Here is a 119,082-nt window from a genome sequence, read left to right on the forward strand (position 1 = left end):
CAGGGTTAATTCGCATTGATTATTCAGAAACTCAGTCTTCGAATAATGACCATGTGAGTGCTACGCTGTAAAAAAGTACGTATTGCAAGGCCGCAAAGAATAATGTTGTATTGGATCCGCCAACAGCTAGTCTAATGAAAATTCGCTGTATATGAATACATAACAATACACTCACACTTCATGTTCTCTTAAACCATCGTATAGCCTCTATCTCTGCCGGCAGCTCTAGAAATGCTGTGCATTCGGCAATGCTTTCTTTACATGCATTGTTCTCTTCCATGAAATATTGCATGAAAAGTACAATAGCCTGAACTTGCAGGCCAGTATCTGAAAAGTAACTCAAATTCGAAAAAATGAATTAAAAAATGAGAATGCAGTGGCGGGCTGTGCAAGCAAAACCATGGTTCAAAAAGAGGAGGAAAGTAAACGGTAATATTTCTCTATTATCGATTGGCCAGCATTGTTTAAAGAAGTATTTAATGTAATGCCCTTACAGGCTGCGGCACTACTTTCTGTATGACCGAAAGCTATGGCGAAGATGCACATATGGAACATCTTGGTCATTTTGACCGTATTGGCCCTCCTGTCAACATTTCAACAAGGAGTCCATGCAGCTAAGCTTCGACGTTCAACTGGGGGGCCTGGTGGAAGGGGAGGTCCCAGGATGGTCACAAATACTCCGAAAACTCCTCCTCCATGTAACACAAGGCGTACGTAGTTCTTGTCCTCCTCGTTACCAAAAAAATTTTTCGGAACAAGCTGCTCATAGCTATACATGCAAACTTGTTCCATAATGTAAAAAAATTTATAATATAATTTCAAATCAATGAACACGCCATGGGGTCGTCCAAACTTCGCGTATGGCGTATTGAGAAGGGGATTAGAGCCCGAACGCAGATGTGTGTTTGCTGCTTGTAGCTGAAGCAATCTTCCGTATTTATATTGCTCTCTTACAAGTTCATGCCTTCAATAAAAATAAGGCTTTCAATCTACTGCTGTTAGATTGTAAAGTTTAAAGGCTTTTTCCAATCAATATACCGGGTGTATACCACACGCGCAGCTGGCCTCGCCTGCTTCGGTGGCACATCTGTCACAACACTCATGAATCTGGCGCGCCTGGCGTGCCGTTAGTTTGTTGCCAGGTAACGCAACAAAAGTACGTCACAAAGTATAGGTTCATTTATACGGAAAACGTTTTATTTTTAGCGGGAGAGAATGAAAAAATGACACGTATGCAACATAGAGTTTCTCGCTATAACACCTAGAGGAGAAATCTGGCGCCACCGTCTATGGGAGTTTCTTAAGAGGCGCCGTGCCGTCATGGGAATGACGGTATATGTGTCTGCGAGGCTTGTGTTGTAAGAGGCTTCGTCTAGAACGTGGCTACACAAATAACGCGTTCTTAAAGTAAAATTTTCATAAAATGTTTTCATTCGCGCATATTACAGCTTTACTCACCTACAATGCATGACCAAGCAAAGGAAAGCAAGAACAAACGACGAACTGTTTCAAAGCGCGCTCGAATCTTGTCGTTTGGCCTCCAACTTTAGCGCTCCGCTGATACTTTTTACGTTTCATATAATCGTACATCCAGCAACAAGTTCTCAAAGTGTAACAATAAAGCTAAAACAGCTTTTTACGTGCTGTTTTAGTAGAAAATTAATGAATGTGACAGACGGAACGGTGCTTTCCTGGCTCTCCAAGAACGATGCCAATCAGAAGTCACAATATACCGGCATTCCCACATATACCACAACATAGCGCCAGATTTCCGTCTAGGTAATATAGTGACAAACTTTATGGTATGCAAGTTCATTTAAGATTATTTTTTTTTATGCTCACGTCAGTTAACGGATGGTGCGAACGCTGGGCGTGACGCGTTTCCTATTGCCAGTTTTCGGCAAGTGTCCCGTCTTGCTTAATTTCTTTCTCTATGCAGTCTTAAGCAAAATTACACCCTTTTGCCACACAACAATAATCGTCATCTGTCTTGTCCACATTTCTTTAACGCGGCAATCCCGGTACTTGCATGTCATGAACGACATGCCCGTTATCAGCATGACAGAGCATTCTTGACAGGAATGTAGCGAGCGCAGCATATTCAAGAAACGAAATGTAAGCAAGACAGGTGACGATTATTGTTGTGTGGCAAATATACACCCCAAAGGGTGTACATTTGCTTACACTCTAAAAAAGTATACTCACTTTGGGGCGTATATCTGCCACACAACAATAATCGTAATCTGGCTTACTTGCATTTCCTTCCTTGAAAACGCTGCGTCCTCTACTTTCCTGTCGGCAATGCTGTGTCATGCTGATAATGCGCATGCCGTTTGTTAGAAGTACGGGGCTCGCAGCGTTAAAGAACGGAAATGCGGACAAACAGAAGACGTTTATTGTTGTGCGGCCAGATACAACTCAAAGGGCGTAAACTTAAAGTGTAAGAGTGTGGTGGCACACGGAAATGGAGCGCCGTCGTTCCTGATAAGCGATAGGCTCGACGCACAGTTCAGAGCGCTGCAGTACGATAGCGCACGAGCGCCATCACGTGGTTTTATTTTAGATGTCGTGGGATTTTTTTAAACGTGAAAAATCGCCACGCAGCACCAACGTTGCCGCAAAAAATTAGATCAGTCGTTTATGAACCTCCTCTACAAAGAACGAAACGCACTTTTCCTAAAGTGAATATTAAAAATTCTGTGCAATTCTTCTTAGTTAATTACCTAGTTAATCGAATGTAAAAGTACTCTAAGGAGCGCCACATGACGGTAGACCATATGCCATTTCTTTAATTCAGCTGCTGGTAAACACTTTATTTTTTAATCCTTGGCACAAGGTATGTGAAACAACCTGTATAGGAAGCTCTCAGCGAAGTCCTAGAAAGTCAATTTCAACATTTCGGTTAACTTTAAAAAAAAACGATTTCACACTTAAGATGCGAAAAACACGGCTACAATTTTAAAGTAAAGCGAATACCGTTTAAAACATCAAAACATCATGAGGATTCACGGTTTATGCTTCCGATGTTATGCTGGCAGGGATAGCACATGAATAAAATAAAATTTTTCATCTTTCTCTTTAACGAATGTTCCATGAAATAATTTGAAGCATTAAATCAACAATTTTCTCATTACAACAAAATAAATATGATGCGTGCTAATAAAGAATGAAGAAAAATCTCTTTTAGCGGAAGTGTAGGGAGGCATCATTTTTCGGGAGAATCCTGGACTAAATGCTTGCGTCTAGAGCAGCTGTCTATGACATGACAACGGTGGCATAGCGATGTGGGATAACAAAGCTGTAATAACCACGATACAAGGGCCGCGAAGAAAAGTCTATTGGCCCAAGCTATTAGATAACATGGCGCATCGGGTAGGCGTAGAAGACGTGAGGAAGATGGCGTGCGGTTGTTGTCAGACAACGAAGTTCAAATAACGACGATAGAAAGACCACGATGTCCTTGCGACAACGATCATGTAACAGTAGCAGCTAGAGCAACAACAAAAACAAGAACAAATAATAATAATAATAATAATAACAATTTTCATCATCACAATCATCTTAAGCCTGGCTACGCCCTCAGCAGGGCGAAAGCCTCTCTCATACTTATCCAACTACCCCTCTCATCTGCTAATTGGGGCCATGTTGTCCCTGCAAACTTCTTAACCTCATCCGCCGCCCTAACTTTCTGCCGCCCCCAGCTACGCTTGCCTTCCCGGGAATCCAGTCCATAACCCCTAATAACCGCCGGTTAATATTCCCTCCTCATTATATGTACTGCTCATGCCCATCTTTTTTCTTTTGATTTCAACTAAGTTGTCGTTAACTCACGTTTGTTCCCTCACCCAATCTGCTCTTTTCTTATCCCTTAACGTTACACCCATCATTCTTCTTTCCATAGCACGTTGCGTCATCCTCAATTTAAGTAGAACCCTTTTCGTAAGCTTCCAGCTTTATGCCCCGTACGTGAGTAGAGGTAAGACACAGCTGTTATACACTTTTCTCTTGAGAGATAATTGCAACCTGCTTTTCATCATCCAAGAATGCCTGCCAAACGCACCCCAGCCCATTGTTATTCTGATTATTCAATCTCGTGATGCGGATCCGCGGTCACTGCCTGCCCTAAGTGGATGTGTTTCCTTACCACTTCCAGTTACTCACTACCTATCGTAAACTGCTGTTCTCTTCCGAGCCTGTTAAACATTACTTTAGTTTTCTGCAGAATAATTTTTAGACCCACTCTTCTTCTTCGCCTCTCCAGGTCAGTGAGCATGCATTGCAATTGGTCGCAAGGCAATATCATCAGCGAATCACTAGTTACTAAAATATTGTTCATTAACTCTCATCCACATTTCTTGCCAATCCAGGTCTCTGAGTACCTCCTGTAAAACGCTGTGAATAGCATTGGAGAGATCGTATCGCCCTGCCTGTACACCATTTATTGGGATTTTCAGGCTTTCTTTATGGAGGTCTATGGTGGCTGCGGAGCCGCTATAGGTATTTTTCTCTATTTTACATACGGCTCATCTATACCCTTATTCCGTAATGCCTGCATGACAACTCAGCTTCGGACTGAATCAAACGCTTTCTCGTGAATGATGAAAGCTATGTATAAGGGTTGGTTATATTCCGCGCATATATCTATCACCTGATTGATAGTGTGAATATGATCCACTGTTGAGTAGCATTTCTGAAATCTTGCCTGGCCCTTTGGTGGGCGGAAGTCTAAGGTGTTCATGATTCTATTTGCGATTACCTTAGTAAATACTTTGTAGGCAACGGACAGTAAGCTGATCGGTATTCTTAGACTTCGACGTCCCCTTTCATGACAGCGATGTCGTACAGGTAGAGCATCCGCCTCTCGTGTAAGAGGACCGTGTTTCAAATCCCGGTGCCGCGCAATTTTTCACCGAATTAAAATAAAAACGAAAAAAATTCATGCGTCGATAAAATTGCATAACCAGGCCTGGATTGCAGTCTGATCCCGGTGACCAGAACTGGTAACGCACACCCTCCGCAGAGCAGAATTTGCCACCCTGGTGCAGTACTTAGCCCTCCCCCCCCCCCAACCTCTTATATGAATAAAACAATAACAACTTTCTTGCTACGCAAACATACATTGTGATAGCCAGCCCGCTGAACCATTAATGCTTGTGAGAGCAGCGGGGCAGTACAGCCTTGTTGAATCAGTGCAGAGGCATGGACAAAAAGTCGGGTACATCTTCAGAAGGCAGTGGCATTTTCCCCTCAAAGGCGGATGCACAAAAGCCACCACCAATGCGCACGGCTTCTTGATTCATGTGAGGACTCCAAGCGCCGGTGACCTCGTCGATCGAGAACATGGCAGCTGCGCTTCGAAGTACGCCGTGTAGTGTCGGTTGTGCGCGTCTGCCCCTCGTCAGAGAGAATTCTTAAACGGTTTGTAGTGGTCCATCATGCCGGAAATATAATTGCGAGATCTACCATGTGCGTTTGTTCTGAGCTGTGATCAGCGAAAAAGAAAATTACACGCGAGCATCAGCGACGCTGCTCTATCTCGCGGCCACACACCGCCACAAAACATCCATCCATGGTGTTATGATTAGTTTCAAGGTGAATTTACGACGGGAAAGTTTCCCAAATTCTAGTACATACTGTGAGTGGCAGGTTTGTACGTGTACTGTGCGGTGTGTTTTTCGTGCGGACGTGCGGAGTGATAGAGCAAAACCATTCTCAGGAGAAATGAGAAAGCTGATAAAACAAATCTATGCGCTTACTTGAAGAAAAGCGCATCTCGACACAAATGTTTTGCGATGGCAAACTCCAGTTCAAAGATTCGTTGCTGTCTGCTCAGGGTCCAAACGACCATTCGCAGAAGTGTTATGCTTCGGGACCTCTGATTCGACTTCGACTTTAACCTAAATAAAGAAAGAAATAGCACATTTTGGCCTGGAAGAAGAACCATAAATTGCGATAGCAGATTAGTGGACTGATATAAGCTTTACGAATATCGGTCGGTTTTACAGTTTTATCGGTCGTATAAACTTGTGAGCATGGGCATACAATTTAAATTAACCAGCATGGTGTCACGCGCGCACAAGCACACGTAAACACATCTCACTCAATGACAGCAGAAACTTGGTTAAAACTCTTAGTGAGGAAGCGGGGCAGCAGGAGCGAGCGAATAGACCGTCTTGCTGCTTCTCGTACGAACGCCAACCAAGCCGCGAAAACACAGCGGGCAATAGACTGTAGACCCTAAGCAGATGTCTTTCGATATACAGTGGCCCGGCCGGGCAGCATTTTTACACTTCCTAGTAGGTACAGCGGGCCCTGGCGTTTCTCGTGACACTCGAGGTTTCTGCGCAGGCGCTAGTAAGAGCGGGTGAGAGACAGAAAATCTGGGGATCTTTGCTCCTTGAATATGAGTCTGCCTAGGTACTACGGAGGAGCTTTCTTTGCACATGTTGCATGTGTCTGCCTCGTAGACACGCTGGCATTGCAGAGGGTGGTCGAGTTTGTTCACACACCCACTGACTGACCTAATGGTAAGGCAGTGGGCACGGACGCCCCATTTGGTGATGACTGTGTGTGAAGGGGCAAGGTTCTCGCTGGTGTTGTATAGGTCGCTGGTCTCTTTCTTTCGTCGCGACAATAAATTTAATTTTATGCAAGAACTGCTCCCCGAAGGCACATGCAACCGGCAAACAGAGGCCCCAGGAGAGCACCTGAGGTTATAATAAAGCGGATCTCAGGATCTGCGCGAGACCTTAGGGGTAGTGGGAGGATGAAAGCTGGAAGCAGGCGGCCCGTGGTTGGGGCCGCGTAGGCCGAAGCCTGCCCGAGGTGTATAAGATCGGCTGTCCGTGATAGCGGACAGCCATTTTTTTATGCGAGCACCCCCTAGCACGCGCAGGCCTCGGCAAGCCCCAACCCACGGGCCAATTTGGATTCTAGCACTGGTGTCCCCGCTGCCGCTTTGGTGTCCTAGAGGCGCCGACAATAATGTGAAATAATGAGACATGGTTTCGATTAGTAAAAACACGATCGCATAAATATATTTACGTCCAGACGCCAACTTGCGACGCTATAAGTTCAGCAATACCGCCACACCGCGACTTCTACCGGCACGCCTAGGGCCAAACTCAAGCAGCACGCGCTAAGAAACTTCTCCCTAGTATAAACGTTACTCTAGATGGACACCCTATCCCGGAGGATGTTGCACTCTCCGGATTCTGGGCCTTCATGTCCAGAGCAACGGCCAGAACGTTTTCACTATCCGGAAACTCAAGCGGTTGACTGAAGCGCTAGCGCACCTCATCCGCACAGTTTCCACCAAACACTATTGCAGGAAGGAGCGTGATTTATGTCGTCTCATTCATGCCTTCATACTCTCCCCCGCAGTTTTCTCTACACAATCCCATATCTTGGACTTCGACAAAAAGAAATCGCCACCCAGGGATGATATGCTTCCTAAAGCCTACAAGGTGGCCCTACACCTCCCTCCTAACATGCAAACCACCACACTTCTTCAGCTTGGGCTCCACAACACAACACACGAACTCACAGAGGCCCATAGACAAGCACGATACATTCACTCAGCTCAGTTTATCCCAGGACGCTGAATACTACACGCTCTTGAAATTTCACTACCAGCAGACGACCTGACACTCCGACCAGTTCCCCGCCCCATACACACTCAGCTCACAGTAAAACCAATCCCTCGGAACACCCACGCCACCTATCATTCGGCCCGCCGCAAAGCCCATACAAGAGCTCGTCACAAATACTACGGTTTCGAAGTTGACGCCGTTTGGGCGGACACGGCCTGCACGGGTGAAGACGCGGCAGACCCGCCATGGTTGCTCAGTGGCTATGGTGTTGGGCTGCTTAGCACGAGATCGCGGGATCAAATCTCGGCCACGGCGGCAGCATTTCAATGAGGGCGAATTGCGTAAGCACGCGTGTACTGAGATTTAGGTGCACGTAAAGAACCCCAGGTGATCGAAATTTCCGGAGTCCTCTACTATGGCGCGCCTCATATTGAGAAAGTGGTTTGGGCGCATAAAACCCCATAATTTAACTTTAATGTAGGACGCGGCAGCTTTAGTCGTTGGCAATACACTCCCACCCATCGCAACACTCCAACTTCCTGATTCATGCAACCCGGTATCCTCGGAAGAAACGGCGATTGCGCTTGCCCTCACACAAATTGACACCCGGTACGTCCTTACCGACTCAAAAACCGCACTCCTAAATTTTGCATGAGGGCGAGTCCACGAGACAACTTTCTGCATTGTCTGCTTGCCCTCCGTAAACCCGCCCCGCAATGTGGAACTGATCTGGGTGCCTGCGCACTCTGGGAACCCCGATACGAAGTCGCCAATGACCAAGCCTGATGTCTCATCAACCGGGTAGCGGCGGAATCGGAGTCGAGAGAGAGAGAGACAACTTCATTTGACCAAGACGTTCGGGAACGTATGTCCCAGGGTTCCCACGCGACCCCAAGCACTACACTTTTGCGAGTTGATGGAGTTCCATGACGTAGGCGGCCCGGTAAGTGGTGGTCTTCTGCCTGGCCGGGTCCGTCGGGCGCAGGAGGGTCTCCCATTCCCCCCAGGTAGTCACGACCTCCGTGACCCGCGAGGGAGGGTCCGCCTGACATTCAAGAAGAATGTGGGTAAGCGCAGCATGGGTGAGTTCGTTGAGTAGACGAGGGGCGTATGCTCCCGGGTGGATGCGGGAAAGGAAATAGGGGAAAGGAAGGGTTTGGGTCTCGAGGCGGCGCCATATTTGGTGATACATGTCAAGGGATTGGTTTGGGGGGGGGGGGGTGTCTAGCTGGCGTTCAGCGCGATATGCCTGGGTCAGCTCGGCGAACGAGGGCATGCGCTCCCGGGAAGATCTCGACTCCGATTCCGCCGCCGCCCGGTTGCGTGGTCCCTGGCGGCTTTGTTGCGGGGTTCTCAGAGTGCACAGGCATCCAGATAAGTTCTACATCGTGGGGCGAGTTTGCGGAGGGTGAGCTGAGAATGCGGAAGGCGGTGTCATGGACTCGCCCTCGTGCAAAATTTAAGAGTGCGGTTTTGAGTGGGTAAGGGACGTACGGGGCATCAGTGTGTTTGAGGGCAAGCGCGATTGCCGCTTCTTCAGAGCATTCCGGGGTGGATGCACCAGGAAGGTGAAATTTGTTGCGATGGACTAGAGCGTATTGGCAACGACTACAGCTGGAAACTGGTAGGTTTATGGGGTCGGCTGCAGGTATGCGAATTCAGAGAGCGTCAAGTATGCAACGTCCTGCGATAGATTGAGCTAAGCGAGTGTATTGTGCTTGTCGGTAAGCCTCTATGACTTCGTGCCCGGTGTTGCGGAGCTCAAGCTCGAGAAGCTTGGTTTGCGTGTTAGGGGGGAGGTGTAGGGCACCTTGTACGCTTTCCGAAGCATAGCATCTAGGGTGGCGATTTCGTCTTGTCGAAGTCGAAGATATGGGATTGTGTAGAGAAGACGGCTGAGTATGAAATCATGAAAGAGACGGCCCAAATCGCGCTCCTTCATGCCGTAGTATTTGCCGGAAACTGTGCGTGTGAGGTGCGAGAGCGCTTTTTTAACCCGCTTGAGTTTCCGAATAGTGAAAGTGTTCCGGCCGTTGATCTGGATGTGAAGGCCCATGGTCCGGAGTGTGTGGACCTCCGGGACAAGGTGTCCGGAAAGTGTAACGGTGATAGGGGCCGTGGTAAGAGTACGTGGTGAGGGACGCATGAGAAATATCTGAAACTTTTCCGGGGTACAGGACAGATCAATGCTTTGTGTGCGTTGTTGTGTGATGTTTGCAGCGGTTTGTAAAGTTTCCTCTATGGCATTATCACTGCCGTGGGTGGTCCACAGCGTGATGTCGTCTGTATAGGGGGTGCGGCGAAAGTGATGGATATTGTGAAGAGCGTGGGCTAAGGGAATGTGTCTGGAATTGAAGAGAAAAGAGGAAAGTATATAACCTTGCGGAATGCCCGCTCCACTGAGGGTGTATGGAGGGGACGTGTGGGAGCCCGTACGAACCTGGGCCGTGCGTCCCGAGGGGAACGCTAGTCTGTAGGCGTATATGAGGGCGCCTACAATGAGAGGGATAGAGCCGCCATGATCGTTTGGTGATCTACGCCATCAAAGGCCTTGGGCAAGTCCAGGGACAAGACGACTTTAGTATGAGCGGGGATGAGAGGGTCAAACTTGTCGTGTGTCAATTGAATCATGACATCTTGAGTAGAGACCTGGGCAGAAGCCCACCATGCTCTGCGGATATAGGTTGTGGTCGTGCGCAAGCTGATCGAGTCTGTTTAAAGCAACATTCTCGAGCAGTTTCCCGAGGAATGATGTGAGTGATATGGGGCGGAGGATTGATATGGTGTGGGCTTTGTTCTGTTTCGCGATTAAGATAATTGTGGCATGACGCCAGGACTGTGGCAGGGACCCTCTCTCCAGCATTGAATAAAATATTACGTAATGGATGTGATCGACTGATCATCCAGGTTACGAAGCACAGAGTTTATTATTCTGTCCTTTCCGGGTGTAGAGCTTGTGCGGATATTTTGGAGAACCATGTGGACCTCTTGCTCCGAAATATCCTTGTCAAGGGCCTCATTCGGGGCTCTTGTGTTGGGTGATAGAGGGGGGGAGGTGATGAGTGCCATTGGTCTAGAATTGGTCTAGAATGGTCGGAATTGGTCTAGAAGGGTGTCGGGGGAGAGCATGGAGTTCTGAATGAGGCGGGTAATGTGATGCGAAGCTGTTTGCGAGTGGGGGGGGGCAACAAGGTGCCGTAGGGGTTGCGATGCGTTCTTGGTAGAGAGGTTGTCAGATATACTATTGCACACCTGACCCCAGTAAGAACGCCACAGCTCCTCAGCGTGTGCAGAGAGTTGTGTCTGTAGCGCGACCACTCTTCGTTTTAACTTTCTTTAATGTTTTTGGCTTTTCCATCTCTCTAGGATGCTGTGGCGTGCCTCCCAGAGGTGGGCTAGGCGCGTATCCAACGTTGGGGTGTCGGGTGACTTGGTAATGTGTTGTGTGTGTGCGGTTATGTCGTTTAGGAGAGATGCGACACGATGATGAATGTCTTGCATGGGAGTGTATTGGAGTTCTCGGCGTGCGGACTGGATTGCGCCCCCTTTAATAAGATTGTGCGTGAGGAGTCGAGGGCTGTGTTGTGTGTGAGGTATTTGGATGGCGATAATGTAATGGTCACTTCCGAGTGTGTGTTGCATATGTGACCACGATATGCCTTTGAGGGCTAGTGCTGAGTGTAAGCGCCGGGCTGGTGTCCATGGTTACACTATTGCCGATTCGGGTTGGTGTGTGGAAGTTGTTATATATTGTAGGTCGCAGGTCTGGGATGGTAGTTCCAAGCCTGCGACCCCGTGCTGTGGTGTGCCGATAACCCCAGTCTGTATGCTGAGAGTTAAGGTCACCTACTATGAGTAGGGGATTTCGGCCCGCGATACGATGAATTTTCTGGAGTAGAGCATCGAGGGTGTCATGGCTTTGTGAGGGGTGTAGTATATGTTGGCAATAAAGACCGGAGGTACATTACGTTTCAAGGGATGATATCGATGAGGAAACACGGGGTTGTGGAGGTGATTGTGTGTTCTTGGTAGGTAATAGTGCGATGTATGAATGTGGTCTGAGTGCATTGCGTGGTGACTGGGATGTTTGGTTTGGTGATGTGTGTCCTGCAACGAAATGAGCTTAGGTATGGCAGAGAGGGTAGGTATTAAGATCTGCAGCAGCGCTTGCTTGGCCCGAAAGCCACTGCAGTTCCATTGGATTAGTGATAGGTGGGTAGAATTATCCTGCCCCGACATATTGGAGCTTTGATGAGGCAAGGATAGGTTGTAATGGTGGTAGTGGATGTGGGATAGGAGGAGTAGGTAGGTGTAGGACGGAAGTAGGGGACCCCTCATGTGAAGGGCTGGTATTTGTCTCTAGCCTCTGAAGGCACATCTCAAATTGTGCAAAAGTACGTTCGAGATTTAGGCTTAAGCGTATGAAAAGTGTGTCCATCTATTGGTCAAAGCGAGAAGATAGCTGCTCGGCGAGTGTTGTGAATTTGGTTTCGAGGCATGCCTCCAGAGCTACTAATTTAGCGTCAAATTTAAATTCCAAGTCTTTGAGATCAGCCTGATAATCGTCTTGCGAGTCCAATGTGCATTTATATTTATGGATGGATGAGACGGTTATGGTCGGTGTGTTGGGTGACTCCACAGTGGGTGGGAGGATTTATTCTGAGGAGGGATCTTGGGATGGAGAGGAGGGGGAACAGGGTTATATGTTAAACGTGTTGTGAGGCGACTTACCTCCACACGCAGAGCCCGATGCTGCTGGTCACGGGGTTCCGGGGTAAGCGGGGTATTGCTTGCCAGTTTTGCGGTCACGTTGGTCATCTTCAGCTTGTCGGCCCATGTCGGTCAGTTCGAGCTCTTGGAGCGCCCTGTTTGTTGCCCAGCAGTGGGTCCGGGCGTTCGGATCCTACATTACGCGGTGAGTGGTTGTCTACTCGTCGCCGGCATTGTGCTTTGCGTTCGGAGGTGGGCTCGCTTGTCCTGTGGAGGTGGCGTTGATTGCATCACGAAGTCCCGGACAAGTGGAGGCCTTGGAAAATGATGCAGACTGGAGTGCATGTTGGAGTTGGTTCCTTCGGGTGCGTCTCGCCGCTTCTCGGGCGCTTGTGTGTCCTAGTTTCCATACACACACACGTGCGGTGGCCTATGGTCTGGAAGTTATTGCAGGTCGACCCTTGGTGCACAGGGCGTGCACAGACGCAGTCCTCCGTCATAAAAAAATTTTGGGGGGATGATGGCTTGACTGAAGGTGATGAGTATCGAGCGTGCGAGTCCCATCCATCGAGCATATAGTATAGTAGCGTTGGGGTTGCGAGCTATCAAGCAGCAGTAGTTGTAGTAGTAAACGACTTTACAAGGGGTCCTGAGGAACTAGGCGGGCTCCTGCTGGGTAGGTCCCTACCCAGCCATTGGCTAGTCCCATGTCGAAACCGAGAGGCCATGTCTCTCTGCTCGTCCACAGGCCCTCTGCACAGCAAGGAGCTGGACGTCTTGTTTCGGGTTTGTGATGGCCTTTGTCCAGTTATCTCGGTTAAACTCCTGTAACACAGGGCACTGTCAGAGCATGTGACTTAATGAGCTAAATGAGCTCCGCTCGTCCAAGTACCACTTCGGCCACCACCAAATAACCATGCTCAGACATCTCGTTGATTCGTGAGGCATTCGCGCCGACCTCGCTAAAGTTCACGCTGTGCAGAATTTCCCGGTACCAACTTGTGCCAAAGATGTTCGAAGCTCCCTTTACCTTTGCATTTACTTCGGCAGAGTTGTGGAAATTTTGCCCATATTGCCCGTCTCGTGGTTGATGTTCAAGACAGACGTTCCTTTCTGCTGGGGTCTGAATAAGCGTCTGCTTTTTCGCAGCTATTCAAGCTACTCACCACAACTCCAGTTCTCGCACATTTTGACGCCTCCGCTCTGACAGAAATTCGCACTGATGCCAGTGGCTACGGCATCACCGCAATTGCAGTTCAACGCCAATGCGGGCAGAACCGCGTTAGCGCCTACGCCAGCCGCCTTCTCTCTCCAGCCGAGCTCAATTACTCGATTACCGAGCGCGAGAATCTCGCCCTCATTTGCACGGTGGGCAAGTTCCGACCCAACATATATTGTCGACCGTTTACCGTTACAACAGATCACCACGCTCTTTGTTGGCTTTCTTCCCTCGAGGATCCCACCGGACGCCTCGGTCACTGGGCCCTACAGCTGCAGGCATACACATACACTGTGGTGTACAAGTGAAGTCATCTACATCAGGACGCGGACTGCCTGTCTCGTCATCCCGTCAATACACCGGACGGTTCAGTGAATGTCGCACCGGTCTGCGTTCTTTCACTCTCCGCCTTGAAACACACTGGCTGTGAACAACGACGCGATGAATCGTTACGCCACATTATCGAATTCTGTATCACCGCAACACGCAGCTCGACATGCTCGAGCTCCTAACCGACATTCCGTCGCATCTTCGACAGACTGTACTCCAGCAAATGCACGACATTCCCTCCGCTGGACACCTTGGCGTCACTCAGACCTATGACCGAATGCGGCGACGGTTTTTCTGGCCGCCTCTCAACTGCTCCGCCCGGCACAATCTTGCCGCGTATGAGTCGTGTCAACACCGCAAAAGACGCGCTGTGCATCTTGCTGGTCTTCTGCAGCCTTTGAATATACCGACTGACCCTTTATTCGCGTTGGCATTCTTATTTTCGGACCATTCTTGATATCAAATAACGGAAATAGGTGGCGTGCCGTAGCAACGGACTATGCGACTCGCTATGCCAATACTAGAGACCTACCGACTAGTTGCGCTACAGACGTCGCTGACTTCTTGCTTCACGACGTTATCTTACACCACAGTGCACATCGTCAATTTCTAACCGATTGTGGCAGATACTTTCTTGCCAAAGTTATAGGCGACTTAATACAATCATGGTTTACTAAACGCAAGCTTACTATTACTTACCATCCTCAAACTAACGGTCTTACCGAACGCTTGTGCCGCGCAATAACTGACATGCTAGCAATGTATGTTTCCTGCAATCATCGTGACTGGGACACTGTTCTACCATTTGCCATGTTCGCTTACAATTCCTCGCGCCACAACACAGCTGGCTACTCCCCCTTCTATCTCCTCTACAGCCGTGAGCCCACATTGCCTTTCGAGTGTCTCCTTCCGACCACACTCGACTCACCGGCAGAGTACACTCGGGATTTTATAGTCAAAGCGACCCAATACCCCAGATTGCTCGTATTTGTCTTTCTACTTCACAGACAAACCAAAAGTGCCATTACGACCAGCGCCATCACGACGTAGAGTACAAACCAGATGCTCTTGTGATATTTTGGTCTCCAACTCGGCATGTTAGCCTTTCCGAGAAACTCCTCTCGCGATACTACGGCCGTTACCGAATTCTTCGCCAGGTGATCCCTGTCACATATGAAGCGTCTTCACTGGATGGCACCATGCCTTCGCCTTTCTCTGACATCATCCACGTCATCCGTCCCAAAGTGTACCTTTCTAGGACCGGAGCGCCCCACCAATAAGGTGCTTTTTCCGATTGGGGCGATGTCACGGTCAGTAATTTGGGAAGACGACGCTGATAGTAGTCTTGAAGACGATGAAGAATAGTTTAGGATTTTGTCGCTGCTCTACGCTTATTGGCTCCGCCATTAAAAAGCCATCTGTGAATAGCCCTACGCTTCTTCCTACCCCGTAACAACATATATATATATATATATATATATATATATATATATATATATATATATATATATATATATATATATATATATATACTGAAGCAGACGCATTTCTGTCGTCAATCAAACACGTTATACAAGCTGACTAGGCTATGCGTAAAGCCATACGATGCTGTGCAGACAGTTATCTTCTATGTACTTCACATAACGCACACAGTGGTTTGTTTTTTCTTAAGTACCTCGCAATGCAAGCTACAGGGGAGTATAAAGTGAAATAAAGTTGTATTCGATTAAAATTGCTTAGAGTTCACATTTAAGCTTACACCGCACTGATCAAATATAAAGCGATACGTTAAAGCATTGCGAATTTCACAGACAACCTGCTAGTTTACGAAGGTTGTGTCGGACAGAACGCATAGCTCACATCTGCGAGCAACCATAGCACAGCTAGCACAGCCTTGTTTGTAGCCATAGGGCTAGTTTACCTTGGGGAACCCTGTATAATAATGACTATAGCATTACTTCAGGCTTTAGCGTATTCACGAACATTGCATAAGTACCAACAAGAGAGAGAGAGAGAAACATCAAAAAGAAGGCAGGTAAGTTAAGCAGTCAAGATTCCGGTTCACCCTACGCTGGCTGAAGGGAGAAGGGCAGCTGAAAAAAAAAAGGTGGGGATAAGAGAGGGAGACGTGCATGGATATTATTACGGAGTGAAAGGTGCGCATCCTAGCCCGACGTCCTCGGAAAGCATAAATGCCTCTTCACGGCGGTGGGTATGATACGATCACTACAGGCGACTTGCCAGGCTAGTGCAGCGGAATCAGGCAAGCAGTCTTCTATTCCTGGGGAACCGTTCTTGTCTAGCCGGAGTTGTTCAATTTCAGAGCGTCTTGGCCAAGTTTGCAGCAGGAACGGTAGCTTATACCGTCGGGTCCTGGCGATGATGAACGCTTGCAAAAGACTAGTACCCCTTAAAATTCTTCATGCAGAAATGACTGTATGCGTGGTTCGCGTAATATCGGTGAGTGGTAGACTTTCGCCAGGAATCATCCTGCGAAAATTGTCAGGAGCGTTAATCGCTCTGCATTGCTTCTGAACAGCCAGATATTTGAAAGTGTGGCGATGCGAGGGGTTCCACGGACACCACGAACCATATGTCATAATCCATATGTCCCAAAGAGCTTTTCTTGGATCGAAAGACTCACAGAGCGTCATTCATCTTAGAGATGCGAGTTTGTCCATGCAACCCTGAATTTCCATTTCAGTGCGTCTTGCTATGCTCAAGTCATGTACGGATTTTGTACGCCGTTCTCCAGCTCAGTATCCTAGTCAGTGCTTGTTGGCGTCTTCGAAAACGGATGCATGACAGCCTTTGGGGTACATCTTATAGTGTCATCGAGGCTCGAGGATTCCTAAATCACAACCGTCTTCCAGGATTCACTTGAACATCGGTCAGTCGATACACTGGGTGACTACGGGTAACCAGAAGTAAGTCAGCTCTTCATTCTTAGGATAAGTGTTGAGGTGGTCCCCGCGTTTCAATATCCGAAAACAACCGAACTTTTGAAGTAAAGGAGCGTGAAACAATGGATTGGTACAGGCAATTCCACACCGTAAGGCGGGGTATCTATCATTTAGCAGATGAAGATCATCTTGAGGAGGCAGACAACAGTGCTTGCGCCGAGGGAGATTACTCCAATTTTCTGCCGCTCGAGCTCATCTTTGAGCTTCCCCAGAGATACTCGTGGACACAGAAATGTCCACTCATCATCCAAGACATCGGAGTCACTGCCGTGATTCGCGTAACTATTCGCAGTTCAGTAGATTTGAGGGCGACATGTAGGCTCCAGCATTTGTGAACTTGAGCTTGCTTTTCGTCACTGTTAGAAACATATACTGAGTCTCATGGTCACGCGGCACTGGAAAATGGACGTACGTCACGTCATGACGTATGAAAACGATACTGTTGCAGCATTGTCTGTGTGTGGTGGACACGAAGCATTCACACCCAGACAGTTTGTGTGAGCTGATAATGGCTCGTAGATGACGATAATGGGTATCTCATGCACGAGAACAAACTGTCCAAATTATGACACGTATGACTTAGGCCCCCTGGCGTTGCACAGAAATACTGATGCTTTCTGCACCTCGTCACGAAAAGATAGCTTCTGGCGAGCCATGATTTAAACCACAGGCAGGAAGCACTGAACGCAGTGTCCCGCACCTGCAGCGCGATTTAATAAGACGAAGTTTTCGTCGTGTTCAGTATATCGCGAATGACATTGATGAGAGGCCACCAAATGTTCATGACTATGAGATCGTCAGACAATATGGCTTCAACAGTTGTAGCCATCGAGGTGGGTACGTCATGCGGTAAAGCAGTAGTGCGTTGCGTCCTCGGTATCTCAAGCCATTTTTCGGGATGGTGAGCCTTTATGCATCTTGTTTTCGTTGTAGTTGCATTGATGTTCCATGCGTTAATGCTGCTACCCTTTTGACGGAAGTTGGCGCATCACTATCTCAAGCTGCGTTATTTTAAGTGTCGATGCCGACCTCGCCGAAGGGTGGCAGCGTCCTCATAATGCGTTGAATTGTCCCGCACCATTCGTATCAGGACCGCGCATTTCTGCCGCTCCCGCGTGCAATCTTTTTATGAGGCCTTGTGCGCCCCACTGCAGTTAGGGCCCTTTCGAAGATCTGTGCGGCAGGCGTTTCTGGAATGGAAAACACCGCGGGCACATTTCGTTGTTGATACAGACAGCATTTACGTGGCCAGTCTTGCAACACTTGAAGCACTTGAAGAGCTTTAGTACGAATGGCCGCACTGGATGGCAGACATTTTCTACTTTGACGTGGAAAGGAAGGCTGCCTCGTTGAAAGAATACCTTTATACAGCGTGAGTTCACAAATCTATAAATATTACGTCATGAAAGTGTCTACTGTCGCTGGTTCGATTAGTATCGGCAAGTGGCCATCTGCTATGGCAAGGTAGAGTCAGAAATGACACACGCAGTACCATAACCGTCTGTTGGGATCATTGGTTGTACATTTACATTGTCAATCTCAGTGGTATGACGTATGCCTTATAAGGCGTTACAGTATAACACGTCAACCGCTAGAACACTTTTCCGCCAATTTATTTCACGCCTTTATTCTCATTTGGTGAGATTTCCTTGAGCATCGAACAGAGTGCCCACCTGCTTACAAGCCGTAAATTGGCTGTCGAGTCAAAGGGAATGAACAGCACATCGTGCGGCCAGCACTGCAGTTTACTCTTCATGGCAGAAATGCCGACGATGATGCCTGCAGTAGTCTTCTTTTTGCTGTTCTACTCTTCGCGAGTTTCAAGTCATCGCTGCAGGAGTCGTAGCTGCCCGCGCATAACTAATTTGCCTCGCTTTCTGTATCGCTTGATGCACTTTCGCGTTCCCTGCACTTTATCCGACCTGACGGTTGCAGCAGCCCCCAGAATTCCATGGCAGCATAGCAGCATATGAGCAGGCCCCAGAACTGCATAAAAACGAAGCGAAAACGTTGGAGAGAGAGGCGCAGGCATTCTCTCCATAAGTAACACCACGGATAACTTTGTAAACATTAGTTAAACTTTGTAAACATTGACAAATCAGCGGTAATACAACGTAAAACTGTTCCAAACTTTTCTATTCCAATTCTGCAATCACCCTCCGCGATTGGTAAAAACATTTTTTGGGCCACCCCCACCGGACCTGCCTGCCACGCGACGTCACGAAAACCGCGATAGCTTCCCATCTGATATGACGTGTACACACTGATTATGCATTACTTGAACGGACAAATGAAAAAAATTTCTGATTCGGCGCCTTTTTGTCATTAGCCCTCAACTATTTGTCAAAAGCTTTTGGGCTGGACCCACTTCACCTGCCTCTCACGCGACGTCACAAAACCGCAAAAACTCACCTCGTCAAAGTGACGTGTATGCACTAAAGGCGCATTAATATGCCGAACAAAACTGAATTTTCTTCTGAATAGCCGCAGGCTGCCCGTCCCGAAAGGAATAAAAGGTGACTGCCGCTGATCGCTGAGGCACTGGCTACTCGCACCTGCTAGAGAGCATGGGTATATTTGCGCATAATTAAACTTCTTGCGTAGTCGCGTAACGTTTTCGAGCACTTTCGGAATGTTTACGACCCCGTTCTGCAAACTCTTCTTTGGTGAGGATCGGGTTTATTGCCATTCTTAAGTTTCCGGTGCACGCTGCCGCGATTTTCGACAAGCCACCCAACCTAAGTAAGGGAAAGCGGACCAATCGCAGACGCCGGCACCACCCTTTTCATCCGGTTTCTGATGTTCAGTGCAGTGACTCGGCCCCTCGAATCCCTTTCCACTTGAGCGTGCTCCTCTCCTCTTGTCAGCTAATTAGATGAGGCAAGCCATTCAGTGCAGGCAATGCTATTCGTTTTTCAAGCAAACAGAAATGAGCTCCCATGAACATGGACAGCGTTTTATTGGTCTGTTCAGACAAACCTGCGGGTGACCGCCGGATGTTTGCGTCGGCGGTTACGCAAATTTGACGTCAGGAGATTGAAATACAAACATATTGAAATAGTTGTACGTTATAGGGTCCCAGTATAGCTATGGTCATTGCGAAAACGGCACTGCAAAATGTCCAAGAAAATTCTAAAAATTGAATGTCGTTATCGCGCAAGGGCAAACGGGAAAGAGGCTACCTTGAGTATGTGAACGTGATGATTACTCCCATTCTCCAGAGGAACTGAAGAAACGTTGTCGCGTCGCTTTGTCTCATGGCGCGAGTGTTAGACATCATTAGTGAAGTCTGGCCTATTGTGCAGCAAAATGCTGTAACCTGAAGGACACAGATATTTCCTCAGGTTACAGCATATTGTTCGCAAAAAAACATAATTCTATTCTGATGCAGGGTGTGTGCGTCACAGCTATGCTAGGGCAGCTGACGACAGCAATGCATGCGCAATGCTAACAGCTATGCACAAATACCAACCCCCTAAGTACCCTAAATTGTGTATCTGCATACAACACGCAGAAGTGAGAATAATCTTCACAATATGCTCGCAAGGATATGCCTTAGGAACTTGCAGTATCAATGTTGCCCCCAATTACAATTCAAAATGATTCGACAACGCAGTGCGTATCGTTGTAATCACAGCATCCCATATAAAGCACCGCAGCAATTCATACAATCGCTGGTATCTTCGCTGGAACATTGTTCCAATGACTATCAAGCGGCTGCTGACGTGAAGTGGTGTATTACTGATGTAGCGCTCGCAGTTTCCGTGCACCCATTCCCTACCTGCGGGATTTGAACCGTGCACCAACCAACGCATCCAGTGCTATGCTGTGCCCGTCATCCACACCTGCAGTTTTCTTTCTCCTTTCTTCGCTCTCCTCCCCATTTTAATTGTGCAAGTTTGCCTGAAATTCACACAAAGTGGACGAAATAGCTGAATCAAGATATCACTTTCAAACGTCTTCACCCAATCCCCAAGTAAAGAATCTGTTTCAACCGAACCAAACCGAACTTAACCAAATCTAGCCCACTTAGTATCAATATAGATTTACAAAAGGAATGTGGATATTGTGGTACTGGGTCTATGAGTGGCACTACCACATACAAGAAACACAACAGTGTGACTGGTTAGGCCCTTTCAAGTTTTCACTACAGTTCAGCTATTTCTTGAAAGGCGCTTTATTTTGTCAAGTTGTTCAAAAAGGACGATGAATGATACTGCAGAGCTGCCGGTCACAAGCCGCGTTCAGATCATGCATCCGCAGGTTCCTTCATTAATGAGTGCCAGAGAGTTTCACGATAAGTTACATAGCTGGCACCCGTAATCAAGGTAAATGTTTCTTAGCCTTTTATTGTCTCAAGGACGAGTGGTCGGTAATTATTTGAAGTTGATGTCATACTTGTGGACGTGGCCTGCAATGTGCTCTGCGAGAGTGCGTGTGGCAGCAACCCCTGCACAAACAGTCTAAAAATCCCAAAGTCAATACGCTGCTTATTCTAGAAAGTCTCAGCTGCAATGAATAAGAAGGGAACACAACATAAGAATACACACAGAAACACAATAGGCACAGCGCGCTGCTGCTATATTATTTTTAGTGTGCGTCATGTATTAGTATTTATCGTCTGTTTATTTCATTCGCATTGTAATTATCTACGGGAATTATGAAACTACAGCTCCTCAAAACCTTCAACCCGACACTTTCCTTCATTTCAACTGAATAGGCGACACCTTCATCCACCTGAAGCTTAACGATCAAGTGTACTTAAAGCCTCAATTTGCGACAGAACACCTGACTAAACCTGTTAGGAGATGATAGATTCAACGCTGTAAATAAAACAATGGGCTGTTATTCATTACTATGCACTGCTAGTGACTTTCAACATGCGTTAAATAAAGCTAATGATTTGTAGACAATGGCCCCAGGCTAAGTTCTGCCGTGGCAAAACAAATCACTGTTCTGGTTCGCATAACTTCTAATGCCCAATTTTCAGTACACGATACGTTTTCCCATATTTAATGAGTAGTGTAAAAGCGATAAATAGATATTCGACTCTCCAAATGACTGGTTTTATATCATGTGCACTGAATGCGCACAGATTTCATTAACTACAAATTACACATTTCAGCACGGCATTTCAAAATTTGATATTCAGTTTTAAGATAGCGCGCTACCCTTTTCTCCTTGTAATACAAGCTGAATAGCAGGGAATTCTTCAGCGAATAGGTCTGGAAAGGATACATCTTTAAAACTGGCCATATTGTTTCTGTTAGCTTAGCGAAACGCAATAAAGCAATTAATAACACGATACATACAATACAAAGTGTACATGATGGACAGTGGAACTGTAGTTTCTTTAAGATCATTTCAGCAACAGAAAGAAAGATGCAGGTAATAGATTGAAGGTGTGGAAATATGCGGGTAGAGGCTACGTCAATAAAAATGCAGTGCTTTTAGTGACTGTAATAATATTTATAGATTGCGTTATCTTTAACGGAAGTAATTTTATCGTAGCATGTGAGGAATATATAAATGGAAACATCTAAATTTTGCAGCGTTATACCCCGGATGTCTTTGAGAACACAGTTTTCTCAACATTACATTACGTTTGTTCTCTTATAAGAGCATCTGTAACTCCTCCTTATAAGAACAAGACCAGAAAAACTTCCAGAAAAACTTCGGCTTCTCGCTTACAGTAAAATAGTCTCAAAGTGCTGTAAAAATTTTATTTACCTTGGTCAACCCGGAGTGTTTTTTTCTGTTTCTGCTCCGGACATCTGGTGTGTCTATCTTCAGAAAATTCGGAGCAATAAATACAACTATATGCTCTCTTACCGCAGCGCATGGCCGCAGATAACATCCGTGCACGGACAACAACGTTTACAAGAATTCAGCGAAGATCTCCGTGCAGCAAACTCCAACAGGAGATGAAGTGCATCACCGCTGAAGAAACACGCTACAGATTATGCGAAGAATGGCTGTAATATCTTGACACTACTCTGAGAAAACCACACATAGATGCTCACCTAATACCACCTAACTATCAGTTATTCCACGCCAGTTGACTTTGTTTAAATAATGTTGTATAAGATAAAAGCATTTTCTCTTTTCTTTGCTTTCTAGAGTTTTTACAGACTGAGATTGCCTAATCATAAAAATTCTTTCTTTAAATATTGGACTGCCATCCGTTACCGCTTCTGCTTGTAATACATTTTTGTTTCTCCTTCGTTTACGAAAATGTAATAAAAGAACAAACTCTCACAGGGCTCCTAAGGAAACGTTTAAGTGTTATCCAAAACAGCGTCGCCGCACACAAATATGTTTGTCATATTCTTGCTGGTGTCGTTCAGTCTACGTGAAAACTCCACATTCCAGGTAATTGCTAATGGCGCATACTGATCTGTTGACATTTGTTGTTTAGTTTCTGTGCATGAAGAAAAATGTGACTTATTTCAGTGGCTAGAAGCCTAGCCTTAGTTCTGGAAGGCAATGAGACAATGGAACTATCCTCTAATTATAAGCTTCGACGAAAATAAGAGACGATATAATAATAATAATAATAATAATAATAATAATAATAATAATAATAATAATAATAATAATAATAATAATAACATCCCGCGCGACGTCGTAGGCGGTAACTGTTTGAAATTCGCGGGATGGCGGCGCACGTACATGTATTTTTTTTATAGCCTTTAACCAATTACTGATTCTGGAAGGGGGCTTATTTACAAGTAGGGTTATGCTACAACAGCCTTGAGCAAAGAGCGTCGGTCGATACCTCGTCTATCAGGGCTTCCGTACTTTGTTTCTCTTCATAGTTCCTAACTCTCTACCCCACTACATTAGCCCCGGCGGCGAAGAGGAGCCATAGACGATGCGAGCACAAGAGTGTCGTAGTAGGGCTTTAGGCGGCTAACGTGGACTGGTTCACGACTGCGGCAGCGTCTGTCGGTCGGAGCTGTTGCAGGGTCGACGATGTAGTTCACCAGCGACATGACGTGCAACGAACGATGCCATTGGGAGCGTGATATTTTGCTGCAAACTCGCGGGAGAGACCTGGGGTCTGGCATGGAATTTAAAACCACACCCTCGAGCCAACAGGCAAGATGGGGGCGAGTTTAGCCAGGTGAAGGCGTTCTTCTTGAAGACCTTCTGTCACGGATGTAAATGAGCGTGCTGGTTGGTGGTACTCTTCGGCACATTGAGCGAGTTCTGTCGCTGGGCGGTATTCGGAAGCATCCGGGTGGTTTTAAATGCATCCAGTGTGGACGGGTGCTCACGTTCGTACAGTAGAAAGAAGGGGTAAAATCCAGTAGAGGTTTGGCGTAGCTGTGTTATAGTCATATGTCACAAAAGCAAAAACGAAGTCCCAGTTAGAATGGTGGGATTATATGTACATGGAAAGCGTATCCCCGAGTGTTGTGCTAAAGCGCTCCGTCAATACTTTAGTATTCGCATGATAATTTGTAGTAGTACACGCTCCTCTTACTCAATGCTCCCCTTGCGGTCTGTAAGGTACTTTGAAATAAATAAGCAAATAAACAAATAAATAAAATGAAATTATTGCGCTGACTAAGAAGTTCTTGTACGACAAGCGAAAGAAACACACGGCTTTGGTCTCTAAGCAGCTCGTTTGGCACGCCGTGGCGAAAAACGAAGCAACGCAAGATGAACAAGGCATCATCAGGAGCTGAATCTATTTGAGGAGTGGCGGTTTAGGCATATCGAGTGAGGTGGTCGACGCCCACAATATTCTACGTATTGCCCGCAGGGCTAGAAGCAAGGGGCCCGTACAAGTCTATGCAGATTCTATCAAACGGGCGAGCTGGGCACGGCAAAGGGGGTGATGGACCAGGCGTGTGACAAGTTATTTTCTGGCGTTCACAATTCACGAACGAATGTACTTGCGGACGTACATTCCACGCCAGTAGAATGACTGGCGAAGTCTGTCATAAGTTTTCAAAACACCAGCGTGCCTGTTTTGTGGGTCTGCGTGGAAGTACGGCTAGAGACTGGAGCGCAAATGACAAGGCGTAAAAAGGAGAAGCTTCACACCATCTGGCTGATAGTTGCGGCGCTACAACATAGCGTCCGGAGCGCATAACTAGGTACTTGGCAACGAGGGGTGCGAGAGTGCCGTGGGGATGGTTTCGCCGAAGGCGTAGAGAGAACGTTGATAAACTATGCTATCCTAGTATATTTGCGCTGTTTTGAAGGCATGTCAGCGACATTGATGTTAGCGATGAAAGTTGCGGAAAGGGAAACAGGTGCAACGTCCGCAGGCACGGGAGAGCGGGAAAGTGCTTCCCCGTCGGCATGCTTGCGTCCCGAGCGATAAATGATGCGAATATTGTATTCTTGTGAACGTAGTGCCCAGCATCCAAGCCTACCCGACGGATCGTTTAATGACGCCAGCCAAGAAGGCGAATGATGATCGGTGGCGACGTCAAAGGAATGGCCATACAAGTAGGGACAAAATTTCAGCAACGTCCAAACAATTGTCAAACATTTCTTTTCGGTAACCTAGTACTTGCACTCTGCCTTAATGAGGGCAGGACTCGAATATACAACCACGTACTAAGAGAAGCCCGGCTTTCGTTGAGCGAAACAAGCACCAAGTCCAATCTCACTGGCATCCGTGTGTACCATGGTTGGTGCGGTAGGTTCGAAGTCACGTAGAATGGACAGTGAAATGAGGAGGCGACGTAATGTTGCGAAAGCCTCATCACACTGAGGCGACCAACGAGACAGATAGCTATCACCGGGAAGCAGGTTGGTAAGTGGTGCTATTAAGGAAGCGAACTTCTTGGCAATGAGGCGAAAGTATGAGCACAGACCAAAGAAGCTGCCAAGTACATTAGCAGTGGTAGATTTCAGAAATTCAGCAACAGCACTAAGTTTATGAGGAGCGGGAAGCACGCCGTCCTTCGAGAGTGCGTGGCCCAGTATGGTGAGTTGGCGAGCACCGAACCGGCCCTTTTTGATGTTAAGCTCAAGTCCTGTGAGCATCGAACAGCTCAAAACTTCGTAAAGACGACGGAGATGAATGTCGAATTTAGGGGAGAAAACGACGACGTCATTCAGGTAGCAGAGGCATGTCTTCCATTTCAAGCAAGACACTGTCCATCATTTCTAACGGTGATTGGGCATCACGTAAGCCGAATGGCATAACATTGAATTCGTACTGCCCATCGAGACTTACGGAGGCAGTTTGCGGGCGATTGCATGACGCAACAGAGACCTGCGAGTAACGGGACCTTAAGTCTAGTGCTGAAAAGAAGTCGGCCCCTTGCAAGCAGTCCAGGGCATCGTCGATGCGTGGCAGAGGATATGCATATTTGCCCGTAATTTTGTTTAGCCGACGGTAATCGACACGGAATCGCATTGAACCGCCTTTTTTCGTGGAAAGAACGACAGGCGACGACCGCGAACCGCAAGACAACTGAATGACGCAGTGCTGAAGCATGTCGTTGACTTGTCAGGAGATCACCCGACGCTTAGCAGGGGATACGCCGTAAACGCGCTGTTGTTCAAGAGCTTTGGAGTCGGTGTCACTCGCATGGAGTACATTGTGCGTTCGGCATAATGACGTCTTCTGGCAGTCAAACGAGCCGAAAAACTGGCGTATAAGCGCAAGGTGTTTCTCGTGGCTCGCTTCTGCAAGTTCACGGTCATGTGCGGAGCAAAACATACTTAAACGTTGATGATCAGGCGCACAAGTAGAAGAACTTGCAAGTTGTCCGCGTCGTCAAGGCAGAAGACGGAGGATACGTGTAATGCCGCAATTGGTTCCTATACACTCGCCACGGAGTAAGAGTCAGGGAACTGGCACCGAATTCGTAACAAACAAGGATGTAGCACCGTTGCGCATATCGATAGCGGCAAATTGGAACGCCAGATTTCAGCGGCGCTGAACTGTCTTGGAGGGTGTAAATATGACTATGGAATCACAAAACCTGGCGCAGGACACGGGAACAAGGACTGTAATACTGGGCGGTATGTTAGTATTGTCGGCGGCAAAGAACTTTGCCATAGTCGGTTGCGACGACGCTGAACACAACGCAGAAAACTCAACCTCGGCACGAGCACAGCCAATAAGAGCATGATGGCGAGAGAAAATCCCAACCGAGGATGACATGCGAACACAAGAAACTCAATGGAAAACACAGCGGCTTAAATGACGACGGGAGTTGTGCATGCGGCTGACGGCTAAATATGGTGTGCGCGGGCGGTACTGAGGGGCAATCCCTTTGACGTTGCGGTAACCTTCTTAAGGAAGCGGCAAAGCTTCGTATCTATCACTGAAATGGCAACACCAGTATCCAGAAGCGGAAGCATACGGTATCCACCCACAAAAAATTCGATGTGGCTTGTTGGAGAAATTTTAGGACTGTAATTTTTCGTCGAAGACGCAGTTCGTGCCTCGGAAACTGCGGCATCTAGTTTTCTGCATCAGAAGGGCATGGTCGACGGCACATAGGTGACAGAGAGTAACGTAGGGGTGATGGATATCGGCCGCTAGCTGAGGGCAGGCGTTCGGCCGAAGGGCTTGTTGAGCTCGCTCTGTGCCAATGTGTCGACGATCGTACACAGACCGGCGCATAGCATCATCTTGAAAAAGGAGGGCGACAGCGACAGAAGCGTGCCACATGACCTGCGTAACCGCAAGAATAACATATAGGACAATTGTCTGCTTTCCGCCGTGGATTTGAAAACGTAGGGGATAGTCAACTAACGTAACTGGAGGTGGCCGAACAGGTGCCAAGGTGGAAGAATAGGTTGGTTTACGGGGCAACCCAGCATCGACGACTGGCGCGTGCTACGAGGGCGCAGACCCCAGATATGGTGGATGAGTGAAAGGCAAAGCGTCAATGACCTCTTCCTGTATCATTGGTCGTATGACTAGGGCAGGATGTTGTGCCTGTGCTGGCTCGGGCGTACTCGATAAATTGGAGAGCTGTCCTCCGCACGCGCGGGCTCCTTGATCTGAACCAACAGTGCATTCCGGTCGCCCAGAATCAAAGCCGCCATCAAGTCGTTCTGTTCCAGAGGGTGTCGGGTTTGGGCACGTTGCTTGCGCAATTCGTCAAAACTATGGCACAAACTCGCAAGATCTGCAACGAGCTGTGGGTATTTGGCCAATACCGTTTGAAATGCATGATCGGCAACTCCTTTCAGGATTTGTTTGATCTTATTCCACTCAGGCATCGACGGGGTTAAACGCTTACACAAGTCGATGACGTCTTCAATATAAATGGTAAAGTCTTCCCCGGGTTGTTGAGCGGGCTCACGAAGTCGCTGTTCTGCGCGAACCTTGCGTACCGCGATGCAGCTGAAGTGCAGCGGATTGGGCGAGTTGGTGTTGCATGGTAACAATAAAATTCAATCAGCGCTAAACGACAGGACCAGAATTAGGAGGAGGCAAACACGGCGCTGAACTTACAACTAATTTATTTCAAGTAAGAAGTCAACATTTATACGTAAAAAACTGGGCACGTATGCGCCCGGTCACACATCGATGATCAGATACAAACTCCGGACAGCCAACATTCGCACGCGTTGCACCTGCCTTGCAATCTACCCTTTATGCAGCAATGCCATTTCTTTCGCTGACAAGACTAAAGATGTTTTGCAAGCGCAACTATTAGATTTTCTGATGATATGAAATGCTTCAGCGACTTCTCTGGTAGTCCTGTCACTATGAAAAAATAACAATTTTGTATCGTCAAAGAAAGGTACGCATTTACAAATACTGCAATGCTTTGCCAGGTTAGTGTCTTTTTTGTCTAAAGAATTGGCATGCTCCATTAGTCTAATATGGATGCAACGGCCTGTCTAGCCTATGTAAGTTTGGCCCCAAGATAAAAGAATTTGGTAGACAGCGCCCTTCTTGCAACTGATGTACTTATTGACATGATTTACCTTGCATGCAGCATTCCGTTTAACGCCTTCCTGCTTCCTCTGAACTGCCGCCCCTATTTTATCCAGCTTCATCGGAGCAGAAAAAACGACCCTCACTCCATACTTGGCCCCTACTCTCTTAAAACGATGTGACAACGTGTGCTCATAAGGAATGACAACAACTTTTTTCCCCGCGACATTTTCTTTGGGCTGTTCCGAACATTTCAGCGTTTTTATAATCTTATTAGCACCAGCCACAAGTACAGAATCTGGAAAACCGGCCTCTCTGCATCTCTGGGCTTGGACCATCAGGCAACTGGACATTTGATGAGTACACAATTTTTCGACAGGCATACCAAGACATCCTGTTACAATTCCGAATTTAACAAGCTTAGAGTGACAAGACACGTAGTTTACAAGAGGTTTTTCACTCCTGGGAGCATACTCAGATCTAAGAACTGCAGGACGTTGCTCTGTGGGATCTCATGTGTGAGGCTCAGTCCAGACCCATGCTTAGAAAAAACATCGAGTAAGTCAGGCACACATTCAGCACCCTTAGACTCAACTATAATTAGGAAGTCGTCCACGTACCGAAAAATTCGAATATACCTTCTATTTAAGTCATTCTCTACTTTCCTGTCAACATAACTTCGAAAAATGTTACTAAGTATTGGGGCAATTTTGGCACCAATACACACCCCCGACTTTTGCTTGAATACGTTATCTTCCCACATTACATAGGTATTCTCTAAGTAAACGGATAAAAGTTCCATGAAATACCCCCTTGAAATGCCACAACTATTTTGGAATGCGCACTCATCGTTTTGGTCTGAGATACAATTCTGAACACGTTGCAGAAGTTGATTATGGGTAAGAGAATAGAATAAATCGACCAAGTCTATGCTAAAACCAAAGCACGAAGCCGGGTTCTCCTGCATGAGAAACTTTACGACTGCCTCCGAGTTAGCCACACCAAACGGGTCAGTCCCGGAAAGTGTTGACAAATGCTTATTGAGGTAAGATGATACCACCAATTGCCAAGTTTGGCGTTCTGAGACTATTGCTCGAAAAGGAATGCTGGGCTTATGCGTTTTTGCCGAGAAGAAAATTTCAAGCAAATAGCGCTCTGATTCCTTAACTTTATTTGCCAAACTTAGAAGCCCCATGCCTTTCAATAATGAAACGGCTTCCTTCTTATTCTTTACCGGTTCCTTACTAGTCACTTTAAAATGTTTTCCTATTGCCTCAAGCGCCTTGTTTGAAAACTGTTCCTCAGAAAGTACAACAAAGTAACCTTCTTTGTCAGATTGTACGACGTGCAAACGGCTATCAACCAAGTAATCCATCAGCAATCGAAATCTATTGCTGCGCACTTTAGGGCTGCTACTACTAGCCACAGCGTCAGCACACTCTGATACACGCCTAGTTCTGTCCTCGGGCTGAGCCTTAGGTGACACATTATGGGCGAAGGCCAACTTTTCAACGGTTCTCAGACCCGGGTCGAGGCAAAATTTAGGTCCAAGGCGCAAGGTCTTTTCGTGCTTTGAATCCAAAACAACGTCTCCAAGGACCAGCAGCTTTTCTTCTCCAGGAATACTTCTTGTGCCTTTTGGAAGGGATGTTCGGACCGTGTTCCAAAGGAATTCCGTGAGATGGTCAATGGTCACACACCACTCGCGAAGCACACGCTGACCTCGGCATCTAGTCCGAAGCAAGTCCTTGAATAGCCTCGCCAGAGAAGACCCGCAGGTGTTACTGGATTGTCTGGCCATCGCTACACAATGGCTGCCTTCACCTACCTAGAACAATCTTGGCCGAAGCGGCAGTACTGCTCGCGCCCTGGCTCACGTATTCTTTTCAGCATGTGCAGGTTGGTTACGAGAGAATATGTTGTTTTGAATGCGTAAATATTTCTATGCCTTCCAAACGATAATCCTGTCCGTACGTGAAGTAAGAATGCAATGGCTCATAGCCCCGTAAACAATGGCTCACACCCCATAAGCAATTGCTCACAAGTCTTGATTCAGTGATTTTTCGACATGCAGTTGTGTGCGAAATTTGTACTCTCAGCAAAAAAAAAAAAATCTGATGACAGATGTTAAACAGTGTTTCCGTGCCCCGGAACATTGTACAAAACGGTGTGTGAATGGTTCTCTATGTTATTTCTTCTATTTTGCTGTGAAGACGTTAAAATAAATCGTGGCCGACCTAATCGGGCACCCGCAGTATCTGAGCTTATTAACTTACCCGATGACCCTGTCAAGCAAAGGATGGTTCCGTTCCAGCTATTCAAATATGTGCGCACCTGTTCGCCACAAAGCGCTAAGTTTCAAGCACAATTGGCCGCTGATATAAATTGCATACAATCCAGGCAAAACCCCGTCTGACACCATCGATATCCGCAAGCGGCTAGACGGTCAAAAATAGAAATAATTTTTTTTTCAAAAATTGTCTGAAAAAGATAACATCAACTAAGGAGTCACTCGGAGAATTCGCAGCTGAAAACCCCGTATAGAATCGCGCCTTAACGTGCTAGGAGAGGGATCTCTCCGGGTAAGCTAATGTTTTATGGTCTTCGCGATTCTGAAGAAAAGTGGCTGAAAACAGGAGAAAGACTAATAAATAAGTTTAAGGTTGTTTTTAAAACTTTTCCTGTTGGTTTATTTCATCGTCATCATCGCTTGTGCAAGTTTGCTCCTAACAAATGGCGCTCCATTTTAGCGAAATTTACTGAAGGTGAGCTGAAACAAAAGGACATCACAGTAAACGAGGATTTTCCAGTTCACACACGGATCGCCCGAAAAAAGCTAATAGATTTCCAAAAGTCTTAGCCATAGTTACCGACATTCGAATTAAGGTACGATAAAATACCCAAAAATCACAGTTTCTACTCAAGCGACACAATTTCAGACAGCAATCAAGAATTTTCAAGCACACACAGATATCAGCGCCAATCTTTCATTTAATTAATCATCGCCTCAGTCTAGGACTGCGAGAGGGACGGTGGTTTAAATTCTTTATGTAATTCACAGCTGTCAGTTATATTTGCAAATGCAAGAAGCATGCACAGTAACTATGATGCACTATATCACATTAATAATTCATGCGCAGTACACATAACTGCTCTTACAGAAACGTCGCTCAGCCCTGACGTTCAGAACCATGGAATCTTTCATAATGAAGATGATCTTATTACCTACAGATGCGACTGGCTTACAGATCGTGATGACGACGTTCTTCTCGCCATATCTAACAGTATTACATACTGAAGTATCAGTATTAGTACTAGTCTTGGAATAGTCTGGGTGTTATTAACTCATGACAATCGTAAATTAATGCTTGGCGTTTGCTACCGATCCCCGCCTACCTCGCTTACCTTTACAGGTGAACTCCAAGACCGCCTTAAAGAAATCAGTGCGACAATCACTACCGCTCCTATATTTTTACTCGGAGATTTTTATTTTCCTAGCACTGTTTGGAGCCTTGATACCACGCCCACACTCTTTTCCTTGTCGACGCAATGTGTTGAATTTGTCCACTTGGGTTCTTTACTTTCACTGGCACAACTAATTACGGAACCAACTAGGAATATAATTCAATGTATGAAACACTCTTCGTATAATCCTGACGACAAGACCCAATTTTGTATAGTTCATCATTCCTTTGACATGCATTACCGTAATGAAAAATCCATATGCCCCATTACTACCAAGTCCAATAATCCGATATGAAACATATGGGATGCCACAAAAAGTCCAGTTCTTCCCATATGTCATACGATGTTATTTAATGTAGTAGTTACGGAGAATACGGAGTATTTTCAGTAGGGTAGTGATCATTCATTAATCATTTTTCATCTTAAGGCAGTACGGATATCTTCTAAGGGAACAGTGACACTACGAGAGTATAAGAAGGCAGATTTCATTGCAATAAGAAACGGTCGGTCTGTCTTCATGGAAACTTTTCTTGTAAACATTTTTTATCTGTTCGTGTAGTCCAACTGGGCTACCTTTGTAGGTGATGTTGACCGTTAAACAAAGAGATATGTTCCAGTAAGCAACATCATTTCTACCTAGCGCGTGCCTTCATACAACGCATATATCAAAAAGTTGCATACATAGAACCTTAAAAAATACCAAAAACTGACTATCCATTATTTTCCGAACGTGTTGCAAGGTATCCTCGAAAATTTCGGCGTGTATACCACAGCTAGCAATACTATCGCTTTGCTAAACCTTCGTGGGGATTCATTTTATAATCATATGAGTGCTACAGTATTGAATGATACGTTTGGTAATCACTTTCCAGCACTTAAGAGCATCCATGTACCTGATGTACATCACCATGATTACTTAGTGATGCTTCCGGGTACTGGTGACACAGCTGGTGTTGCCCATTTATTTATTACTTTAAATGATCATACTACTCCAGGATACGACACCGTTATTTCAAAATTCTTAAAGATACAGTTGTGGTGGTGGCTTCAATATTTTACCTTCTATTTTTCAGCAGTCATTGGATACAGGGGCACTTTCTAAGCAACGAAAACTGGAAAGAACACTCCTCTTCATAAATCTGGGAAGAAGAATTCTCCTGCTAATTATGGCTCCATAGCTATCACTAGTACATGTTGCAAACTGTTTGAGCATATCTTTTTCATCACTCTTATAAACTTTCTCGAGAGTAGTTCAGTTTACTCGTCCATAGTATGGTTTCCGAAAGGCAAATTCACGCAAAACTCCACTAATTGCCTTCACAGAGAACTCGCATCAAAAACTTGGCAGGTTATCAGTGGCTACTTGCATCTTTCAAGATTTTTCAAAAGCATGCCATAAAGTTTGCTGTCATATACTCCTACTAAATTTGGGTGACCTAAATATCGATAGTAAATTATTAAAATGAATCGAATGTTTTCTAACTATTCTTTTACAGTCTGTCTCAGCCAAGGCTGGGGCTTACCATTTGTTAACTTAAGTTCTGGTGTGCCATAAGGTTCCGTTCTTACACCGCTACTATTCCTAATTTATATCAATTATCTTCATTATTATCTGTCATCTAGCATGCATTCATTCGCCGATGACCGTGCTCTTCTTTTTGAGATTACAAACGACAATGATGTTAGCATGCTACAGTCAGGCTTACGGCTATAGCTATTTAGTGCAACCAATGGCTAACGGCACTAAACATTTATCAAATCCAAGGTGATGGATGTCACCCTTACTTCTATTCTCGCGCAACGTTTTCTTTGAATTTAGTTCTTTATAAAAAAATCAAGTCTCCTTAACCCCTTAATGCCTACTATGCCCTGGAGCAACAGCTCGAAAAATTTTTTTTGACTGCTGTTACCTCCATGATACTGCTGGCGCCACCTATGGGAAGACACCCAGCCTCTTGTACGCCAAACAAATAAGCAGACATGGCAGCACGGGTTCTTTGTGTTCAAAAGTACCGCGTTCTTGGATATGCTGAGAGGTGGCCATGCGAGCTTAGCACACGTGAGTAAATTTTTTTGAACTACAATGAAATAGACATTACTAAAGCAACTGCTAAAATTAAAATAGCTTACAAAACGATGTAGGAAATTTATGATGACGCTAACCGGTCTGGCCATAATTTGCACAACAGAACTTTACCCGCTGAAAGTGGTGTTGCGCATGAGCAACAACGGGCATATTCGAAGGCGCAATGAGTTATTGGGAGATACTGCTTGTAGCATGTTCCCGCTGTACTGAAGGTAGAACAAACATACACCGTACTGTTAATTCTGCGGAATAGATAAACGTTAGTCATAGGGTCATGATTCTTGTACTTTATTATTAGATGGCGACGCCAAAACAAGGAAAGTGGCTGAATGATGGTGCATTGTCCAGTGTTAACTTCGACATTAGACCTGACCCGCCGCGCAGAATCGGAGACCGCCTCTTCGAGTTCGGAACTCCTGGCTCAAAACACGCGAGAACGCCTGGTCTGGTACAATGACATCACCAAGCACTACCAGCTAGGCAGGCGGTTGCTGCCCCCACCTCACCCCATGCTGAAACGTCGCCAGGCAGTCATTTGGCGACAATTGCAAACACAAACATTCCCCAGTCCGGTGCGAATGCAACACATTTTCCCCGCGCAATAACCGACTGCTCTTTGCAAATTGTGTCAGGAAACTACAGCGACGCTGTCACACATGTTGTGGGATTGTCGGGTTACATCAGCTACAATGGCAGTAGCTCCGGAGGCTCTTGCGTCGAAGTGGGCCGCCGATCTGCGCAGCTCCAACCTCAAGACACAAGAGTGGGCTGTCCAGCAAGCCCTAGAGGCGGCGACGAGGCAAGGCCTCGAAGTCCCCTCATGGGAGACCTGAGCCCGGGTCGTCAAAGTTGCTGGATTCAAAATAAAGTTGTTTCCATCCATCCGTGGCCTGAAAGACTCTGACTGTGATCCGGTAGATAATCAAAGAATGATTGATTCCCGCCCACTTTAAGTTATGCGCAAGCGTCGCGATCAACAATCATGCCAACAGGAAGACGCAGAAATGCCAAGTGATCCTGTCGAAGATTTGCCGGGAAATCAGGATTTGCGCAGAAAGAAGATTTGCGCGAGATTTGCGCAGAAAGAAGAAAAGAAAACCTTCTCAGAACATGGCCTGCTTCTAAGCCGTGATTGTTTTAAATCTAACATAGTACCATAGGTGCGCAATGTTGCTCTGGTTCAACACCTCGTTGTTCAGCAATGAATAATTTCTTTTTCTGACAGCATATTTGGGATATTTTGTCAGTAATTTATGCATGCCAAAGTTTCCTTGATGCTGCATATTGAAATAAAGTTTTGGACATCGAAAGGTTAAAATAGAATACTCAGTAGCACTGTGGGATCCTTGCTAAGACCACCTGATTACTTCTTTAGAACATGTTTTGAAGAACTGCGTTCGTTTCATTTTATTCAACTTTACCCGAGGAGCAAGCATAACAGCAAGGGAAACTAACTTGAATCTTCCCTCGTGGACTTCACGACAAAATATTTGTCGGCTCACTCTGTTCCAGAAGTTGTATTAGTAATCCACCTGGCATAATGACCTCCGAAAAAATATAAAGATATGGGGTTTTACGTGCCAAAATAACGATTTGCTTGTGAGGCACGCCGTGATTGGGCATTCCGGATATTTAGACCACTCTTTAACGTGCATCTAAATTAACTACACGGGTGTTTTCGAATTTCCCCCCTATAAAAATGCGGTCGCCGTGGCCAGGATATGATCCCCGAGCTCGTGCTTGGAAGCCCAACGCCATAGCTCCTAAGCAACCGCGGCGGATTACCATAACCTCTTCCTAGGCCCCTTTATATATTTTGTCGCATGGATCATCTCCAGAAAGTAGCCATGACCTTATGCAGAACAGCCTCTTTTCCACACTCATTTGTTGTCTTAAAGAATGGAACGATCTTCATAATGAAATTGTATCTATTATCGGCATTAATAATTTTCGAAAAGTGTTGACAGGTATTGTGTGAAAAATGGCAGTGTTGTATTTCGTGCTCACTAAAATTTTATTTCTTTGTTTCTTAGTCAACATTGTATACATAAGAGCAAGCATTTAGGTACCTGCATCATTTCATTGTCCACCTTTAGATTTTTGTTTCCCTTGCCCAGTGCCTTCTGTAATGCCTGCATGGCCCTGAGGGTAAATATGTATATATATATATATATATATATATATATAATATAACCCCGCCAGGAAGCGAAAACTGCAATGGCTCATACTCACGTAAAACAAAGGCTGCAAGCGCTCAGCACAATAAAAGCAAACAATGCATACTTTCATTGAAATCATCCATACAACACGCGGAGCACCATACGTCTCTAAGGAACAAGCTCAAAGCAAGCATCATAACCATCATTAAAACATTGCAAACACCCATCAGCTGTTGTAGTGACGGTTTTACGACAGCTTCACTTGACATCCAGGATTATAAATACCGCTAAAAGTTGACAAGGGTAGGATCATGTTCCATAAGGTTGATAACGGCCGCTGATGGCTGACAATGGTTTATACTGGTCGGATAAGGTTTCATCATCATCATCATCGTCATCATCATCATCATCATCAGCCTGGTTACGCCCACTGCAGGGCAAAGGCCTCTCCCATACTTCTCCAACAACCCCGGTCATGTACTAATTGTGGCCATGCCATGCCTGCAAACTTCTTAATCTCATCCGCCCACCTAACTTTCTGCCGCCCCCTGCTACGCTTCCCTTCCCTTGGAATCCAGTCCGTAACCCTTAATGACCATCGGTTATCTTCCCTCCTCATTACATGTCCTTCCCATGCCCATTTCTTTTTCTTGATTTCAACTAAGATGTCATTAACTCGCGTGTGTTCCCTCACCCAATCTGCTCTTTTCTTATCCCTTAACGTTACACCTATCATTCTTCTTTCCATAGCTCGTTGTGTCGTCCTCATTTGAGTAGAACCCTTTTCAAATTGAGGACGACACAACGAGCTATGGAAACCAGATAAGGTTTCATAACATCGATAATGACACTGGGTGGTGTGGACATGAGAAAGTGGCACAATTTTTACGGCTTCGTAGACAACTTCCAGAGGAGTTAGTGCTTGAATTATTTTTTTGGCACCTTGATATGTTACTGTCGCTGCTGCCACAAACTGTTCTTAAACTACCTGTATCTTTTCTTTTAGTTTCTAGTGTTTTTCTGTAGTTTAGTTTAATTATATATTCCTACCTGGTGCTAAGCTCGCTACTACAATTGATTAACTTCAGTAAAGGCTTCTTAATAAATCTGTTCGTATGACTGATCCCATTGTTGACAACATTGCCGAGAAAATGAGTACCTTGACGTGCTAGTGCAAAATGTGCTAGTGCGAAAAGGCACTCGTCTCTTTTCCAGAGCACTGCCGTTAAAAGAAAACCTAACAACTGTAATAATTTGCGGACTGATAATTGTCACGCCAAGAACGATAAACCAGAGGTGTGCTTGTCGCATGGCTGAGGAGCGGGACCTTTCTGTTTCCAACAGCCTTTATTTTGATCTTTAATTGCCATTACTATCTACCACAGATTCTTACCTTTCATCATCTAAACTGGATAAGTTCATGTCGCACGACTACTATTTAATCATTCACTTCTATGCTAGAAGTCTCCACAAGCACTTCGATGACTATCAGAACCTTCTTTCGCTTGACTCCTTTTCAATAATATGTGTATCTCAAGCTTGGAATAGTAATGAGGACAAGGACCTATTCTTCTTTAACTTATTTTTCTGAGTATTCTGACCGAGAGACAAGTAACTACACTCGTGAAGCTATACATATTTCAGCTAGCATTCCATACAAGCGCCGACATCAATTCTAGTTAACTATTACTATCTTTGAATCAGTATTTGTTGAATTTGATTCACCTGCCTTCTGTGTAGCCAAAGAACCATAAAATTTTAGTTATGGCGGTTTACGTGCCAAACCCACTTTCCGATTATGAGGCACGCCATAGTGGAGGACTGCGGAAATTTTGACCAACTGGGATTCTATAACCTGCACCTAAACCTAATTAAACGGGTGTTGTCCCATTTTGGCCCCTTTGAAATGCAGGCAAGAAGAACTTAATGCTCGGAAGCATTTATCGCCCCGCTTCTTCTTTAGTTACTGACTTCTGTTGCACCCTCGACAAAGCTGCAAAATTCATCCGCCCTTCCACTCTATGAAGAAGGACGAGCAGCGAAACTGTGCTGTATTTTACCTGAATCGACGCATCTATATATATATATATATATATATATATATATATATATATATATATATATATATATATATATATATATATATATATATATATATATATATGTATGTATGTATATATATAAAATGTATTGATATTATTATGGAAAGTCACAGAGAACGAACACGTCTTTTGATATTGGACTTATTTATTCTTATTCTTTTATGAAGTAGTGACGTGTGCAAGTGCCACCGCATTACCGATGAGAATTTCAGAATATTTACAATGTCACTTTGAACAAGTATATGAAACTAGGCGCAATTTTAGAGACGTCTTAGCGGCTAATTCTCATATAATTTGTTCCGGGATAGTATTGATGAAACAATAGTTACAGCCGTTTTCTGAAACCATACTCCCTCCGTAGACGGCGATGTATTGACAGCAGACTGGAATTATATAACGTTTACAGCTTCCCTGTGAACTAATTCTGGCAAGTAAATGAAACTGGCCCTAATGACAGAGTCGTCTTAGCGGCCACCCTAAGTTATATTTTTTACAAGATAACTACATAAGATTGGTTGCTACAGAGCATTTGCGTGAAACAGGAGACAAAAACACAGATGGCGTGTGATGCGGACGCCCGAGGAAAAGCCTCGGGTTTTGTGTCGACACGCGGATATGATACTCGGAGAAGTAGCGCTAAACAGCTTCGCTGTAAAAATCGTACGCGAATTTCAACGCAATAACTACGGGCCATATCAAAATTAGCCTTTTGCATACCACTTGACCCAATTCTTCAAATGGTTTGGCGACCTTTCGTAGATTTGGCTACGAATGTTTAATTACTCTCCCTAATCGTTGTCCTAACAACGTTGATGGCGCTTTGATTGATCACGCAATATGGAACACACTCACTGTATGCAGGCATTTTTAACCCTGACATTATCGATAACTACCCTATCGTTCTACGCTTTCGCAATAACTTAACCTTAAGAGACACTTCAGACTACAAAATTGAGCTTGACAGAAGATTGTTCCTTGCTAGCCTAACTAAATCTGAATGGTCGGCAGTCGTATCAGCTAATGATCCTCAAAAACCTTTTTCACCGTTTTTATCGACCGTTTCGTCGTATGTACAATTTCTGCCCTCACAGACTAAAAAGGAAGACAAAAGGTAGCGTCCCCGCAAAATCGATGGCTTCCAGATAACCTTCTGAAGTCAATTTGGTATCGTGAATATTTCTATAAAAACAAAGAAAGCAACATTCGACTCCAAATAGCTTTCGTGTTACAATAAGTTTTCTGACCTTCCGGTAAGGTGAAAAGTGCGAAGAAGAATTATAATGTACTAAAATTGCAGAATGTGTTAATAACACTCGGAAGGAGTGGGAAATATTTAAACGTTTTTAAATCGTAACACTTAGACGTCATGTCGAGAATCATTCGCAATCATTCATGGTAATCTGCTTGATATTGCTAATGTCTGTTGTGACGTTTCTTTTTTAACATTTCTGATTCCGCTTCAAGCTGTAACATCTCTTTTACTGCCTACCTCATTCATTTTTCCGTTTTCCAACTAAGCCTGATGAAGCAATTTAAATAATTCGGGTCCTTGAAACCATTAGCGCTGGCCTCGATAATTTTAGCGCTTACCATAACAACGCTTTCCGGACCTATGTCGGCTTGACGGTGCCGCGTGATAATATCGTCTCCGGTCACATGTGGGGAAGAGCTCGACACGCACACCTGCTCGCATTCTGCAGTTATGAGGGTTGATTGCGCCATCTCTCGGCAACACTTTTCAGCTACAAATTGTACTTTTTGTTGTCTCGAGAAGAGGGCAGTAGTTTTTCAAACGCGCTTGAAGTGATTTTCGGGCCTAACTTGTGGCGCGTAGTGATGACATGTTGGAGACTTTTTCTGCCCGGGTATTACATGGACGAAAATCGCGTGAGTTTGCTGAATCCGGTGATGATTTTAGCGCCGATGAGGAATATGTGCGCCTTTCATATGGTCATTAAACGCCCTCAGATGAGTCTGTCAGAAGAAACTCACAGTGATGACCCAGGGGGCGATGGTTCGTGTGGTGGTCGCCTACAGCGTGGAGAGGGCGGCCGTAGAGTGCATACTACATATTTTCAAGATTTAAAGAAACAGCGAGCTTTTGATGGAATGCAGATAGTTGCCGGATGCATCAAGGAACCGAGCCACCTCCCGTACCGATGAAAGCTTTGTTAAACAGCTTGTTGGCGACAGGCGGTCAAAACTAACTGTAAATGCCCACGGAGATGATCGCTCGGATGTTAAGCCACACTTCTTGTATAAGAATGCGAATGGTAATAGCAAGGACTATGCCGTGCATAGTGACCGAAATTCAGTGCAAATTCTCACCTCGACCCTGGTGGCTGCTTCGAGCGTTACCATAATGTGCTCACGTACCAACCAAGCGTGTTCAGAAATCATTTCTCAAACAAATCCCCTATTATGTGTTTGTGTATCTCAGCATTCTATTGCATGGCGCACAAATTGCGCAGAATGGCTTCTGACTAGAACTACCACAAGTTGGATAAAGTCATGTGGCCACAAAGAGTTAAAATGACTGCGCAGTATTGCTAATGTTCTCCTCAATATCATTAACCTCGTCGTTAAATACCGTATTTTCCCGCGTGAACTCTAGTGCACGCTAGTCATTCCTGTTTTCAACATACCCGATCCCATGCTCATGCAGAGCTGTAGACGCATTTGCGTTCTTACATTAAGAAAATAATACTAGTGAAACATTTATCGAAAGACTTCTAACAAAATATTTCTTAAAATTTAGTATTCTTTCTCCCTATCAATTTGGCTTTTGTTCTGGCTTTTCAACTAATCTACTGCTTACAATTCTTAAGGATTACCTTAAAAAAGCGACTCGTGAAGGTAAATTTGCGGCATCCATATTCATTGATTAATAGTGGCCCTTCGCCAATATTAATCACACAATTCAATTAGCTAGATCGAAGCCATCGGAATAATCGTTCCGTCCCTACTTCTAATCCGTAGTTCCTTACAAAAAAAAAAGGTTAACATTTTTGCATACTGTTCCAAGAACTTACTACTAACATAGGTGTACCGCAGGGGTACATATCAAGTTCCTTACTTTTCCTAATTTATAATAATGATCTGCCCAGTTGCCTCTCCTCATCGAAGTGCATTGTGTACGCCGACGGCGCCACTGTATTTAACTCTAACAATTGTGTAGCCACGAAAACAAGTAAGCTTAGCGAAGATCTTGTGAAAATATCCACGTGGTGTGAACATAATAACCTGTAGATTGACCATAATAAGACCAATTTTGTCATCTTCACCTCGGGTCAGCGATTTTCTGAGCAACTGCAATATATTTCCATCAGCAATCATCTAATCGAACTAGTTGATCATTTCTCCAACGTGTGGAATTTGACGGCCACCTTATATTCGCCATCTTCATATAGCTCGCCACCTTCATATCGTCACCTGCATATAGCTAACGTAAAAACGAAAACAACATATGAAATAGCCGTTTTAATTCAAGTACTATCATATTGCTCATTCTACAGTGATGTCGCACTATTATGCTGTTGTTAATTTTCATATTATCTAGAGTATTGATTCATAGGTAAAGAATTATAAAAATCACCTAACATCACTGCAAGTCATTGAAAAGCGTGCTATTCCTCTAATAACATTTTCATCTCGTTAAAGTAGCGCTAATGAGTTAAAACATGCACATACTATCTTGAGTGGGACCGATCTTGTTAAATATAACCTCGGTATTGTTATATTTAGGGCATCAAACAATATTCTAGAACCCATCACACCAAACACATTTCTTATCAATAAAAATAATAGTAGACTTGTACAGAATTTGAACCTCACTTTACCCATCTTTCGCGCCGACTACTGTAAGCAGTCCTTGCATTTTTCAGCTTTATCTCTCGGGAACTACTTTAAAATCGCTGAAAGCTCACAGGCTGCACGCAGACCTTGAGCATTCTGTTTTAGCTTCCTCTGACTTTCCTTTTTCAATGTAGCTTTATTACTTTTTTATTTCCCTTATTTCCGAATAACGTGCCTCTACAGTTTCCCCAAGTATTTAGTAATCAGCAGCCTTCTTAGTATTTATAGTATTCAACTGCTGCTTCTCTTTTCTTTTATGACTTGCCTTCTAAATTTTTTTTACTATGGTAACTTTTACGTGTTGCTATTGTTTGTATAATTCTTGTTACCACGCGCCGGAGGTCCCCTTTCACTTTCTAACAACGGAACCTATTTCTGCACATACATATTATGTAATTCACGCCATTTTGGGCATAACTGAGTTTATTGCGATTCCTAAGTGGAATAAACGTAATGTCCATCTCTGCAGTGGGATGTTGAGTATGTGCATTAATAAAAGTTAGCCCCTGCTGATGACTTGTTGGCTAATTTTATTGTAGCTTGTTCTTCCGTGGCGTTTAAACAACAGCGATGTACTATTTATATTTCTTATTGGAAAATGTTTCTCTATCTGAGGGTGGCTCTTCCTTTGCAAGTGTAGCGCAATTGTTAACGACTGACCTAACTTTTTTACTGCAAGCAGCAGAATCTCTAGTACGGAAACATCTTCGGGTTCTGTCATAATTAATTTGTCCTAATGTACTTAAATAAATCCTGAAGAGGTGCGCATTTTCTGGAGAAATATTGTCGCGCTCAAAAATTATCGTGATCAGTGACTTCGACGACCTTCTACATACGCCAGCACCACTTGTGGTACAATCTGTCCCTGTATGAAACTTTCATTGAAGTTTGATAGACAAACGATTAGTTTTATTCGATAGTGGCTTGCTTTGCGATTGTATTGCACGGCCCGACGTTGAAGTGGTGTTCTTTTTATTAGCAACAGCTTTATTTCCCCGCAACTTAAACAACTGTTGGAACAACATCCTTTCTATTGCAGCTTAGAAAAGAAGAGGACCAACCACATGGCTTTCATTCTTCCATTCAATAGGTAAAATATCTTCTCACAATGAAATATTTTCTGGCGTAGAAAGACCTATTACGTATCAAAGAAAAAAATAAAGAAGTAGAAACGTGTTCTTCGAAGATCCATTTATGGCTGTCATATGCGGCGGTAAAATGTTGCACCTGGTACTTAAGGTTGCAGCCTACGGCCATTTGGCCTCGTTTAGGCACATCGGCGCAATGGCCCGCCTTGTAGCTGCATGTCGATGGTGCTTTTCTGCAGAGGGCGAAGTCGAAGGTTAGATTACTGGCATGTAGCGCTGCTTTATTTGGTGTTGAGCAATTAATATACTCTAGTTTACCATGCTTTGCTTGCACGTTAGCCAACTTCCCTTATGAGGTCTAGAGTTTGTCACTCGTGATTTCTCCTAGAAATTTGTGTGTTCTACTGAGAAAAGAAATAAGAACACGAGCATCGTGTGTCTCTGCGTACATAATGTGGCACCATTTACTTTCAAGTGCGTTGAATTTTGCCACGCACATCAATTATGCTGAAGGCGGCACTGTATCTCATGAAAAGTTTGGCGTGCCCTATAATTTGGTGAAATAAAAGTAGTATTTCGCACAATGCATCCACCGTAAGGCCAACAAATCCCATGTTCGGGTGTTTTATTTTCTGTGTGTGTGTGTGTGTGTGTGTGTGTGCAGAAACACAGCATGACCTGCTCTACACACTATCAAAATTAGACATTTAGCTTGTAAGTCAACATATTATGCGGATAGCAAAAACGTTTGCAAGAGGAAGGAAATTTCGTATACTAGCCTTAGCTTCCAAACCTACGCTATCGCCAGTGCAGCAAATTGATTAGAAATTTTTGAATCGAGCATACGTGCGCAAGCTTCGTCAACAAAATATATACATATTATTGCACTCGCTGCGCAAAATATTCAGATCACATGATATTCTCGCAGCGAAGAAATATTATTCCGATATTTTTAAAATTGTAATTATTGTTTTCGATGGCTTCCCTTGGCACAATTGTTGAGCTCCAGTTAAAGTTTAAGGCAAACTTCTCCTGCCGCGCACCAGAGGCTTACGAAATTGTGCCTTTTTGAATCTAGGGGCCATTATTTTAGTGATTACTGAAACCATACAAAAAGCTCGGCGTGCAGTGTTGGCTTCATATGCAAGTTTTTGTCAACTCATGAATTATTTTAATCTACTTACATCTGACCCTATTCTTTCCCAAAAAGTGGTGCAGCAGTGGCATAGAGAAAGGGCATCCGCCTAGCGCACAAGAGGACCATGGCTCGAATCCCGGTGCCGCGCAATTTTCCACCGGATTAAAAAAATGCGCGTCTTGACAAAATTGCGTAAACAGGCCAGGAGTGCGGCCTGTTCCCGGTGACCAGAACCGGTGACGCACTCCCTCACCAGAGCATGATTGGCCACCCTGGTGCAGCACTTGGGCACAACCTCCTATATGAATACAGCAATCAAACCCCGGCCGTCAGTCCCCAGCAGCCGCGAAGTTACTGACAACGGCGGCGCTCACACGTGTGATGCAGCAGAGGGTGCCAAGAATCCCTGGATCCGGACAGGTCGCCATTGGAATCTGAACCTGTCAACGTATAACGCTAGAACCTTATCTAGTGAGGCGAGTCTAGCAGTGCTATTGGAGGAATTAGAGGGCAGTAAATGGGATATAATAGGGCTCAGTACAGTTAGGAGGACAAATGAAGCATGTACAGTGCTAAAAAGCGGGCACGTCCTACGCTACCGGGGCTTTGCCCTGCAGTGGGCGTAACCAGGCTGATGGTTGGTTGGTTTCACAAAAAGAGCTTTTTGTCTTTCTAGCTCTGATAATGCTGTTTCCCTACAGTCATAAATAAAGCGTTCCTCTAGGTGAAAGCGTGAGTGCTGCTAGGGTGTGTGCTAATGCCGCTGCATCAAAGCGACTAAGACATTCATTCATGTGCTAATGATGAAGGTGACGAGACCGAAGGACTCAACCTGATAAGGCTTTCCCTACGCAGTGAAAATCTAGCTGGTTCTGCTGATGAATTTGTGTGGCTTAGTACATCGAGTTATAGGCAATGTTGTCAGGACGCTAACTACCCCTCCTTCAAAGAAACAGGAAATGCGCAGCACTAAAGTTCCCTTGTATCCCACGAAGAACAAGACGTGAAAAATGCGCCAAAAGAAAGCAGATAACCACTTCAACAAAATTTAGAGTATCGAAGAGAGCTGACCTATACAATAAGTGTCACCTGCGTGAGATGAAATATGTTGTGACAGTATTATTAAAGTGCATAGCAGAGATCAATCACTAAGACAAACTGTATCATAAATGGAAAACCTGGCTATTTCTCTTCCCAGGTTTAGTTGTGACAGGCAGAGGGAGTGTTCAAGTCTTCGCACACTCTGAGAAGGTTAGCACAACTGTCAAGTACATGTAGCACTTTTATTTCAGACCGCGTAAATTCACATGATTAGGTTGCCTTTAGCATACTTTTTTGCGAACTGTTCGGCATGAAAAATTTTTGCCAGCATGAGGCGGTCTTTGAACGCAGCGCTCTCATGAAAGCTGTGTGCCAGCATGACCAAAGTGGACAAAGCTTGCACATTTTAGCAACGGTTCAAAAGTGAAGGCCGCCGCAGAAATTACTTTGAAGAATGAAGATTGCTTGGATTTTAGATATTGTGCTGCATTTCAATGCATAGTATTCAACATCATTTCAGCAATCTACAGTACTGCTGCACAATCTCTCCTCATTGTTTCCGTGCTCACAGTATTCCACCGAATTTACCAACAAAAACCCGTCAGTTCCAATGGCATTTTGTCATTGTAGATACCAGCACTAAATAACCACTAGAACGGTGGCCTTCCAGTGTAACTGTAGTCAATACCTCACATGGCGCTGCTTGCGTTTGATGAAATACCAGAAATATCACTCTTTGACTTTCGTAATTTTCGTTTTATCAAATCATTCTCTCTTTACACACCGCGTGTTTCCGCGGTGTGTTTTTACTATGTAGTATTTGCTTCATCTTTATTGGCAACAGCGCCGTTTTCCTTCATTGCGCTTTAAGACGAGGTCACAGCTTTTCAAGTGCAATGCTTAGCATCGTACTGAATCTTTATAGTTGAGGTATTGTCATCGTCCCTAAGACCAGACCATGGGGTGCCCGCCTGGGCCGCAGAATCCACCGTATTCTATGTTCAGCTTCAATGTCGCCATGGCTGTACTCATGCACGCTGTAATATTATAACTGCTTACCACACGCCGACAGATGAGCTAGCTGACAGATTGATCCACACACAAACATCATTTTATTATGCTGAAGATACCACTGTCATTAGAAAACTTCTGGGCTTTGCGTTTCATTTGCTGATAATTTACTTCCTGAATAACTCACTTATTAATCCTATTTTATTTTTTGGGGTTAGCGATCGCGTAACAAAGAAATAAGTTTTAGCCTACTGTGCAACACTCGCATAAATCAGAAGGCTAGCACAATTACTCAGGGCGACGCCCAAGCTCTATCCACCATTAGTGGCTTTTGCTGCCTGTTGCATCTATATACAACATAGCTGTAGGAAAAATGGCGACTAAACTGAAAAGCCTTGCTTAAGATAAACGTTCTTGACGTATTGGTTTTCAGTGAAAGTTTTGTCTCGTTACGACAATCATTTGTTTAGTGTAGCTTAGGAGCATTCTGTTCGCGCCTTGACAGGTACTTGTAGTCTTTCACTTTTAAGGGTCCTTGCTATTCATCATGAACATTACAAAATAGATACCGATCTGTAGAAGAGGCTGCTGTGAAAATGTGAGCCAAATATTACTGCCCTTCATGCAGCAGGGAAATTACAATGTCCCGTCAAACACAACAAAAATGTGCTTGCACTGTCTTCAGCAATGCCATCATATCGAAAGCAGCTGGCCGAAGGACCCTGTTTGTGGATTTCACGATTGCGAGAGCATAATTCATTTTATTTATTTATTTACCCTCAGGGCCTTTCGGCATTAGAGAGGGGAGCGGGTTATACAACGAATAGGAAGTAAATAAATCAGGAGCTTATAAACAATATTTGCTAATTACACAATGTTAGCTGAAAGTACTATAAATGAGGTAATAGAATATGACATATAAAAGTAACATTAAACAAGAAAAACGAAAACACCAACAGCAATTCGTACAAATGTTTGCTATTATACATTGTTACCTAGTGCTTTTCGAAAATTATCATTGTTATTAATGGAAAAAATGTCAAAAGGAATTTCATTCCAATCTTTCGACGTACGTGGCAAAAATGAGTGTAAGTAGTGTGTCGTGTTACATGCACCAATTCTAACTTTATGATGATGATCAGTACGGTGAGATAAGTAATATGGCAGCGACATGAATTTTGGATGAAGTGTAGGGTGGCTACACAGCTTATGAAAAAGTGAAAGGCGGGATATTCTTCGACGTGTTGCTAGCGGTTCAAGACACAGATTCGATTTCATTGAATCAACGCTCGCACCACGGTAATAATTCCAAAGAATAAAACGAGTTGCGTTGCTTTGGATTAGCTCAAGGGAATCTATTAGGTTTTCGTGGTAAGGGTCCCATACAGGTGCAGCGTATTCTAATTTTGGCCTTAGCAGGGTTTTATAAAGTAGGAACTGCTAACAATACATAATTTCTAATTCTGAGTTAAATAAACAAGAGATACATACGTACGCCATCTCAAAAAGACCGGAAAGTCATTTCATATTGGCACTTCGCGTAGATGCCTGGGCATCTGGTGGCCTCCATGATGGCAGTGGCATGCTACGTAGCGTTGTCTTCCGCAGCCACCCCGGGGTGCTGTGACCAAACCTTTGCCCACCGCAGCACTAAACTTTTGGCCGGTGCTGCCTTCTACCAGCGTACTGGCATTATCAGTGCAATAACTCCGCTTATGGCTGAAGCATCGAAAAATTTTTGTGCTTTCGGATTCGTGAAACAACGTCCTTTAATAGTGAGATCAACGTAATATTAGTTAGGACAATGTTTCAGGGCTCCTTTAGGTTTTACGTTGCCACACAGAATGCTACGTTTTGACAAGCACGACAACATCACCCCGGCTTCTTGAGTAGAACTGAAGAGGCACAAAAAGGCGAAGACGTTTCGAGGTGTAAGATGAAACAGAAATGAAGGTAGTACTTCAGCAGGCACTGAGGCAATTTTGTTTGATGGTGTTTGCGCGGCTGTGTAGTAGTAGTAACCAGATATCAGTGTTTCGCAGAGTAATAGATGATCAGTATATTAAAGTGACGTAGAATGTTGAAAACTTAATTTCAGACCACTTTATACAGTCACCGTGCACGTTGAATGCTATGTCACCAGTATTAGGACTTTATACGAAGCATCTCAATCACCTAGAAGCATACGAGACGTAGTGTCGCAGCGCTTCATACAATGTTATTGTTGGTCGGGTGCACATCGAGGTTCCACTGACACAGCCGACTAGGGCAACAAGAAAATTGATCGAAATAGAGCATTAGTTAGTATGACAAACGATAGGTGAGAAAAATAGATAATGAAGGAAAGCGTTCTTCGCCTATCTTCTCGGGTCTGGAGTGGCTGCTGCCTAGTGATGGGTCGGTTTGTAAGTATGTACGCGAAGGCTATCATTAGCCTGAATGGAGCACAGGCTTATATAACCCTTGTTTGATGGCCGACAAAGTAGTTCCAGTAAGCGCACCTGTGTCCTGCGTAAAAAACAGCTCAATAAATCATAAACACATAACGCCTGCTCACAAGTACTTACAAAGACCACTGAAGTATCAATGAAACTGCGCGTTATGTTCAATAGATCGTTTGATTGATTAAAATCTCATACATTTGGCTGCGCTGTATAGGATCCTGGGTACGTATGCATTCTCCGGCAATCCTCCAGATTCCATATCTGCCACTTTGACACAAGAAATACGTGATTCCTAAATCTACCTACATATGTCTTAACTTTCTGTGCGCATAGAACTGTCATTGCCGTTTTTCTTTCAACGTACTAAGTACTTGGGATAGTTCTGTCTGCACGTCTAACACTATACATCCGCCTCATTAGGCATTTGCATCTTGATCTAACTTCGCAGTGGTTTAGTGCAGAAACAAAAAAAAATGCGTGAAAATAAAGTGGGTGGTGAAGGTTGTCTAGTTTCTTTGTTCATTCTTGTGGTGCATAAACATAAACATCTCTTTATAACTCACTTTCCATAGAATGAAATGTACTAGAATAAATTGCAGGCATCGCAGTTAAGGCGTTTTGATAACCACTTGGCTAAACCTTTGCTTATCATAAATTTCAAAAGGTACTTCGGAACAGTCATTTTTCATGCACCTTTTGGTGTATAAACGTAAATACGTGCGGTACGACGTTCCATCAGATGAAAGCAAACACAATGTGAAAATCACCCTGTGTTTAACTCTAGAAAGTACTCGATGTGCCAAGTCAAGACCATGTAGCTCTGCAGTTGCACAGAGTAAGCAACTGTTGTAGTATGGTGTTTGATATAAATAAACATGGGCCTTAGAACAGTCGCAACGTAGCCGTAGTGGTGGCATAGGAATGGACTTAGAAGTAAGAAGTGTTATTCATATTAACAAAATATCTTTTAGAACTTATTATTATATGTGTGAAAAGTATTTTCGTACAAGATGAGCACGATAGAAAACAAAGAAAAAGATTGACATTCTCAGTAGCAATTCATATGATGAAGGAATATGTTTTCACGATAGGCCAGAATTACACAGCTTTGGCTACAATGCGGAACTAAACATATGTTTACTACATGTAGGTGCAAATGGGATACAAACTGGTTGTTTATCGCAGTCTCATGTGTTGAGCTACGCAGTTCGCGTAGGTGGCGTTAAAGAAGCCAAGTGATTGGTATATTCATTCATATTCAATATATGTCATTAATGATGCAGTTCCAAATATAAAACAAACTTTCTAAGGCTAAAGTGGCTTCTACACAGATACTCGTGCTCGGATCAGAATTAAAGGTTAGTGATTGTCTGTGTATAATACATCTATGACTCAGGTGGCCAAAATCGCCAATCTTACGACATTAGAACTAATCCAAACTCTCGTTGTTCGTGCCTACTTGCAAACCTTCCAAAACACTAGCTTCCATATACCCAACTTTGCTAACGAAGATCACAGCAATCACTTCGCCCTTTAAAAATATGTTATATATAGGCTATATAGCACTTTCGCAAAAGTAGCCTTCCGAACTGGAAAACAACTAATGCAGAAATGCCGCACGTCAAAATATGCAACCTCTACAAAATGAAGGAACGTTTTGCTTGATCAACGATTAGTGCTAAAGTTGAAATTAAACATGTGATATCCATGGCCGGAGTACCCACCACTGAATGAAATGGCAAACGGTTTGTAACAGGGCGCACGCCCATGAAGTGGTAGATCCTGTGATCTAAGCACTTGCTCAAAATAAAAAAAGCTCCCCGACATGCATTTATTGAGATGCCCAGGAATATCTCATTGCGCCAATGGTAATTTGCTGTAGTCGAGAGCGATGGGAGCGAAAAAAAACTGTAAGTAATAAGAACGCTCTGAAGAGAGGTATAACTCAGCGTTCTTCACTAGCTCTCCCTATTGTGAGTGTAGCCCAACTTCATGAGCGTCACACTGTTATTGCGCAAACTGCACGCCAGCGGTTTGAGGGTTGGAAGCACCTATGTGGGGGCATTCCGCAAGTATGTCGCGGTGAACATTCCGCAAGCTCTTATATTGGCAGGTTCGTCCGACTCACACGTACCTACGTGATAAAACACATGTTTTTCGAGGCAAGTTAAAACGCACACAAAAGTAAGGCACATAAACACAACACGGGCAGCTTTAGAGCTGCTTGTTGGCCTAGTAGGTGCTTGCTAAAAGTCATGTTGTACAGACATCTTCTAGACATATGTGCCTGACTTTTGTGTGTGCTTTAAGTTGCGGCAGAAAACATGAATTTAGCAAGCACGAACGACGCCAACATGCAGTTCTGTTTCTACATATCCTATACGCGACAAGTATATATATAAATAATTCCTTGGTTGTCTGCGGCTCTTCTGTCTGAGCGCGAGGGAATTCTTCTGGGAAAGTGGAACTCAGGAGAGTGAATATTCGAAAGTGCTCAAGGGTAGCGCTGCCTCTCGCGATCACCGGCTTAGCTAGGCAGTCACGCTACTTTCGCTCCGTTTGCAATGTGCAGAACGAGACAGATCATCCGCACCCGCCAGTATATCGGAAACGGAAAGAGCTGTAGAGTTTAGCTCTAATTTCGCCGCGTTAGAGAGTATCGTAATCGTTGATGAATTTTATGAAATTGTATTATTCATACATTAAAATCAAAACTCAAGTGTCAAAAAAGCAGAGTAGCCGGCACCACAAATAGGCACTAAGCTCTCCTTAAATACAGTTAAAAATGTATTTCCTTACAACTTATGACCTGCCGAAAGTAGGAGATGCGCTAACGACCACTGTTTTGCATGCTGAAACAAATGTTCTATAAGCGTATTGGCAAGAGCACTGGCAGTAGCGCGGGCAACGTTCAGTACGAAAAAGTTGCAAGCAAGGCGAGCTCAGTTTGCTGGGAATGGGCTGTATTCTCGACTGTGCAGTGCTTGTTGCGTTAATGCCTCGCGCCCCTCGCAGAACGCCTTTGCCGGCCATTACGGGAGAAGTGAATGAGGGCGCACGTTAGGCATTGTTGTCTATAATGCCCTTGAACCACCAGTCTACGTACCGGCTATCAATGACAATCACAACTAACTAGGCTTCGCAAGGGAAAGAGGACATACTGGCTATCTGCAATACCTACTTTACAAATGTGCATGGTACACTTTTTCAAAAAAAGAATGGTTAAGAGATCTTCCATAATGAAAGCTGAATATTATCCTATTTATTTCAGCGTTCCAGCACTTCCAGCCAAAGGCATCGTCAATTATTCGTCGAAGTTGCTGTCGGGCAACTTTTCTTGTGTGTGTACTTCCACGCCGACACTGTGCAGCTACCCGAGGGCGAAACTGAGTAAGGCACCTAACTATGACGTTCTAGTGCTCCGGCAGAGAACATAACCTGCGTTAGCCACTAATGATATGTGTAAACGTTGCATTTAGCAAGCGACTGCAGACTGAATCATCTACCAGCGCAATATGTAAGTTGTCCGAGAAAACATATTTCTTGAATAAAAGAAAATATAACCCTAAAAAACCTATGCAGATATATGCTATCATTGTATTGTCATGGCGCCGTCGTTGTCGTATCACATTTGTTAATCCATTGCCGTCATTCCTTGTTCTTCATTCTATCGTAATCACGCTGTCGTCATTTAATCATGATTATATAGCCGTTATGCCATCGTCATGATTGCGTCGTCGTCAGCTATACCCTATCAGCCATAGTTTGTGATACCATCCAAGTCATGCCATTTCGGTCATGACTTCGTCGACATACCCGCTTGTTCAAACTGTCATCATATCGTCGTCATCATCTCATTGTCTTCATGTCGTGGTCGTCAGGTTGTCATCTTTATTCCGTCATCATATTTTAAGAATTGAGATATCAATGCCGTCATGCCTTCGTCGTTGTCTGCCTTTGTCTTTCGATCAATACCATTGATGCATCGTCATTTTATTGCCACTGCGTTGCCGTCACACAGTAGCCGTGCCTCCACGCTGTTAGGCGACCTTGGCAAGTGAGTGCCACAACAACGTGGGACGATATCGGAGAAACTGGCGTATAATCAAAACAACGAAAGTCTGCCAATTAACACTACACGTAGTAAATAAACGCGACATAAAGATAATGGTCTGTCGCTTTGTATCCAGATTGCTACTCTCATTACCGACGGTAGTCATCTGGAGCGGAGTATCTGCTGTAATTTTTAATTTTCTGAGTTCCGGCAGAGAGTAGGAAGTTTCAGCTAAACGTGCTCGCCTAGCAGTGAATGGCAGGCCGCAAGCGTCATTCATTGGCGTAAAGCAGTACAACTGGTCGAAGAAGTCTTTTTATTTGAAAATGCCCTCAGATCAGACCGATTGATTCAAGATCTACAGTTTCAGCGGTTCAACACACGTTATGCAGAGAAAATAAATGTACACCTATGGCTTCCCACATGGCAAGGGCTTCTGTACAATTTCCGAACGAAGCCATACTAAGATTGCGGCGAAGTCCACTTTCAGTTTAAGCGTGGTTTCTCCCAACTATTTGTGCAAAAAGCTCCTGCAAACCAATTTCTGTTTGTTTATTACGCTTATTCTCGGTGTGTTTTAGAGATATCGATAGAAAATCAACCATATTTTCCTGGTATTTATGTATGCCGTCATTAAACTGTCAACAATACTGTCTGCAGTAAGACTACACTACTTCGTAGTGTGCACGCACGGTAGACAACCACATACCGTACGGAGACGTAGAACCTGGTGGCTTGCGCACTTTGATGTCATTTTCAACAAAAACTGCAAACACAACAGGGTCTTTCTTTGAATTGTTGCTGCTGATATTTAGGATTGTTAGTTTGGAGTAAACTCTACGACCTACCATAACTGGAACCGCGGGTTCGTGCGGTTGCCCACAATTACTACTCTCTACCAGTCACCGACCCCATTGCCAAAATATTGCATGAGTCCAAGAATATTCACACATAATATATATATATATATATTATTGAGGGTGAATCACGCTGGCGGCATAGGAATAACATCAATGAAAAGAAGTACGACGTCCGTTTCTATGGCATAGTACACTGCACCAGCCGTTGTCACGGTACTCTACTTTGAGAAAGTCTGGCAAGGCAGACTGCAATGTTAGTATGGTGCTGTAACATTATAAAAGTGCACGCCTGAAACTGCAATACCGGCTGAATTGTCCAAGACTCTGCGATCGGTGGTGGTGTGCATACAAAATTGTGGGCTATCATATATATCCAAGATGGTAAGGTGGCCAAATGAAGAATACGACTGTAAAGACACAAGTCAGTCTAGATTTGCGTGAACCGTGAAGCAGTGAAAAATTGAAATTTTTTAGGGATAAAGGCCACCATATAAAATAAAACCTAAGAATAACGGCAGTTTTCAGAAATGTCACAGTATAAATACGTCACACAGTTGTTGCAAAATTTTATCTCGCTTAAAATTCTGCAATTGGTTTGCACACAATATACATCGGTACCCTTAAGCGAACGCTTACAGGTATATGTGTATATTGTGTGCAAAACACGCAGGCATGAAGCTACACTAGGCTGTTTGCAGACAGGAAGATGCAAATAAAATAGATAAGAGCTGATCTCGACGAATATTTCTTCAGGAAAAGTTGTCCAGATGAGTTAAATAAAACCAGAAGTAATGCCTTGCCCTAGTAGGTGTTCTAGAATCTCCGCTGAACACGAGGTTAGCAAATTGCGGAACAAGGCCGAAGTATTTGAGAACTTGCAACACAGGCACATGGAATACAGCAAATACAATAAATAAATAAATCAATTCGATGGGAGCCGGCGACACGAACGAACTTTTATGAAATGAGAAAGTGTCATTCGTCCTCATGTGCTCACATATAAATTATTTGCAATATGTTATGCAGTATGACTTTCGGAGTCGGAAGTATTCAGATAAGCCGAGACATCATTGTGACAAACCAGTTATCGAGGGTGCATGGTCCTGAAGTTCTCGCAATTATGGTTTTCCTAGCTGATTTTCAAGCATGTATGTATAATTGGTATTTCAGGCCAGTCAATTTCCCGTCTTGTTTCGTCTCGTACAACATAACCATACTTTCGGTTAACTGCGTGACCGTGGAATAAATGGCTATCCCTCAGGCATTCTGAAAGGGCGAAATAAGCTTTTGAGGGAACTCCTTCATGTATCATACATAGAATTTCCGACTGCCCGGTACTGACAGGGGTGTGAATAAAACCTGTTGACGGCAACCATAATCACGGAAAAGAAGAGCTGGTTGCAACCATCGGGTCTGGACCAACGACTCATGTTCGACTTTCTCTGGGCGTTTGCCGAGACCAGTGGCCTTGAAGACCAACTATAGCCCTGTGACCGGGGCCATAATCCAGTAGCCAAGTTTATTCTCTCCCCTCATCCCGGCTTCCCAAACAGGATAACAAGACGTTCCAGTGGGAATGAACATATATCTTATCCTATCATACGCATGCGTTATCCGTCATTTGTCTTGTAAAAGTTCATCTAATGAGCCAAAGTAATACTTAGCGCCGGCTGCAAGGCTGCTATTCTCGTAGTCTATTGGCGTCTCAACTCCAGCGCCATATATCTAATGGTTTCAAGTGCCACTGAGGTTATTTGAAGAAAACTAACCATTATCAAATATCTCAAATATATCGCAATTATATCTAACTTTCGACTCTACCTCTACTGCAGGCCATTCGGAGCAGTCAGTGATCACCGCTAGCTTGGATAGCAGACTTGATGATAAGAGCGCTACGAAGACGCGGACTAAAAGAACAACATGTACGACGGACAAGGCGCTACTTCCAAATTAATGTTTTTTTGAAGAAACAGGACTTTAAATAGATACAACCAAGAATGGCCCATCGTGACATCACGACCTCCCTATCTCATTAGAAAAGCTATCTCTTTTTCGGTAAGCGTCACTGAAGGGCAACTAATCCACGTGCCCTCGGCCTTTGCAATGTAAAAAGCTTCTAATATCTCCCGTTCTAGTCTATCTCTAGACCGTGCCAGAAACCTGGTGTCACGAAGATAGGGACGGCAATTGTGATGTTTACAGTGTTCTGCCAGATGGCCCCCCGCATTGTTATTTACTGCCCAATTGCGCTCACGCGCCCTTTCATTAAAACACCATCCGGTTTGACCGATATAAACCTGTTGGCAACTTAGGGGTATCTAATATACGACATTACTTTTGCAAGCAGTGTACTGCGCTGCATGTTTCTTAGAGCATGATTCGGGTTTTCTTTTTGTCATCATAGGGCATATCTTGGCCAGCTTACATGGTGCACTGAAGAGAAGATTGATACTGTGCCTTTGTGCCACCTTCTTGAGGTTGTGGGACACCCTGTGCCAATAAGGAATCACATGTAATCTCTTCCTATCAAATGGCTTTCTTGTGTAAGTGCCTTCTCTTGCCTGTTTGATCATTTGAAGTAGCTTGTCGCAAACGCTAAAGATCAAGAGTGAAGGGAAACCGGCTAGGCGTAGCCTTGAAACTTGGTTATTGAAACTGATTTCTATTTTGTGGTTGCAAGATTTGTTTAGCGCTTCATTTAGACAAGTCATTGCCACTCCTCGTTTTACTAGCTTGGAGTGCGCAGTGTCGTATGAAATTAGCTGCTTGTTCAACCTCGGCTGGTATTCGAAACAGACATGCGTGTTCATCAGAGTGAGATTGATGTCCAGAAAGCGAATGCTGTTATCCCACGGCCTTTCGCACGTGAAGTTTAGAACCTCCGATGCATTTCTAAATGTGTTGATTATCGATTCTACAGTGTCATCTAGCCTAGACCCAGCAGCGTCGTTAACAACCACCAGGTACTCATCGACGTACCTCATTATGGAAGGAGCACATCACTGATTCAGAATGCCGTTTACAGGCTTGTCAAAGGAGCTGAGAAATATGTCTGAAAGAATGGGAGCGAGCGACAATCCAATGCAAATGCCCATTAGTGCATTAGTTGTCGTGCAGTGACGCTTACCGAAAGAGAGCTCTTCTAATGATAGGGAGGCCGTGATGTCACGATGGGCCATTCTTGGTTGTATCTATTTAAAGTCCTGTTTCTTCGAAAAACATTTAGTTGGAAGTAGCGCCTTGTCCGTCGTACATGTTGTCCTTTTAGTCCACGTCTTCGTAGCGCTCTTTTCACCAAGTATGCAAAACCAACTCGCCCACATCAAGTTTCTGCTTCTTGGATAGCAGGTGATTCTGAAGGACCCATCTGGACGACTTGCCAGATGGAGCCTTAGGGTGCAAGAGTATGCTTAAACTGTCGTATATAGATCCGGGAGGATACGCCGATGCCCACTGCTTGTCACGCGCGCCAGTCGAGACAACTGCGTCATAAGAAGAATACTTCCCGTTCCTTGGCATGGTGGGCGCGTCACAATTCGTTCAATGACAACTAGATGACCCGGAATCGTTGCCACTTGTACAAAGCCTGGAGGGACTAAGCGTTCAGCTACTGCATATATTCTCTAGAAGGTTCTCTTCGTTCTGACTGCGAAGAAGTGTGCTCTACAAGAGAAACCTCGAGCGCAGCGAGGAAGAGTTTTTACTTGCAGTACCCACAGACTTTCGAGAAGCAAATTTGGATGCATGTCAAGATGAACCGACATAAGGACACATGAGCCTGAGCCGTACATTCGGCAGGACTCGTCAAAAATAATACAGGCCGAAATCTCAAATGCGCCAGACTCCATCTATAATATCGCCGGCCTTTTCGAGCCAATTGATCCATGGAAATCACCATTCCAAAAAGGCGGTATGGACCTCCTTGGACTTTTCCCAACATCATCATTAAGCTAAATGTGAATAGTTGTAGCCAAGGACAATCTGACCCGTTACGCGCAGAACCTGATTCCCTATACAGTGCAACGGCTGTCGAAATTCCAATTTTTTTTTTGTTGACAGTATTGTACTGAGGCATGGCGCTCACAGTATCGTCATCACTGATTGGGCAACAGCCTTTAGTGAAAGCATAACGCAATGCTTGATGCGAATGGCTCATACTGATCACCGAAGAACTAAGGCGTACCATCCTCAGAGAAACGGTTCAATTGAACGCCGCAACGGAACCTGCTTCCATGCTTCATGTCTGACATGCTTCCAAAGTAAGTCGATGCTCAGCATAGGCTGTGGGGAGAAATTTTGTCACATATCACTTTTGCTTTTAATGCGGCCGTTCCAGAAAAAACACTAATCGCACTGTTTGAACGTGTGTTCGGATGAAACGAAACTACAACTCTGGATGCTATGTTGCCATTAGACGAATAAAACAATCCATGCGACATACATGATTTCTTGCCTACAACCGAGGAAGCACTACAGATGGCAAGGTACCATATATGATGCCAATAACGCACCGACTACAGCAAGTACAACCAGCAATTTATTGCAGATCATTATCAGTCCTGTGACATGGTGTGGCTAGGGACCGCAGTGCGACGCCGTGGACTGTCTGAAAAGCTTCTCTGGCAATAATTCGACCCTTACATAATACTCCGTTGTATAAGCGCAGTCACTTACGAAGAGAAATACGCTGGATCCCAGAGCTCAAGATGCCGCAACTCCACGGAAGTAGTACATGTTGTCCGTATGAAAGGCAATCCAGAGAGGTCAATAAAAAAAACAAGTAGCCTCTACTTTCTTTTTAAGCATCGCGCAGATGCGTTAAGGACGGGGATAATGTCGCGACAACTTCGCAGACATTCAAGTAGCGCCCGCATTGCCCTTCGTATTGGACACTGGGCGCGCCGTGCCGTGGAGCAGTTAAGTAACAGCAGACAGTGATCATCGTACCACAAGTAGTTGGTTGGACCCGGCTCACATGCACCACGCGCATGATGTATCACTCGATGAAAAAGTAGAAGACAGTTCGGGCCAAGATTGAAACGCGAATTACGGGCGTTTTGGCGATAGCCATGACATTGAGTCGTGGGCACAGGTTTGCCCTTAATAACTATCGTTGTTTTATGAATCCGTCTCCCTTAACATAGCTACAATATTCACTATAGCGTTACTTTAGCCTTGTGCACATGAATAAGTACATCGCATAAGTACTAGTAAGAGAGAGAGAGCTCAAGCAGAAGGCGGGCATGTGAACTAGTCCAGATTCCAGTTCACGCTACGCTGGGTGAAGGAGGAAGGGCGATAGAAAGAAGAGAGAGGGCGGCAACAGAGATAGACGCTCATGGACAGCATCACAGAGTCAAATGTGCACGCACGAGGCTGATGCTGTCGGAAAACACAAAAGCGTCTTCACTACAATCGATATGATATAATGCTACAGGCGGCTTGCCAGGCGTGACCTGTGGAATCAGTCGAGAAGCCTTACACTCCCGGAGAACCATGCCTTTCTGCCTGGAGCCGTTGGAATGGACAGGAGCACATTCCAAGCTTCTTCGTCAGAATACATAAGGCACGTTAACATATACTGTCAGGTCCTGGCAATGATGAACGCTGGCACAAGATTAGCTTAGCTTCAAATTCGTCCATATAAAAGGGACTTCATTCGGGGTAGGGGTACGCGTGATATCGATGAGTGATCGGGTTTTCCCAGCAATCATTATCATCATCAGCATCATTATCATCATCATCATCATCATCAGCCTGATTACACCCACTGAAGGGCAAAGGCCTCCCCCATACTTTTCCAACTACCGCGTTCATGTGCTAATTGCGCCATGTTGTCCCTGCAAACTTCCTAATCTCATCTGACCACCTAACTATCTGCCGCCCCTTGTTACGCTTCCCTTCCCTTGGAGTCCAGTCCACAACCATTATGACCATCCGTAACCTTTCGTCCTCATTACAAGTCCTGCCCACGCCCATTTCGTTTTCTTGATTTCGGCTAAGATGTCATTTACTCGCGTTTGTTCTTTCTTCTTTCCATAGCTCCGTGCCTCCTCTTCAATTTAAGTAAAACGCTTTTTGTAAGCCTCCAGGTTTATGCCCCGTAGGTGAGTGCTGGTAAGACACTCTTGTGGTTTTTCTCTTGTGGGATAACGGCAACCTGTGTTCATGATCTGAGAAAACCTGCCAAACGCACCCGAGCCCATTCTTAATCTTCTGATGATTTGAGTCTCATGATCCGGAGCCACGGCCACTACTTTCCATAAGTAGATGTGTTCCCTTACCACTTCCAGTGCCTCGCTACCTATCGTAAACTGCTGTTGTCTTCCCAGACTGTTAAACAATTATTTATTTTTGTACAGATCAATTTCTTGACACACCCTTCTGCTTTGCCTCTCCAGGTCAGAAAGCAGGCATTGCAATTGGACCTCTGAGTTACTAAGCAAGGAAATTCAGCGAATCCAAAAATTACTAAGGTATTCTCCATCACCTCTTACCCCCCATTCTTTCCAATCTACGTCTCTGAATACCTCCTGTGAACACGCTGTCATTAGCATAGGAGAGATCGTATCTCCCTGCATGACGCCTTTCTTTATTGGGATTTTGTTGCTTTCTTTACGGAGCACTACGGTGGCTGTGGAGCAGCTATATATATATCTTTCAGTATGTTGAAATATGGCTCGTCTGCACCCTGATTCTGTGATGCCTCCATGACTGCTGAGGTTTTGACTGAATCGAACGCTTTCTCGTAATCTATGAAAGCTACATATAAGGGATGGTTATATTCCGCACACTTCTTTGTCACTTACTGATAATGTGAGTATGGTCTATTGTTGAGTAGCCTTTACGAAAACCTGCCTGGTCCTGCCAGCAATGGCCCAGCAGAAATCGTCAGGTACGATAATCTTTCCGCTTTGTTGGTGAAGAGCCGCAAAATTGGAACGGTGGCACTACTGACGTGTTCCACGTGCACCACGAAAAGTTATCTATGTGTGAGACAAAGGCATTCTTCGATCAAAAACTTGCAGAAAGGCATTCATCTTAATGATGCGAGGATGTCGACGCGACGCTGAATTTCCGTTTCAGTTCATCTTGGCATCCTCAAGTCATGTTGGTCTATCATGCTGATCTGTCATCCTCAAGTTATGTTGGTTTTTGGCCTAAAGCTTGAACACTGGTCGAAGTTTGGCACCCGGCTCTGTTTCTTTGAAAACGCGGTCAGATGAGGCACCCAGATTGATGCCAGATCTCCAGTTTCAGCGGTTTCACACACGTCATGTAAAGCAAATGAAATTTAAACTTGCGGTTCCGACATGACAAGGGCTTGTGCGCAAGTTCGAAACAAAGCCAATGGTGGCTTGCGGCGAAGCCCACTTTCAGTTTTCTGCCTAGTTTCTTTCAAATATTTCTGTAAAGAGTTCCTGCAATTTTTGTTTGTTGATAACGCTTATTCTCGATGTGTTTCATATATATAACTATAAAATAAACTTTACCTTCAGGGCATTCATAGTGTCGTCATTAAAGAGTTAACCATTCTGTCTTTAGCACAAAACGGAAAATGCACTACTTGGTGCATTTGGTACCACATATCATACGCTTACGTGGCACCAGAAGGTTTCCGCGATTCGATGTCACTTCCAGTAAAGATGGCAAACATGCCAACATCTTCCTTTAAAATTTTCGCTAATGATATTTATGATTGTTAGTTGAGAGTGAAATATACGACCTACCATAAATGACACCGCGCGTTCCTGCACTCGCCCACAATTACTACACTCTACCAGTCACTGACGTCATCGCCAACCTATTGCATGAGTTGGTAGACATGGAAACATATAAGCTATTTCTTTCCAAATTGGAGTACAATCAAAGTTGATAGGTAGCGATATTCTTAAGAGGGCACTACAAAGCCTTCCATTGCCTTACATATTCAAAAAAATATAATAATAGACATGTGAAGCTTTGAAATCGGCCAAAGAGATCACCGTTCGCATCATCAGCCTAATTTTATGTCCCCAGCAGGAAGAGGGCGCGTCCCGGCGACCTTCAATCAGAATAGTATATATATATATATATACTATTCTAGAGGGGGGAATTACGCTGGCGCTGTAGGAATAACTTCAGTAAAGAAAGTATGACGTCCCTTGGTATGTGAAACGGCTTGTGAAAGCACTTTGAGAAAGGCTGGCAAGGCAAATTACAATGGCAGTGTGTGCTGTAGCATTGAAAATTGTCTATCCCTCGAAAAGGTACACGCCTGAAACTGCAGTACTTGCAGAATTGTCCATGAGGCTGAGATATGTGTCGGTGCGCACATTACCATTTTCGCACACAGAATTGTAGGCTATGATATATATGCAAGATGGTAAGGTGATCCAAAGAAGAATAAGACCGTAATGACGCACGTTTGCCTAGATTTACGTGTACAGTGAAGCAGTGAAGAATGGAGAATTTTTTTAGGGAATAAAGACACCATATCAAGTAAAACTTAAGAATAACGGCAGTTCTTATAAGGGTCACAGCATAAATACGTCACACAAATGTTACAAAATTTTCTCTCGCATACAATTCTGCAATTGGTTTGCACACAATATACACTGACACACAGAGGCGAACGCTTGCAGGTATCTGTCTGCATTGTATGCAAAACGCGAATGCACGACTCTGAATGCAGGCAGGAATATACAAATAAAATCCATAAGAGCGTATCTGAACGAATTTTTCTTGAAGAAAAAGATTGGCCAGGTAACCTAATCAAAACCCCAAAGAAGGCCTTTTATGGTAGGCGCTGTTGCATCTCTGGTGAAGTGGATGTTAGCAGATTGTAGAATAAGGCCGAAATATTTAAGAACTCGCAACACAGGCACATGGAATAGGACTAATCAGTTCGGCGGGAGCCCTCGACACCAAAAAACGTTCATTCATTGAAAAATGGTCATTCTTCTTCATGTGCTCACATTTAAATTATTTGCAATATGTCACGCAATATGACCTTCGAAGTCAAAAGTATTCAGATAAGCAGACACATGATTTAGGACAAAGGACTTATTGAGTGTAAATAGTTCTGAAGTTTTTGCACTTATGGTTTTGCTGGCTGACTTTCAAACCTGCATGCATAATTGGTATTTCAAGGCGGTAAATTTCCTGTCTTACAACGCGTTCTGCAGTGTAACCATATTTTCGGTTGACAGCGTTATCGTTAAATAAATGGCTTGCCCTCAGGCATTCTAAAAGAGCGAAATATATTTTGGAGGGATCTCCTCGATTTAATGTACATAGAATTTGGGACTGCCCAGTACTCGCAGTGGTATGAATCAAACCTGCTGACGCCTGCACAATCAAGGACTAGAAGAGCTGCATGCGACCAACGAGTCTGAACCAACGGCTCGTGTTCGACTTCCTCTGGGCGTTTGTCAAGAAGAGTGGCCTCGTGCACCAGCTCCAGCCCTGTGACCGGGGCCATAATCCAATAGCCAAGTTTATTCTCTCCCTTCAACCCTTTCCCCCAAGCAGGCTAACAAGCCGTCCTTCTTGGAATAAACATATATGTTATCGCACGCACGCTTTATCCATCTTTCCTCTTGTAAAAGTTCAGCTAATGAACCAAAGTAATATTTAGCGCCGGCAACACTGCGGTGATTCTCGTAGTCCATTGGCGTCTCAACTCTAACGCCATATATCTAAAGGTTTCAAATTGTTCCCACTCCGCGTATATGTAGAAAACTCATCTTTCTCAAATTGCTTTACTGTGATGTCATGGGTACATGAGATATAAAAAAAAAGTAAGAGGGAGCGCTGAATAGCGATGCGTTGCTCCTTTCCATTCGTACCTGCAGAGGAACCAGCGGGAACTTTGCTTTCTGTGGTCCCGATTAAAAGTAAATGACACATCACCGGCTAAAACCAGTTCAATACTGCAGCGCAAAAGACCCTTCAGTCACTTAGATGGATAGACGCGGCATATACAGGGTGTTTCATATATTTTGTTGGGGGGGGCACCAAACTTTTAAAAAGAATGCCTATGGCAGATAGCAGAATTCTAAATCTTGATCTAAATTCCTCGATAAGACAGCCATTAGTTCTACGAGAAATCAAAATGTTCAATACTGAATGTGTGTCTTTAGATAGCTCGTAAAAAGAAGTTCCCAATAGAAGCCCACTAATCCGGTGCAGCCAATGCGCACATTTGGAACAACAATCTGGGGACTCTGTCGCGTCTCGCATCAACGCAACCTAATCCGCGAAAACACAGCGCGCGGCGGGCTGTCTCTCGTCCCAAATGCCTTTCAAGATACAGCGGCCAACAGGGCACGCCGAGCCGTCCGCACCACCCGACGCTTCGTCTTCAAATCCCTTCTGAAAAACATGCCAGCGGGCCACCATGATAGACCTAGTCAGGCGAGGGCGCGGGCTGCCGCAGAGGATCTATTCTTCAAGCGCACAAGCGGCATAAGTAAATGCGGCCCGTTATACTTCGCTCTCGAAAGCGTACGCACTCATTGTTATTGGTATTCCCACTCCCACAGACACAACATTGCCTTACGCATCGCCAGCTCCATCCGCACCCTAAACCCCGCCGAAGCCTAAGGAGCGTATCTTATTTTGTTGTCGCACAAGCGGTAGGACAATGACAACAGAAAGCCACGTCTGACACACACAGCACAACCAAATAAGATATGCCATAACAACAAGCCCCTGTAGCTATCCTAAGAAGCGGCTATCGCACTAGCGGCATCTGTAGGTCACACAACGGTACCTAGTGATTCGAAAACCGCCATCCTTCATTTTGCTCGCGGCACCATCGCCCCTACAGCACTACGCTTTCTTGAACCCCTCAGTCGTCAGCGTGACGATGAGGACCGCCCAGCCATCTCACTAGTTTGGGTACCTGCGCTCGCGGGGAAACCAGGAAACAAGACCAGCCACCGGCAAATTCGAGGATTCGTCAACCGAGCAGCGGGCAGCGCCACAGAATCCGAGGAGTGCCCCGGCGAGCCTCCCACATCGTATTACGACATCACGCAACACTGCTGCCTCGCCTGCCAAATGAAACGACCACAGCACCCCAAACTCACAAAACCCCAGCAAATCGTGTGGCGCCGCGTCCAGACCCATTCGTTCTCTTGTCCGCAAATATTCAGTCACATGTATATCCCGACCTCTTTAGTCCACATGGTTCACAGTGCGGCACGACCACCGCCTTTGCACACATACTCTGGAACTACAGCGATGACCCACTTACGCCTTATCTCCTGACCACTCCCTCACCCGAAGCGTGAGACAACGTGCTCCGGGACTGTAGCCTCAACGCGCAACTCCAGGCCGTTCAATTAGCCGATGATGTAGCAGCCAGGTACCGGCTGACCACCATCCCTCCGTGAAATGTATTTTTACTTTATTAAAGTTATTCTCTCTCTCTCTCTCTCTCCCTTGCGATCCGGCATGTGCTGCAGCGTTCCAATCACGAGGGCGCTCAGAAAGCAGTCACCAAGATAAAAAGTCTTATGTATACCAAGAAATACGTGTTTTATAAGCACGATCTTTTGAGCGGGTCTTTTTCTTTAGTCGCGGAGGCAGTCGGCTGCCGCACTTCGGTCGTCTGAGTGAGGCCTATCCTACCTCCTTAATTTGTACACGACTATAGTGGAAATGGCTGGTAGACAACTCACGCCACTGTGTCGACGTATGAAGCTGAATAGGCAGGTAGCTGCACACAAGCGCACACACAAACATCCCCAGACACAACGACACTTTATATATATATATATATATATATATGTGTGTGTGTATGTATGTTTGTATGTATGTATGTATGTATGTATGTATGTATGTATGTATGTATGTATATGTTGTCACGGGGATGTTAGTAGCCAAAAGAGATACGAAATTGTATTTTCAATATATATACACAGTGGGACGGCTGTAGGCTAAATGGCAGAACAACGACGCGAGCGCTACTCTAGCTGATCGTCGTCGTCACCGTCTTTCTGGCACATTCTTCCACGCTCGGCAGGATGTGTGCTTCAGTGCGCGGGTCCTTGCGCGTTACTTTGTTTAACGTGGCGGTAGTAACAGCAAGCTGCCATCTTTCTTCTTGACTATGACGACCGGTGATGGGCTACAAGAAATTTCGTCCTTGGTGAGCATCTTGTTGAGTTCACGCTGTATCGCTTCTCGTTCGGCATAGCACACGCTATAAGGACGTCATCTGATTGGACTGGCGTCCCCAGCATTTATCTTATATATGACCGCAGAAGTCTGTCCCATCCCAAAGAATGGTTATTCAAGTCAAAGATGTGGTAGGAGTGCAATATGCGCCACATATCGGCTCTTAAGCAGAAGGAGGTCAGACGCGATAATCTTGTTAATAACACCGTTGACGAGATCATGCGAGGACGGGGAAGGGACAGAGGACAAACGGTGTCGGTAACAAATGCAGAAACGGCACTCTCAGCGGTAGAAGAGATGTGGCCTAGAGTCATGCCGCCTGGGATAAGATGCGTCCACCAATTAAAGTTCAATATGGGTAGAAACGTTAGATTATCCGTAACTCTAATAAGGGCCTGAGGAACAGCGACATTTTTGGCAAATCAGACGTCAATGATCGGGGGAAATATGTAATCGCCATCGGGAATGGGAGAAAAAGACCACAAGTTGACATATATAACGGCTTGAGGAGGTAGACGAACGTAATCCACCGAGCACAAGCGCGGTTGGCATGCAGTAGGAGCGTCATGAGAGTACGGTAGCGCTAGGACAAGCAAGCCCATTCAACAGTCAATAAGGGCAGAATGGCAGAAAGAAAATTCATACCGAGGATGACTTCATGGGAGGATTTCTCGAGTACGGCTAGTAGTAAGCTTGTGGATCGGTCAGTAACACTTATTCGAACGGAGCACCTCCCCAGCACGGAAAATGTGCCGCAATCGGTGCAAGAATTAACGGTACTGTGGCTGGTGTTAGGACCTTCTTAAGGCGGCGACGAAGATCCAAATTCATCACTGATATTGAGCCCCAGTATACACTAGAGTAACAACATGTGCGTCATGCACTTAAACGTCTATCAGGTTCCTTCTGGTCTGCAGTGTGGTCAGAGCATTTCGCAGGCGAGTTTTCGATGCGCCATTACCTTTGGGAGCTGCGTCCTATAGTCTTCCCGTGGGAGTCGTTTAATCGGCGACTTAGGGCGGCGGAATGGGGGCGAGCGAGATGATTGACGACGAGATAATGGCGAACGGGACTGGTGACCACGTGGGGATGGTGAACGACGATACGGCGTGGAGGGAGCGTCATCGCCAGTGGTCTGGGGAGGCTCGTGGTAGGGCTGAAATCGGCCATGCTCCATGTCGAGCGACGGTTGTATCCATGGGGCACCAGATACCAATACCACCGGCTGTTACAATGGCGGGCCACGTGTTCAATACGACTGCAGTTGAACCGAATGGGACCGTCATCAGCAGTACTCCACTCGGCTGGATTGCGAGTACGGAACGGTGCGTGAAAGTGAGTGACGACGGTCGGTCAGCTGATAAGGAGCTGCGGCACACACAGAGTCCAGGCCAGCATTTCAGAGCTGCTGATGAACTACCGCTTGGACTAGTGGCACTATGTGGGAGCTATGATCACAGGTACGGCCGCACGTAGAAGTAGCAGACACAACGTCAAGTTCACGTCGGTTGATCTCCTTCGCGTGTTCTACGGTGAGCGACACCGGCGGTTCTTCAGACGCCCACGTTGCGGCCGTGATAAGAAGTCGAGCGAAATGATGAGCAATGCGGTAACTTTTGGCGGCCCCAAAGCGCCTGCACTCTTGGATGATGGCGTCGACAGTGCCGCAGTCCTTGAAGATTAGCAGATTGAAGGCATCATCTGTTATGCCCATTAACACGTGACGCACTTTCTCAGACTCCGTCATGCCATCGTCGGCTTCGCGGGAAAGGGCAAGCAGGTCCTGTATATAAGTCAGGTCTGACTCTGTCGCTGTCTGCACACGAGATGCCAGCTCCTTATTTGCTGCTGCCTTTCTACCTGCAGACTTGCCGAACAGGGAACGCATCTTTTCCTTGCATGCATCCCAGCTGCCCATTTCGTCTTCGTTATCCTCAAACCACACCTTCGCTGTTCCGTTGAGGTAAAACAATATGTTTCCCAACATCAGGCCTCATCCCAGTGACTGTTCTTACTTGCAAGCTCGTACAGGGGTAGCCAGTTCACGATGTCGTCATCAGTTCCGCAGGATGTGCCTTGGTCTTTTAGCTGAGTCAGGACGACCGTTGTCGTTGCAGTCGCCTCGGTGGGCGCCGACCCCTATTTCGCCAATGTGGAGAAAGCCAAGCGTTCGCCGCTGCGGAGCTTTGTTGTACCGTGTGGGTACACCGCACCTCCACCAGAATACCAAGGGGATAAGAGTAGCCAAAAGGGATTGCATTTAAATTGGAAATTGCATTTAAAGATATATATAAACATAGAGAGATGGCTGCAGGCTAGATGGCAGAGCAACAACAGGAGCGCTACTGTGATTGTCGTTTTCGCCGTCTTTCTGGCGCATTCTTCCATGTTCGACAGTATACGTGCTTCAGTGCGCGCGAATAGAGCGTAACAATATATATATATATATATATATATATATATATATATATATATATATATATATATATATATATATATATATATATATATATATATATATATATATATATATATTGTAAGCACTATTAACGGACTTCGTCGTCTTCATATGTACATAGCCATCATCATCTTCCCTGGTCTACTTCTTCGCGCGTGAGCTGGGAGCGTTGCCTTTTTTGGAATAAACAGCGCTGGACAACTTGATCTACAATATATATATATATATATATATATATATATATATATATATATATATAGATACGGCCAAGGTCCGGTCGAAACTTCAATACATAGCTTCATACGCACGTCTACTTCACTTTGAATGTTTGTCCGGTCAAAGAAACGCTTTTTTACAGACATACTGACAGAGTTGCCGTTGGCTGTTGTCTCGGTTCTCTCGCCACCGCCACAATTTTTTCAGAGACGTTGCTGTCTCCTTACAAAAACACATTAGAGGATCTGGCTAGGCTTTGCGTAACGCTCGACGATGCTGTGTAGTTAGTCATCATCTAAATACTTCACATAACACCAGTGAGTACGTTTCATTTTTAAACTATTATATCATGCCCGTCTTTTCCAAAGCCCACATAACGTAAAACCACCTGAATAAATTATGAGGTTTTACCTGCCAAAACCACGATCTGAGTTTAATAATAATAATAATAATAATAATAATAATAATACATTTACTTCCAACAATGAAATGACTACATTCATACAGGCCTGCCAAACCTTTGAAGGCTTGAGCGGCAGAGCCTGGCAGGCCGCAAAATCCCACACAGTACATAACAGATTATAAGCAGCGAACTCTAGTATAGCATACCAGAAAAAACTTATTAAAATTCATACAGTGTCTAATAGAAGAATTTTCATCGAGAATAATGAAACAGAAACGCAGCAATGCGTGTGAATGAAATGACCACGAGATTATATAATCATACACCAATCTAACCGTCATAGTGCAAAGTAATTGCACGATCACATGCATGAACACAAGCAATAACAGGTAAGCGAAAGGAACAAATACCCGTTTACAAACAGATACGCCTTAGCAGTCTCTTTAACTGGTGTTTTGTTTTTGCATAGAGGATGCTGGGGGGTAATTTATTCAAGTGCGCCGGAACATAATGGGCGCGAGCTCTAGTACTGTACCTTGTGAAACAACGGGGCTTCCAAAAGCCCCCCTGGGCATTAAGCAACGGGAAGAGGTTTACGGAACTAGGAATTTAGTAGACCAAAAGTGTTTTAAAAGAACCGTTCGCATTATGGGATCGTTGAAATTCAGCATCGAAAATATCTTGAAACGGTCTGGGCCAGCATTCAGGCTCAGACATAGAATATGTTTTTAAAGGGAGTGCAGTATTGCATTTATTCTGTTGTGCCAGCGAGCAGCACAGTGTACGTATAAATTGTCATGCCATACCGCAGCAGACTGTAGCCTAAAGCGTGTGTTATTGTTTTCCTTACCGATAAGGGCATGTAATATCTTATATTGTACAATAGACATGATACGGCACCAAGTTTTTTGCAAACGTAAGCAAGGTGGCTGTTCCAAGAAACGTCACCGTCAATATATAGACCAAGATACTTTAAAACAGATGAGTACTGTAATAGCCTACAAGAACTAGATGAACAACCTGAACAATGCAAAACAAGAGGATAATCAAGGGCTACTTTCCTTAAAGGATTATGGAAGCAGAGTAATTGAGTCTTATATACATATATATTAATTAGGTTATTTTGAAACCAGTCCATAGTTTTTGTTGCAGCAGACTGTAAAGAAGCAATCGCATCGTAATAGCTGTGGGCAGAAGTTACGATCATCGTGTCATCGGCGTATTGATAAAGAGAAACGGGTATCATGCTATAGAGCTCATTTACAAAAATAATAAATAATAACGGGCTAAGTATAGATCCCTGTGGAAATCCAGCATTAATAATGAAGAATGCGCTATCAACTTGCCCAACTGAGACGACCTGATGCCTACCCTGAAGGAAATTTGCTATCAACGACCAGAAAGCACCCCGAAATCCGTACAAGTAAAGCTTGTTTAACAACAGATCTTGATAGACACTGTCAAAAGCCTTGCTACAATCAAAAAGGATAGCACAAGCTATAGTATATTTATTATCGAAAGCTATATTCAACTGATAGGAGAAATCTTCCAGAAGGGTTTGAGTGCTTTTGCCGGGCCGGAAGTCATACTGACTACGCGACAAAATGCTGTGGGCGTCCAGTAAGCTTGTCATCGTCAGCAATAACTGTTTTTCTAGTATTTGAGCAATAGAAGGTAGAATTGAAATTCGGCGATAATTCTCAATTTTATTACGCGCACCGCTTTTGTAAAGAGGTATGACTCTTGCTGTTTTCAGTTTTACAGGAATTTCGCCACTTGAAATTATGCGATTCAGTAGTGCTAGCAAAATCTCGTGGATATATTCATATCTTCTGCGCAAATCATTAATGGAAATACCACCGATTCCAGGAGATTCATTACATTTTAAACTGAAAATAATCGATATTAGCTCTTCCTGAGAAATTGAAGGCAGATACGTCGATTCACTAATGCTGTGACGCAAAGTACACAAATCTACCTGTAAGTTTGTGTTTCTCACTATACGAGAGAAGTGGTTGTTAAGCTGATCAGAAATATTCTGTGTGCAGCTGGATAAACTCCAAGGAAAATAATTCATTATATTAGCCCGCGTATTAGCGCCTCTAAAGCTGTTAATTAGGGACATGTTTTCTTACTACTGTAACTAGCAGCTTTAAATTTGTCTCGAAAATGTATTGTCTTTGCAGAGCGGATCATGGCAGTAGCTTTATTTCTCAACTCCTTAAATTGGACCCGTAGGCCTGCACAATTTCGGGCACGCTTGCCTTGGACCCAAAGTAAGTATTTTTCTTGAATTGTAGCAAGTATGTCAGGCGACATCCACTTGTTATCAACGTTACGTTGTTTGATATCTATTGTTCGGGTAGCACTTTCTTTTAGGTTCTGGAACACTTCCACGAGCTTGTCATAAAGGTAAGCAGGAGACACTATTGCTAAAAAAGATTTCCAGTCATATTGAGCCACAAGCCTATCAAATATTTTCGGATCAATCACTGAAATTATTTTTTAGAATCTGTTGGTGCTGTTGCAGTATCTGGATAACTTATTGAGCCGCAAACAAAGTAATGGTAAGCAAATTTAATTTTTACCATAGCGGATTTTATGGCTAGATTCTGAGCGCGAACGATAACGTGTTCAATGCAGGATACGGTGAGCTTACCGGCCAAAAATTCCTCGCAAGTCGCTTGGTGAATGACGCATTCCAAGCCCCATTTGGAAAGGCTATCGAGGTAATCTGCGACCAAGCCTACAGTAGGACGCAACAGGTAAATATTGATATCACCTATGATATGCACGTGCTCTTCGAGCGATAATGTTGGCAATGCGGAATCGAGTTCGGATAAGAAAAGCCGCACATTGAAACTGGGAGGTTGGTAAACCGATAACAGAATCACTGAAAGAACAGGTTTGCTCAAGCGCTGCGATATCAATTCAGCTTAACAAAAGAAAAAAGTTAACTGTGAAGCTGCCTACCTGTTACTTATAAAAACTGCGATGTCTCCTCCTTTTTTGGTTGGTCGCGTGTACGAAAAGGCTTGGTAATCCGGCAATGAATACTCTGGAACGCTCTCTGAGGAAATTTTAATTTCAGTAAGTACAAAAGCATCGAACGTTAGGCGAGACGATGAAGTGATGGCATAAAACTGATTGCAATGTTACCGAAGGCTGCGAATGTTCAGGTGTGCAACTTTGAAACTGCTGGTGCAGGCATCAGAAAAAAAAATTTACATCCATCAAAGTCAGTGCATTTGACACTCCCTATTTCAGCCATGTGTAGACAATCTTATCCAAATCCGAGAATTTTTCAACTCGAATGAGAGGTGCTCCCTCAGACCTTCTCGCCAGAACCTTTCCGTTTCTGGCCCACATGAACTTGTACCCCTTTTCCTTTCCTTTGGAGCGGGCCAACCGCAAGTGATCCCGGTTCATCCACGTCTGGTTTTCGTTAATGAACAGACGAGGAAACTTGTCCTGCTGAGCAAGAACCGGAAGACCTTTCTGAGCGTGAAACCATTTTTCTTTCACTGAAGCGCTCTGTGCTTGTACAAGAATAGGCCGGCTAGTGCTAGATTTATTCTGCGTCGGTAAACGGTGTACCTGGCAAATTTCATCTTCCTGGAAATTTCTTAGGGCCAGTTGTCCAGCTAAGTCGCGCATTAAGGATTTCAACTCTCCGCCAGGTTTCAAAGGGAGGCAATGGATTTCAAAACTGCAACGTCTGCCGTATTGCTCAAGTTCATTTATTTGCACCGTCGTTTGGTCTAGAATTTCAGGCTCACAGGCGACTGTACCGGAAAGTGACTCCACTTGAGCCCGTAGCTGAGACACTTCGGTTTGATAAGTAGTCAAAGTAGAAAGCACAGAATCATACTTTTCAGAAATAAAATCGATAGACGCTTGAATGTCGCTCACCATATCCCGTATCAGCCATCTTTTCACAAGTTGCCATGAAAGAGAGCAGTTCCTCAACCTTCACCGTGAGCGTCTGAACAGTGCTGGTTAATTCGTCCAGTTTGGTATTAATAGACGAAAAGTGGCGGTCCAAGTGAGCCATCGCTATGACTGGAACCGGTACCAGACCTACAAGTCTGACACGTCCATGTTTCACGTTTAACAGTGGACATTTTGGTGTAAACACCCTTTGTTATCGCGGAACAGTGTTTCCATAGATGGAAACTTGCTTTGCAACCGGAACATAAACGGAATTTGCCCTCTACCGGCTTATCGCATACCGAACACACAGAAGACATTGCAGTGCATTGCATTCAGCAGCAAAAGAGTAAAATGCGTGCGTACAAAGACGGTTTAAGAAGCCTACATCCCAATAAACAAAGTAATGTTTCAGTGACACCGGCCGGTTCTGCCGCTGACTGCAGGGAAGCACCGGGGAGGCAGGCTTTAAGTACGCTGCAGCAGACACCACCAGGTGGCCCGGGTTGAGCTGTCTTACACCAGGGGATGTTGCGTAACCGTTCACGGATGGGACCGTGAATGCAGAGGCCGCATGCGCCGCAGAGCGCCCGTGATGCCAGCGACCGACGACAGGGATGATAAGATCCGGGGCACGCCACGGCGTCCTGCCTGTGAAATCTACCAAGAAGCGAAGTAACGTTTCAGTGACACCGGCCGCTTTTACCGCTGACTGAGGCACGTCGTAATGGGGGACTCCGGAAATTCGGAACACCTGGTTTTTTCAACGCGCACCTAAATCTAAGTTCACAGGTGTTTTCGTCTTTTGCCCTCACCGAAGTGTCGCCACCCTGGCCAGGATTTGATCCCGCAACTTCGTGCTTAGCAGCCCAACTCCACTGCCACCATGCAACCATGGCAGGTCCGGTTCACTCTACGGTGGCTGAAGGGAGAACGGCAACAGAAAGAATTGAGAGAGGGGGAAAGAGGGAGGGACGTGCACGGACAGCACTACGGAGGCTAAGGTGCGCGCACGAGCCAGATGTTCTCGGAAAGCACAAAAGCGTCTTCACTCCGGTCGGTATTAGCCCATGTCTACAGGTGATTGGCAAGGCTTCACCAGTGGGATTGGGCACTAGTCAAATTAGTGTACAACCATGCCCGTGTTCGAAGAGCTGTTTAATTGACAATAATTACTTTAAGGCCTTCTTCGGCAAGGTTACACAAGGCCCGGTAGATTCTTCCTTCGACTCCTGGCGATGATGAACGCTTGCACAAGACAAGTTCGGCTTCAAATTCGTCCATAGAGAAAGCACTTCATACGGGGTTCCCGGTATAGCGCGAGTAGTTAATTTTGGCGAGCAGTCGTATTTGAGAAATCGTCAGGGATGTAAATCTCTAGGCATTATTCGTGAAGAGCCACATAATTGAAATGGTGGCCCAATTCAGGGGTTCTACGGGCATCAAGGACAGTTCTCTATATGTGAGACAAAGGTTTTCTGCAATCCAAAAACTGACTTAGCTGCATTCATCTTAGTGATGCGAGTTTGTCAGTGCGATGCTGAATTCTCATTTGAGGTCGTTTCGCCATACTGAAGTCACGTACACATTTTATGTGCCTATAGTTTAGCTGGCGGTGGAAGCTAGTAAAGCACTGGAAGTGGTACGGGAATATATCTACTTAGGGCAGATAGTGACCGCCGATCCGTATCATGAGACTGAAATAATCAGAAGAATAAGAATGGGCAGCGGTGCGTTTGGAAGGCATTCTCAGATCGCAAACAGCAGCTTGCCATTATCCCTCAAGAGAAAAGTGCGTAACAGCTGTCTTACCAGTACTCACCTAGGGGGCAGAAACGCGGAGGCTTACTAAAAGGGCCCTACTCAAATTGAGGACGACGTAACGGGCTATTGAAAGAAGAATGATGGGTGTAACGTTAAAAGATAAGAAGAGAACAGAATGGGTGAGTGAAGAAACGCGAGTTAATGAGATGTTAGTTGAAATCGAGAAAAATAAATGGGCATGGGCAGGTCCTGTAACGAGGAGGGAAGATAACCGATGGTCATTAAGGGTCACGGACTGGATTTCAAGAGGAGGGAAGTGTAGCCGGGGGCAGCAGAAAGTTAGGTGGGCGGATGAGATTAAGATGTTTGCAGGGACAACATGAGCACAATTAGCACATGACCGGGGTAGTTGAAGAAGTATGAGAGAGGCCTTTGCCCTACAATGGGCGTTGCCAGGCTGATTATGATGATGATGATGATGACGATGATGCTATTTAAGCTCTGCATGGCGCCGATTTCCGCGAAGTTTCTCTAGTTCCATATCGTAATCGGTGCAATTAGACGTTCCAGAAAGCGAATGCATGAGAGCCTCGGTGATACATTGTATATTGTCATCACGGCTAGAGGATCACGACATCACGACAACTCTTTTCTACAACTGCTTTGAATATTGGCCTACAGTGCGTGATGACAGGTAACTTGGAGTGCCTCCACCTTTCAATCCTAAGAAAAGCTTGGAGGTGGCCACATGCCAGCGTTTCAGTGCGCGAAAACCACCTAACATTTCTATTGAAGGAGCGTGAAGCCAAGTGGCGGTGCAGGCAGGTACTGCTCACAGTATGACACCCAAAGGTGGGGCTGCCATCATTAAACACATAAAAATAACCTTGCGGAGACCGATGACACTAATTTTGTGACCATCGAGTTAATCTTTGAGGTTCCACAGATATCATGGTGGACACAAAAATATCGAGTCATCACTCATGGTTCGGAGTCACCGTCATGATACACTGTAACGACTCACAGTTCAGCCGATGTGAGGGCTGAAGACCAAGTACTATGAAACCGCGCTTTATTGTCTTCACTCTTAGATGCACATACTCGTTTTCATGGTCGGACAGCACTGGGCGATGGACGTTCATCACGTCACGTCGTATGAAAACGATACTGTTGCTGCATGCTCCATGTGTCGCGGACATGAAACCTTCATACGCGAACAGCCGGATGTGAGCTAATAGGTGCTCGCTGATGAAAAAACGGCGATGTCATTCATGAGCACAAACTGTTGACAGTACGACACGCATAAATTATTCCTCTGGCGATCCACGTTGTATTGAGGCGTTCCGTACCTCGTCACGGAACGGTAGCTTCTGGCGAGCAATGATTTAAACCAAGGGCTGAAAACACTGCACTGACGTCAGCCTGATGTAAGTCTGATGTGAGCTGACAGGGGCTCGCAGATGGCGATAATAGGGATCTCAGTCATGAGATGAAACTTACAAAAGTGTCACACGTGTGACTTTTACGCGTGTCGCACTTGTAGCGTTCCACAGAAATATTGATGTGTTCCGCACCTCGTCACCAATCGGTAGCTTCTGGAGAGCCCTGATTTAAACCAAGGGCTGCAAATACTCGACTCAAAGTGTCCCACACCTGCAGCGCGATTTGCACAGACGAAATTTTCCTGTTGTTCAGTATAACGCAAAAGTCATTCAAGAGAGACCGCCAAATGTTCGTGACCTGAAGATCATCAGCCAATGTCACTTCAATAGTTGCTGTAGCCATCGAGGTTGGTGCGGTATGAGGTATATCAGTGGCGCTTTGCGCCCTGGGAAGGCCAAGCCATTTTACAGGAGGTCAGTCTTTCCACTTTGTTCTCTTTGTATTCATTTAGGTGGTTCTGTGCGTTAACGTGGCAACCTCTGTGACGTAAGATGGCATGTCACTGTCTGCAACTGTGGTTCTTTAGTTGTCAATGCCGTCGTCGCCGAAGAGTGGAGCACCCTCTTCGAGCGTTCAATTGTCCCGTACTATTCGTTTCAGGGATGTTAATTCCTTCCCCACCGGCAGGCAATCTTTTGAATAGGCCTTGTGAGCCCCACTACATTTAGGGCACTTTAGAACATCTATGTGGAACGGCGTTTTCTAAATGGTACTCGGAACACCGCTGGCACACGCCGTTATTCACACAGACACCCATGACAAAGCCAACCTTGCAACACTTGAATCATTGGAGGGGCCGAATGGTCGCACTGGATAGCGGGTATTTCCTACTTTGACGTGGAAAGGAAGTCTGTCTCCTTCAAACAATACATTCACAGAGCGTGCGTTTCCAAGTCTGGAAACCTTCGCAATAGTGGTGCCTTCGGTCGTTGCTTTGATAAGTGATGGCAAGTGGGCATTCGCTATGGCAAGGTCGATAGCATAAATAACAGCCCCAGTACCATCAGCGTCTGCAGGGATCATTCGTTGTACATTGACGTTGTGAATCTCAGTTATATTACGTAAACCTTGTAGGGCATTGCAGTGCGTCACATAAACTGATCATTCTCATTTGGTGCGATTTTCTCAAGCTAAATATAAAATTTCTAATGATGCATACGTATGTGTTGCCATTTATTGTTTAGTTTCTGTGCACAAAGAAGCATGTGACACATTTTAATGGCTGCAAGCAAACCTTAGTACTGGAACGAAATCAGGCATTGGAACTATATATTAATGTTCAGTTTCCTACAAAATATGAGATTTGTCGCGCAATGTTGTAGGCGCTAGCTTTCTGTTCTTTTTTCCCTGGCGTCGCGCAGCTTTTGTTTTGAGCCTGCCTACAATAATTGTAGGCACCAATTATTATTTGTAGGAACTATTATTGTTCAAGCTACGAGGTTCACCTTTTCAAGGACAAATGCGAATATGACTGTGCAGATAATGAAGAATGCTATGTCTTACAATGTGCGCCTTGAGGGTTGCAATTGTTATGTTGCCTAATTTGACCCCTTGCGAATGGTTGATATAATGCATTTTATAGTAACACAGTAAGACACCTTTATAAAACAACCCATTTTCGATATCGAAAATTCGTCGCAGTAAGGCTATTCCAGTGTGAATATTGTGCAGTGCCTTACTACGAACACCAGAACGTTAACTAAATTACCCAATACTATACTGTTCATGCCAAGTGAAAAATTACTGTAGAAAAAGTTTCACTAATTTTTTTGAGCACAATCTCAAAGAATGGGTTACGGCAGCCGTCCTCCTAAAATGAAAGTTCCCTGGATGCTGTGCACGAAAACCGAGACTGACGATATGTGCAGGTTGGGAGTGTATAATGAATCTATTCACTTGGTCATATTCTTTTTTACTCTGCTTTGCAAGATCTTCCTCGCTGTGGCGTTGATAGACCTTGGCCAACTTTGCAACAATGATAGATTTTTGTTAATGGGAGGGTTAATGGCTCAGGGCATAAACGTTGATAGCTTCAGTGATGTTGTCGAAGGCCGGTTCCTCATCATCGTGTAGGTGTGCGGGGCTGCAGAGGAGCCCGGGCCCTCCTCCCTAATGGTTCTGACGCCGGCCAGCGCTGCCTCTGTAGATGGCCGTTCAGTGGCGACTGCTACGAAAACTCGACAAGGCAAGATGTACGTTTGCTTCAAATCAGCAAATCAACTGTTGCGTGCACCGAAAATCCTTATTTTTACAGGTAAATTTTACCGCGAAGGACTAAACGTTGCTTCGGCAAACTCTGTCATGGGGTGGTGATGGCCGGCGTATGGTGGAGCGTTCAAATGCCCGTAAAGCTATCAAATGCCGATCGAAGAGGAGCCAGCAATTGGACCTGCGTGGGTATCCCAAATTATAGCCCTTAAAGCCTACTACTTCTCTATATAAATACAATATACTTATACCATAACAGAACTATAATAGAAGCAGAGTTCTCCGAGCAGCCATTCCCACAGCAATTTTGGTGAGCGTTCGCGGGCTTGTTTCGCGCTCGAAAAACCTCTTTTATGTGGCATATATGGAGCAACAGAGAGCTGTATCGGGAGTTTTTCATGGTGCACTACAATTTTCGCATTGGTACTTTTAATCTAACTATAATATTTGGGCAGTTTATTAAGTAATTAAGACTAGTTATCTAATAAGCCGGAATGAAAAAAAGACAGTTCGAGTACCTCCCAAGGCAGCAAACAACATTACCTTTGTTCTGCCCAGCTATGTCGTTTTGCATATTTTTGGACTCGGGCTAAAATTATCTGAGACACCATGTATATATGGGATCATAATTAGTGCGACACATGCGACAATCTCAAAACAAAACGAGACACAGCATAGACCCTGTGAGTGGCGGTGACGTTATACATGGACCCCTACGTTGGCAAGTAATCGATTTGTGTTAATGTTATTGGATGTTGGCATTTACATACCCTCCCACACAGAAGGAGCCCACTCCACGCTTAAGGGCTGCAATTCCCTCCCCCCCCCCCTATACGTATTCTGTTCACTTTGCTATACCTTCTCCATGTGCCCAACATGGACCTGCTCTAGATTTGCACGTGAATTGCCTCACTCCTTAACCGGCGCCAACCCTGTGCCGAAAGAGCAATGGCTCCTCCAGCAAAGTTTAATTTAGCCCTGCCCAAATGAAAGCTATACAGGCAGAAATCAATAAATAACAAAAATTATATGTCATTTATTCACATAAATACATAAAAAATGGAGCCGGTTGAACTGCAGTAGCAGTACTGCCCCTGCAAAAGCGGTAGTTTCAGCATGAATAACACGCATTTTAGCGTGCAGGTTACAAACAGACTTACCGTTAAAAACAGGTTGCAGTTACGAAAATGAGTTCAGTTATTAAGCGGATAAAGAATTTTCCAAAGAAGGTATAGCAGCTCATCGTATTGTGACTTGAATACTTCAAGGCACTAAAAGTGCGTCTTTAGTTGAGTCCGAAAATTTCCAATAACAGGACCCGAGCAATGGAGCGTAGTGGCTGCGCAATTCGAGAATCGCATATCGGGGACTCTGTTTTATGGGTAGGCATCTTATAGCTCATGTCGCTTATTACATATTCCAAAATTATTTCAACATGAATTTCGGTTTAAGCGGCGTATCAAACGAAGGCAACCAGATACATTAAGCATGTTTTCCTGTTTTTTATGCCAAAGTATTATAAAGGTGGCCATAACAATAATATTTTAGAAAACCGTCGATATGCTTTGCTTATGTAGGAGCACACTAATAAAAAAGTTATATCGCACACCGTATCTAGGAATACAGTAGGCCCGATAATGTGCGCCACCCAACTTACAATCTCATTAAGAATACTACATATCGGTTATATTTAGTGCGCATGCTGATGCGACCACGCCTTATACCCTGTCGTGGCTTCTGCACAGCATGCTGAGGAGCTGGTTAAACTTGGAGTGGCAAGAAGTCAATTAGCTAATAACTCTGATCGTACCCTACTTCTCTCTGAGAGATCTTTCCGTGATTGATGCTCTATGATGAGAACTTTGAACACCATCTTATAAAACAATATTGCAGAGACCATTTAAGGACAGCAGCAGTAGAGCAGTGCTTCAGAATCAGTGTTCGTTTTGAAGGGTTTGACGTAGTAGTTCTGCGGAAACCCGCAAGGTGGAGAGAAATAATTAAAAAAGGGAAATCAGACATCCACCCGTTCAGAGCAATTGCTACAAAGGAAACCCATACGGGTTCCTCGAAAGAAAAGCCTCAGAGTTGAAGAAAAATTCGTCCTGGTCCGGGACTCGAACCCGGGACCACCGCCTTTCCGGGGCAGCCGCTCTACCATCTGAGCAAACCAGGCGGCTAGCAGATGGCAGGGCGAAGACGAATTTGTCGACAACACACGAAGCAAAGGCAAGTGCTTGACGTAGTAGTTCTGCGGAAACCCGCGAGGTGGAGAGAAGTAATTAATAAAGGGAAAACAGACATCCACCTACGAACGCTACAAAGGGGTGGATGTCTGCTTTCCCTTTATTAATTACTTAATTACTATTAAATGCGTTGGTCGTTCACAAACCTGTTTCCGTTCTACATGTAGTTCATGTCACCTTGCTGGGCACATCTCCACTGTCCAAAGCTTCAGCGGTTTTACCGGTGACGCAGTTTACGTCATCGACTTTCCACTATGACGGCATTTGCTATCTACCCTTCCTGGATAACAGGGTCTCTCCCATCACTGACTGGTCAGCGGCGCCTTAACGGACAGTCCGGCCAGAAGATTACTAAAGCACCAAGGATCGGGCTCGCGCCTTCAGTGGCCACGGGATAGTGGTAGCAGTGCGTTTGTCGCTCACAAACCCGTTTCTGTTCTAGATGCAGGTTGGTAGACAACCGTCACTTTTTGTAAGCGATCGAGTAATCCTTTTTTGCTGCTTATCCCGTGGCCAAGTGTTTTCTTGCAATGTTTTTATGACTGTTGCGAAGAAATTACTTGTATGTAGCTAGGTTAAGGTGAATCCTGGGCCTCTCGGTGATCCACAGTGTAACCAACTGCTTGCAGCAATCAGCAACCTGTCATCCAAATTCGACTCGAGACACGCTGAGGTTATGGGTGCTCCAGCTGACCTTAAACAAAAACAAGAAGCGCTCGCTCAAAACGTGCCTTTCTATTTTTATAGACTGACTAAGGTTGAATCCTTCGTTGATAACTTTGAGAGCTCGCCACCTGTGGCTGAAATCGACGACACAGTCAAGAAAGCAGTCAAAAACTAGAATATTGCCCTTAATTCTCGACTCGATTATCTTGACGGTCGATCAAGGAGGGATAATCTGCTCTTTTACGGAATCTCTGATTATCCCACAGAGACTTGGGCTGAGTCTGAGACCTCAGTTTCGGCCACACTTTCATTGCATCTCAATATTTAAATTAAATATTTAAACGGCGATGTCTAGGGCGCATCGTTTGGAGTCGTTTTTTTGCGAATAGAACCCGGCCAACAATAGGTATGCTCTCTGCATTTAAGATTGAGGAGAGTATCCTTTCACACAGGGCAAAACTAAAAGGCTCAGGTGTATCTGTGGGCGAGGATTCCTGCAACAGTACGAGACAACTGCGTAAAAAAAATTATCTATTTTAGAAACGCCAGCAAACAACCCTTGACACTTCGTCACAGCAAAGTTATCAACAGACAAACTTATGCATACTGTGAAGCCACCCATAGCGTCTGCGAAATCTACCGTCCCTAAACGCGCACGCGGCCGTAAGTAAGTGTACAGTCACTAAGCTGAATGATTCCTCATAGCCATCTGTTGCACGCCAGTAAGCGCAAGACTTATCCATACTCTTCACTAATGCACGAAGTATGCTCAACAGACGTGTAGCTTTGTCGTGAACCATTGATTCTCGTTCCGCTGATATTGTTTTCATTACTGAAACGCGGCTGTCCGCAAAACAAGAAGCAGTGAAATATCGGATTGTGAAAACCCTTATAATCTGTACAGATATGACCGCGGCACTCGATCAGGTATCAAACAGCTATCAAACATGCTTATTTGACAGCTACCAAACATGCTTTTATGTCCCAAAACATTCCGCTTCTTTCATCATTACAACTTGTGTCTGTACGAGTTCTGCTTGCTAACAGCGTGTTTATTTTCGGTGCCTGCTATAGACCGCCTGCTGCTTCTATTTATTTTTGTGACGAACTCCATGATGCAATCAATCAACTTATTCTCACTGCTCCCTATTGACATAGCTGTGACTACGTCACCTTTGTTCCTACTTGGAGACTTCAATTTTCCGAATGCTGTGTCGTCTAATGACTCCCGTAATGCTAAACGAAGTTCTCCGCAACTTTCCGAATTTTGAAATCTCAGCCACGATTTTAATTTAATCCAACTTCTGCACCACCCCACGCGTTATACACAGACTTCTTCCAACACATTGGACCTTATTCCTACCCCTGTACCCAACTCGATCGGTTTCTCCCCTAACGTTCCTGAAAGGAATAAGCGAATATTTATTGATCCACTTCACTCTTAAGGCGCACGCTAGCAGTAACGAGAGCTCAAAAACGACACTAGACTATAACAGAGCCGATGTTTCTTCAATAATTGCCGAGTTTGAGTCTTTCATTAGAAACTACCTCGTACACTTCTCACAACAAACTGTAGTTGAAATTTGGTTTCTGTATAAAAACAAACTACCGTATTTAATTCATGGTTACGTGCCTAAAATAAGGGTGCCTTCTAATCCCTGCTCACCGTGATCTAACAGTTTTCTTAAGCACCTGTGCTACAATAAAAAGCGGGTGTTTCCTCGCACCAAAGTTGCAAATCATCCTGATCGCTTGTCCCATTATCACCAAATTGCCGATGAATTTTGTTCGGCATCAGCCAATGACAGACAAATTTTTCTGACCCATAGTCATCCAGCATTTCTGGTTTCTAACCCTCGAACCTTTTGGTCCGTTGCGACTGGTACTAAAAGAATGTCATGCAGTTAATTCAGTCTGACGTGCATGCTTTGCCTAACTAGCGCTGTGATATCTTGAACGATACCGTCTCCTCATGTTTTCAACATCGCTTGCAAATGCTGTGCCACTCTTATCACACGCAAATTTTCCAGCCTATGCATTCCATCTTGTTTGACTGGGGTGGCGTCGGCAAATTATCAGCAATCTAAACATTTCTTGGTCTAGTGGCCCTCACTTCATAAAGTCATAAACTCAAAAATGCCAAAATGCACTGAGTTGTTTTCATCTATTATTTTGTCGAATATTCTTGACCAGTCTTTACAGCTTTCAGCCCTGGTCAAAGACTGGAAGGTGGGAAAGGTGGTTCCAGTTCATAAATCTGGTTACGTCCATTCCGCTAATAAATACTGTCCGACTTCCTTAACGCGCATTTCATGTAAAATAATGGCACATATACTTTATTCACACGTCAACAAATTTCTCGAGACCAACTCTTTCTTTAACATCGCGCAGCATGGCTTTAGAAAGTTAGTTTCCAGTGAAACGCAGCTCCTTTCTATAACGAACGATTTGTTCAATAATGCAGATCAGAAAATTGACCGCGACAGCGTATTTCTGGACTTGTCGCGAGCTTTCGATTCTCTTTCTCACGATTTACTGATCTTTAAGCTTTTCCTTTTTAATACTAAACCCAAGGTATTTACATGGCTGAAGGATTTCCTTTTCAACAGGACTGAGTATGAAACCGCTAGCGAATTTTCGTCCAGACCTTGTCCCGTAATATCCGGTGTACCACAAGGCTCGGTACTCGGTCCATTGCTTTTTCTAATCTACATTAATGACCTTCCTGACTGTATCTCTAATTCAACCATTGGGCTGTTCGCAGAAGATTGTGTTATCTGTCGGAAAATAACTAACCTTAGTGATTCTGGCAAGCTACAGGACGACCTGGATAGCGTACCCAACTGGTGCAACAAATGGCTAATGCAGCTTAACACAACTAAATGCAAAAGTATGCGTGTGTCCTCTAGCTCTTCCTCTTGTGATGTATTCCCATATTCTATTAATAGCACTACTCTTTGGGTTGTTAAATCCTATAAATATCTCGGCCTGTCTGTTACTAGCAACCTTTCATGTATGATGCATGTTGCATATGTCACTAACAATGCGAACCGAACGTGAAGCTATTTGAGTCGAAACTTTGCATCAGCACCCACCTCATTAAATATTATTCTATGCAAAACACTCGTCCGTGCAAAATTAGAATGTGCTTGTACCATATGGGGCCCTGCTCAAGCCAATCTTGCCATTTTCATAGAAACCATTCAGAACCACGCCGGCCCGTTTTATTCTGTCAAATTATTCTTGACATTCTAGCGTCATGTCCATGAAAACAACACTAGATTTATTTGACCTTTGGTTACGTCCAAGTACTTTCGTCTCTGTCTTTTTCATATGATATATTACTTTAACCATTCTCCTAAAGAAAATGTTTTCACCAAACTAAGTTACATATCGTCTCGCATCGACCATCAACGTGAAATTAAAGTGCCATCTTGTCGAAGTAACTTGTGCCATTCTTCATTTTGGCCAAGAACAACCATTGAATGGAACCGCCTTTCCGCCTCAACAGTCTCAATTTGTGACACCACTAACTTCAATATCGCCGTTCAAAGTGCCTTATAGTTAGATTTTCTATTGTTGCCCTGTACTGCAAATATTGCGTATTTTCACCATTCCTTTATATAGTATGTATATTAAATAAATAAATAAATAAATAAATAAATACATCAATAAATAAATAAGTAAACAAATACATAGGAAATCAGCGGAGTTTTTGAATATTATGTGCTTTTTTATTTAAAGGTATCTGCGTGATAGATATTTTTTACAATCAAAAAAATATTCGCAGGTGTAAAGCCGAGACAGTCTTTCTTGAAAAGAAAAAAAAATGCGCAATAACAAGTGCACTTTTTGTATTAAATCCGCACTATGAAGGTTGGTTTCTTGAAAACATCCAGCCGTGAAACGTTTTTAAGAAAGAAAAATCAGTGCTTTAAAGGGACGGACGACTGTGACCGACCGCCCGGTGTAGCTAAGTTCAGGTACAATTTTTGTACGTACTAAGGCGGTTTAGCACTAACCACACTCAAAGCTCTCGCCGGTCTTTCCCGCTCTTTTCAATTTTGTCATTATTAAACAAGTATATTTTGTTATGTGTGTGTGTAGTGTTCGATCACGTATATATACATAAATTCTAACCTTGCGTTCAACAATAGCTAGTCGAATAAAAAAAGTTGCTATCTCTTAGCACAGAACATTACACTCAAACTACGTGAACTCTAAAGCCATCGTATAGCGTCTATCTGTGTGTGGAGCTCTCGAAAAGCTATGCATTTGGGAATCATTTCGTTACATGCATTGTTCTCTTCCATGAAACATTCCATGGAAAGCAGAATAGCATAAACGGTGCAGGCAACAATTTCAAAAGTATCTCCAATCCAGAAAATGAGCATTAAATTTGCATTCAATTGCAGCCTGTGCAAGCAGGACAATGCTACAAAAAAGTGGAGAAAAGTCAAACACGTCAAATTTTTCTAGTATCAATTTTCAACATTGACTAAAGAAGTACTTAAGGCAGTCTTCGTGCAGGCTGCGGCACTAGTTCTTGGGAGTCCGAAAGCTATGGCAAAGAGCCACATATTGAACATCTGGGTCATTTTGACCGTATTGGCCCTTCTGTCCACAGCTCCACAAGGAGTTGATGCAGGTAGGCTTCCAAGCTCAGCTCGGGGACCGTCAGGAAGGGGACCTCGCAGGGCCCCGCCCACGCATACTCCACGTACTCCTCCTCCATGTAATACAAGGCGTACGTATTTTTTTGTACTCCTACTTACCTTTTTTTTTCGAAACCCGCTGCTCAGTTTGACTTGTAAAGTAGTTTCATAAAGTGAGAACAATCATTCCTTTATTTCAAATCGAGGAACTCGCCAAGTGGTCATCCTGTTGAAACGTGTACTTGTTTATCTTTGTCGGGGGATCGCGTTTCACCGTATAACAAATGTTATCGCTGAGGGCAGGATGATCATGCATGTATCGGAAGTTTCTAGAATTTTATGAATGGTTCCATCTGCTGTATGTTGTCACGGAACTTTGTGTAATCTGATCGCATGAATGTGCGACGCGCTTTGTTTAGTAATTTCAGGCAGACGCGCGGGCACCAGCAATTATTCTGGAACCTTCAAAGACTCGTGTGTAAAAGCCGACTCGCTTGCCCCGCAGATGAGACTTCCGATGATTGCCGACTGTGTTCGCCGCTTTCTTTGTGGTTTTATTGTAACTTGATTGTGTGGACACAAGTTCGCCCATAAAAGTTTCTTTCACATTCAGAGTTTTCACTGTGAATTGACGTCTTCTTGTTTTAGAAGGTCACTACAGCATGACACTATCTTCGCGTGTGGCAAATTGATGAGGTGATTATGTTTACCCGGCTCCCAGAAATAGCCCGAATGCAGACCGGTGTTGCTGCTTCTAGCTGAAGCAATGTCGTTTGCTTATTGTTGTCTTATAAGTTGGTGGCTTCAATAAATATAAAGCGTTGAACTTACTGCTGTTAGATTCCATAGTTTAAAGGCTTTTTCGAAGTGGTATATACGAAGCTCTCAGAAAAGTGACGCAAGTTCAATTTTGACGCAAAGACAAGTTCGCTTTAAAAAAATCAATTTTTTGCTTACAAATCCAGAATATAGCGCTACAGTTTTAAATTGGACCTAATAATGTATTAAACCTCTAACACTCATGCGGATTCACGGTTTATATATGCTTTAGATGTTATGTTGGCTCTGATAGTGAATCAAATTATTTTCATCTTTCCGTTCTGCCCGTGTTCCATAAAGTGAGCTGGAAGGCTTTTAATCGAAAATTGGCTCACTTTAACGATATAAATATGATGGGTGATAATGAACGCTGAAGGAAAATCTCTTTGAGAGAACGTGTTCGTAGGCATCATTTCTTGCGAGGATCCTGGACTGAATACGTGCGTCTGGAGCAGCTGTCTATGGTATGACAAGGGCGACATAACAAATTTGGATGACAAATATGGAATGACAAATAAGCAAAGACCGCGTGAACACGTCTACTGGCCCAAGTTATGAGAGAACTTGGCCCAACGGGTAGGCGTAGAAGGCGTGAGGATGATGGCATGACGGTAGTCTAATCATGAAGCTCAAATGGCAACGATAGAACAACCACGAGCATGTAACTATGGTCAGGTAAATCTTCGAAAGGTCGCTGCATTTCCTCCTCAAAGGCGGATGCGCACGAGTCTCGACCAGAGGGAGCGCACTCTATAGATTGACATCACAACCCGGATGGTCGGTGATCCCGCCGACGGATAACGTGGCCACGCGCGCCTCGAACTGGGCCGAGTCGCGTCGGCTGTGTGCGTCTGCCCCTCGACACAGTGAATCACCAAACTGTTTGTGGTGCTCTGTCCTCCCGTAAATATTATTGCGAGCTTACAATATGCAGCGCTTGTGCAGCGTGCCTTTGTTTTGAGCTGTGATCCGGCGACAAAAGATTGCATGCGAGCATCGATGACGCTGCTCTATGATGCTGCCACGCACGGCTACAAGCATCCTAATGTTTGTTCCATGGTGTTGTGATTTGTTCCAACGCGAAGTTAGGACGGAGAAAGTTAACTAATGTATTGTACATATTATGAGCAGTGGCTGTGTACGCCCAGTGCGGCTCTGTGTTTTTTGTCGTACGGCGTGAAGTGACAGAGCGAGACCATTCTCAAAAGAAATGAGAAAACCCTACGCGAATAAACCAACCTTACGAGTGACTCACCAGAGAAGCTTTGCCATAGCAACCTCCAGCGCAAAGATTCGTTGCTGTCTGCTCAGTTTGCAAACGATTATTGGTAGTAGTTTTATTTAAAAAAGGCCGAGTTTGGACAGAAAAGAGAAACGCCGATTACGATAGCAAATTAACTGACAGCTATATCAATTAAGCATAGCAGTTTTATCTGCCGTATTAACTTGTAAACACAGGCGTACTACCTAACACATCTCGCTCGATGACCGCGGAAACTCGCTGTATAAAAGCTGATTTAGGAACCGCGGCAGCAGCAGCGAGCGAGCTGACCTTCGCGCTGCGTGTCGCATAAACGCGAACTAGGCCGCAAAAACACCCCCGTCGCAGATTGCTTTCAAGATACAGCGGCCCTGGCAGGCGCCGCCGCCGGATCCGCCCAGAGTAGAACGCGCACCTCCCCCCTCCATCCTTACCCTTCCCCCGAGGCCTTGGGCGCCACCGAAGACGGCACGCTTCCTCCCCAAATTCCTCACTTTCGTGCGCGATTTGGAGCCGCGATCGCAGGCCCGTATGAAGCAATATATTGAAGTTATTTTTCGAAGTTTATTAAATCACTTCCTACCAACACAGAAACGCTTTTTCTGATAGATAGATAGATAGATAGATAGATAGATAGATAGATAGATAGATAGATAGATAGATAGATAGATAGATAGATAGATAGATAGATAGATAGATAGATAGATAGATAGATAGATAGATAGATAGATAGATAGATAGATAGATAGATAGATAGATAGATAGATAGATAGATAGATAGATAGCGTTGTGACATAGGGTAGCCATTCGTAACCATTCGTGCCATATGGATGGTTACCAGTCATCAGATTCTGCTGAGACTCACACATGTCTGCAGATGTAAGGACGCACATGTCTCCAGATGTCAGGACACCTCTCTCCACTTCTTTCCACCTCCCCATGCTCTCTGCACCAAAAGTCCGCTTTTAAAGCATTCTTCTTCCCTAGTTTACTGCACAAGCGACTTCGTCGACCTTGTGGCGGCCAATCAGAGGTGACGTATAGTTCACAGAGCGCCACCTCCGATGTTCAAGTTTCGCAGCAAGGACGAGCCAATTCTTCCTCTAAGCAGTTCACGCTCGTTACCGCCTCCACAGAGGGCAGCGAACGCGGTCATCTCTAAGTAAGCCGCATTGACAGCCACAGTCGGGGTGGGGCATGCTGTCATCGTCTTGGCGGTGACGCTCTCTCGGGAGAAACACCGAAAAAATGCACATTGTCAATTGGGGCGTCTGTTTACCGCCACACTCGGTGTCAAGCACTCCTTGTCGCCGTATGAGCGCTGCTAAAGCGGGCTGCCTCTGCGAAAGTACCCAGACAATTGGCACGACCGATTTAGGGCGCAGCAATATATAGAAGACACGTTAGACAAGCTGGCTAGGCTTTGCGTAATGACTGACGAATCTGTGTAGCCAGTTATCAGCTATATATTTCACAAAACATAACGCTTCATTTTTAAAGTGTCATTAATTGTAAATCTTTTAAGAAGCCCACTCAAGGGGAAGCTGAAGAGTCTGTCGAATTCAATAAGACGCTCATATACGGATTCGGGAACCTTATAAACCATGTAGGTAAAATTTGGGGTTTTTTTTCAATTAGGAGCGACGTAATCGTCGGTTAAAATTGCCCTGTAGCTCCGCCCCACGTCGAACGCCGCGCGCTGCTGCTGACGCTGACGATGCGAGCGGAGACCGGAAACCGCGGTGTTGTGACGTCAACACTAGTGTTCCGTTCCTTCGCAGCCTCCGCGACCGTGCCTCACCGTGCTTGTTTCTGCGTGCGTGCCATCGTAATCTGCTTCGATCGACCCTGCATTCCTTTGTTGGCGCGTCTGCGTGTATGTAGAGTGGTAGTATACGGCCAGCCCTGCAATTCGGCCTTGCTGTATATGGCCACAGAATGAGAGAGGACTACTTGCCACTAGCAGGCTTTCTAAACGCAGCGCGAAAAGATCGGAACAACGAAAACAAAGACGGCACGAGTGCGGACTGACTGATGATAACTGGTGTTGGAAGGCCTTATGAATACACGAACTCGCCCAAACCTGGATTTTGATTTACTGTGAGCTCCTTCGTGTTAGCACGCTGAACGGAAGGTGCATGTTTATCTCCCGCCCTTGACGCAGGTTTCGTCGCTAAGCGCCGCGAATTTTCTATTTGCACGTGTGTTGTAAAACAGCCTGCATGTAGCTACCATAACGCTGTGCATATGTAGAGTTTGCATGTGCTGGAAAGCCGGCGCACGCCAGGACGCTACGCTCCCCCCATCTCTCTCGCACGGCGAGAAACCGACCGTCTCACGTAGCCGACGGAATTCGCCGCCTTTACGACTTCGGTTACGAGTAGTGTGCGGATGGCGCACAGATGAAGGTCACTACACGTACTGCATGAACCGGGAAGCTTTTCACGCATTTAAACCATCTTTGTAGATTGCCGACAGCTTTGAACAGCGCACAAATGCCGACGATCGCATCCCCGCTTACGTTCCACGAGGAGGCATCCAGGAACACAACACTACAGTTGTTTGACCGGAACCGAGCTCACTAGATCGGCGAAAGATCCGCGAGATCACTAGATCGCTTTGCAAAAAATATACTCACCAAAGAGCATTTCCAACACGAGGAGATCCCAAGACTTCGCTTTCGTTCGCGTCGAAAGCACTGCTCGCACCAGCATCGTTTGCTTCTTCGAGAGGCCGGCTCTTCGCAATCGGCTCGTACATGTAGGGAGTAACGCCGAACTCCTCAGAAAAACGCAGCCTCTCTAAATTTTCCATTACCGCCTCAGAAAAACAGCACCAAACTACCTGGCACCGCGCTTCATGTGTAGCGGCCGTTCGGACGAACACTAGTGTTGACGTCACGAGGCGCCCGACCTATCACAGGCGGAAACGAGACGCGCGAGCTGGGCGTGTCCGCTGCTGCACTTTTCGTCGAAATAAAATATGTTTGCGCTTTCTTTCGCTCAATTTCGATACGATATTCGAATTCGGAGGGTTGAAAACCATTATGTACAGATGTTCGCTCATTTTTTCTGGAAAACCTTTCAGCTTCCCTTTAACGCACCGAGTAGTAACTTCTATCGTAAATGCCTCGCAATGCAAACTGTAGAGCAGTGTAAATTAAAATTACACTGTCTTGGATGAAAACTGCTTAGAGTCCTTCTTTAAACGTACACCATACTCGCCAAACATAAAACTTTATCTTAAAATATTTCTAATTTTGCGCTGAGCAAATGTACTAATGCTCGAAGTTTGTGTGGGCCAGCAGACATAATCCACATCGGCGAGCAGCCATGGCGCCTCTCATAGAGCCTTGTTTGTAATAATACGACTAGTTTACCTTGAGTAACCTTGAATGATATTGTCGATTCGGGATCGATGAACTTCGCTTCCTGGGACGCGTCATCAGTGCTGAAGGCGTTCGGCCTGATCATGAAAAAACAGCCTTTGTTCCGAGGTTCTGGACAGGCACATAGTGCGACGTTTTTTGTGTTGACGCACATAGTAGAGAAGATTCGTGGAAAAGTTTTCAAAGAATGCTGAGCCTCTTATCAAACTAACAAGTGAAGATCTGTAAAGGCGAACAACGTGACCCCTTTTACGAATTAAGGAAGCGCCCGCAAACTTCTCCAATCTTGCCCATTTTGATGAGGCACCCGACACTGCAGTTCATACGGATGCGAGTAAAGTCGGCCTCGGTGCCATACTTGTCCAGTTGAAAAACGGCGAAGAGAAAGTGATAGTTTATGCCAGCTCTGAGCTCTCGAAAGCAGAGGCAAACGACACGGCTACCGAGAAAGTCTGTCTCGCCAACATTTGGGCAACATGTAAATTTCGACCCTACCTCTATGACAGACCCTTCAGAGCAGTCGGTGATTACCATTCGCTTGGACGGAATCTCAAGGTTCTATCTGGACGACTAGCAAGATGGAGCCTCAGGGTGCAAGAGTATGGTTAAACTGTCGTATTTAGATCCGGGAGGAAATATGCCGATGCCCACTGCTTGTCACACGCACCAGTCGAGACAACTCTGTCAGAAGACTTCCAGTTCCTTGGCATCGTGGATGAGCCACAATTTGTTCAACGACATCGATATTACCCGGTATAGCTGCCGCTTTTGCAGCGCCTGGAGGGACTCGACGTTAAGCTCTCACGTACTTTTTCTAGAGGGCTCTCCTTGTTCTTTCTGTGATGAAGTGTCCTCTACAAGAGAAACTTCAAACACAACGAGGAAAAGGTTTTACTTGTAGTACCCACAGCCACGCGAGAAACAATTTTGGGTGCATGTCACGATGAACCCTCATAAGGACACATGAGCGTGAGCCATTCATTGGCTACGATTCGTCATAATATTAAAGGCCGAAGTGTCAAACGCGTAACACTTAATGTATAAAATCGGCCGGCCTTCCCCAGCCCACATCTCCACGAAAAGCGCCTTTCCAACAAGGCGGTATGGACCTCCTTGGTTTCTTCCCAACGTCATCGTTAGGCTAAAAGTGGATAGTTGTAGCCACGGACTATATGACGCGTTACGAGCAGAACCTGATTTCCTGTACAGTGCAACGGCTGTCGAAGTTGCAGAATTCTTTTTCAAGAATATCGCACTCAGGCATGGCGTCCACATTGTCATTATTACTGATTGCGGAACAGCCTTTAGTGAGAACATTATGCAATGCTCGTTGCGAACGACTCATGCTGATCATAGAACTACGGCGTACCATCCTCAGAGAAACGGTTCAACTGAACGCTGCAAGAACACTGAATGACATGCTTTCAATGTATGTCAATGCTCAACATTGGCTGTGGGATAAAATTTTGCCGCGTATCACCTTTGCTTATAATACGGCCGTGCCAGAAACAACACGAATCACACCGCTTGAACATTTATTCGGACAAACAGTAACCACTACTTTGGATGCTATGTTTCCGTTAGAAGAAGAAAAGAACAATCCTCCCAACATCGATGATTTTTGCATAGAGCCGAGGAAGCACAACAAATGGTAAGGTAGCGAATATAATGCAACTATGCAGCGACTCCAGCCGGTATAACCAGTGCTGTAGTGAAGATCATTATCAGCGCGGTAACAAGGTGTGCCTGCGGACCGCAGTGCGACGCCATGGACTGTCTGAAAAGCTCCTCTACCAATACTTCGACCCTTACGAAGTACTCCCTCGTATAAGCGACGACACTTACGGAGTAAATCTGCTGGACACCAGAGCTCAAGAGGCCGCAAATACGTGCAATTTCCACAAGTTGTCCGCATGAAACCTTACCAGGAGAGGTCATAAAAAAACAGGGAGCCTCTTCTTTCTCTCACTCATCGCGCTGATGCGTTAAGGAGGGGGTTAATGTCGCGACAACTTTGCCAAATTCAAGTAGCGCGCCCATCGCGCTTTGTATTGGACACTGCGCGCCCTAATGTGGTGTAGTTAAAAAACAAGAGACCGCGGTCATTGTACCACGAGTAGGGAGTTGGACCCGGCTCGCATGCGCCACGCGCATGACGGATCACGCCATGAAAAAGAAGACAGTTCGGCACAAGTTTTGATCGCGACCGAAGGGCCTTTTCACGATAGGTCAAAACGCATGCTTTGTGTGGGGCGGAGATGAAGCGTATACACCCAAAAGCCTGATGTGTGCTGATAGCGGCACGCAGAGGGCCATGATGGGTATCTCCGTCATGACAAGGAATCTCAGTCATGAGAAGTCTTGTGGCGTTCCACAGAAACATACAAGGTTTCCGCACCTGGTCACGAATTGACAACTTCTGGCGAGCCATGATTTCGACCAAGCTCTGCAAGCATTGTACTCAAAGTGTACCATACACGCTGTGTGATTTGCCCTGACGAAGTTTTGGTGTCCTTCAGTATAGCGCAAATGGTATTCATGAGAGGCCCACCAAAGCTTCATGACTCGGAGATCGTGAGCCAATGTCGTTTGAAGAGCTGCTGCACCCATCGAAGTCATTGCGTTATGAAGTAAATTAGAAGCGGTTTGTGCTGTCGGGATCGCAAGCCATTTTCAGTTTTTTCCAATTGATTTCGTTTCATTGTTATCGTCTTGGTGGTTCTGCGTTAATAGAGAGCTTTAGAATTGGGGGCTCAAGAAAATCGCGAGCCGCAACTGCGCATGCGCAGAATGCAAGGCAGTCTTGGGTTATTGCGTTCACGTTGGCCCAAGACACAGAAATCAAAAACTAGCGTCGGTCACCAAGACGTGTTGGGCCTTAGAGCAGCATACTCAACTCCTAGTGTTACCACAGTAATTACGTTTATTCGACAGTAGTTTACAGTAATTAGACAGTAATTTACCATTATTCGACCTTTTTGCTCAAAAATTATTTTGTTTGTTTCCACTCGTAAGAAAGCTTTTATTCTTTTTTGTTTGGAGCGCCTTTTTGTTTTCCACACCATGGCGTCCTGAGCGCTCGACCCAACGCTGTCTGCGTTTGACCCAATTTTCAAACTCTGCTGCTCCTCTAAACCCAAGAGCCGCCTATGCAACGCGGCATGGGGTCCCAGATTCTTGGGTTCCCAATCCGCCTCTTTCACGGCACGACGGCGCATGCGCCCTGCCCTAGCGGATTAGTCGCGAAACGTTTTGGAAGGGACGCGCGCGCGGCCGCGCGGCCAGATATCGGGAGAAAGTACCCCGGAAAAAATATCGCTTGGAGGCGCGCTGTTGCAAACGCTCTTGCCATGTACCGCCTTGAAACTCTACTGGTAGCTCGACGTCGGTGCGGTGCCGAAAACGTGCGTAAGACTGCAACTCCACTTTGAAACTGAAAAGAGCCAGGGCTTGGTCCGAACTGCACCGTGAACCACGTAGTTGCCGCCTTGCATTGACGGCTGTCAAATTTATCGATAAACCACTGCGTTACACTTGGGCGACACTTCAAAAACACGTTGCTGACGCAGTCTCCTTACAGCGTCGGCCCACTGTTGCAAGTGGTGGCGGCGCGTGCCTGACTTCATGTACTGTTTGAAGGCGTGGTATCATTGGGTCTATACGAGACCGACAAGACGCTGACGCCAACGATTTTCCGACTATTCAGCACTGTGTCACTGAGACCATTTGATCGTAATAGGCCGGCAACGACGCAACCGATGGGTGCGAGTTGTCATATAGCGCGACGGGCTTTCGTGTTGAAAGCACCGACAAAATCAGCGTGCCGACCGTGATAGCGCTTGATTCAACCCTACGTGATCAGCCGTCGAAACGACAACGCGATAGCTGCAGCTCATTCACTTCTACATATAATTATTCGCGCTCGAAATTCGTCGACATGCCTTTGAAGTTGAAATGGACGAGCTTCAGTCCTCTCAAGCCGTGCGCGCGAAGTTTGAGTCAATGTTGATCCTGTTTAGCGAAGTTTGGGTTAGGCCTGACCCCATCGAGTTCGTGCACCCGCTACCCATGGAGCTAGACTTAAATATAAGCAGTTCCTTACGGAAGGGAACCGTTCTTATAGTTACGTTGCGACCCTATAGCGATTTGATATCTACTCTTCATTTCGCACGGCACGTACACAGTTAGCGGCAAGCGGCGACACAGCGCTGTGCCAGCGTATTGTACTTTGGTCACCATTCCCGAACGCTGCCGGTTGCATTCCCGCAAATGCTTGGTCTGTGTGTGTTGTTATGCTGACATTTCTTAAGTCCAAAGAAGCATTGTTTAGCTCTGCGTCAAACAGGAAAGAAGAGACAGTGCATTCGATACAGCAGCATAAGCTCGCTCAGTTGCCAACGGTGTCAGGGATGGCATCCGCCTTTTCGCCAGAGAACTGCACGACGTATAAGTGGGGGACTTATGCCGAGCACAGTTGTCTCTAATAATACTTTATAGCACGCGCAAGCTGTAAGTATGGTGAATTTAAACAAAACTGAGAATCAGTGATAATAGCCCGTAATATATATGCGTATTGATCAAAGTTGCAGTTGTTCAAGGGACTCGGCCCCTCATACTGACTCGTCTGTGTGCTTTGCTACGTTTTGAGATTATTTCACATCAGCGATGCGCCGTTTCTACAATAACCGAAGCTAACAGCGATATGAAGCTGTAGATGTAAACAAGTTCACCGCTTTGGCAAATCCCACGTGTAAGGCTGCGCTCGAAGGCTTCTTGAATATGCGAAATGTTTAGTGAATGTGTAAAAGGAATACAAAAAGCGATGTGCAATCGGAGGCATCAGCTACAACGAACTAAAGGCAGCCGTGTCGGCAGACGGAACTCAGCGTGCCTTTATCGGCCGCGCTGTTACCACAACAGCGCACTTGGGCATGTTCACCCGCTGTATTCGATACGTGAACGACATGCTGCCCCGGAGAAACCATTAATAATTAATCGCGATTTACAAACCGCACAGCCCACGCACGCTCAACATGGACGCAGGTACACAAATCAACAGGCGAATTCTCCGACACCCTTCCAAAACGTTTCCAGCGGCGTGCATCAGAGGGCAGCAAAGGAACACGAAAAAGGCGGATTCTAAAAAAATTGGCAGTGGCTTAGTTCGGCTATTCCAAGACATACGTAGCGTTTGCTAAGGCTTAGCATGGTTAGCCTTGGTTAATGTTGATTGCAAGGCCAGGTTAGTCTGGTTGGTTAGCCATGTTGCGGCATTTAGCCAGTCCTTCGGCGCGCTGTTCGTCTGTTTCCTTGCTGATTCGTTTGCTCTTCATCTCGTTCCGATGTAGATTCCATGCCTCTTCGTGCTTATCATAATTGTCACCGTCAATACTGCCGCCTCAACTGTGGTTGCAGCGCATGCGAGCTCTCCCTTTCAATCCTCCGAGATGTTATCTGGCATGCGACGCAGCTGGCGAAGTGAGTGGAGGCGAGCGCAACCAGGAGGAACGCGGTGTGACGTCATAGCATAGCATAGCATAGCATAGCATAGCATAGCGGTGTGACGTCGGAGCATAGCAACGGCGAAATCGCAAGTTCGCCGCCAGTAAAGTCTTCGCTTTAACACCATCTAGTGTGGCAATCCCGTGGCGAAAGATGGCGCCTCATTACCTGCAGCTGTGGTTTTCTCCGCGTCAATCCCGTGCCATTCGTTCAATGATCGCGAATTCCTTGCGCAACAGCGGGAAAAATACACCGATGAGACTTTTTGAGCCCTACTGCAATTAGGACCCTTGAGAAGATCTCTGGGGCAGCCGTTTTCTGAATGAGACTCAGAACATCGTCGGCATACGATATTTTTCACCCAGACACCCTTTACGTGGTCAGTATTGCAACACTTGAAGCACTAGAACAGCTTCGGTACAAATGCTCACACCTGGATGTGTGACGTTTTCTACTTGGACGCGGGAGTGAAGGCTGTCCTATTGAAACAATAAATTCACATAGCTTGGCTTTCTAAGTCTGGTAATGTTAGTAATAAAAGCGCCTTCTGTCGCTTGTTTCATTACCTTTGGCAAGTCGCCATTAGGGATTGTAACGTCAACTTCATAAATGACACACGCAGTACCATCACCGTTTCTAGGGATCATTGGTTGTAAACTTACATTGCCGATGTCAGTTATTCTACGTGGGCCTTGTGGGTTGTGCCCGCGTCACAAGCCAGCTACTGGAACATTCTTCTGTGAGTTCATTCTCGCGCCTTTAATCTAATTTGGTGCGATTTTGCCGAACGACGAAAAGAATACCGGCCTGTTTAAAAGCCCAAAATTGACCATTGGGTACACAGGCATGATGCGCACAGCGGCCAAGACTGCTGTTTGCTCTTCAGGGTCGAAACATATACCGACCATGACGCCTGCAGTAATCTTCCTTTTGCTGTTCTACCCATCATGCGTTTGAAGTCATCGTCGGAGGAGACGTAGTTGTCCGAGCGTAACTCAGAAGCCTCGCTCTCTATATCGCTTGATGCGCTTCCACGTGCCCTGGTTGTTATCCAACCATACGTCTGCGCACGACGAAGGCCCTCCGAGTTTTCTTCGTCCATTGCCGCAAGAAGGGAGCACCAGACCCCAGAATCGAATAGAAACAAAGCGAACAAAGTGGAGATAAAGGTGCAAGCGTTCTATTTTATAAGTAACAGCAAAGCAATCTTTGCACGCGTTGGCCAATTATTGACAAATCAGTATCTCTAAGGCTATTGCGAAAACGACGCTGCAAGACGTCTAACAAGCTTCTAAAACTTGACTCTTGTTATCATGCAAGGGCAAAGGGGAAAGAAGCTGCCTCGAGAACATCAACGAGATGATCACTGCCATTCTGCAGAGGAAGGGACGAAAGGTTGTCGCGTCGCTTCGTCTCATGGCGCGAGTGCTAAACAAAATTAGTCCTGAAGACGACAGCTGTCTTCTCAGGGTCTGTGCATCACAGCTATGCTACGACAGCTGATAACAGCTATGCACAAGTTCCACCTCTCTATGGTGATGTTGTGAACTCAGAATTACCTTCACAATATTTATTTATCTTTTCTGTATTTATTTTAACGTACTGTCCAACCTTTGAAAGGATTACTACAAGAGTGGGGTACTAAAACAGAAAGAAGCAAAAGTTTACACATAACAGTTGCAGAAGTAATAACTGTCAGCGCAAATTTGCCAAACAAGTAGAAAAGAAAACTAATAATAAATATACGTACAACGGTAAGTATGAATACGCTCGCAAAGATACGTCTGAAGAGCTTGCAGTAGCAATGTTGCCGCCAATTACAAGTCGAAGTGACTCCACAGCGCAGTATACTGTATATTTCGGTAATCATATATCCGATATAAACCTCTATGGCAATTCGTGCTATGCCTAGTATCTTGTCTCTAACTTCGTCGCAATGACCACCAATCAAGCGGCTGCTCTTGATGCTCGGCGGCTCATGATAGATTAAGCGCTCACAGTTAGCATGCACTCCTTCCTTATGGCCTGATTTGAACCGCGCACCCGCCAACCAATCAAGTACTTTAGTGCCCGACTCCTCAGCACCTGCAGTTCCTTTCTCCTTTGTGCGCTATCCGCGTTTTTGTTGCGCAAGGTCGGCAGACAATAATACAAAATGGGAAATGCCGCTGATGAGAGCTATCACTTTCAAACGCCTTCGCCCATCTCCACGTGACGAACCTGTTTCAACCTAACCTAACCAAATGTAACCAAATATAGCCCACTTACTATCAATGTAGCAGTGCAAAAGGAACGTCGCGTTCATGGCACTGGATCCATCGCTGACACTACAGCTTAAAAATAGATACGCAATAGTTTGATCGGTTAGGCTTTTAAGTTTTCCGTGTAGTTCAGGCATCACATGGACGGCGCTATCTTGTGTCAAGTTATTTCAAAATGGCGCTGAATGATGCTGCCAAGTGGCCGATGGCCATAGAGTGCGTTCAGGTCATATTTGGCCACGTTCCTTTATTAGTCTCACAGGGTTTCCGTATAAATTGTACAGGTGACACCCGTAACCAAGGCAAAGGTATTTTTAACCTCGCATTGGTTAAAGCACGAGTGGCTTACATTTGTGTGATGTGAATGTCGCATTTGTAGACGGAGCCTGTTGTGAGCTCTGCGACAGTGTTTGCTGCAGCAGTTATCAAACTATCTAATAATCACAAGGGCAGCACATTGCTTATTTTAAAAAGTTACAGCTGCAATGGAAGAAAGAACACGAATAGAAGACTACACTCACAAACCCAATAGACTCCACGTGGTGATCTATAGTGCTTCTATCTGTATTTCCTTTCTTTTGCATTCGCATAGTAATTGCCTCTGGTATAAATAAAATAACAGCTCCTCAAAACCTTGAATCCGACGCTTTCCTTCCTTTAAGCTCAATAGGTGTCACCTTCAACCACCCGAAGCCTAGCAAGCAAGTGTAGTTATAGCATAAATCTGTGCTGAAAAGCTAACAAAACCTGTTAAGAAATGGTAGATTCAACACCGTCATCAAATCAATAGGTTTCTATTTATAATTATTCATAGCAGGTGACTTTAGCCTTGCGTAATATAAAGCTAATAATTTGCGGCCTTCGCTACCAGGCGAAGTTGTCCCTTCCAAAGCAATAACTTTGCTGGTCTTAATATTTTCTTATAATTGGTATTTTTGACATTCCGTGGTTTCAGTGCACATTACGTTTTCCCGCATATAATGCTTATTGTAAAAGCGCTGAAGCTCTTCGAATGACTGGTATTATCTCACCGGCTGTGAAAGCGCGCATATGTCATTAAGTAGGAACTACTTATTTGAGCACGACATGGCTGAATTTAATGTTCTGCTTTGTAAAAGGCCGGGGCCCTATTGTATTTGGAATACAAGATAAATATGAGCGAATTATTCTGCGAATCACATGGAAAATAAATTTCACAAGTTGACTGGCCAAATTGCTTCTGTTAGCGTAGCGAAATATCTTAAAGCAGTAAAGAACACAAAACACAAAGTGACCAAGCTTAATTGAACCACTCAAAGAAACGAGCAGGTATGAAGGTGTGGCAATAAGGAGGTAGTGTCTGCTCCATTAAGAACAAGAACACTCTCAAGTGACTGTAAGGCAGTTTATGGATTGCAGACTCCTCAAACTAAGGTAATACTATTATTAGAAGGTGCTTAACACAATTAAATTGAAACAACTATGTTTTGCAGCAATATACTCCGACTTTTTAAGAACGCTCTTTTTCTAACATTTTTTATCTGGTATGTTATACCAGGCTTTATAACCACTCCTTGTCAGAAAAACAAGATGAACCTTTCATCACACTAAAGGACTACTTCGACTTCCTGCGTACCATAAATATGTACCAAAATGCTGTGACATCTATTATTTACCTTGGTCAATGCATAGTTTTATTTTGTATGCGTGCATGGCGCATGTGCTGTCTCTATCTGTAGAAATCTTGAAGCAATAAACACAACTATGCTCTTTTACCGCAGCGCATGGCCGCAAGTAACACCTGGACACGGGCAACAACGTTAACAGGAATTAGGCTATAATCTCCGTCCAGCGAACTCCAACTGGAAATGAAGAAAATCAGACCTGAAGAAACACGCAAAACACGCTACAGTATATACCAAGAATGGCTCGCACGGCTTCACACCAACCCCAAGAAAAGTGCGCATAAGTGCTCACCTAATAGTGCCTAAGTATGAGTTACTGCGTGCCATTCCACTTTGTTTACATTATGTTGTATGAAATAAAAGTATCTACCTATTCTCAAAAATGGTCTTACAGGTTAAGTTTGAATTATCATCGAAATAGGTATTACGAAATATTTGACTGCCATTCGTAGCAGCTTCGGTTTCTAATAAATTTTTGTTTCTGTTTTGTTTGTGGAAACGCAATAAATGAGCAAACTTCCCTGTGGCTCTTAAGGAAATATTTGAGTGTTATCCCAAATACCATCAGCGCAAGCAAACATGTTCATTTTATTGTTGCTGGTGTCGCTGGGTCTACTTAAAACTTCCGTAGGCCAGGTGATTGTTAATGGTGCATGCATACGTGTTGCTATTTGTTATTTAGCTACTCTGTACGAAACAGAAGGCGACACATTACAAAGGCTACAAGTCTAGTCTTACAACTGGGCGGCAATGAGGCAATGAAACTATCCTCTAACTATGCGTTTCTTAGGAAATAAGATACTTTAGATGCAACCATGTGGGCACTAGCTTTCTGCATTTTTCTGGCTAGCGGCGCGCAGCTGTTTTTCGAGCCAGCCAACAGGTATTCATGCAACGAGGTTCAAGTTTTGCAAAACAAAGTAAAATTCTTTGCGGTAAGAGAAGTACACAGTAAAAATTGTACAGCGCATTTTATCTAATACACAACGTTAATTATAATCAGCGGAAAAACACCGTCCCCGCTACAAGAGCAATTACTTTCGAAAACATGTTACCAATTTTTAGGTGCAATCTAAAGTGATGTGTTACTGCAGCCATCCTTGTAAAATAAAGGTTCACCGGATGCTGCTAACGAAGAACGATACTGATGCTAAGTGCACATGAAGAGCGTCTTTTTAAAGCATTCACGGCTTTGTACACATTCTTTGTTACTGTGCTCTGCAAGATCTTCCTCGATGTTGTGTTTATAGTCCTTAGTCAACCTTCATAGCTTCAATAATGTCGTCGGAGGTCTTATGTAGGTCATCACCTAGGTGGGCGGAGCTGCAGTGGAGGCTGGGTCCCAGTATGTGGTATTCATTGTGATGCCGACCAGCACTGCCTATTCACACGGGAGTTCAATATCGGGAAAACTCGGGGTGGCCAGATTACGTTTGCTGCAAATTGGCAAATCAACTGCCGCGAGTACATAAATTCACTCTAAGTACAGTTAAATTTTACAGCCAAGCTATTTAGGCTTGCTCGCCAATAGCTCTCGTGGAATGGCGATGGCCGACGTATGGTGGCGCTTTCAAATGCCAATAGAGCTAAGAAATGTCATAGTGCAGCCAGCACTTCAGCGTGCTTCGAAATCCCAAATCTTAGGTTTCAAAATCAAGTAGTGATCTATATAAAAGATCAGATATAATGTGCGTACTTAACAACAGAGCTCAAGAACCTCATCGTTCTCTTTAATCTTACCCAATAAACCACCAATTTTGTTTCACACGTAGCATTTGGCCCCACGTTACAGACCATGTGTATGACTGTGGCCGTGAAGGCTGACATAGTGTTCAATGAACACAGTCTGTGTAGAGGCCCCGAAGGGTTTCTATGATTGTTTGCCCTTGACAATACTATAAATCAACATGTACATAACAATAAACCAGACAGAGAATAGAAAAAGCTTTACGTAAAGGTCTTTGCGTTATGTCTCTCGTTTAATGTTTGTGTTTCCCTATAATTTTGAGCTGTAAGGTATTTTTTTCTTTTCGTGGTTCCTTATTTGCTTCGCGGCTGCTAACTAGTGACTGTTGCCTTGCAGTCAGTCACATTTCCTTTGTGACCGAAAAGATAAATTGAACAGAGAGAGCAACTTCTGCTTCGAGCTCTCTGTGTTTTATATTCTATATTTTGCGATTTCTGCAAGAAGTGAGGAAAACATTGCGGGACCTGGTCTTCTGCAATAGGGACCGAAACCTCGCCCAGCAATTGGGTCCTGAATGAGCACTCCGTTATGCTTCCGGCGTGAGTTGCCTCTTCAACCCCAGAATGGTCCCGATTGAGTCATCTAACGGCTCACCCACTCAAGATACGGGCTCAAATTGCAATTTTACCTTGGTGTCAAGCCGACGTCTGAAGAAAACGATAAGCAGAACATCACCTACCAGTCATCAGGTGACGCAAAAGGCAAGTGGCAAGCCGTCATATACTATCGCGTATACGTACAAACAACGACTACAAACAACGTCAACTTATTGAAAAGGCACAGCCTGTTGGAATACCTCGAGCGAAGTGCCCCTTTTTAATATGACGAACTTCGCATAAACGCTGCAAAGTATACCCTTTCAGTGGAAGTCAATACGCAAGCTATTCTGGAAATAATGAATAAGATCACTCAATTGGGAAGCATTCTTGTTCGCACATTTCCCACATATAGCAAGAAAGCACCAACTGGTGCTATCTACAACGTGTGGATTGGAATTACAAATGCCTCGCAAAACTACTGTCATCATTGGCTCCTCTGTTCAGTTTTCGCCGTTTTGGATGGTCCTGATTAGTGAAATCGGCCGAAAGCTTTGCCAACACACGACAAGGGGAGATATGTGAGGCATTCGGTACATGCTTACGCGCTGAGGCTTTTATAGTGTCATAAGTATATGAAACTTGGGCATCTCAGTGCAGTTTCCAAAGTTGCAGTAATATACAAATAACGTGGTGGGCCTCATCGATACAGAAATTGCAACGTTGATGCAAAGTGTCGAAATCGTTCTCGTGCCCACGACGCAACCTCCAGAAAATTCCGAAAAGTCATTGATGAAATTTGTATTCTGAACATGGTTAGAGACCATTCCGCACATAGGGAAGCGACAAGGGCTATCCGCCGCCGCAGACGCCGTTCACGAGACCGACGCTAACGGGATCGCAGCGTTCCCCGCGTAGAAGGGTCACAGCTCCAGTGCCGCCTCCTCCATTTCCTGGTTTGATGAAAGAAACTCATGCCTCGAAGAATTTATATTGTACGAAAGTGCAAGGCGAGTCGTCAGCGGCTCCAAACATATCAGAGGCTCAGTGGCCCTCGTTACCATCAGGGCCGGGGGAAAGCCCTTAGGTACCGCTCCTACACGTAATGAGGAGACAGAAGAGACGGATGTTACCGAGTACTAAAGGATGCTGAAAAGCTTGAGGGGCTCAGTGTGCAGGATTCTTGCCGGACAAAATACCTCGGCTGCTAAGGCTGCCGTGCAGTTTATTCATTCAATAATTTATTTATTGTTCCCAACTACAAGGGTACCGATCCCTTCTTCGTATGTGTTATTACACGAACATTTTGTATACCTTTCACTAACAGCTGAAGCAAGTGCTGATGATTTGTCTCACCTGGTGAAAATCTGCACACTTGAAGAAATAACTCGCATAAAGGAGCTGCCACTGAAACTAAATACGTTGTAACCTCGAATAAGGGAAATGATAAAATCAGATATCTATTAGGATGCTTCATAACTCAAACGTAGGAACAGCAGCAACTGTTGTGTACTTGTAGCAAATTACACTTGCATCATTAGTATACTGGATAAACATCCTTTATGGTAGTGTGCCCTTATAAATTTCGGTATGTGAATGAAGGAAGTGGGTGGGAAACACAGACAATATGTTTAACGAGCTTTGAAACTGTATAACCTACGTTACAAAAAGCAAAGGATGAATTCTTATTATTTACTATCAATGAAAATATGGCGACAAAAACATGTGCTGAGTGAAGTGCGCAAGCGTAAAGTGCAAAAATTTGTAGAAAGGAAAACGAATGCGACGACAGGGTGCGGAGGACCAGGACAAGCGACCCGAGAAAACAAATGCAAAGTGAATATATCACTGGGAAGACCGAGCTCAGAAGGTTTTAATGAATGAGGACCGCGTAATCTAATTAAATATTAAAAAGAGGTAGCGCATTGATTGAACGCCGATTTGCAGAAAATCCACGAAATAAATTGATTGACTAGCTAACCAGGCACTGAATCGTGTCGTCGTATTTCTTTCATGAGAGATCATTTCTGAAGAAATTCCTTGGGTGCTCTGAAATGTCTAAGTTGCCGTCTCCAAAATATTATTCACCTGCTTCACAAAATCTGTTTCATTGTACAACATAAGGTACACTTCGTATTCTTGATATCGCATTTATAATGGAAGTGCCACTGGATCCATTTCTTTGAATTTGAGTGATTTACATATCTGAATGTCAAAAAAGATTTCCAGGGACGCCCTAGGGGGATTTTGGATAGTTTTTACGAGGGATGGTCTTTTCAATGTCCAACAATTGCGATGAACGCAGGAGTTAATGCATTTCGTTCCCATCAAAATCGAACATCCGCTATAGAGAATCCAATTCGCAATCTTATGCCTTGCACGAGAGCACTACAGCCACATTCATCTCTGCTTTCTGACTCAGCTTGCATAACGTTTTTCTGAAACGTACGATTGTCCTGCCAGAATATAATTGATTGAAATGAAGGATATTGCCACGTGTACTTGTTTAAGTGGTCACCGCGTACTTGTTTATGGGGTGATCGTTTAAGAAATGTTGTCAGTCAGCCAAGGACGCGCCTGAATTTATTAGACGTTTCTCGAACGTTGTCAGACGCTTCTGCGCGCTTTCTGTTTCCCGGAACTTTGTGTAATCTGTTCGGATGTATACGCGGCGCAAATTTTTTATCGCTTGCTTGAATACACGTGGGCACCAGCCATTATTCGGAAACCTTCGGTGACTCATGTGGAAAAGCCGATGCGCTTGCCCCACACATCAGAATTTTCACGAACGCCGATCGTGTTCAAGACTATCGCTGTGTTTTGAGTGTAGCCTGTTTTTCTAGGCACAGGTTCGCTAATAAATATTTAGTTTGTCCATTCACATCTTTGCTGCTGCGTTCTTGCCGCCACTGCCACGTCACACTTGGTGGAGGTCCTTTGCATTCGTGTACCGAACGTCCCCGAATGAATAGCCATGATGAAAGACCTGACCACGAAGGCAGCACCAATCTCGTGCCAGGCCATCGAGCAAGCCGCAAGAAAAAGCACTTGCCCCGGAACACGGGCTTCTGGCTGAGACACCCAAGAAGATCAAGGCGAAGTCAGCAACCCTAATGGCTATCCCAGTGTCCCCCATCCTGCTGCAACAACCTCAAGATCGACTAACCTTCCTTGTACAATTGGCGTAAGACCCAGAAATTGGGCTGGAGACCTATGAATGAATCGCGACTTTCAACGACTGAGACTCCGACAAGAAGCTGCGGCGTGTATACTTCGCCTTAGAAGACGCCACCAGAACGTGGTTTGAGATCCAGGAGTCGACCTGACGACATGGGACCTGTTCCGTAGCGGCTTCCTGCTGGCCTTTACTAGCGTCTTGCGCGACGAGCAAGCCCAAGCCCTGCAAGAAACCTGTATGCGGCTGCCTAGCGAGAACAACGAGACATTTGCAGAGGAAATGACTCCGCTCTTCCGCCATGCCAACCCCGACATGTCTGAAGAAAAAAGCTCGGTTGCTCATGAGGGGTGTGAAAGAACTACTGTTTGCCGGATTGATACGCGACCAGTACAAGACTGTCGCTGAATTTGTTTCGAAGGCCACAACGATCGAGAAGCCGTTTGAAATGCGCACCCGGCTATAAACCGCCATGCGTGACAACAAGCTGCACCGAAGCTCAAGCGCTAGGCACCGATGACTTGCGCGAGACGATCCGGGTGCTCGTACTGGAACAGCTGCAGAAGTTGCACCCGAGGTCGCAGTCCCAGGTGGCCTCGATTGCTGGCATAGTTAAAGTGGAGCTTCAGCGGTCACTAGATGTACCAGAAGTTGCGGCATCGCCGCAATCCCAGGCGAAAGTGATGACCTACATCGCCGTCTCCCGTCGTCAAGGCGCCGTTCAGCAGTCCCTCCCGGGCTCTGTAACGCCGCAAATCCGTCGTCGACCGCTGCCACCACCAGCATGCCCATCCGTCGCCCAGCGCAGATACACAAGGAAGACGGGCCATTTGGCGCGCCCCCAACCATCACCCGCTCTGCTACCATTTCGGAGAAGCCTGCCATATGTACAACCGATTCCCACACCACGACATGGGTCTACGAGGGCTTACCGTCAATGCGCCGCGTCTATACCATGGGGAGTGCCCTCGTAACATCACCGACTACCTCGCCGCCACTCAGTGCAGTTCTCGACAACCATACCATTCGCAGTCACCAGGCCGCTACCTGGCAGCGCAGCGCCGACTATACAGTGGCCCAGCCCGGCACTGGTCTGCAAGTTCATATGCGGAAAACTAAAAGCAGGAACCGATGGAGGTGTGATTGCTATACGTCAAAATGTCAAAGATCCTCCGCCACCGACGCCCATGATTGAAGATCGTTCTCGACGACGCAGCAACGACACGCCGCCAACCCGACGCAGCGTTCAAGCCAAGAATGCGCCGACGAAGGAAGACCTAGCCACAACTCAACGCCACAATTCAACGCGACCACTAGCCATAACTCAACGCGACGAAGCCGTGTTTTGATGCCAAGAACTAACTTTAACGGAAGATTAAGTACCACCGACCCTGACGTGCTTCACGAGCGCCACGAATTCACCGCGCCAGTATACAGAGGAGCCGACTAATCCCTCATCAGTGAATTATTCGCCACCAAGTTGACGAAAATTAACACTGCTTTAGACGGCCCTCACAATCGGACAGCAGGGGGACACCTCATCAAGCCGACGGGAAACTACACGGCAGCAATTACAGTTCGTGACTGGACCTACGCGGCCAAGTTTGTTGTCTTCCGACAGTGCACGCGAGATGTTATTCTCGCCATGGACTTCCTCAACGAACACGGCACAATCATTGACCTGAGGTTGAAGTCGATAACAGGCCAAGAGATACCTATAAGGAGGCCTTCCAGTCAGTGTGCCTTCAGTGTACTTTAGCTCCAAGTCGGCATCTAGCCTCGCTCCAGCATTGCCATTTCCATCGGCCGCGAAACACCTGCAGATTTAGAAGGTGTCATTGAGGGCGACAAACGTCTACTGCTCAACCATGAAATTAGCGTCGCGAAAGAGATCGCTCAGCTGCACCAGCAATAACACGACGATCCCATATATCGAGGAAATTCTCGAAACCAGCAAAACGCATATCCTCTCGAATTCTGGCACATCTATCCTGACGATCACAGTTCCAGAACCAGACTTCGACATAAATCCAAGTCTCTCCCTGAGTAAGCAGCAACAACTGAGAAGCTTTCTCCAACAGTAGAGATTGCTTTTCGATGTTATCGAGGATTCGACAACACCAGTTGCAAAGTATCGCATAATAACCGAACAGTGTGCTCGACCACTCCGCCAAAGGCCTTACCAAGTTTCAATGCGAAAACGATAAGCTATAAGGCATCTAGTCGACAAAATGCTGCGCGACTAAGTCATTGAGCCGTCGGAAAGCCGCTGGGCAATTCGTGTTTCAGTGAAGAAAACGGAGGGAACCCTAAAAAGGTGCGAACTCATTTATCGTCTTCATCGGTGGTCATCAGTTCACTCGCAACTGCAAGCACATTCTTTCATAATGTCAAATCGATAAACCTACGCCGCTGGGTGGTTGGCTGGGGCGGATCAGTGTGACATCACAAGGAATATGTCTGCAACACGGAACGTGTAAAGCGTTATATTTTCGGTACCGACAAAATGCATACTTGAATCACCGACAACAACAGGGGTAGTGTCATGGCAGATAATTTAGGCAAAGTCAGTAGCCGTCAACATTACGAGACTTCAGTAGTAGTAGTAGTAGTAGTAGTAGTAGTAGTAGTAGTAGTAGTAGTAGTAGTAGTAGTAGTAGTAGTAGTAGTAGTAGTAGAAGTAGTAAACGACTTTAATGGGCTCCTGAGGAGCTAGGCATGAGGCCTGCTACGATGGTCCCCACCCCGCCGTTGGCTTGTAACATGTCGGTACTGAGAGGCCATGCCTCTTCACTCGTTCACGGGCCCTCTGGACAGCCAGGAGCTGGATGCCTTGTCTCCGGTCTATGATGACCTTCGTCACGTTTTCTTCTCGGTTAAAATCCCGTAACACAGCACACTGCCATAGCATGTGATTTAATGAGGAAAGTTTAGTGCTACAATCTGAGCAAAATGAATAAATGTCGGGGTGGAGCCTGTTCATAAAGCCTCTAGAAGGGTAGGACCCCGTATGGAGCTTGGGTTCTGTTGAGGTTAAGATGGAGGGTAGTGAAAACTGCCTATTCCCTCTTTATTGGCATGTGAGTTCGTGAAAAGTAACTACAGGATCACTGTGGACGAGCTCTCACGATCTCAGCCGAGATACCATCCCGTCGCGGCATATGAAACCTTGCGCACGGTCGTGGGGGTTCAGTGGTCCCGGTAATATGTTTGGTCCCATGTGAGCTGGGAACCAGACTATGTGATGAATAATACCAGAGAGGGTTTTGCCATTCAGAATCCTGGCTGCTTCTATGGCTTTCGATTGCGATACGAACGCTCTAACAGCTGCCCGGAAGTCCCTGTACACCGTAGTGCGTTTTGTGTCAAGTAATGCGAGAGCTATAGCAGCCTTTTCCACCACGTTGACCGAGGAGGTGTTCAGTGAACCTGCCAAGTGTTCTCCCCTGTCGTTGACTATTGCCACGGAAAACATGCTGGCACAGGCGTGTCGGGCCGCGTCAACAAAGGTCTCCGTTCCGGATAAGTTCTTTAAGAAAGCCCTTGCCCTCACTAACCTTTTACCTTTATTGTGTTGAGGTAGGCCATTTCTTGGAAAAGGGTCTACAATAAAGGAAATCCTTCTTTGAATATCAAGTTGCGTGGCCTCCCTCTGACTGAAGCTAGCACGGAAGCCTGTCGCATCCAGCAATCTTCTGCCTGCTTTGGAGTTTATCTAATAATTTCTGCTGATCTTTGTACTTGTAATAACTCCATAATTGTTTACTCCCAACGTCGTGACTTTCTCTGTGCTAGTCGTGAGTGGCACACTGAGCACCCTCTTGACACTTTTGCCATGAGCGTGTCTAATTTACCTCAATTTTGGTCAAAATGAAGACGGCGGCTATGTAAATGACATGACTCATGAGGAAAGCATGGTGAGCGCTAAGGAGTATGGACTCGCTTTTGCCGCCTTTCTTGTTGGACACTCTGATAATTATTCTAAGAATGTTATCTGCTTTCGTGGTCAGATGGGCTATAGTTGTAGCGCTGTAGCCACTTAAGTCTATTGAAAGTTCTAGGATTTTGAAAGAGTCTACTCTAGAGATAGTGTGCCCATCTCTGGTACGAACGCTAATGGGCACTTGATCGAGTGGGTTGGGCCCCCTAGCACCTTCTCTAGCCTGTCTGTGAAAGCAAGAGTTCCGACTCTCCAGGCGAGAGTGCCAGTCCCGTAACTTCCTACAAAGACTCGGTAACATACAGAGCCTTTTGTAGAGCTTGTTCGGCCGTCGAATCCAATCCTCCGGGACACCAGGTCGTAATGTCCTCAGCATACAATGCGTGAGCTACCTGTAGCATTGCTGGAAGGCTTTGCGACAACTTGCACCTTGCTATATTGAACAGAAGCGATGAGATAACTGCCCCTTGGGGAGTACCTCTTCATCCGAATGTGAAAGATTCCGAGAGGGATTGCCTCAACTTTATGGTCGCCATCCTGCTCTCGAGAAAGGATGCAACGAAGGAGAACTCCTAAGTACAAGGCCGATATCTCCTTAAGTCATGTGTAAATGTGTCGAAGGCCTTCGATAGATTCAGTGCGAGGACCCCTTTCACATCTCTGCTTTGAGAGTCGATTATCTGTGTTTTGAGCAGGGGCGTGACATCGTGCTTAGAAAGCAACGGCCTGAGAATAAACGAGAATGGTTTCGACGAAGGCTGAAGGATTGCAAACTGGCACGTTTCTTTAAAGATGTAACGTTGGTGAATGTTGAATAATCTGAAAGAAATCAAGCTGCGAGGCTCTGCAAGGCTTCAAGGTTAGAGACAAGATATACCTGATGGGTATCCCAAATTGCCGCAGCATATTCAATTATGCCTGTTTTCGTATGAGTGGTGGCGCTTGCTTGAGGGTTTGTTTAAATATTCCAAGAGTACGGTTAGCAGCTGCCAGAGTTAAATTTATTAACTTTTATTATTAAATTTTTATTTATTAAATGCATTAACTTTTGCATGAGCAAAAAAAATAATTACCAAGAAGAAAATTAGGTGTTACGGTAAAGCCAATTTCGACGCAATTAACAATGAATTAACAACATTTTTAGGTCAATTTCTGCATGATTTTCATTCACGTTCCATTGAACAAAACTGGGTCCTCTTTAAGGCCACCATCAGTTCACTGATTGACACCTACATTCCTGTGGTATCCATTTCCTGCAAAAGCAGTTCTCCATGGTTTACAAACAAGCTTCGGCGGCTTAATAACAAAAAGAAAAGACTTTACCGGCAGGCTAAGCTGACTGTTCTAGCCAGTGCCCATGATAAACACAAAGCGTGTGAAAAGGCTTATAAGGCATTGCTAAAATACACTCGCAATAAGTTTTTTTCTCATTATTTACCATCCATGCTAAAAAATAATACTCGTCACTTTTGGCGTGTGGTGAACCCTGCACTTCGCACTGACATCATTCTTACAGATTCTTTTGGTGTTCCCATCCCTGATTCAGATTGTGCTCAACTTCTTAATGATACGTTTGTAACAATTTTCACCCATGAAAACGTTAACTCATTGCCAACTTTAAAGACATTAGTGGGAATCACAATGCATGAGGTAGACATCAGTGAGGCTGGTGTTTTATCTCTACTAACCAATCTTAATATGTCATCTAGTGCCGACCATCTAGGTTTCAACAATAAAATTTTAAAGAATACATCGCATAGTATTTGTTCCATGTTAACAGCTCTATTTTCCCAGTCACTATCAACTGGTGGTATTCCTAATGACTGGCGCATTGGTAAAATAATACCCATTTTCAAATCAGGTGATCGCGCATCTCCCCTTAATTATCGTCCCATCTCCTTAACCAGCACTATTTGTAAATTACTCGAACATATCATACACAGTCAAGTCATCAACTTCCTTGAAGACCATAACATTATTTTTAAGCATCAGCACGGTTTTCACAAAGGCTACTCATGTGACACACAACTTGCCGGATTTATTAACGACAACACGCACTAATAGACGCCGGGTTCCAAGTTGCCGCAATATTTCTACATTTTTCTAAGGCATTTGACCGTGTTCCGCACCACAGGTTGTTACTTCAACTTTCACAGCTTAACATTCACCCTACTATAATTGCATGGATCACCGATCTTCTGTCATCTAGAATTCAGTTTATATCAGTTAACAATGCCAACTCAGGTTATGCTGATGTTACGTCTGGAGTTCCACAAGGCAGCGTACTTGGACCTTTACTCTTTCTAATTTATATTCATGATTTACCCAGTAGCGTCTCATCTAAAATCAGACTATTTGCAGACGATTGTGTAGTTTACCGATGTGTAACAAGTAACACTGTTAGACACTTACTACAAACTGACCTGGACGCAATAAGTACATGGTGTTCTAATTGGTTAATGCCATTAAATATTTCCAAAACTAAACTCATGTCTTTCACCTATAGGCCACGAATTCTAACCACCTATTCCCTTGATAACAACCCTGTGGAACTCGCAACTTCTTACAAGTACCTTGGCATCAATCTACAGTCAAACTTATCATGGAATAATCATATTAATCTTACCCTTGCCTCTTCAAATCCTACTCTCGGACTTATTAAACATAACTTAAGAGAAGCCCCAATGCATGTTAAAAAACTAGCATACACAACACTAATCCGTCCTAAACTAGAATACGCGTCTGCCATCTGGGATCCCGAACAAACTTACATCATCAGTAACATCGAAGCCTTGCACAACCGTGCTGCGCGATTTATATTTTCAGATTATTCACGTTACACCAGCGTCACCTCGTTAAAGAATAAAGCTCACTTGGACAACTTAGCACTTCGCCGTAAAATTTCTCGCTTAACACTTTTCCATAAGCTTTATCACCACCCATCACTTCACGATGATTTCTTTCAATCACCAACAGTTATTTTTCCACGCCGTGACCATCCATACAAAGTCAAACGCATTAACTGCCAGTCATCCCGTTATGCATATTCGTTCTTACCTCGCACAATAACTGAATGGAACGCCTTACGATCAGTCATTGCCACGGAACCAGATTTGACTAAGTTTCAACATTTAATTCGCTCAGGACTTGTCGACTAATCGTATTATTATTCTTTTTTGGTACTTTTACAGTGTTTTCGATGTTTGTTGGTGTTTTTCGTTGCAGTTGCCTTATGTTCTCCTAATATGTACTAATGTCTTCTCTGTAGTAATTGTGACCTAATTATCTTGTATATTACCAATGTTTCACTGTATTATTATTTCTGTCACACTCTCTTGTTTTTAGTATGTACTAACTAATGACCAGTGCTTGTGATTGCCCCCTCCCCTCCCCATGTAATACCCTCGTAATGAGGGCCTTTGGGGGTATTTTAAATAAATAAATAAATAAATAAATAAATAAATAAATATATGGTGATGCCACGTTAGGTCAGATTGGAAACGAAGGCCAAGTTATTTGTAGGAAGTGGAAGACTCAATCGTGCTGTTATTAGTGAAGTAAGCATTTTCAATTCGAGATTTCGGCCGCTAAATGTCATTAACTTGGTTTTAGAGATATTAAGCGACATTAGCCATTTGGAGCACCATAAGGTAATTGCATCAAGGTCAGATCGCAAACACTGGCGATCGATATCAGAGGAAATTGTGCGGTTAATTACGACATCATCGGCAAAAAGACGAACCCGGGACGTTACGCAAGAAGGAAGATCGTTAATATATATTAAGAAAAGTAAAGGACCTAGCACGCTGCCCTGGAGGACACCGGAATAAACGTGTGCAAAAGAATAATTGTAGTTGTTAGCGGAAGTAAACTGGAGCCTGGAGGAAAGAAAAGCTTTAACCTATGCGAGGACGTTAGGGGGAATGTTTAGGCATGCAAGTTTAAGAAGTAATCTGTGGTGCGGAACGCGATCAATAGCGTTGGAGAAATCAAGCGAAACCTCATCTACTTGTAAACTAGTGCCAACAGATGAGTGTAAGTCATGAACGAACCCTGCAAGTTGTGTTTCACAAGAGTAGCCCTTGCGGAAACCGGGATGATACTGGTATATTATGTTGTGGCTTTCTAAGTATATGGCAATTTGGGAGTGAATGACGTGTTCCATGACCTTGCATGTACTTGTTAGCGAAATAGGTCTGTAGTTGCATGGTGAAGAACGGTCGCCTTACTTGGCTATTGGCTATTCCCAATCATTGGCCCCGATGATTGGCTATTCGCCAATCATGGGGTATGGTGCCTGTCGCGAGGGATTGTGAAAAAAGGGCCGTCAGAATACTACAGATGCCACGGCGTGTATTCTTCAGTATAGTGTTATTAATACGATTATGATCACATCTAGAAGAAATTTTCCGTTTACTTAAAAGGGAAAATATGCCCGCTTCGGTTACATCAATTTCTGCCATGTCGATGTCAGATATACAATTTTTCATAGGTGCGGTAGTAACATGCTCGTAGTAAGACAGCCGTGAATGTCTCATTTAGAAGTTCTGCGCATTGTCATTCCGGAAGTGAAGTGTTGTTGCTATAATGAAGAGTGAAATGAGGATGCTGTTTGGGATTCACGATGCGCCAGAATCTTCGAGGGTTATTCTTAAGCATAGATGTTAGGTTATGGCAAAAGAAATGATGGCGTGTGGTTTTAAGTAATGTTTGGTATGTTTTATCGCAGGCTTTGTAACGCAGCCTAGAAACCGACGTAACGTTTTTATCGGCCTGTCTGTAGAATCGCTTTTTATTATTGTTTAAACGCCGAAGCTGCTGCGTGAACACGGGAGCTGTACGGTTGCTTTTCATATTAATGGTAGGTATGTATCTTCTATTAGTTCTTTGAGGACGTTTTCCAAGAGAAGGCAATTTTCTTTTACAGTGAATGATAGGTGCCTGTCAATAAAGTGCTCTGAAAAACTCAAGAATTCGGAATTCATACTAGGAAAGTTGGCTCTGTTGTGGCATCTGATTTCTTTGTTGGTGGCTTGTCGTGTGTTAAACAGGCGTGTGAAGTTGCCGGTGATAATTGCGTGGTCAGAAAGGCCATCTAAGCGGGTGATATCAGAGCAAAGGTCAGCATTGTTTGTAAGTATCAGGTCGAGAATATTTGCAGAGGTTGCCGAGTGCCGCGTAGGTTGATCTATTACTTCGGTTAGCGAGTGGTCTAGGCAAGTGGTCTCTGCTTTATGTATTCAGTTAGTTTGGCGATCGATTTATCATCGAGGCTCCTAAGAGATCTATTGGTAACACTATACGGGCCTCGGGCTGGTTCGGCGTTTAACGGCTTTAAGGCCACGCGGATTTCTGTCGCCGTTAGTTCGTCGTCTAATTAGGTGCCTATATTCCCTTTGTGTGTAAAAATACTGAAATATATATATAGCGGCTCCACATCCACCGTAGACCTTCATAAAGAAAGCAAGAAAATCGCAATAAAGAAGGGCGTCAGGCAGGGAGATACCACCTCTCCAATGCTATTCACAACGTCTTTACAAGAGGTATTCAGAGACTTGGATTGGGAAGAATTGGGGATAAGAGTCAATGAAGTATACCTCAGTAATTTGCCATTCGCTGATGATATTGCCTTGCATAGTAACTCAGGGGACAAATTGCAATGCATGCTCACTGACCTGTAGAGGCAAAGCAGAAGGATAGGTCTAAGCATTAATTTGCAGAAAACTAAAGCAATGTTTAACAGTCTCGGAAGACCATAGCAGTTTACGATAGGTAGCGAGGCACTGGAAGTGGTAAGCGAATACATCTCCTTAGGGCAGGTAGTGACGGCGGGTCTGGATCATGAGACCGAAATAATCACAAGGTTAGGAATGGGATGGGGAGCATTTGGCAGGCATTCTCAGATCATGAACAGCAGATTGCCATTATCCCTCAAGAGAAAAGTATACAACAGCTGTGTATTACCAGTTCTCACCTACGGGGCAGAAATCTGGAGGCTTACGAAAAGGGTTCTACTTAAATTGAGGACGACAAAACGAGCTATCGAAAGAAGAATGATGGGTGTAACGTTAAGGGATAAGAAAATAGCAAATTGGGTGACAGAAGAAACCCGAGTTAATCACATCTTAGTTGAAATCAAGAAAAAGAAATCGGCATGGGCAGGGCATGTAATGAGGACGGAAGATAACGGATGATCATTAAGGGTTACGGATTGGACTCCGAGAGAAGGGAAGCGTAGCAGGGGGCGGCAGAAAGTTAGGTGAGCGGATGAGATTAAGACATTGGCAGTGACAACATGGGCACAATTAGCACATGACCGGGGTAGTTAGAGAAGTATGGGAGAGGCCTTTGCCCTGCAATGGGCGTAGCCAGGCTGATGATGATGATGAAGAAGAAGATGATGATGATGATGATGATGATGATTCTCGTTGCAGCTAGGATGGCTGCAAAGTGGTGCTCGTATTTCTGCTGTCATTCACTGAAAAGTTCATCTTCTGTACCCTCATATCGTGTAATAACCTATTATTGGCTTACCGGGGTGTTTTTATTTTCAGAGTCAAGCAGCAACCTGAGCATGGGCCAGGTTTAGCCAGTGCTGACGTGCCTGTGCATAGAATTACATAACTAGTGCCATTGCTGCTTGGTCAATTGCTGAGAATATGCTTCTATTTTTTTACTTAAGACTGCTATGCGCTCTGTTAAGTTTTCGTTATGCTTCTGACTTCAAAGTCTATATTGAAGCAATTGCTTAGCTTGACCGCATGTGGAGTAGCCTGCTTTCGCATTTCTCCAAGTTAGATTCAGGTTTTAGTACTTTTGTTGCAGCTTTGACGTCATAGCTGAGCTCCATAGTCCATTGTTATACGTCTTTGATTGATCGCTGCTGTATCGTTTCTCTGGTTCTACGAAATAGTTGACAGTCTAATGATTCGATATATCATACCTTGGGTCTATTCATTATTGCTCTTACGTTTAACTCCGATATGCGTTGCTCGCTACCAATATCTTCGAGCGTGTTACGCCACATCGCCTTTGAAATATTCTTCGTAAACGTTAGGTCTGGGGTCGTGTCCAAGTTTAGCGCCATGGCTACTCCTGTTGGAGTGCCGAGGAGTGTGACGAGCGTGAAGCCTAATTCTTGCGAGTCGTTCCATAACTGCCATCCTTATTGTCTGGTACATAGATATCCCTATGTGGTGTGTGAGGCGTTAAAGTCTGCTCCTATAACTACCGAATTTTGTCCAGCTTGTTTGAGTGTTTTCTAGAATATGTTGTGGAATTTGTAATTATGTAGTGTGGGGTTGCTATAACTGTTGAGAATAAATAAACTTTGTCTTGTCTTCTTTGATGGGGTGAGTTCCAATAGAATGTTGTAAATGTGTGCTATCCCCGTGTTGTGTTGAATGCACGCTATTTTTGTTTTTACCAGCTTGTTTTATGCCCTGGCAAAAGATCCGTATTCTGCGACCTTTGCGATCCTATGTGTTTCCTGCGTAATTGTAACGTCCGGTAAATCGTTGTCTATTTAATACTGCTGCGAACTGACTTTCTGTTTTATTAACTTCTACACTTGCATTGCAATATACCGTACCATCTTTTACACGCCCCATTTCTAGTGCGACCATGGGAGGGATACCGAAGGTTGGAGAGAAGTTCATCTTAGATAATGTGGGTTGAGAAATGGGTAAGCATTGTGGTGCTTCTGATGCATCAGAGGGTAGCATATCACCTGGTTAGTGCTTTGCTTCTAGGATGTATAACATTCTCATGAATCCTGATATTACCTTAGCCATTTGGTTCATAATTGCTTTTTGCCTTTTGCCTTTTGTAATTTGCCTTTTGTACAGCGTCTCAAAAAATTACCTTTTTCTGGAAGCCACCTTGCAGACAAAAGAAATGTGCTTGTGACAGGATAACATATTTCTTATTGTTCAAAGTTAGACCCAAGTTTGCTTTAGAATCCTATACACCCCGCAAAGAAGTCCAATGCTGTCTACAACAGATCATGGACTGCAATGAAAAGCTCGCGGAAATAACGGCTAGACAGGAAAATATCCCCGAAAAGATTGCAACAATAAACAAAAGAAAAATGGCCAGGCTTCGCTTGGTTAAGCCAAGAATGCGTTGCATATTGCGCGAGTTGGAGCCCAGCTTTTCCTCCGGCTGTCGTGACGTCACGTCACGTGGTTGCGCTAAAGGTCAATGGTGGCTGCCCGGCCGCGCCCAAGCGCTGAACTGAGTGATTGCAATATGCAACGCATAAAAATAGAAGCAACTTAATAACAAACATAGAAAACTTAAAAGAGAATAGACCCACATATGAGACGCGCAGCAATGAACAATGGCTCATACCCTCAATGGTGGCTGCCCGGCCGCGCCAAAGGGCTGAACTGAGTGATTGCAATATGCAACGCATAAAAAACATGTTCCTCCCAATAAAATGTGTAGCCAAGGCTTCTATACAGCAAAGCAAGATTTCTGCCCGAATCTCCCGAAACGTGCGCGGCTCATCTCACAAACATCTCGAAAATATTGACAAATGACAAAAGAAAAAGCATCTATGGCAAGAATGAGTAATGAGTAACAGTGAGGACGACTAATCTGAAACTCGGCACATTACACAACAGAAGACGTATTAACAAA

General features: G+C 44.8%; 1 protein-coding gene and 1 long non-coding RNA gene across 2 annotated transcripts; both read left to right on the forward strand.

Annotated features, from left to right (window-relative positions):
• The first annotated feature begins 392 nt into the window (after positions 1 to 392).
• On the forward strand, positions 393 to 23,072 carry LOC142589800 (uncharacterized). Its single transcript, XR_012829951.1, has 2 exons — positions 393 to 710; positions 22,652 to 23,072. It is a non-coding gene; the product is annotated as an uncharacterized LOC142589800 (long non-coding RNA).
• Positions 23,073 to 40,339: 17,267 nt separating this feature from the next.
• LOC142590943 (uncharacterized) lies at positions 40,340 to 101,258 on the forward strand. The gene is made up of 6 exons (XM_075703324.1): positions 40,340 to 40,385; positions 43,393 to 43,443; positions 52,347 to 52,465; positions 71,421 to 71,510; positions 86,119 to 86,238; positions 101,138 to 101,258. Exons 2-6 carry the CDS (start codon positions 43,418 to 43,420, stop codon positions 101,152 to 101,154), a joined length of 372 nt encoding a protein of 123 aa, XP_075559439.1. The 5' UTR covers positions 40,340 to 40,385; positions 43,393 to 43,417; the 3' UTR covers positions 101,155 to 101,258.
• The last annotated feature ends 17,824 nt before the right edge of the window (positions 101,259 to 119,082 follow it).

Source organism: Dermacentor variabilis, chromosome 8 (genome assembly GCF_050947875.1).
Source record: "Dermacentor variabilis isolate Ectoservices chromosome 8, ASM5094787v1, whole genome shotgun sequence".
In the NCBI taxonomy this organism is placed as follows: Eukaryota; Metazoa; Arthropoda; class Arachnida; order Ixodida; family Ixodidae; genus Dermacentor; species Dermacentor variabilis.

Excerpts from the sequence above, each read along its gene's own strand:
- LOC142590943 (XM_075703324.1), top strand. The coding sequence starts at position 43,418 with ATGGCTTTCATTCTTCCATTCAATAG. Across the intron at positions 43,444-52,346 it reads TTCATTCTTCCATTCAATAG|CGTTCCAGCACTTCCAGCCA; the intron begins GTAAAATATCTT and ends TATTTATTTCAG. Across the intron at positions 71,511-86,118 it reads ACGCTTGCCTTGGACCCAAA|CTCCACAAGGAGTTGATGCA; the intron begins GTAAGTATTTTT and ends TTCTGTCCACAG.